Source organism: Syngnathus typhle, linkage group LG4 (genome assembly GCF_033458585.1).
Source record: "Syngnathus typhle isolate RoL2023-S1 ecotype Sweden linkage group LG4, RoL_Styp_1.0, whole genome shotgun sequence".
NCBI lineage: Eukaryota > Metazoa > Chordata > Actinopteri > Syngnathiformes > Syngnathidae > Syngnathus > Syngnathus typhle.
In genome coordinates, this window is record NC_083741.1 from 9,143,323 (window position 1) to 9,249,996 (window position 106,674).

Genomic DNA, 106,674 nt, shown 5'->3' on the forward strand with positions numbered 1-106,674 from the left:
CAATCCCTTTGCTTTTGGATGTTATCAAAGATGTTTACGGCAGTCTAAATATTGGTTGATATACTATTGATTAGTATAGCATCTTTTGATATAATATATTGCTGGTGTCAGGCCAAAACCTCACAATTCACATTTGGCCGAATTTCATCATTTTTCTTAAATCTCTACTATTGGTCAGTTTGTATGTGTGGGTGCTATTTTTTTACAAAGTATTGTTTAATCTTAAGTGTTGAAAGTGGCTTGCTCTTATTCACGATGCAAAGCTACTGATTGAACCAAACTTGACAATTTTGGGGAAAATTTGGAAGTTACAAGGTTTTGGCCCAATGCTAGTCTTTATTTATTTATTTATTTATTTATTTATTTATTTATTTATTTATTTATTTATTTATTTATTTATTTATTTATTTATTTATTTATTTATTTATTTATTTATTGATTTATTGATTTATTGATTTATTGATTTATTGATTTATTGATTTACAATTGTCTGTAATTTTTTACATCGATTATCCCAAACAAGAAACACACATTTTGAAGAAATGCACACAGTACAACCTGTTGTTGAGTAACGGTGATTTTTAGAGTTGGACCAGAACTGTTATTATGGATTTATTGCTTTGTACAGTACAGAGACATGTTTGGTGCCACTTGTACACTGGTGGTCCAGACTGCAACCTTGTTGCTGATGGTCTTTGCTCGCTAAGAAAATGTAACTTTCTTGCAAAACCAATTTTTGCCCTTCACCTTTGGTTAATTGTGCGAAGAAATGGTAATATCAGTAACAGTTTCTGAGACACAAGCATAGTCATTCGAAAGGGGAGGGTGAGCAAAAGGAAAGTTTCACCACAAAGTCTCATGCATAAATACTCATTCACACACATTTATATTGTGAAGTGCTGATGAATGGCCCTCACTGAGAGTGAACTTTGGCCCCTAGAGCAATTCTAAAATGGAATGTGTTGACCCATTCTTTATCTGTTACACTATGTGCACATGTAATAGGCCAATAAATACGATTTGTGATCTCTGTATTTACAAATAGTTAAAAGGCCATTTTCTGGATGGAAAATTATGATTTTACTGGTATTTAATAGTTGGAATTTGTTCTAAATATCAGGAAAGGTTAACATCCATGGGAATGTTCCCTTCATCTTTTGTCATATAACATCTTTCTGTTAGCTAAAATGTGCTTAAATTATGTGCATTTTCTAGTTGTGCTACTCGAATGTTTTTATATTCTGAGACAAACAGGTTCATTTGTCTTTGCATTGCACCAACCCTCCGATTAAATCTCACACTGAATATTCTTCCACTAAAAAGAATGCTGTTAACACCTCTGCATTGGCGATGATCTGACGTATGCATATTTGACGACCAATCTTTTGCGATATTGAAATGCCACTTGTTGCACGACACGGCTGGGGTTGCTAACATCACACAGGGGTACCATGTTACAAAATGGAGCACACAGCGCATCAACATCAAAAAGAGACAAACCTTAATGTCCAGTTACCAATCACAAGTTACTATGTCACGTGTCAAATGTCTACACAAGAACAACCAAAAAAATGTGCTCTTAATAGTGATGCGATACAATCAATATTGACGGTGGTCAGTTTCTGTTTACAAAGCTGTGCAGTGACAAGTTTCTAGATCTTTGTGTCTGGATTGTAGTTTGTGGTATTCGATCCAGAACCAGGTCATGTGATTAATGAGGGATCTCCTACTGCAGGCTTCTGCATGTTTGTTTTTTTTAGAGGCCTCTGCTGATGGGATGAGAATTTCTACATTAAAACACAATTTCACTCCAGATAATTATATCTATCATCAATATGCATTATAATACATTTACAGGTTGCCAATTTGATATGTGCTCAACATCTTTTGATTGAAATACTTATTTAGTAGATTTTCATTGATACATTCTACTTGTGGAAACAACAACAATGGATCGGGATTTCTTTTTTACTTTTTTATCGTTCGTATTTGATGATATTATTTTTGACTATATTGACACACACCCGAGAGGTCTACGCATGTATCATTGTGTTTGGTCTAAGAATATCCCTCCTGCTGCTGCCCGTATCCATAGCCTCCTCCCTGAGACTCTTCTTGCACATACTCCTCCGTCTTCTCCCAGCTGGCGGCCCAGCCTCCGTTCACCTGCGTGGTGGCGCCGTACGACTTGCCGGGCCCACCGTAAGCACCGTAACTCTGTGTGATGTCACCCGTCTCCTCTGCCAGCTCGTCCTCGTCGATGAAGCCGCACTTCTCTTCGCTGGTGAGCTCGGGGTCGGCCCAGGGCTGTTTTTCTCCCGATGCAAAGATCCCATAGAACACCACGCCCCCATAGTGCACCATGGAGGCAATCAGGAACACGTACTGCCACTCTTCTCTGGTCTGAAGTGAGCAAAGGAGGAGAGGACAATGTTTATATTGAATTTATAACAAGTAGAGCCCCGCCAATGAGAATTTCTAAGCATTAATAATTACAAATATTAATGGTTGTCAGCCAGAAAGACCGTCTTTGATATGTACTAACCTACATCTACAACCTTAATGGTAATTTTTGCTTTATTATTTTCTCCATTTTGAAGTGTTTTTCTTGGCCGCACTGCTTCCAGTATGTGTCTGTGCATGTTTTTTTGTCCATTCAGCTGTAGGTTCTAAATTAAGTGCTACTATATCAATGTACTTTGTCCAATTAAGGCCCTCAGCCAATGTAACTTCAACTATATCAATGTAGCGCACGGGGGGTTGGATGAAGAAACTTGAGAGTGTTGTAACGTCCTTTTCTTTTTATTCGGTCTCATGTACTACAACCTGTCCCAGACGCGGCTTCCCCACACTACTCACTTGGATCTCCGTCCCTCCTCTCTTTCCCTGAATCTGGACCCTTGAGCTGCCTTTAACCTGCCTGCATGGGTGTCCAAGTATCTTCTGACTAAAAAACTCGACTTCTGGTACATATTTATTATTACTTGCACGCAACTGTTACAAAAATACAAATACATACCATGTCAAGTGGACGACCTCCTTTCATTAAATTGTGACAACTATTGTGTACCCCACATCAACAGTCTCTTTTATTAAAGTTTGTCAGTGTCTTCAGATTGATTGGTCACAGCAAGTCAGGCTTGACTAGCAAAACTCATTCTGCCCTCAATACTTCATTCAGGAATCTAGATATTGTATGTTTGTTATGTCATTCATAATCATATTGATTGGAAAACGTTTTTATACAATGTTTTTGTAGATTACGGACAATTTCAATTAATCTTTGATGCGTGGGGCAGGAGTCTGTTTGTCAAGATTGGATTGATTTGTGGTACACCATAATCCAATATATGATTATTTATATCACGCTTTCGCAACATTTGTCACTATAACAAAGCACTTTGTCAGATCATAAACCGACGTGTGATTAGACTAAGTCTGTATTGTGTTATTTTGTTTTTGGGAGGGTTACTTTAGGCATGAAATGAAAGTGGATTAGCTTGTCAGCTTCTCGGCAAGCTCGTTTACCTTGTGTTTCGTCATGGCACCAACAATAAGTGGACACACCATCCCAGACAGGGTACCCACTCCGTTAGAGATGCCCATCAGGATACTTGCATAACGGGGTGCGATATCCAAGTGGTTGACATTGAAGCCTGAAAATAGAACATGAAGGAATCATTGGGGTGGATTTGTGTCTAATTCATGACGAGTCTTTAAAACCTGATTATAAAATCGAATAGAGGGAGATATTGTAAGGCATCAAGAAACAGAATGACAGTGACAGAGGTGGCTGGGAAAAGATGGACTACCAGTGGAGAAACAGGCTATAGGTCGCCATGTTTCTACCCGCTCCCCCACTCTGAGTGGCTGCTCCATTCTGTCTGCCTGACAAATCTCTTGAGACCATTGGCTGTGAATTATTTAACACTCCAGGAGAAAGCTCAGGAACAACAGGCAGTCAGTCACATTTTGCATGCAGGCGAAAACCTTCCTTTGCTCTCTAACTAATATAAACAGTTATTAATGAGCTGATTTGGCAGCAACAACACGCCAAAATAAAATGGATAAAAGCCTTGCAGCAATTACAGTTGCACATGGATAGAGGGGCTGTTGTGGATGCAAATTCGACATTTTATTGCAATGCTCTCAGCAAAATGCCACAAATACACATTGGGATTTGAAAAAATACCAGAAGTATGACTTGTTCAAAAAAAAAGGCAAATTCTTTCAAAGATGCCATCAAATGTAGACCACTGAAGAAAGTAATCAGGTTGTCTTATTGTAAACTATATCCAGACACCACAAGAATAAACAGTGCTGCCATATAGTAGCAGTGTCAAATTTTTAAAACACTCTTAATTGTTGACTGGTAGAGCTACCCAGCTTCACTGTAGTAAACTGTGGGTTAGTTAATATAAAGAAATCACAAATTTTAATTTAGTGACACGTCTGCCACAACTGATAGATTTCGGCTCTTGTAACATTTCCAGGCCGACCACAAATTACAGCTGTAGGTTGTCCAGACAGAGGACCCACATTTATGCAATATAACCTGTACTTACAGTGCATCTGTTCATATACCATATTTTCCGGACTATAAGGCGCACCTAAAAACCTAAAATCTTCCCAAAAGCCGACAGTGCGCCTTATAGTCCAGTGCGCCTTATATATGGACTAAATTCCTAAATTCAAACTGGCCCGAAGCATTGTGTCATGAAATCAAGCATAAGTGGCCTGCTGAAGACTATGAATCATGAATCAAAAAGACTATGGATCATTATTTTGTGATTATAAAGTCATTTGTTGCATCTGAAGTTGAAATAAAAAAGATAAAATGGAGAATGATTTGATTTGGATTAAAAATCTGACATGATGCATTAATGGTGCGTCTTATAGTCCGGTATATAGTATATAAGGATTAAGTTTTAAAATGGGCCATTCATTGAAGGTGCGCCTTATAGTCCAGTGCGCCTTATAGTCCGGAAAATACGGTAATTATATCTAACTAACAGAATATTTAACAGTTTTCAATATTTTTCAAGCAAACATGGGCCTATTTTGGTATCAATTTAACAATATATTTATTATTGTGGTTGAAGCTAGCAGCAGTGACAGTAGCTCATTCTGTGTATTTAGTCTGTGATCCCCCCTTTAGTTTCTAAATCCCGTGGATGCATTTCCGACTAAATTTCAGGACATTCCTACTGGCATATCATTCATGTAATATTCACATCTACTAACCTGATATAGCAAATCCACTGAAGCCAACTGCCAGCACCAGGAAGGAGATGGCCACGCCTTTGCTGTGAGAGTATCCTACCACGAGTAGCAGTGTAGCCTCCATGCCAAATCCTATCAAAGAGGAACAGCAGGCTTCATACAATGGCACATGAAAGCCCCCAAAGCCCGCAGGCTGTTGCCCATCACGATGCCAATTGAATTAAGCGAGCGTGATGATTTTCTCTCAATTACATAAGGGGCGGAAATGAAATCAACGTTCAATGACAATCACCGATCGCAAGTATTGAGCATCGCACCAGCACACTGACCGCCAAAGCAAAAAAGGAACAGTGTGTATCCAACGTTACGACAGTCACACCCTTTAGTTGTGCAAAAAGAGGTGTGAAAATTGATACTGGGCCCTCGGCCGAGACTTCTCACCTCCGCAGTTCATGATTTTTCTGACTGTGGTTGTTGACAGGATGTTCTTACTGCGCAGGTAGTCGGCCAGCTGGCCGCCAAAGGGCACAATAATGGTCATCACCAAATGGGGCAGCGCAGACAGTATACCAACCTATGGCCACAGGGAATAATAAATGTAAACCAATCATTCCTACAAACTTTTGCCTCTGATCTATTGTCCAGACTACACGTGAGGAAAATGTTTATGTGACTCACTAAAGCTTGAGTTTATTAATCTACTTTATCACTATCTCATCAGTAGTTAGTTTATCTAGATTTTCTTTTTTTGTATTAAACGCTAACCCCTTACTTGTTTATAAACGTTTGTAATGATTCTCGAAGTATTTTACATACACCACCAACGGTACAATGTCTCCCTCTACTGGTAAGCAAAACAATCACTGTCAAGTCTGTTGTATTGAACTTTTTTATCACAAAAATGTATTTAGGTGCATTGAAAAAGCAAATGTACAATATGTCGATCCGTTTTTGATTTGGTTTTGATTTAGATCTTACTTTGTTTGCCTTGTGTCCCTTTGGTCAACGTGTATCTCGTTACGTTATTTGCCTTTCTGTTCCTTTAAATAAAATTCTTTTTGAGTGAACGCCAGCCCCGCTTCTCTGCATTTGGGCCCACATCCTCATGCACCTCAGCACAATTCTGTTTAATACCATCATTTGAGTATTTTAATTTGAAAATGTTCAAGGTTTAAGCCCTCTACAAATGTTCAAATTTCGTAAAGTTGTTGGGGCTCACAACCAATGTTCCCTCTAAACTGCGCGCGTGCGCAATCGCGCACTGCCCGCACATTCTCAGCCCACAAGAAAATCTATCCAGCGCATAAACAACATCTCCCCCCACCCCGAAGCGAAGCGATCTATCCAGCGCATAAACAACACCAACACCATGTGTGTTGGTCACTTCACACATACTCAACATTTCAATCTATCAAGCGTAAAAGGGATTTACCTTGCTTATCTCAAAGCCAAACACTTCCTCAAAGTATGCAGGTTGGCTGATAAGTAGCAAGTAAAATGTCCAGCTCCTGCAGAAGTTGGCCACAATGATTGCATAGACGGGCATTGAGGTGAAGAACTTCTTCCAGGGTGTCTTGAATTTCTGTAAGAGAATATTTCTCTGCAATTCATTTCACTATATGGGCACATATAGAACAAAGCAGTACACTTCAATAAATAGACATAACTCAAGCTAAATTATAGACAAACATAGTAATTACTGTTCACTGGTAATGTTGCTGGCTTTGTTGGTATGTATCGCCTCACCTCAGCACCGCCCATTAACATGGCACTCTCTCCAATGCTTTCCTCGATGTAGCAGCGCTCCTCATCAGTGATGGTTGGATGTTCAGCAGGGCTCTCATAAGAGACCAGTACCCAGAAAATGTACCAAAACATCCCAACGCATCCTACACATCACACACAAACAGAAAAAATGTATAAGGATTTAAGATCCCTGAAGATGTGCTTTTACCCCCCCATTTTAACTGTGCGTATTCAAACTGTTTGATCAAACTTTCCAAATGCCTGAGGGACTAATGCTCAGGCAGGACAGCTATGTATCTGTTTCCAGTACAGAGAGAAAGATGGGGGGGTCAGTTATTAGCACAGCAAAACATTGGGGGAGGAAATCAATACTTGGTCTGCCTGGTTACAAATCCATTCGACTTTGACTGGATGCACTGATAATCAACCTTTGATTATATTTTTCAGTTCTATGCTTTCCTGCCTTAATAAAAATGTAAGCAAGCTGTAGGACCCAATGTGAATGTCTTTCATATTTTGTTAGTTATGTAGATATAGTCAGTGCCGTAATTAGCCATACCATAGACATAAAACACTGAAGACCATCCTGTATACTGCACCAGTATTCCAGCCATAGGCATTGCAATCACAGCGCCAGCATAGGAGCCTGAAAAAAAGCAAGACAAAATAGAGAAGGTATAAGGTCATTCACAATAGAAAATCCTCCCATAGCAGACAATAGCCTGAATAGTTACCACAGAAAGAGATGGTGGCCAGGCGACTCCTTTCAAGTGGAGGAGCCCACTTACTCCAAATGCCATGACAGGCTGGGTAGGTGACTCCCTAAATGAGATTTTTGAGAAATACAAGTCAAGCAAAGGCTCTTCTTCGAACAAAAGCGTCATTACAGTTTGAGATGTATTACATAAGTATTGAGTGCATGCCCTTTTCTATGACCCATGGTTAACAAGAACTAACAAGATGATCATTTTCATTCTCGTAATTAGCCTGAACAAATGATAGCTAATGAACGTGGTTGCTGGGCAAAGCAACCGTGTAGCTACATGTTCATCACATGCTAATTTGTACAAGCCGTGCCAACCATACGGGGTAGAGCTGTGTCCTTTTAATGTTGCAGGTTATGATATGTGAAAATTATCTCACTCGTTAAGCATTGGACATAATTTGTTCACAGACTCTGGATTTTCTTGTGTGTGTGTCATGTATTTTATTTATCTTTTTACTAAAAACCAGACTTATAAATGGAATGATATATATTAGCATTTGCTCTAGGCAACAAAGCTGTAGTGGACTCGATCAATATTGCGCATCTCAAATTTCCACTGGCTGAATATCAAGTGCACTTTACGCTCCTTTGCTTTTCCGCTGTGTAAAAATTCAAAAAGGCCAATGTCTGTAATAGCTAAGCATCATACAGCCCTATAATGGAAAAGTGCGGATGGCTTTGTAATTATGTCCGCTTACCTCCACCAGTCCTTGTAGTATCCTAACGAAAATGACACAACCATAATGGACTCGAGCAGCCGAGGGAATGAACATGTTGAGTATTGATGTTAGCACAATGGCTGCACCAAACACCCTAAAATGATCAAATGCATTTGAATAACACAAATCATATCAATCACCCTCACTATTATTTCAAATGTAACGTTTGTGCCCAACAAAGCTGTTTTTAACCAGATTTTTAAATATTGTAAAGAAAAACGTGAATATTCAAACGTGTTGAGATCATTAATGCTGATTTAATTGTAATTCCATTAGAGTGATACTGGTTCTCCTCCAATGGTTCAGCAGCATAGCAGACGTCATCGAAATAAATATTTAACACAGGCACGTCCCATCGCCATGTCGCCTAGCAACCAAAGTCGGAGCTCTTGCCCCCCAAAAGCGTTTCATAAATGTGATCCAAGTGTATGTGCGCCCGTCTGTGATATAAACAAATAACATGAAATTCGAGAACTATATAGAGGCGTGAGGAAAGTAAGTATATCTGACTACACTCACGCGCGCGCGCGCACGCACGTACACACAAATACATGCAAACAGCTATTTCTCATTTCTGTCACATGCTCCGCCTTCCTCATCTGCAGCACGCGAGAGGGGGCAACCCTAATCCGGTCGACTCCTGTGTCAGGCACGGGACCAACATGGCGGCAATTACATCTGGGTGCAGTAGAGCACGCATGAGAATAACGAAATGTTGAATTTAAGAAACAAAATAAGTGGACACTTTCTAATCCATTAGTTAAAAATACCAATATATATTTTTATTTTCATTATTATTATTATTATAAATCTTGTAATCAAATATATAAAGGAATTATATATAATATATAATATAATATATAATTTATATATAAACGAATGACATAGACATGGCATGAGCATAAAAGGCCTTTTTGCAACAACACATTGGTGGTCTCCTCACCACGCCCCTGCAGATTAGAGCCCGCGGCCCCTAGAGAGCTCATTAACAGGTGGCACAAAGCCCGACACCGGGGCCTATATATATGCCCGCAACATGCATGGCGGCCCCCCGCTGCAACGCATATCAAATCCCACCATATGACAAAATACTGAATGTATGGTGATATGTATTCATAGACTACTGCACATAGGCGAACAATAAAGGAACAACAAAAATATATATATAATATATATATATATATTTTAATTCAATGCACATTTGAGTTGGGTGACGTGGGCAGCGGGTGTGACATGTGGAGCCGCCGCATATACCTGTTTGCAGCCAGCCTGGATGAGATGTATCCTCCTGGGATTTGAGTCACTATGTAGCCCCAGAAGAAAGATCCGTGAATCATTCCCACCGTCTCTGGGTCCCAGTTGAATTTGGCTTTCTGGTAAATCGTTCGGAAAAAATATAAAGAACACATTTTGATGATTTAAGAAAATATATATTTTCCAGAGGGAATATTTATGGGCTGATACCTTTGAGTAAAAAAAATAAAGCTCTGCATTAGTCACCGAGTAATTTCCCATTACAAACGCAATGCTTGAACTACGAAATTTTGGCTTTCCTTTAATACAGCACTATGACTGAGACCTATATTTTTATTTATATATATTCTGCTTGTTTCTTATACGTTTTGTTCGATAGGCCTAAAATAAAATAAAAAATGACAAAGTCTTTCACCTAAAATTATTAATGCGAAATGATGTCTGTCACTTATGCATACTAATCCACATCGACGTATTGAAAGATATATTTACTTCTTTAATAAGATGTTCCTAATTCTTTCTATATTGTTTTCAGATATGGGAAAACGTTTTCACGCATTTGGAGACACGGGCCTTATTTGTCACGAAAAGCTTTCACACGCTTTTTGTCGTTCTCTCCTATTGTCTATAGCTCGACACGATTAGGTGTTGGGCACACCTCTTTAATGATGATTTTGCCGTTTTGATGGATGGTGCTGTTGTTGACCATGCCCACGATGGCCACGCCCAAGTTACACCGGATGCCGAAAGAGATGCAGAATCCCAGGCCGCTCATGATGGCGATGATGTAGCGGCGCGGCAGGCCGAAACAGTTGCAGTCGCACAAGGGGGGCTTCTTCTCCGCGGCCTCACGCGGCCGTCCGTCCTCGGTCAACTCGATCACCTCCGAGCCTTTTTGTCGCTTCTCCATCACCCTGTACAGATCCCGTCCAGTACACCGGGACAAGACCGCACCGACATGCATGAAGATCGTGTAAAAAACCCCAACCTGAGGCCATGTTTCATTTTGGTTTAATCTGGAATAAATGTCTGCTTTTACATGTTTGGTTTATAAAATAGACAACACGCGGAAGAGGGAGGCCTTAGGCGTCTCAGGACACACCTCCAGTGAATTCAAATTTAAAAAAAATAAATGTCATCAGGTTCATCATTCTCCACAGGGAAGGGGGGAAATGGAAATATGTCCTTGTACCGCATTGCAGCATCACTTTTATGATCATTAGCATTCAGCACCTCCCCACGCACGTGTGGGTATCCCTCAAACGTCTTCCCTCTTTTTTTCGCCCCCTCACGCACATATTTTCGCAGCATTTTTTTTCCTGTGCAATTAAGGGATATATATGTATTTGGATGGTTAAAACGTAAGAAAAATAAACCGTATTTAACTGGAACCCATTTGTAGGTTTATTACACACACAAAAAAACAATCAATTGTTTATCATTAACTACATTTCGCTGCATGTTAATGAATCGAGCAGAGTGCGATGAGAAATGATTCCCGATTGAGCAAAGAAAATGAAATATCCGTACCACGCATGGAGGGGGTGCCTAAATAAAGCTGGATTTTTTTTTAGTCATTCATATATTTATATTATTATTTTTTCAGCCAGTCATATATATGTTTGTATGTCTAAACCCATTGTGGGCCATACGGTAGAATTCAACTTGATTTACAGTAATATCCCACATAACACTGCAAGTGTCCCTGTATCAATTGACTGACCCCTGAAAATGACATCAAGCGCGCGCGCACACGCGCGCGCACATACACACGCACTCGATTGCATAATTCCTCTCACTTCAAGAGGCGTGCCTCTCTCTGCAGTTGTAAATAACTTGTCAGTGGCTTGCAGGTGTGTTAAATCTTTCATTACAAATAAAAATATGACATGGACTTTCTCAGCTCTCCGTTCAGGTACGATGAGTTAGAAGCCATCGGCTCCTTACCTGTGCATGTGGCCCAGGGTCTTCCCCGCCAACTCCTTCATTCCCGCCGTGGCCTTGGTCTTGATGGACTCCATATCCAGTCTGTATGTGCAGGCCCGTGCTGTCGTTGCTGTTGTAATCTGTTTTTTACTGCTTGTACGTCATGTTCCTTCGCGGGAGAGCCGACTCGGGCGGCTACACGGTGAATAACGAGCCAAGTTCTGATAGAGCAGACCAGTTCAGACAGGATCCAAATGATGGCTCTTCTTTGTCGATGAATCTCCTCAAAGAAAAGCGCTATCTGCTAGTAAACTGGGTTAGACGACGTGAGCGCCTTCATCCAGCATCAACTCTGCTCCTGGATGGCGAGCTGGTGAGCAGGAGGCGCAACTGGCCAGCAGCGAGCAGCAAAAACCACAAAATGAGTGGACGACGAGTGAACGATAACACTCACCCAGATAGGAAAAGGAAAGAGGAAAAGCGACAAAGTTGATATTAGATGAAAGCGATGTAGAGTTGCGTGTATAAAATCAAAGCGGGAGTCAGCCTCTGCTGTCTCCTGTGCTGAGCGCAGGTTGATCTGACAGCGTGTTCAGCACCGAGGTCAGCGACAGCCTTAACATCTGGACACGTGCAACATGAATAAGGCCAAAAATCACCAATCAACACCGAAACATATTCCCCCCAGTTATTCATGTGTTTATAACGTAGTAACGGTATTTTACGAATAATTTGAGCCGTTTTCTATATGTTGCTTCCAGGCATGGTGCGATTTTATTGTGATGATTTTAATTGAATGTGAAAAAAACATCAAAACGCACAATTAACTCGCAAACATATAAGGGTAGAAATCCCCTATTTGGTAGTTGCAGCCCCCAAGGGCGGTGCCATGGAAACCGAATGAGCAAGAGTAGATTTTCCCTCCAACCACCTCCCCTGCTCCGCGTAGGAATCTATCAATAATGTATGTGTCTCACCACATGTTCATCTCCCAGACAACCACGATACATGAACAAATTGTGCGATTAAAAAAAACGAAGTGGGGAAAATGTTTTAGTACTTATCTTTTTTTTTTACTTGGGAAAAAAATTGAACACCACTCATGCATTTATGCATGCGAACACACGCACACACGCACACACAAACACAAAATATATACATATTGTATGTATTTAAAAATATATACAAACTAACAGTGATAATATTAACAATCAATAACAATATTCATTTGGCGAGATAATTCAGTATTGACATATATGTAATAGTTTGTGAAGCTACATATGAGACATGACGGGGGCGGAAGATTTTCATTTATGGGTAAAGACCACCACCTGGTGGTCATAAAAATAACATCAGTAAACACTAACGAGGTTATTGGTTTGTTACGACACACTCCTTATTCTTCGAATTTAAAATTGTTGACCTATGATTGTTGATTTATAATAATACATAAAAGTGCAATGATAAATGTATAATAGAAATTAGAGTGCATAACCATTTGTGAGTGATAGTTTAATCGCCAGATTTGTAGCATAAAAATGTCGTTGCAAATCCATCCATCCATCCATCCATCCATCCATCCATCCATCCATCCATCCATCCATCCATCCATCCATCCATCCATCCATCCATCCATCCATCCATCCATCCATCCATCCATCCATCCATCCATCCATCCATCCAGTTTCAATCCTACTTGTCCTCATTAGTGTCGTAGGGAGGGTGTTGGTTTGCATGGAGACTGATCCAGCTGAGGCCTTGATCGCCACTCAGAGATCACATTTGAACCATTCACATTCAAATGGTCAATTTAAAGTCTTCAATCAACCTACATGCATGTTTTTGTGATGTGGGGCACAAACAGTACATCCAAACCTCACAGGCCAGAGTGAAGATTTGAACCACCAACCTTAAAATTGTAATCAGATCACTTTGCTCTTCGAAAACTGTTGTGTTCTTCTGCATCTTTATTGGTTGAAGCCAGGTGGCGATAAACAAATTCATACTGCAAAAAAGAAAGCATGGGGAGAGCTGATGTTTGAAGTTTTGAGCTACAATATGCATCAATAGAAGATAACTAATAATAGTATATAATAATAATAAAATGATAGATTATAAAATAACTACTAATTTCACAAGAAAAAATAGGTATTTTTATTTGTGCAGAAAACACAATGAATAAACTTCCATCACACATTGGCATTTCAGGATTTTTTTTTCCGTTTTTTTATTCTGCAGTGACAGAGATAATATAACAATTGGTCCCAAAGCAACATAGAAATACAGTTGCGGGATTCCATAGTCTCCGCCATTGTGTCAGTCGGTCCTCATTTCAGTCTTTAACTCAAGTGGGACAAAGTAAAAAAAAAAAAACCTTAACCACTGCTGAAAAATCTCTTTCTATATAGTTTTAAAGAAACCTATATGGTAACATAAGCATCTTCTTATAGCCTAGCTACAGTGCCATAAAAAAGTATTTGAACCCCTTGATTTTTTTTTTTTACATTATCCCACCTCACAATCACAACACATTAAAGTTATCCATGGAGATTTAGTGATTGCCCAATACAAAGTAGCACATAAGAGTGAAGTGGAATGGAAATGATAGTTTTCAAGATTTTAAGTAAAAATCTGAAAAATGCAGTGAGCATTTGTTTTTACCCTTCCCAATCAATACTTTATAGCGCCACCTTTCTTTGGATATACAGTCATTCAACAATGCCGTTCTTCTTACCTCTTTTTTTATAATAAGAGTAATTTAACTTAAAAAATTGTATATCATTTTTGTTTCCCTTCACAATGATGTGCTACTTTGTCTATCGCATACAATCACAAAAAAAAAATACATTCACATATGTAATTGTAAGATCACAAAATGGGAAAAAATTTAAGTGGTATGAATACTTTTTCTAGGCAGCATAATGTTTATTTCTTGGATCAGTGAGATTTATTTGCCATATCTTTATGGATGTAAGACAGCCTGAAATACATAGAACACATATTTGCACAACTTATTTTCATTATTACTACTATCCAAACACCATACAGTTTTTCTGACAAATCCAGTCATTTATCTCATACCCTCTTTACAAGTACCACATGCTGAGACATATATTACAATTATTTAAAGGGGTATTATGTCATATACGTTATCAAGCACATCCATAAATACATATAGCTTTTTATTAGAATCTAATGCTACAGAAAGGAAGAAGGCATTACATGGAGAATTGCACAACTGTTTTGCTCATTGCTGTTAATTTTCACATCGACCATTCGTATTTTCTATGGCACAGATACACTACATGCATTTAAGATGCGGATGCAAAATATTGATTGCAATGACTTTCTTCACTATGTCCGATCACATCCTAATATAGGAATCCATTACAGCAGGCAATTATGCCCATGAAACAAGGCCAGCATTGTTTTTGCCTAAACACAAAAGCCCTTGCATATGGATATCATCAGTAGGTAACTACACAAGCTCAAAAGTCCAATTTTGGCTTGGTCACTGTGATACGTAAAGTGGCAGCTAGAGGCACTCGGACAGCACTTCATGCTTGGTGGGCACAGAGGACTCTTCTGAAAGGGGCTCGGTGATGAAGCTGGCACTCAACTGGAGTTTGAGTCTCTCCACCTCATAGTTATGCAGGTACTCCTGAATCAGGTAGCGTTCGCGTTTAAATCGCGCCTTCACGTCTGAAGGCACATCAGGGATCATCCATGCCACAAAGAACTTGACCACAAAGACTACATGCTGGGGAGGGAGAGTAAACAATTGAAAGCAATTCAAAGCAATTGAAGCTCATCACAACATTCAAATCTTCTTTGACTATTATTTGAACGAAGGCTAAAGTCTTACTTCCATGGTGATAATGAAGGCCATTTTGGCTGCCAGGATATGCCAGAACTGCATGGTGTGAGCGTACTCCCTGTAGTGGCCCGGAGGGTAACGGTAATCTCTGTATCTGTAAAACCCAACAAAATCCATGAAGACGTATGCATATAACTCACAACAGCCATTTTGACATCGGAAATCAGTAAGTCGAAAGAACGATATTAGTGGTCACAATTATAAAAATTACGTCTCCATTCTGTGAATGGGCAAGAACTTATGCTTGCATACTTTAGGTGGGAGCACTGAACAAGGTGCCAGCCAATTGCAGGGCGCATATGGACAAACACATTCACACCGATAAACAATTAAGAATAACCATTAAAAAAACAAATGTAAAAACTGATTAACACAGTGCAACCGATGTCACTGTCAGACTACACCAAAGCTGCACAGATTCTTTTCATAGCTTTTCGGGACAGAATTTAGACGTGGTCTCATTGTTGCATCTATGATTTTTCTAGATGTTGTGCTTCTTTTCTCCTCATCAAGTTGTGATCTTAAACTTTCAGTTTGGGAATGTCTCAGGATCCTGCTGCGTCAAGTGGCTGGAGAGAGGGACGGCTGGGTTTCTCTCCTTATGCTGTTGATGACCCATGACCCAGCCCCGGACCAGCATAAGTGATGGATGAATTAACCTAACATATAGAGTAGATGTTCTAGAATGTGGGAGTACCTTGAGAAATCCAGCCAGTCCACACCGGAGAGCCCAAGATTAGTTCAGAACCTTCTTGACTCTGACATGCTAACTACTACAACCCTCGACTAAGTTTGCTTGATACCTGCAAGTAGATGTTGAATTATCCAACCAGTTATCCTGTTCTTCCGGCATGTTGCGGAAGGGGATCTGTGAGATGTTGTATACCGACAAGCTATTGTTCACGTAACCCCTCATTGAGGCTCCTTTGCCAGTCGCGTACAAGTAGACCATACGAGGAATCATGTCTGAGGTGAACGCCATGATGAACGCCTGAAATCACACACGAGACTGTCAAGAATGTTTGAAAGACATTGGAAATTGCATTCATTCCACCGTTTATGAGCAAAATGAAGTATCGAATTAAGTGCGAGACACAAACTCACATTGGTAACAACAGACAATATGGCAACCGCGTTAAGAATCTCCTGCCAAGCTCCAATGTTTCTGGCTTTGGCTGCCACAGGTCGTCTGAACTGAGTGGTGAACTTCCAGGCGTCCACCCGAATTTCCAGAATGTTATTGAACAGAGCCAGAAGCGGAGCCAAAGGAAAAGATGCAACAAATAGAGTGATGAAACCAAACTGGACCACTGAGAGGAGCCAGAGAGAATGAAAAGAAACAACAGAGAAAACAAATACAAAGTTATGTATATCAAGCAGTCCAGGAATGCATGATTATCTTAAAAATATCAAATAGAAGAGCAGACTACTTGAGCTATCTTACCCATCTCTAGGTATTCATAGAACAATCCCAGCTGGCTGAAGTTCTGCAGGACGTGGTCCTGCTCCCAGCGGCTGTAATGGTTCTCAGGATGGTGCCTCCCCTTTCTGCTACTCCACCAGTTACGCATCAACCTGCCAAAAGCCAACCATAGTTAGTAAGGTATATGTTTATCATTGGGGGTTTTCACAACTCCAATGCATTATACTTAGTCTCGTAGTTTTCTTACCAAGGGAAAAATACAGAGAAATAGAGCTCACTGTTGGGTGTATTTACAACATGCTGTACAGTATTTCTGGAAAGAACATTTTTATAGATTCATCTAAAAAAATATTAAAGATGACATACAGTTGTCCTGCTAATGCACTGGTGTCAAACTCATTTTATGTGGCCGTCCAGAGCATTGAAGTAAAGTACGTGCAGCAAAAGCACTGTCATTTAAATGAGAAAGTGTGAGCATCAAGACAGCTCACGTGGGACAAAACAAGGTAGAGGGTGCAACCACTTAAGAAAAAGAAAAAAAAAAGCTATCGAGTTTGTTGATTTTAAAAAGTATGATAAACATTTGCCAATGTGACCTCTGACCCCAGCAAAGTCAACTATCGTTCGTCACTTATCTATAGACACTTGAGCTCTCGTTCAAAACAATGTCTTCAAAAATGAATTAATGCTCAGTCTTGATTTGCACCATCATTTTTTCAGCTGACACAATTCTGATTATTTTCTCTCAGGTTTAAGTTGCATACAGTATCAGATATGCATCATGGCATGAATGGCAAAAGAACATGGCGCAGGCGCAGACATAAAATTTGAATCGGCCACTTGGACCTACCATGTAAATTCAGCCTAAAAGGTATTTAATAATACATTTTGATTTTTGTTATTGAATACTAGGGGTCACTATTGGGCCTGCGGGCACGAGGTAGCCTTCAAGGACCACATGCGTCATCTGTGAAAATTTGGCTGACAATACAATGTGGGGAAAACAGGCTGACAATACAATGTGGGGAAAAAACAAGGATAGAATTCAGATTTCATAAACGCACGGCAGCAGGGCTTCCTGGATGTTCCCCCACAGTTGTTTCCCAGCCATGACGATCACCAACTGTGTAGTCAGCTCTATGAGACAGCCTCCGGGGTCACACTAGAACAGCAAGAAGTTTGTTAAGCGAGGCATTTGGAAAAAACAGATTGAATTTTATTAAAAAAAAAAAACTGCTTTTTGTTTTCAAAGTCAGATATGCACACCTCTTCATTCCTCAATTTGCTCCACTTCCCAAACATGTATGAGTATGCACCGGGAAAACCCACAAATTTGCCCTTAAAGAAAGCCACGTAGAAGCAAGACGAGTAATAGTTGACAAACTGGAAGAGAAACATTTTCATGGTGAGCCTGTTCTCGTATTCCAGATGGGTCTTTGGGATCTCTGGAGGAAGGAACCACATGATCAGAGACAACATTATAAATATCAGCAATATCAAATATATAATGTTTAGGCACTATGATGAGGTTATTGTACCCATATCAGTAATCCAGATAGCCACCCTCTCATAAAAGAAATTGAGGATCATGATGAGGACAAAGTTGATGCAAGAGGCGGTCGCAGAGGTGGCCAGTTGCGGTGTTATGAACCTGCCCACCACCTGAATCTTCCTCATGGGGTCCTTAATGATACTCGCAAAGGCAGCATACACAGCCAATCTGTACGCTATGACCCCAATAATGCAGGCCAGGATCAGCGAGATCTGCCAAGAACACACAAACACAAACTGCTGCTGGGCGAGTGTGATGAGGCCAGGGTCATTGTTTACATCAAACATCCAAATACCCAGAAGATGACAGTGGCCCCAGACAGGCAGAAGCGAGCACACTTGCTGGTGACAGGAAGAAATGGTTCCATTTCCTGGTTGAGAATTTGTATTTGATTAATACACTGTGTGTTGATAGCACTGGCTTGTGTATAACTGTTGTCATGGAAATGAACGAAGCTATTGGTGTACCTGAGTGATCTTGTTGAGTCTCCTGTTTGTACATCTAATTTCAAACTCGGGACGAATTTGAAGCTGTTGCTGTTCCTCTTCAAAGTCCACCAAGTCCCACTCGTACTCCAACCGGGCTTGACGACGCTTCCAGAACTCCAGAAAGAGAGTTACTGTAAAGCGTGTTTGCAGAAAAGAAGTAAAGTGTTTTTCACTCTGGTCACCAAATGACCTTCATAGACAAATGTCCAAATATTTAATGTTTCAGTACTTTTCTTTTTTTTTTAACTTGCAGCTCTCCAACAAGCCACTAAACAGCAAAATACACAGAAGGATTTGGCTCAATGGAGCAATATGTCTACTTCTATGCCATTCTGTGATTCTTCAATTTACTGATGACACAGTAAGCTCAGTGGCCAAACCTGATATCTGAAATCTGAACATATTGCTGTGTCAAACAGTTATGCTGTCATCAGTCGCTAGGTGTTGTTTTGGTCTCGTGATTTCAAAATTAGATGAAAACGAGGACGATGATCAATGATTGGTTCGTCAACCACACGCTGTGAATTTTGCTGCTTTATTCTAAAATTTCACCCAAAACCTGAAATCATAAGTGAGGGCTATATCTAAGACTTAGTATCTAATGCTGGTTCTTATATCACATATTTTCAAAACATAATCCTTATAAAGCCCCTTGTAAGGCCTTCCAGACTATCCAAAGCTTGCAGTATGCTCCAATAGACAGAAAACCCAGTAGTATAACATAATCGTACTGGCAAGTTGATCTGTCCATAAAAAGCATGTGAGCTAGTTAGATGACTAAGTATAAAAGACTTTGACAGTGAAGGAGGGAGGGTTGTGGTGAGATTGAGGTTAGCTGGACACAATTAGCGCGGCATTGTGCATTACTCACCCCAAATCCCCATGAATATGGCAAAGAACACAGTTCCCTCATTGTCAAACAGGTGGGATTGCTGGAAGTAAAAACATGAAATGGGATCAGTTCATTAGAGCAATACAGGAAATGACAAAATGAGCAGCGACATGGCGGTATGTTGCCGACTCAGCAAGTTATATTTAATTCCTCGCACACTGTCAATTATCATGAAACAGCAGCTGTCAAAATAAGTTAGTTACCCAGGATGAGAGGCACGTAGAGTTGAGCTTCCAGAAAGAGCACTTTTTGTCACACAATGGACACATCACAATCCTGCCCCCGATATTAGCGTCACAAATTTCTTTGCTAATGGAAGAGAAAGGAAAGGTCAAAGAAATTCCACAACAGAGTGTCAGTATTTACTATGTGATTTGGATTCCGCTGTGAGTTTTAAAAGGTTTTAAAAGCATGAATGTACTTGAATGTTTTTCTCCAACCAACCTGGATATGTTGTCGTCATAGCTAAACACTCCGTAGGTGAAACATATAAAGCCCATGACAGCAGCAAAGAATAACATCTCTGTGTAGAATCCCAGCCACGCAAAGTAAATCCCGATCTTTTCGCCGTAGTATTTCCTGAGAGCACAATTTTATTTCAACAACTCGTCTGACTTCTTGGGGTTAGTTCAAAATCAAATGTAAACATTAGCAAACTGTTCTATTCCAATATTATACCTGATGAGGTTAAGTGGCTGTTCCTTGTAAAAGCAGAGAAACCTGGCCCAGTGAGAGTACAAATTGAAGCGCTCACTCTCACATTCCGCATTTCTTGCTCTTTTCCAGTAACGGCACTGAAAGAAAAAGAAATGTACAGGGAAATGAAGATGGCAATAATATAGACAGTTTGTTAAAGTTCTGAGTATTAAACTGCTTAATATTCAAAACATTTAACAAAAACGTATCTGCCCATGTACATTTTTTTCCATCATGGCTTACATCATGAAGTGGGAATGCTGCTGTGTACGTCCCATTGCTGAGTAAGCGCTTGATTCCTGTCTTGTCTCTGTCTTCTTGTCCATTTTTATAATAAGGACATCGAGCTAAGATGTAGAACACCTGAGGAAAAGAAGATTCAAACCAAGTCATTCAAAGCAAAGTCATTAACTATTTATGCAAATATAGAACACTCTAAAGAGAAAAGAACTCACAATTCTGTTCCTTGTGGATGGTGGGAAGAAAGTGTCCTTGTCGTTAATGAGAAAGAAGTCAGTCTTGCCTTTGTCAAAGGGGTAAGTAAAATAGTCAGGTTGAGGGTGCATTATGTGTTCTGGCAAGCGGAAAGGATGTGACAGCCACTCCAGAGGAACATCCCGGCCGTGAGGGATATCACTGGCTTTGAAAGGAACCTTGATCTTCAAGACGTCAGCGTAGGTGGTCAGAACATCCCATGGAGCATGGATCTTTAAGAAGTATGTCTTCTGGTCTTTAGAGTCCTGGTAAAAGAAGATGAAGGAAGAGAGTTTGTTCTGAACCTCATAAACAAATCCGTGGCTAATCCATCAAATTGGCGGTGGCATGTTTAGCGTGAGCCTCCCCTTTAAGTCTTTTGCCACTAAGATTTTGTGTCACTCCATATCGTCCTCTAGGTGGCGCAAGTGTTCTGTGTTGTGGTCCCTTACGGATTTGTCTTCCGTCTCCAATTCCAGTCCTGCTTTCTCAAGGTTGGCCTCAAACTCCCTCCTCCTCTCCTAAGGGCAATCACACACATCACACAGATCACAAGAATGAAAGCAGAAGGGGCACTTAACTAACCACATTTTTCTTTTCTCCTTATAATAATAAAAAAGGAAGTAAGACGTTAGACAGCCGTGGTGGGATACAAAAAAAAATTAAAAAAATACTGTAGGACAATTGTTGACAGTAGATTTGGTGAGTGCTATTAAAACTTTGAGCGGACCTCACACCCATTCCAATTCCAGTTTAACGACTGCATGTTGCAGTCAATATAATAATATAACAGTGATTAGAAAAATATATTTATATCTAGTAGTAATAATAAAAGCTGGAGGTAGCCCTAGTGATCAGATCAGTTAAACAAGACTTGATTAATACTTACTCCCCTGGGGGGGCAGCAAAAACAAGTTAACATGACTCAAACTGATGACTAAGCAAGGTTTCAATTTGCTTAGTTTCACATCCAGCAGTTAAGGAGCAACATTATTATTCATTTGGGGTTTTGCTTCTGCTCACCCAGTGAAGGTTATCACAAAATGGATTTTCACCACCGTCATGTGTTTGGTAACACCACAAAGATCCAAAAATTAAAAAGATATAGGCACAGTTGAAAGAAAAGCAGTTGTTTGTTATTGTCCGACAATAAATATTTAAATATATAATTTATATCTCATGCACGTTTTAAACAATCGGTTGAGGCTCGCAGCGCATTGAAGTGCCAGTGCCTACTTCTGTAATCTACACACACAGCACTCTGACAACTAGGTTGGGGGTGGTGCAAGTGCAAACAACAAATTTGTTGGGCACAGGCCTAACACTACTACACTGTCACAGTAAAATGATGAGTCATCAACTGATGGCAATTTGTTATTTTGCTAGCCTCTTTACTGTCTATCTAAGCCCACATTTATACATCTTTTTCCTGGTTTGCTGGCCTTTGTGTAAAGTACAAATCTGGGATGGGATAAGGTCAAATTTGCCGGATTTTGATGCAGCGATGTAACGAGCAGATTGTGGCCACTGTGAAGGTTAACATCCAAAAGTCAGTCTACTTCATCTGATGTGCCAGTTTAGTAAGATAACAGCATGAAAGTCAACTTTGTTACCTGTTTTTTCTCTCCATCTTTGTCATCCACGTAAGACAGAACAAAGTCGATTCTTCGCACTCCATCCCTGAAGAATACTGTGTCTTTGTTTGGTTGCAGTTTCTCTGTCTATGAGATGAACGACAGGAAAGGAAGATGTTAGTTATCATTTACCATGATGGGGAACTAACAAAAAAGAAATTTTACTCCAAAATACAGAGCTCTGTTTTTGTAGACGGTGGACATGTGCTCGGCGTAAAAACAGACACTTCTTCATTTCATGATCTTTAAGACAATTTTGAAATACCGCCCTGACCACAACTATGAGTGTATGTGTAGGGTGGGGGTGACTGGATTTTCACGCGTTAACGCATAATGGGGGGTGGAAGGCAATGTCACAGCAGCCAGCCAACTTTACATCATGCGCAAGTGATTTTCTTGCAGTTCCTCATAAATGCACTTTGTCCTGCATAGACTCCAGCTGCTGCCAAGTAGACCAGGAGTTTCTCCTGCACTGAACGTAAAAGGAATAAGAGGTTCAATAGCTTTGGGAATCAAGTCAGCTGTGGTCACTCGCACAACTGTGCAAACATCCATTTCTACCAGCACGTCAGGAACAGAGATGGGGCGACCAAATGTAGCACGAACCTTTATTGAAAAGGGGAAAGGGGAAGACTGGACTGCCAATCTGGCTGAGCAGAAGAGCACAGCGCGTAGTCAGAGGTAGGCAGGTGGTCAAAGAAGGCGGCGACCAGAACGGGGTCAAGTACAGGTGAGTAGTCAGGACAGGCAGGCGAGTCGAGTCGGGTCGGGTCGGGTCGGGTCACAACACAAGCGAAGTCGACAACGGGGAATTGTTCGGGCAGTGGCATCACAGGCAGGGTAAGGAGACGAACTGACAACCACTGCTTTGATTCACTGAGTTTAAGTAGAGTGGGCCCAACGAGCCGTGGTAGGTACTGGTGATTAGCTTGATTGGGGGGCGTGGCTGGAAGTCAGGTGACGCAGGCATGTGACAGAACCCCCCCCTGACGTCCCAAAAACAGAACCCCGAGCCGGACCGGGAGGTTGGGCGGGTGGGGGTCTAACCTCAGACGCGCGTTAATACCAGTCCGAGTCATCGGACGAACACGTCAACCAAGCACCGTCATCAGGTGGCACCACCGACACATGTCTCCAAAAATACTTAAGAGAAAGAAAACTCCATCAATGCACGCAGTAGGAACATGATTTGAAAAGTTGATTGCTTTGTAGTTAAAAGGGAACCGAGAAGGGAAACAAAGAAAATGACATCAACAATATGTAAAGAAATTACTACAAGTAACAACTTCAACGTCATTTAGACAGCACAGTGGCTCTCTGACTAAACTCTGATAACCTACTTTAGTGGTCTATATTGGTGGACGAGCCAGGATACCTCTCTTGTTGTGTCTGATAAGGTTGCTCTGCACATTATCAACTCCTGTTTAATGCTCACAGTCCCTGGGGGCACATTTGAATGCTATTTGGCAATTGCTCTGACATACGAGAATGTACATGAAACCTCAGAAAAAAATTATGGTTGGGCATTTCTCATTCCTCCCTACTTTCTTTTGTTCCAATTAATTCATATACTAAGATATCATGAGTAAATATTTATCTTAACAGAATATTTAGATTAGTAGTATTTATTATTATTTACATTATTAAAGTACACAAAGACCTTCGCAATCACAGAAATGTGTGTTTCACACAAATGCATGACAGCATGATGTCAACCCTATGCTCCTAATAAACTAAAGCCATTATTGTTTTACCCAGCATTTTGGCTAGTTTGATAGCATTTGACAATTTCTACATCTTGTTGCAGTGCTGTTTTTATGAGCATAAGTGCAAACCTTTCTGCACACGTAACCCAACATCTCATGATGTAACACAACTGCACGAAAAGAGTCCTAAATATATTGCAGTCCAGTGCTCAACATATTATTAGAATAAACATTCGCTATATGGTTAGAGGGGAATGAAAAAGCAAGGGTAAAAGTCCATCCATGGAGTTAATATCATAACTGGGGGAGCAACTGTGAAGGTAGTTTTAAAAACCCCACCCACCGTGTTTATCAGAGCACCACACCCAACGTATACGCCTTCTTGTATGAGATATTAAGCTACAAGTGGAAGTTAACTGGATATAGTGCCTGAGCATCAAAATCGTTGACCGAGTAGCACTGATTAAATGTTCCATTAGAGGGTTGAAGTCAAATAACCAGGCTTTTCAGTCAAGATGTATCATCGCAGCTGGCTCCCACCAGAGCATCAATATTTAGTTTCCTCTTGTTCGAGAATGACAAGAACTCTTTGAATAACTGAAGTCTTGTGATTCAGCAATGAGAGCGGCGAGTCAGTCAAAGGCCATCAAGCATCTGCTGCACAAGCACACTGAACAAGTAAAACCCCTCATTGTGACATAAAGGCTATTCTGTGTATTCTTCCAGTACTCTTATACAGCTAAATTGCTGTCAAAAAAATTACACAGCAAATTATGTGACCGTATCAAAATGACTACTTTGATGACTATGATTCAGTGCTCCTAAGCTGAATGTTAAGACCACATAATGATGTATATTTGCTTGAATTGTAATTTGATCCACATTATAGTCATCTCTGAAGAAATAATGCCCCAAATCTCACACTCAGTGGTGTCCAGCTCATGAAAAAAAATGCACTAGTGTTCTGAGCTGCATACCATCAGTGGGAAAGGAATTGATGATGTATATGTACTACGTCTTACCTCAGTGTGTCCCGGCAGGGTTGTTCTCTCCGATAAGGAATTAACATCAGTTCCACCATTTTCATCTATGGAATAAAAAGGTAGTTTTTAGTATTGTGTAAATCAGGTTTTTTCATTGACAACATCATGAAACTGAATGAATTACTTTTTGGGATTCATTGTAGTCTTTATACATCTACCACACAAAAGCCACCCGCAAGACTACTAAATTGATAAGGAAAATTTGGAAAAATAAAAAGAAGTATTACTAAAATCAAATAATATTTGTATTTCAATTCCTTAATTGCAAAATTAAGATTACTGTGAAGATTTGCACTAATGATTAATAACACCATTGTCCATTAGGACTAGGGATGTTTGATACCACTTTATACACAGTACGAGTATTGATCGCTTAAGTAGTCACCAATAACGAAACCAAGTGCCGATAACACTAGTATTTCTATTCTTCAAATTTCCCCTTAAAAGTCAGATAGTTTCAAATAAAGACCTATAAATTTAATATAGCAATTTTCCTTAGGGCTGTTGATACCGTTTTTGGATACTCGCCCATCCCTAATTTGGACTGTGCATCTCTGTGACCGTTACATACATTATCTTGATATAGATGCACAAGCCATCATAAAAATGTGACTCATCTCAACTCAAATGTTGAGTGATGGCAGCTGAAAAAGTGTTGTAAATAACTACAAATTGAACTAAATACAGTGTTGTAAAAAGTGTTGTAAATAACTACAAATTGAATTAAAGACAGTTAAACGTCGCAGCATTTAAAAAAACAACAACAATTAAAACAATAAAAATAAATAAAACACTAAAACAAGTGCAGAGGCTTGAGCTGTGTCAGGGAATAAAAATGGATTTTGAGGCGGGGTTTAAGGAAACAGAGTGCATGTCTGAAAACAACAAATGTTATGTCTTAAAATAATGTGCAGAGTGCAAAGGCACACAGTTGTTTCAAAACATTTCAGGAATCATTTAATCCCTCAAAGCAGGGGCCACTGACTCATCAAGAGCTCCTATCCACAATATTTTACATGTATTACTCCTCGAACACACAAAGTTCAAAGCTTTGTACAAGCATGAAAGCGATTGGCTCAATAGTCTGTATGCAAAGTACAACTCACATTATTGCTATTAATAGTAAGGAATACTCTAAAACTCATATTTGTCGCGGGCATTGTAGTCATAGTTTCTCTTGGAGGGCCATTATGACACTCAACGCATTATATTATTTACAGTATAGGCTACACGGCAAACTGATGAATAACTAGTTTTGAAATCAGAGACTAGTCAAAACTGTTCAAAATGTTTAAAAAGATGAATGGTCATAAAAATTGCTAGCAATATTTCTGTTTTGAAAACGTGAAGACAATTTCTAATTTTAGTAATGACACAAAGTTGATGCAAAATTTGTCTTTGCGGGCCACATAATATGATGTGGTGGGCCGTATCTGGCCCCCAGGCCTTATGTTTGAGACCAATTGTCTAAAAAGATTGTTTGTGTGTACGCGTGCGTGTATGTGTTTTTAAAGGACTATATTAAGACTGGAACGAATTGGTCCAAAAAAGCATGCATTCACTGTAATTATTTGTAAAGCAGGGAATGTATTCAATATATCTGCATATACTTCAACTCTGTGGGGCCATGTGATCTCTAACTGCCTTTCCACTCTATTGAAACAACAGCTGCTCTCAACTTTGGTGAAATCTACTTTTAAGAGTTACCACCTGGTTAAGATGGCTGCACATGCCTCTCTGCCAACCTAACTAGGTCTATAAATAACATTCATAATTCTGGTGAGGAGAAAATATAGGGATGCTCAGAAGTTGCGATAAGGAATGAATGCAACACGTGCTCCTGTCTGTCTGCACTACGATGACACACTGCATTCCAGCAGGCCAGCGTGGCAGGCACTGCTGCTTGCTGTCTGCCGCTCTCTTTTATTCTTGAATGCTGGGAACACGGCACTTCCTGTGGGGGAGGTTGGAACGTGCATGAAGACGGCGAGGGGGAGGGGCTGAGCAAATGCGGCTCTGCAGTGGCCACAAGTCCCACGTGAACTCAGCCTGCAAAGGACAATCCTATGCCTTCTTCAGGCAGCAGCGTCTGATTGGATAAAAATATGTCAGACAGCATTGGGGGCCAATAGAAAAGGGTATTTCTGTGTAATATCTATGAAGACACTAGAGGAATAGAAATGTGTCGTCAATAAGAGCAGAAGAATCCCTGAGGACAAACAACAACACATCACTGGGATCATGGGAAGAAATGTCAGTTGTATTTTTGACTGCGGTCGATTTTTTTTCCTTTTATGAGCTCACGTGACATGTACACAGACAGTTATCTGGGTTGAGCAAATAGGAGCAAAGGGCCAGCAGTGTAGCTCCTTCCACGGAGGGGGCAACTATACAGAAGACTAGGGTCATTTCACAATGTCAATAATCATGTTTATAAACAGTTTCAAAGAAATAGAAATACAATGTAATTAAGAAATTCTAATCCAGCATTAGTTCAGAAAAACAAAGATGTTTTACTTGGTCTCAGGCAGCAAATATTTGGGTCCCTCAGCTCGAGTACTTGCTCACCCATCAAGTGTGAAATTACTCAACTAATATTTTCTGGACGTGTCTGCAAGAGAGCGGTTCTGAATGTAGTGACAGAATATGAAGGATTTACACAATACTCGCCCCATGCAAGTTTCTCCAAGTTTCTCCACCACACGTCAGTGAAGGAGAATTAAGTCAAAATGTTACGGGCCATGCTCTTAAGCCAAAGCACCAGTGGTGGCAAAGATCAGCATGAGGTAATATTGCAATAACTTCTCATAATTGGCATATACAATTCTCCAGTTTTTAGATAAGGAGGATAATTCTGTTTAATATGATATGTTATTCTTGATTTTATGCTACTGAAAGCATGTCAGACATTATGGAGAGATGTGCAAACGGTTTTAAAAATCTGGATAATCGTCACGGGTGGAATGGAGCAGGGTGACCAAATGCAGCTTGGACCAGGGTTTATTGAATGGAAAAGGGTGGTGGAGGAGAGGGTGAGGGGAACAAACAAGCAGGAGTGCATGGTAGGACTAATCGGCAGGAACTAACAGGACGGCACAACAGGACTGGCAAACAGGACGGGCTAACAGAGACTTAACAGAGACAGACTAACAGAGACTTAACAGAACGATTCGACGGAAACAGCAAGACAAGACGTGATAATAACACAGTATATTTCATTTTCAGGTGGACAGAACTGTTTTTAACAGAAACATTTCTTAAATTTTGACTTCCACTAGTATTTGGCTTGGTGGAATAAAGCCTTCACTGGAGATTGTTGTGATCTCAATAAGGTCACAATTTTTTTTTTAGATTAACAAAATGAGATTTGTTCTATTTTATCTTGTGTGAAATTAAAATTGGAACTCTTCTGTACTAATGGTCGAGAGATTATGTAGCTAGAGATGTAACAACTGAGTCTCCTGGTCCATAGGATCCTGATAAATGAACTTGTCCTAGGTGGTTAATTAGGGTGCAACATACAATTGCAAACAAAATATGAGGCACAAACGACAAGTCTTGAGTTAGAGTGATCAGCACCCTGTCATCTTGTTTTTGTGATACTTTGTCGCAGCAGTTTTTTAATGCGCAATTAGTACAGTTCTTTCTCTAGGGTGGGGTATTAATAAAGTTCATGTTATCTGCTCAGTTGGAATTTTATTTTTATTCATGTTTTATAAGGCTGCTGTCAGCAAAAGCCACACATACATATGTCAGAGGGCTAATGTTTTTCCAGACTGAGTTCTCAGTCTTGTTATTAAGTCAGAATGGAATGATGTGGAGAATCAGTGGAATTCCCTCAAGGTGAAACCAGGTTTATAAAGGCTGTCCGCTCTAGAAGTGTGAGGCAAAGAGCTACACACCATAAATATTAATGTCCATTTGGTTGGGAGTTCAAAATGCACCACAAATTTGAGGTACTTGCAAAAAAACTTACCGTTTTTTTCCATGTATAATGCGCCCCCATGTATAATACGCAACCTAAAAATGGCATGTTGATGCTGGAAAAAAGCCTGTACCCATGTATAATACGCACCCAAATTTTGACTCCTACTTAAGTCTGTAAACGTGAAATTATTTCAGAAAAAATATCATCTTTGGGAACAACCGGATGTTATTCTGCCGGTCAGTATCACTGCACATGCGCTAGCAAACTCAATAGCGAAGAAATGTTTCGTATTTGTGTAGGGTACATTGTGACAGCAAACGAGCAGGTGATCGAGCAAGCGTCTGATACGAGAGCATTGTGTTCGTATGGAGCGTGTTTGAAGTGAACAGCAGAGAAGAAAGTGCATCTGTAATGACGGCCTCCGTATGATATCCGGATAAAAAAAAAAAAAAAATTGGACCCATGTATAATGCGCACCCCAGATTCTAGGACAATAAATTAGTTAAATTTTGCGCATTATACATGGAAAAAACGGTACTCATTTATAAATCACATCTTTGTTTTTCAGTTGGTAAAAATAACAAGGAGGTTTTTATGACTGGTTTGGCACCGAGCAGCTAAAGCTGGAGCCGCCGCTAAATGATAGCATCAGGCGCCCAACAATAGTGTCACCGTGATAAGTAATTTTTTAGCGCACTTAATTAGCAATTGAATCTTATTTCAAGACATCGTAGCAAAAGTGCTATTAAATGAAATCTGGAAGAGAAGGAAAGTCCGCTGTTATGCCACGGCACGCTTCACAAAACAACTTCAAAATAAAAGCATACCTAGGCATTGCTTTCCATATATTATCCATATATACCTGCAGCACTCCTTCGACGTAGGTAGGCATACAGGGAAAGGACATAAAAAGACACACTAGAGGTCACTTCAACAATAAATTAGACAGGCACTGGAACAGGCCACAGCAGAAACTCCATTCTGAGGGAGCCCTCCCACCTTCTATGACTCAATTCAGGCTGTTGGGGCAGCAGCATTCCAGCTGCTGACAAGAGGAAATTGGACAGGCTGGTAAAGACAGCTGGGGTATTCCGTGGGAAAGTAAATCTTATCATCTGTGGTGGAAATTGTCCATAACCCAACGCAGGACACCATTACAATAATCATGCATTTATTCAATAACAGTCTTCTTTACTCCAGATGGGTAATGGACTAGAACCTCAGCTCCATGCTTTCTGCTGCTGCCAAACTGCTCTAAATAGCCCATCCATAACTTTTTATACATTATTTATTTGTTCACTCATATCCAGGCGCAGTATGTATACAGTTTCGTAATGCTGCAGTCTATTCTTTCTGATTTTGCACACATTTGATTCTGCATATAGTATGGAGAGTATTCTCATTTTATATTATCAATGGTTTGTCTCGTCTTTTATGTATGAAAACCAAAGTATGCAACAGAACTGAATCATTTGGAAACAAGTCATTTATTTCAGTTGACCAATGTTATTATTATATAAATGACGGAGCTTTGTTGAAATGTTATAGAAACACTGCGTCTCAGACCCATCATTGATATCCGACCGCGAGCCTGAGACAGCACGTCCCACGTGATGTTCCTGGGGGAAAGCACACAGGCCAACATCTCACATGCCCACTTTGGTAATCATAGAAGTTGGTGAAGAAAGTGACTGTACATTTTCTCTTTCAAGAACTTTGCCCGAATAAAAAAAAAACATAACTTGATTAAAGTTTCATTTGTATGCTGATTGCCTCTGGCCAGGAAATCTGCACCGTTGGGAAGTTAACAACCCCATTCTTCACAGTTCTTTCAAAGCACCAAATCTAATATTAATACAAGTTTCAAAACAAGACTAATGGTTTTATGCAGGGGAAATTAACACAGGGTTGGGTAGTATTTATGAAATATTTGATAATAGTTTTTGTACATTTATTGTATTTTGTAACATCCACATCTACTTTATGATGATGCATATTCACAAGTAATTGTTTTCGGTGTTGTTTTAAAAAGTCAGTCATGGTTACAACAGCATTAATAAGCAATATAATTTATAAAGCGGCGTCGTTACCGCAGTGACCAGGGGTCGGTTTTCTATAATTGCAAGACAACCAAACCACATCACCAGAATTTGTGATATGAGACTAGAAGCAGTTTTGTGCAGTTTTCATATGCATGATAGAAAATCTCAACAATAACCACTTTTAGTCACTATGGTATGGAATGGTGTTACATAAAAGTGTACCGTGTTTTCCGCACTATAAGGCGCACCGGATTATAAGGCGCACCTTTATTGAATGGCCCATTTTAAAACTTTGTCCATATATAAATCCATATATTTGGACACGCCTGCTGTAGTGGCTCATTATTGGTCCATATATAAGGCGCACCGGATTATGAGGCGCACTGTCGGCTTTTGAGAAAATTGGAGGTTTTTAGGTGAGCCTTATAGTGCGGAAAATATGGTATTATAATAAAGGTGTTAGCACTGTCAATCCCTGGTCACATCTTCCATGTCTCTCAGTGTGGAATACATAAGTCAGCTTTTGAACAAATGCTGTGAATGGAGGAACGAGCACATTTGTTAGCGTCAACACTAACAAATTCTCTGATGGTTGAAAAACATGTATCGCCTCATTATTCATGTTATCATGCCTGAATAGAGCACATATACATGCATTTCTGTGCAGCCATGAACGCAGCAAACTGTACAACCTGCAGTTGAGGGCCAATATGGAGGCTGAAACAGCAAAGAGGCAAAGACCCTTCTGGGTGTGATTAGCACACATACCAGTGCAGAAATAACAGCCACACAGAAGCAGAGTTATGCTAAACTACTAAGCACAGCTTGCCGTCATGGGGACAAATATATGAAATGAGACAAGGGGAGGAAAGTAATGAAAGGACGGACAGACAGGCATCACATTAAGCCTCGGATCTGCCCGTACCTGTGTGCAGGTTGATCCTGAATGCAGTCAGCACAGCGGGACCATCTTAAGGGAGCAGATATACGCATTAGTGTTCTCATGCTGTCAGTGGGGAGTAAACAAGCATGTTTTTAAATGCTGGTGAACATCGGTCTTGTTTTCAATAATGCCTCAGGTAAGTTTGGATAAATTAAAGAAGAAAGACAGAATGTTGTTCTGCAGTGTTTTCTCGCCGACGGGAATCGTATTAGAATTGCTGGAAAGAACCAAAACAATTCAACTTGAAAAGGAAAGAGCCACAGACTCAACCAAACAGAGTACAGTCAATCTCGTGAGTATAACGTATAATTCATTTCATGATGGGGAAGATTTAGGTAGGCTGTGTGGGAGTCTGTAGCACCCATAGCCGCTCATGTGTAGCTGCTTCATTTTTAAAATTAGACAGGAGTTGTCTGCCACTTGAACAACCACAGCTTGGCATTGTGTAATAACAAAACAGGGGAAGTAATACTATTCGGAACAGATTTAACTTCCTCTAAGTAAAGATGACAAATGTGCAAGAAATTCACACGTTACATTATAGTAGCACATGTATGAGGTTAGTAAGGTTAGCACGAAACTTTAAATCCATCTGAACGAGCAATGTATGATCCGAGTGTTCAAGTGTAAAATAAAAGTATTAAGATCTTTCAACAAATTGCTGATGAGTTTCTGTTGAAAATTTCAATGATGCATCTATGAAGAACCCTAAATGGTGTTATTTTAATGTAGAGCTTTAAGAAACAAGGTAAAGTGCTTAAAATGCACTCGCAGTGCTCACAAAGCATTTTCACAAGGAATAAAGTATAATTTTCTTTAATCAGTCAGAGGTTTCCTTGACAAAAAGCGCGTGACTCCCTAATCCAAGAATCCATGTTCAAGAAAGAAAAGACAGAGTCTTATCTTTGCAAGACACAAGTTACAAGAGTCGAAATAGCATGTCAGTCGTGGTTGCAGACATGATGTGCATGAAGTCTATAGCCGTTTCCAAGGAACGCCTGGAGATGCAGATTAGGTTCTATTATAATCACATTTAGGAAGTCTTCATCCTGCCTTTCCACAAATGAATTATCATTTCAAAGTTATTTGCTGACATAGTATTTATTCGTTTTCCTCAGTTTAATGCATCTGCTGGGAGAGTGACCGAGGCTCATATAATCATGTAGCAAGGTTCGGAGCATGTTATTTTAAAGATGAATGAGTGCAGCATGTGGGACTGAGAAGAAAGAGTTGGCTTTTTATGTGTGATTTAGTATCGTGCCTTCATCACATGGGTAATACAATTACAGGGTCAGTTTCCATGGCAACTCATTGGCTCTGTTTCTACTCCAACTGGGTGATGACTTCATCTGGATGCAGATAGGAGAGTGAGATCAGCTTTGAAGGAAGCATCCAAATAGAAATCAATAATAGCTTTGAAGAACCCTCAAAAGCGAAGGGATTTTATAAAACTAGATGTATTATGACTCAGGGAGAGCAATTCCCAAGAGAGGCAGGGTTTGTCACTGTTTCAGCCTCCAATCAATAGACAAATAACTATTTAGCAATAAAAGGAAAAAATATGGATGCCAATGTCGCCTCCAGAGGGGAGATTAAAATTTTGGGGGAACATTTAAATAAATAGACAGATAAAAGTTTACTGCTTCTTTGCGTCTGCTAATCAACATTTCACTGAGTAAAGTTGTATTGAATAAGTATGTCTATCAGATTTCTTTTTTTATATATTACATCTGCATAGTAGACAGCATATATCAGATTGTTCTTTTATACTTATACTAATATTTAGTTTTATTTTATATTTTAAATTTATATTTTATACTTATTCTATTTATTTAAATTTTATTTTTTTAAATTACTTGATGTTATGAATTCAAGGCAATGGTAAAACAATTGTAAAATCTATGTTCTTTCGTTTATTTTCATTCTTCATGAAGTGCTGATAGTGAGCCTACGCTCAGGTTGACTCTGCTAAGAGAAATTGGCCTGTAGAGTACAACCTGTCGAAACTCTCTGTCGTAGTATAATTCGAATTTCTACAGACTAGACCAAATAGACACAAAAAAAGAATTCAAACTGCACAGGCAATGTTAACAATTCAGTAGAATAAGTATCTAAAGCAGGTGTCTTATTCTTGTCCTAAGGACTGCGCGAAATACAAATGCACATTATCAAACTGGTAGTAGAAATAGAAATTAAAAACACTCAAATGTTGCAAATGACTTCAAACGCTCTCATGAGGTGGTTTTTGAGATGTGTCAAAATGGAAGTATATTGCACAAGTGTAATGAAACCAATTTTCGCATTTCCACTATAGTCATGTGACCCCGCCCAGTCGTGTTCAAAGGGTGAAACCGAGTACTTCAGCCACTCCAGCAACCATAGTGACGAGCGCTGGTTGGACGGAACCAGAGGGAACAGGGGTTTCCGGGGCAACTCTGCCGATCTGGACCATCTCAACACGAACATTGCCACGGACCACTGACACATGCTAGTGGGCCGGTCCTCATCCGGGTTGCACTGAGAGCAGGTCACACCAGTGCCGAAGGGGCCCCTTCTGAGTCGAGGGCTCAGCGAGCACTGTGCCGCAGCCCCGAGGGTAGCGGAGAGGTCCTGGCAGGGGAGCGCTGTAGAGTGCCGTGGTGCGACAGAGACAGAAACCCGAGCCCTCGCCGTGCCACCAAGGCCCCACTCCTTTCCAGGATGACCCAGAGCCGGCCGGGGGAAGCATACCGGTCTGAGCGTTATGGCAGAGGGTCATCCCTGGGCCCAGGCCGGCAGCCACCATGAAGGGATAAATTCCACGTGTGGACAGACCAGTTTACCTGTCAACAATTTCATCCCGTCACAAGTCTCATAAAAGGATTTCACGAGACTTACGAAATATTCTGAGACGAGACGTTACAAGAATTACGCTTCAGAAGCCAAACTTTATCAAATGGAAACGCCTACGGGTAGCAAATCCACCTCATTGAAATTGTGGAAATATTGCTTTTATTTTGCGAAAAATTGTAATGGAAACCCAGCTAGTGTTGGCACAAAGAACATGTTTCAATATGCAAGAGAAAACAAAAAACATTGCCCGAATAGCTAATAGAGGTTCTATCATGGAAACGTAATACCATGAAATGGATTGATTAAATTTACATTATTTCCTAAGGAATAAGTTGCTTTGAGTCAGTGTCTCCCCAAACACAGATTCCAAGTTAGCATTACAGAATAGACCGTGTTCAACATTAAAAGTTTCACTGTACTAAAAAATACATTAGTCTGTCAGTCAAGTCTGTAAATCCATGTTTGGGCAGCTGTGAACAAGGTACCACAGTCAAAACAGAGCCAGAGGAACGTGAGGACAGACATCTTCCTCCCCTTTCAAATGTGGCTGAAGGTCTGCTCTGATAAGCGCCTCAACAACGCCACGGCACAAGTGCAGTCTATCAACCCACCGCAGACCTGATGTAAACACACATCTCTTTATTAAGCACTCAATAAATGCAATTTAGTGCTGGAAACAAGTTGATGTCTATATTTATTGCAATCGAATCAGCAAATTCTGGATGCGCCTCACTACCGTAATTTTCGGACTATAAGTCGCTCCGGAGTATAAATCGCACCAGCCATAAAATGCCCAAAAAAGTGAAAAAAAAACCATATATAAGTCGCTCCGGAGTATAAGTTGCATTTTGGGGGGCAATTTATTCGACAAAATCCAACACCAAGAACAGACATGAACGAGCAACAACAGGCTAAACGATACGGTATGCTAACGTGACAAACACAAACGAGGAGCTGAGAACGGGCCTGATGTAACATTCAGTTATTTAAAAAAAATATTACATAAATAACACGTTTATAAAACCATCTGTCACTCCAATTCATTAAATCCATCGATCGTCCTTTGTCAACAATGCCGTGTGCTGCGCCGCAGTTCAAATTATTCCACAGGCCCATACAACGATATATAAACTATATTTTAAATAATCGTCACATAAACAACAATATTATCAAACCATTTGTATCACTCCAAATCATTAAATCCATCAATCAAATTTCTCGTCCTTTATGTCATCCTGGTGACAGAGGACATGTCCAGAGGATATGGCGCTTTAAAGTGTTAATTACTTTGATTTTCTCTCTCTATTTTTCATGTTTTGAATATATTCAAGACAAAGATATCAAAGCATGTGAAGTGATCAACTATACTAAAAATAACATGAGAAGTACTGGGCAGGCTAACAAGTTAGCGGAAAGATGCTAATTCACGATCGCGCTAACACGCGAAAACGAACTTCTAAAGGAATGTAAACGAACATTTGGAACAATACTACATTGTCCTAAAAGTTAGACACATGTTTCCTCAATTTAGAAGTTTTATTTTGACTTTTAAATGTTTTTTTTAATTTGGAAAAAAAGAAATCCGCGATGTAGTGAAGCCGCGATAAACGAAATGCGAAGTAGCGAGGGATCACTGTAATGCTCTTGCATGGTCATAACAGTTCAATGTGAACATATGTGGCTACATATGTGTTATTATTTGCGAATGCTTAGAAGGTAATCTTACTTAGGCGGGTACTTAGTATAAGGGACATAATGAAGAGAGTGAAACAATACAGGGACCATTAGGGCAAAAATAATGGTACGGCAATTAATCTTCTACGAGCCAACATCTGAAAGCATACTGAGTAAAATGTCCCTTATGGTTTCAGGCCACAATGAAAGTGGTTTAGGGTCTGGTAAAGACACACTGACGACTTGACCGTCACTGAAGAAGTATCCTATTAAATATGAATGGCAAAAATACAATTTTCCCTAGTTTGAAGTACATTGTTTTATCGAATGATCAATCTCTGTAAAAACACCGTTTTAGTTATGGAAACACCTTTCAGGGTCACCCCACTGTATGTTTTGAAATGACACACGTTGAACCAAGAATAAAAATAGAAACAGCCTTAGTTGCAAGTCCAGTACATTTTCAGACTATTTGCATAAGATCAATAGAAGCTGAGCTGATCAGAGAAAGCACAAAGTACACTTGCACGACTATGTTAATATGTTTGCACTGGAATTCCTACAAAGTAATTGGAAGTTTTGACGTGTTTTTATATCTGACTGTTTTACGCTAACGTTATGAAGTCGGCTTTTATGTTTATTTGCGGTTGACTTATTAATGGAAAAATGGCTTTGATGTGCATATGGCATGCTTTCTTGACATAAATGATAAACTAAAAGAAAAGAAGAACCGACAAGGATGCAAAACCAAATGGGCCTACCTCCCGTGTGAACGTCTCCGGTGCCCTGCAGCTCGATCAAAGTTTCATCCCTCGCCTTGCCCGTTATTCTCCTCATTGCGGCCAACCGTGTGTTCAGTCACAGCGGCTGTGACAGGAAGCCACGGACCGGTGATGCCACTGAGGCACTGTCGGCTCGACCAAGCCTCCACCATGCACGCACACCGTCAATAAAAGAAGGCGGCAGGCATCTTTAGCACGTTTGAAAAGAGGAGAGATGTAAGTGATCCCTTCTTGCTCCCAGACGCTGCCTGAGTAATGAAGGTACTCATAAAAGGGGAGTGGCAAAGGAGCTTTGCATCGGCTCAATGTACCTCTGCATCAACTTGTGCGAGAAATAGACAGTGAGTGTGAGTGTAAAACAAAATACAGAAAAGAAATGTGGGTTATAAATCGGCAGTGGTCCGGGCACAGGTTAAAAAAGGCAACGTCTCCTGAGAAAAAGACTTTAAGGACCACGAGGTGCCGACGAAACGACGGGAATTAATTTGTGCGCAATACCGGCATCTTGTGGCCTCTTCAGATAGTGCACCATATTTTCCTGGTCTGACTACATCTACATTTAACTTTTATCTGTCGGTATGAAGTGGTTTATTAATATTGTGCTTGTTGACGTCTCAAATGGGTATTAATTAAACATGCGCACTTGTGGCCGGTGTGACTGTGGCAAACTCGTTTTATGTTTAAGCTGAAAGACTACGTCCATTGATAATATAAGAGCCCCTCTATTTAAGTGTGTGAGGCATAAATATGGAGGCATAAGATTACATATTCATATTACAAAACATATCCAGCTCTAGGATTTGCCATCATGAATCCAGTATTTTTTAACATGTTTAACATTTATGGCCGGTCCTGACCATTTCCCAATGTAGATCAGGGAAGAAAAATATCTATTAATAACACCCAATACACATCATTCAAGATATCTTTTTTATTTAAGACGGGAGACATCCGATAATTGGGACCTTGCTGGTTTAGCTGGTTTTGATTGCAACGGCTGTATAATGCTCAAGTACTAAAAATATTAGCAAGATTCACTCAGAGGCACTGTAATTAAACAATATTGCAAAATACAATAACACTAATCAATACTTGAATCCATACGTCTCTGAAAATGACAATCAAAGCTAAATATAGAATTTAAGGAGGCATACTGTATTTTCTTAAAGGCAGCATTTACATGTGTTACAAAGCCCGCTAGAGGGCAATATAATACTGTTTAACAGGCGCTGCTTTGTTCCCAGCGAGGGGAAAAGTTCCTTGTTCATGTGCGATTCACTCACGCTGAACCATTCAGCTTAAAATAAAACCTACCTCCCACATCTACAGTTAATATTTTGCCTTTTATCACCCTTTAACATTCTTCAAACTCCCCTTGGTCTTGTACCGAGAATCGTCTTAAAAATATTCTTTTCTTGTGCTGAATTGAGTGACAGCTACGTTATTGCTGTATTTTAGAATATTTAAAAATTCCCAAGATAATAATGATGTGGTCAATGTCAGCTGAAAAGGCAATTTATCGTTATTACACCAACAGATACATTTGAAATGAAAATGACCAAATGTGCTGTATTTTACTCGCATTGAATATAAAAATCATTATTTGTTGCCATTTACAAACCGTTTGTAGCCTAAATGAACTCGACTCTTTTGTTCCAAGACTGAACGTGAGAGAGAGAGAGAGAGAGAGAGAGAGAGAGAGAGAGAGAGAGAGAGAGAGAGAGAGAGAGAGAGAGAGAGAGAGAGAGAGAGAGAGAGAGAGAGAGAGAGAGAGAGAGAGAGAGAGTGCTCATGCATGGTCGGTTCCATTGGAGTGAATGAAGAAAAAAAAGGAGGATAGGGATGCAGACAGCTTACTGATAGATGGTTGGGAACGGCGAAAGCTTGTTCGACTCCAGCGTGTCACCAAACAGTAGACCCGTAGGTCGGAACATGTAGCCGATTTTTTTTTTGTCTTAAACTCATTAACTTCGCGTTGTGCAAGTGTTGGATTGAAAAATCCTCTTAAATGGCATCCAAGAGGCGCTGCCGCCTCGCTCCGTGCTTTTTGGGTATCCTGCTCAATGCTTGCATGGGTAAGTGGCATCATCCTCTTTCTCATTCCGGTGTGCGTTTGCTTCGATGATGTCTAATCTCCTCCTCGGGTTAATTGATCCATGCGTGGAGAGAAAGATGAGTGCAATGGTGAACTTGGACTCTGGCTGCGGACAGTCAGTGGCCGTTGATGGCACTTCGCAGGAAAGTGGAGGAGCTTTGTGGACATTTCTTTTGGTCGTACGCAACCAGTGCTTCGCAATGCTCCCGAAGTTCAACTTGTGTCATTTGTGCAGAGTCCCTGGTTGCACTTAAACCACTTGCAGCGTTGTGAGAGAAAGTTTGTGGGTTGTTTTGATCTGACAACGTTCCACAAAACATCTGTGGCTATATCAATTGTTTGCAAGTAATTATTCGCCACTTATTGGCAATCTTGCAAATTGAGCTTTCAAAGGAAAAGTGAGAGCCAACTCATTACACTATGATAATGATAAAAAATAAGAATAAAATGACTTCTTATTTCTTTGAATTCTGGATGAAAACGTTACATTCCATTATTTTTACATAGGAATTAGAATAGGTAAGAATTATAGATGGAGGAAATTCTTTCAATGTCATATGGTTGAATGAAAGGGACTTGTTGACTGATCAGTCTGCATAGGTACTATGTGGACATCCTATTTGACTCCTGCTGGGGAGATTATTTGTACATATTAGATGTCAAGACTGTCTCACTCCCCCCTTATCAAATCCTCTTTCTGTGTGCCTTTTGTTCACTGTGACTGACAGTTTCTGTGTATGCTAGGGCCCCCAAATGCAAAGGCACTGAGGGATAGGGAATATGTGTCACACAGGGACCCACAAAGGCCTGGCTGGAATCATAAATTCATAGCATGCTTTGTCAGGGAATTCGGAAACATCAGTCACAATTCAGTTTGTCATTGAATCAAATATAGGCAATATGTTAAAGAAATAAAGCTCTTCAACACTTACACCAACACAAAGTGAAAGTGTGTGTGTGTGGGGGGAGGGGGGGATGCAGTTATTTACCAGTTTGCAACCAAAGCAGATTCTGCTCCTCTGAAAATACTTTCAAAAGATTTTTCAAAAACATCTTTTCTGTGAAACTTCTTTTTGTATTTCTTAAGAGGAGAGAAGAATGCACTGAATGAGGAGCAGCATAGGTACTGAAATAAAAGCAAAGAAAAAAACACATTAAACATTTCTCCTTGGATGAGAATCATATTCATATTCAGACATATTCATGTCTGCAACATTCAATTCTGTAGGTATGTGCTTCATTTTTTTTTTTAAACAGCCCTGTGATCTGCCTCCATTAATAACCTTAACTTACTGATGACAATTTCATTGCATCCTGGGTCTGTTGGATGACTAAGTGTTGTGTTGAAAATCATTTCCTCTGACCTTTTCACACCGCCTGTTCCCTTGCTCTCAGTTGGAGCTCAGGGTTGCATTAGCCAGCCCCTGCTGGCAACATGCCAAAGTCATTAAAAAGTTAACGTTGCATTCTGCTGGGCAACCAATGAAACTGTCATATCATTATTAATTATTTCAGTAAACTCCCAACTTCAGTATTCAAATTACACTTCCAAAGGAAACAAACACAAATGCGTCGTTTTAGTGTCTTCAGTTTGTCCATCAGCATTTTTGTGTACTGTTAATCATCAGCAACCTTTTGGAAGCTAAGATCTACACTACCTCTTGAGTACAGATTAATATGAAGAGTTACCAATTTGATACACACTTCTAAAATGACACATTTTTCTTCAGTATGAATAGCCATCTATATGTGAAGAAACTGTCAATTTAATTCATGTTAATGATTTCTCCCAGTAATTATCAACAATCATTTAACAATGTAGGAAACAGATGTACACCACTATGCAACACAATTTCTATAAAGAGCGTAAATCATCACTATTATGACATCCCCAGGAAATGATAATATCCTGAATGATCTTTTTAGAACAAATCTTTTGGTCTTTGGGGGCGTGGCATGATCATTTCGAGGCAACCTCAGCACCTGCCAGCTAAGGGTTCAACAATTCTACTACCTCCCCCTTGTTTTTCACAAGTGGCAGGACCGATGTCTCTCAGGTCCCATTGCCCTTTTACTTACAGTGCTCATTGAGAGAAAAAAACGGGGGCCACATGGAGAGGGAGAAATTATTCATTGCGTTTCAGTCTTTATGTGATCACTGTATTCAGCCAATTTCTTCTTTGAAAGTATTTCTCGGCTGAAATTTCATGGTTGAAGGTTTTCTTTTTTGACCCTTGTGCCCTCAACTCCGCCCTCTCTGCGGCCCTTCACTCGCCCCCTCCCCTACCACCGGATTCCTGGGCCTTGGGGCAGAGACTGGTAGTGCTTAGTCCATCACCAAGTGAAACATGATACCAAGAGAGCCTCCACTTTTACAGGACCAAGTCAGGTTAGGCTGTTTACATCCTCTACTTCTTGTTGTCTCACCCCGCACCCCAGAGGTTCCACAACTATGGAACATCATAGCAGCCATGTTATTCGGAAGGAAAGTGCAAACAGATTTCAGGCATGCACTTTGTTTGCATGGAAAGGAAAATGTAAGCTTGTCGCCGAATAGGTGGCCGCCACCAGTCATCTTTCTTACCACCCGTTGAAGGCTTTGTGAATGTGTATGTTTTGATAAGTACACATGCATTCCCTTCTGCCTGGAGGTAACGTTTCATTCATGAGGTGCATGGTGAGCCATCAGATGTGATATGCCACATGGGCATACTTTGTGTGTCTTCATGCGAGGATTTATATGGAGATGATTACTTGGGGACACAACTGTTGCACTAATTGGTTTGTAAGCCAGGATGATTCTCTGGATGAATGATCAAACTATCAAAATAGATATGTCACAATATTATGCCCAATCTTTTCTCCCAGGTGTGTCATGTGGTGCGGAGCTCTCCTTCACCCTGGAGCCAAGTGACATCATCGCAGTGCAAGAGCAGCCCCTCATGCTCCATTGCCAAGTGGATGGTATCCCCCCTATCACAACGCAATGGAGGCATAACAGCATACTTTTATCTCAGGACCAGTATCACGCAACTTTCACCAATGGCTCGCTTCTCATCGGCCACTTCCTCAAGACCAAATCTGACAACACGTCGGATGAAGGGGACTATGAGTGCATGGCCCAGAATTCTTTTGGGTTGGTGGTGAGCCGTAAGGCACGCATCCAAGCAGCCAGTAAGTCTTGTTTCGTTTTATTGTCAGAAATATTCAAATTAGCACTGTATGATAATGATGATATGTCATAATGTATGTTTAAACATTGTTTAAACATTCAAACAACCATTAAGTTAAGTTTCCTTGAGAGCTTTATGTTCCTAAAAATGAATACAGTAAAATTGAAATCCGTTTTGTGTTGCTAAATTCACAGCTTTGAGGTAGACTACAGAGAGATTTGCAGATTTTAATACGGGTTTAATGAGCTATCTGATGGTGCTACTTCAGGTCTTTGAGTTCAGTATTAACAAGCCCTCATGCTGAGTGTCTCCATGATGCTTTGTAAGTGCAATGGGCTTTGGGTAGCCCTGCAGCCCACTCACTGGTAGTTAGGACCACAAAAAAATCTTTACATCTCTTTCTTTATTTAAAATGCTCATACAACATCCTTTGTCACTTTGGCACCTATAAGGTCCAGGTTTCAATATATTACACATTCCGGTGCATTCATGCTGAGAATTTACAGCAGATTTAGTGGCGCTGTATTCTTCTATGTATTGCTGAGCTGAAACACTCTGAACACACTTGTTTTATATGTCCTAGACTAGAGAGATGGACAAAGGCTGAGAGCAGCCTACTGATTCGCGGGCTCTGTGTAGACAGCACACTGCTGTGCTGTTGTAACCAAACGGGCTTTTATATTCAATGAGACGCGGATATCTCACTGGTCAAGACCCTCCTGCACAGTGGAGAACACATCGAACCTTTAAAGGCCTCTAAGGCTTGTTTGTTGTCAATATCAGCTTGTCCCATCAGGGGACACCACGAGTCACTCACGTGATTTGTTTGGCACAGTATTGCCCTTCCAGAGGTAACCCATTCATTTTTAAATCCAGAATTGAGACTGGCCTTGGCTGTGTATTGGGGCTCTGGCTGAAAATTAAATCCATGTCATCTGCATGAAAGGCAGCAGCACTAGGGCATAGGCCTCCAGGACTGACGTTTCATTCCAAATGTCACTTTCAAGCCCATTTCTGCAAACATACAACCTTTACTTGGGTCTATTTGAATTACTTTGAAAACATTGCCAGCCAGGCAGCTTGTGAAAATTCTAGCAAACTACATTTAATATGACCTCACACTTGCATGAGGTTTTGTAGGATATGCTTCTGTCTCGACGTCTGCTGCCGGTCCATCTTTTAAAATACCGTTCAAAAGTTCGGGCTCACGTAGAAATGCCCTTATTTTTTTAAATAAAATCGCTATCTTTTCAACAAGGATAACATTAAACTAATTAGGAATACACTCTATACAATGTTAATGTGGTAAATTGTACCTGCGAACGTCTGCTTTTTAATACAATATCTACATAGGTATATAAAGACCTATTTCCAGCAACCATCTCTCCAGTTCTTTAGTGGTCCATTGTGTTTGCTAATTGTGTTAGAAGGCTAATGGATGATTTGAAAATCCTTGAAAACCCTTGTGTGAAAAAAATATTCCTTGCAGATGACAACTGGTATTTAAAAAAGTCTGTATGGAAGGTTTTAACAGGACTGCTGTAATGATGTATGGTACTTGATGGAGTCTCTCCCCAAAGTGGTAAGATATCACCAACGAGAAGAATATTCCAAACCTATTATCCCAATTGCACTTGCAGTAATATCACTGTTCATACAGTTGTTGACAACAAGTACCTTCAGCACCTTGCTGTGTTCACTCTCATTCTCTGAAAATGACCCGTTTTGCATTGCCCATCTCTGCAAATGGATATGGACACAGCCTAACCAAAAAAAAGATTGGTGTTCCAATGCGTAGGGGCTCCTCTCATTAGTTTCATTTTATTGCTTTATTTTACATGTATGGAAGTCACAGAAAGTACATTGGTGATATAATAGAGAATTGCAAACTCTGCTATCACCTAAAGTTATTTAAAGTATTGAACATTTTTAAATTTGAGAAATGGAACTGTCTGAAAATATAATATCGCGATTACAGCAATAAATGTGTGATATGTGTTCTAATGGGGCTCTGGGCCATGGCCAAGTGCGTTCTTTTGTAAGCGCCGTGTCTTGAGCCCTTTTCATTGACGCATATTCTCCCATCCAGACCTCTGACATAACCACCGCTTCACAAGTTGACAAGAGCGCGGCCATACAAGGAGATTCATTGACAATGTAATCAATTGATTATTTTTCTCAGAAATTGCGAATGTCTTTGAAATCCTTGAAAATCCTTTGAAAAAAAAAACACACTTTACATTTCAAAAGGTCTTATCAGTATAGGAGGACGTACAGTCAGGACGTGCATTCTTCTGTGGTGAGCATTACTTTGTATTCTGTATGAGCTGCAGTTAATAAAACAAATTTAATCAGAACATTTTTTTATGACTGAATAACATGTTTGGAGGCCAATCAATAAAAAAAGGGGTGTGCCTCCCATGCTCTAGATTGAAATCAATTAGCTTGTTACTTTAATAAGCATCACCGAGACATTAATAAGGCACATGGTATTAGGGTGATTGGTAGGGGTGTAAATTTTTCTCGAATTTCCTCGTCTTCTTGGACACTAGCCATAGCACCAGCCCAGGAGCCGCGTAGTTGTCGGCTCCCCTTTCACGTGCCTGCTCTGCTCACAACACAACACGCCGCGCACTGCTCCCGGAAAGAGGAAGCAAGCAACAATGAACTGGATTTCAAAATAAAGTCGCGTCTAATGTCCGAGGTCAAAAACGGGCGATATAGATCGATGTTTACGTTTAGCATCGATCCCAACAAATCGTAGAGCATTATATCGATGTGTATCGATCAGTCGTTACACCCCTAGTGATTGGTGTGGCTGGAGAGCTAATCCTCCAAAAGCCGGCACAGTCTGTCTGATAGTTTCACTGTCCATACAAAATCGTTGCAAACACTCGACGTCCGTGAGCTCCGGGATGTTCAAACGTGGTCGATATATGTGTGGTCGGTCGTCTCCGGTTGCGGCATTGTAACACCCTTCTTTCTTCCATTTGTTCTCTGATAAACAGCCTCAGGTCAGTGTAAGTGTATGCTAACTGTTGTGAAAAAACAAAAAAGATACGAAAGCAAATCAAAAGACTTTTGGCATTGGCAGTTCAACACGTGTGATAGCTTTCTTAAAAGTAGTGTTAGTACATATGTGTGGCATGTATTGCATCCCAAGTGCAATGACGTTTCACCATCTCAGGTGGTTTGATTTACCACAGCCTCAAAAGCAGGTACCGTATTTTCTGCACTATAAGGCGCACCGGATTATAAGGAGCACCTTCAATGAATGGCCCATTTTAAAACTTGGTCCATATATATAAGGCGCACCGGATTATAAGGCATTTGAGAAAATTTGAGGTTTTTAGGTGCACCTTATAGTGTGGAAAATACGGTAAGAGGAAAAGAACTGAAATGGATGAGAGAATATTCAGGATGCACGCAAATTTTAGGCTTGTCTCATGCGAAGCTCGTATATGGCATGAAGGTGTGTAAATGACAGACTGAAGTATTTCTTCACCAACACCACACACTAAAGATTAAAAATCAATATCATCTCCCAAACCAGAAGTACCATGAGATATTCTGACTTCACAATCTTGAAACATCAGATAATCGGGCTTTCTCTAGTTTTGGTCAGGAATTGTAGTCATTTACCACATGATTTTTTTATTTGAAGGAGCATTTGAATAAGTTCTGTGCCTTACTAGTTTTATCTTTGAGTTGGAATAAGTGATTCTCTGACCAAGATTGCTAACTAGTGTTTGTTTCTTCTTCTCTTCCAAGTGTTTGTTCATGCTGATGTTCTCTTTGTGATTCTGAGGTAATTTGCCGTGTTCCACTCCCTCCTACACAGAGCTCTGACTTGTACCACTGCGATGCAATGGCTTGTGCGAAGCCTCTTTATAGCCCTCCCGGTGGATAAACCGTCCATCTTACTCTCCACACTACCTCCCTCCATAAATTTGACTTTTTATTAGCTTGACAGCCATTTGTGTGAGCCCACAGTCAGGGGCTTGTGTAGGACGGACTCCCTGTTGTTCCTCTAAATCGCCATACAGCCCAGGAAACATTTTTTTGCCCCTAAATGTTATTTTCTACTTTCTCGTTAACTTTCTTTGACTATGGAAGCGTTTCATCATTTCAATGAATGACAAGCTTGGTACAGTGGACTTAGCCGGCGGGGCCTTTGCCCCCTCCCCCACCGCACACCAGCGTCACCAGGCAACACACCACAAAAGCCCCCCTGTTACAAAATAGCTTTTAGGATCAGTTGAAATGACTTTCTTTTGTATATCTGCTTGAAATTAATTGGGAAAGAGTCCACACTTTTTCAGGGAATTTCCTCTTTCACATCTATTATATGGAGGCAACGTCTGAAAAAAAAATAGAAAAGCTGTAATGGGAAATGTCATAAAAAAAAAAAAGAATTTATCCAAATGTTACATATGATACTGCTCAAGAGCCCACAGTCACTGGTGTTACAACTTTGTTCATGATGATAGCTTTTCCCTTAAATTCCAAAATGAGTGTTTTACTACAGCTATAACTGTAGACGTCTGAGTGAGAGCTAGATGAAAAAGCGACATCAATCAAGAAGGAAATAGGAGAAGCGAGAGGTTGCTCGTAAAATTGTCTCTGTTTGTACTCCTGGCCCTGCTTGGTGAAAATAAAGCTTCTCACTTCAAGTGAAGCCAGACCAGAGTTGATAGGAGCAATGTGAGCAGCTTTAGTGGAAGATCAAATGTTTCATCATCCTACACGGTGGAAGGAGCAGCTTCCACCATGCTGCAAAACGTGAGAGTGATTTATGGAGTACTCATGCATGCATGTGTATGTGTGCGTGCGTTTCGAGGGTCAATTGGTAGCTGGCCATTACCCTTCGATCTTCCTGTTCCAACCCCTTTCATGGCTTCCTGCTGGGGTGAACGCTGAAGCGCCATCCCAGCTCCCTTTGTTCTTTGAGCCAAGCCCCACCCCGCCTTCATCGCACCACACCCCCCTTTTCTGCCAATGCATCCTTTCTCCTAACTCGCAGCTCTGTCATATACATAGATTCGCCAACCAAATACCACAAAAGCTTGTTTTGACATTTAAACATAAGGTGGTTGTGTTTAATTTGCTAATCCTCGCAAAACGTTTGAACGGTTTGAACTCGGTTGAAATATCAGCGTCGTCCACTGGTCAGCCTCTGGTTTGGAAATGAAATGAATGAAAAGATTTCATGCTCATTGAATTTGAACATTTATAGTGACTAATTAAAATGGGGATACCGTCAAGCATTTTTCATTCTGGCCATTCAGAATATTTCTCACAATCACATTCTGCATAAGGAACTGTCCTTTGACATTTTTTAATCATCTGTTTTGGTTGACGGATGAGTTGATGTTAAAGAACTATTCCCCCTACTTTGTGGGCAGAACCTCACCATCTGTATGTCAGTGGGTCAAAAGAAGTTAAGAAACATGGGATTTATAGCTGTACCCAGGAGCCTTGACCTTGTCTGTGTAATTACACACGTTTCCAGGTAATTACTAAATGGCTGGGAGGGAGATGTGTGATTTGAAAAGGGCTGGGAACGGGGATTTCATCAATGATCTTTGGTGATAAAACTTTTCATGAATCGGGGGGGACTGTGTGATAGTAGAGAAGTCTATATTTTACTCAAAATTGAATATTTGGTATGGCTTTTTATACAATCCCAATTTATTTATGTAATTAATAATAATAATAATAATAATAATAATAATAATAATAATAATAATAATAATAATAATAATAATCTTCATTTTGAGCCAATTAATGGTTTTGACTGTTAAAAACATTTTCTTTGTTAGTTGTTTTGGTTGGTTTTCTTTTTGTTGTGGTTGAAATCGACTTTACACCAAAAACTTAACTAATAGTGTAATTGTCAACAAAAAATACCCTAAGCTTTTATACAAGCAAGAGTGAGAGCAAATATATCTCGAATTGATAAACTCTTGTTAGCCTTTTTTCAACAAAACATAGTCAAAGTCGAACCTACTTTTTTTTACAGAACTTACGAATGGCAGCAAAAAGCAAACACAGAATGTTAATGCGCCATCCTTCTGCCACTGAGGTGTGCTCAACATTGTCAGCAAAATAAGTGCTCTGCTTCCCCAAATTGCATGTCCCATTTACAAAGACCGCAACAGCGCTCGGACATATTCATTTTTTTCTGTGAGCGTGTGTGTACGTATGTGTGTGCATGTGTGACCTGTGTGTGTTCATCAGTTAACCCAGAGGAGTGAGCGGGCAATAGAGGCGTAACATTCCCGGTTGTCTGTCTGTCTGTCTCCTATGCCTAAAGAGATAATACTTGATTTCTTCCTCTTATCTGCAGAGCAGAATGGATCTCAATGCCCAGTGGCTCTTAAAACTAATACAGTATAATGTTATATACATACTGAATTCATCTCCTAGAAATATCGTGGCGTATTGAGAGCCTCCAGTACGTTTTAGATTTAAGGCTTTTTAGGGAACAGACCCTTAAAATGCAACCCCTTAAAATGTGATGCATAATTACTCTTTTCAATTGTATTGGTATTGAGAATACTGCAGAGATCGTGTGATGAAAAAGAAACTTGTTAGCTTTGCTAAAGCATGAGAATTATTCCTGATATGAAGAAATAACAGTAAATGCAATTTTATTTGGGACAAAGTTGTCAGGGTGGTTTGAGCTTGATCTCTGCTGAGAGGTTCTCTCGCCATGCAAGGGGCACGTGCACGTGAAAAGCCACAACAAGTTTCAGCTAGTGCGGCTATAACTTCAGCAGTGAGCTACTGTGTGGAATAGAATCAAAACCCTGGGACTCTAAAAATATCCACTGGTTCACGCACACGCACATGCACACACACACACAGTCACTTGGCAAATCAAGCCACTAAATTAGGAACACAAGAGAGGAGACTTGGGAGAAATACTGATACATTAGATATATTTAAAAAATGTGTGAGCAAAATGGAAAAATTAAGTCCCTCCTAAAGCTGCTGCCCCCGCAACCCGACCCCGGATAGGCGGAAGATGATGGATGGATGGATGGATGGATGGATGGATGGATGGATGGATGGATGGATGGATGGATGGATGGATGGATGGATGGATGGATGGATGGATGGATGGATGGACTTAACAAATATAACTGAAAAATAAAGTGTATAAAAAATAAAGTACAAAAAAATAATAATAAAAATAAATTCCAATCTCAAAATATATTATTATTGGAACATAAATGAGGCATGTTAGATAGCATCAATAGATGTATTTTGTTTCTTTTATATTGGGCCAAAGAAAACTGGTAGAAGTAAAATCCCCAATTCCTTCCTCTAGGACAGACTTCATCTTTTAAATGTTGACTTTAGTCCATTTGTTGTATGAAATTGGGATTTAATTGAATAAAAGTTGACAAAGTATCGAGTCAATAAAGTCAAATAAATCATCCAGACAACGTCCTCATTCAGAAACGTCTATTTTGAAATTCAAGTTCAACGTTGGCATTGCACCATTGTCTAGACTGCAAAGAGGGACTTTGTTAATAAAATGCGTGTTGGTCTCCTCGCGCCTCTGGACCACCCTTGCTATTCTCAGACAAACAAATGAAAAGGGGGCCTAAAATTCCTTTAGTCCGCTCTTAAGGCTCATGGGAGGCGCTCTTCATTAATAGAGTGCAAAGGTGAAGGAAAGGAGAGCAAAGGCCAAGTCACTGGCTGCACAAGGCTGACCAAATGCTGGAGTATCAGTTTACAAAAGCAGTCTTTGGTAAACAACTGGGTTGAAGACTGTTTGTCCATTCCAATGTTGTGTCTTCACCCGATGGATTGGTAGTTTGTCTGTACAACAGTATTCATTAAAAGCCTTTACTTAGTCGACATCATCCACAACAACAAAACATTTTTCTTTGGTATGTATTTTAGGTTGCTTTGGGTAAAAGGCATAAAAGCCTTAAGACAGATGGGAGGTGTATTTCAAGACGTTCATTAATTAATAAGTATTGAGCTCCACATCTAATCTGCTTAAATATTAAAATATATGGCAAACCAGGACCATCCTCAGAAACAACGATTATGAGAAATGAAATCACCGTCACATGTACTCCTAACAAAAATGCAAAATCAACACACATACAGTTTGGTATGTATTTCATATTTTAATACATAAAATAAATGCCACATCTGATTTTATATTTATGTAGCATTTAATTTGCAAAAACACATAATAGGTTAGAGTTCGAGAAAAAATAGTTATTGTCCATAAAATCCACAGTTTAGCATGTTCGTAGGTGGAATCAGATCATTTAATCATACTTTAAAAATAATTGCCAGAGATTGTGAGGATGCTGACATTGTAGGCAGACATGGTGGTGTTAAGTAACAGATGAGGCAGCAATGCCAAAATATACCACATGATCTATCATTGAATAAAGAATAGAGTTTGTGAGTGGTCGGTGTTTACTTATAGCCAGAGATTACTGATTGGTTCTCGATATGAAACTTGTTTTTATGTTGAAATATTTGGGGTCGTGAGTCCAGCTGTGTGTTTTGTAAAATGGGGGACCATTTAGGCAGCCACTCCTCTCCGTGCCTCAGCTGCCACTCTCCCAAATGTGTGTTTGTGTGTGTCGTTACCTCTGGGAGCGGAGCAGCACCTTTTGTTGCTGGTGAACTAGGGGCTGGCAGCTGAGTGGCTGGGAACAAGCAGAGGCTGTGGGGATGTGAAATCTGCAGTGGCTCTGCTGTGTGAAGGTGGCCCGAGTGTTTGTTCTATAGACCAAATCAGCTCTCTGCGGCTGAGGCCCCCTTTTGTTGTGACTGACTCCGGGTGGGTGTGTTTCCCATTGCACCCTTGCCCGCGCTCCTTCTCCTTCTGTTTCTGCATTGACTTAGAAACGAAAGGGTCAAAGGTGTTGGGGACTGGTTGATGGAGAGGGGGAGTGTAGCTGGGAAATGTTGACCTTTGTGCTTGCACTAAGGCGTAATTTCACTACCCCCTTCTTTATCTATTAGGTCTCCCCTCCTCCATTGCTCAGCGTCCTCATTCCCCAGTGGAGTCCTGATGGCCCTTGGGCAGTGACAGTGACCTTGGCATTGGCAGTGAATAAAAGTGGCCCAAACCTGCCACAATAATGTAACTTCAACCCTGACTCAAACAAGCTTAGAAGAAGCAGATAAGGTCACATTCACTCTTCGAGCAGTCGTTCAATTAGCACCCTGAGCCTTTTGTTTCTACACCCGGCCAGCCCGATGCTTTAAGCGGGGAAAAAATAAGAGGTGGTACTCCCCTTAGTCAAATGTTGCCAGGTAAATTAGGCAATGGGAAACAGCAGATCATCTGGCTAAATTCTGCCGAATGATGGCAAAATTAACTAGCAGTTTCCTAGCATCCCCAATGAACAAGTGATTGTGATTTTGGGATGGTGTTGGTAGCAACTCTGTCATAACAATAAAAACAGGCATAATGGAAGCCGTTTTTTCCAGTGTCTTTTTTGTTATGTTCTCTGCGGTAAGTTTGTGTCCATATACTGTTTAGCAGATTGACATAAAAATAAGAAGTTTTGCGTTATGAGGGTGCGTGGAGGTGGTGGTGTGTGCAGGCATAAGGTGGCAGGTAAGCAGCACAGGAAGGCAGGAGTTCAACGCAATGTCAAAAAGATAAATATTTAAAGAAAAAATAAGCAGAAAACAACTGAGTCACAAGCAGGCTCACCACAGGCACTACTGACAGGACATGCGGCATTGGACATGTGACGCACAACAATGGTCAGAGGAAGAGGGCATGGAAAACGGAAATAAATACAAGCAGAAGGACAAGACAACAAGGCATTCCTGGGTACAAAAAAACAGGTGGAAACAAAGACATGAGCAGCAGACATGGAAGACAACACAACAAAGGAAACTGAACCAATGTTATGTTTAAAAAAAAAAACACTCAAACCATGACACAAAGTTTACTTTAGAACTACTGTCAGTCCCTGCATCTAACATTGCAAAATAAATTGCCCTATTGTCTTTCCATCACGATGAAAATAACCTGTTTGAAATCCTTGATCTGTGCGAAAAGCATTCATTCGACAGATTGTTCCACTTCTAATCACTTTGTTTACAACATACTGCATGCCAAGACCTTGTTTTGACAGGACGGTTAATTGCAGTTCATACACTAATCATGATGCAATGGTGAATCAGCACCAGTCATTTGATGATGAGACTTGAAAGCTCGCGAGCGAGTGCCAAATGAGCCGCCGACAATAAAGCAGGGCAGGCTAGATGAAAGTCAAGCGTGGTGGGGAGTAAAATAGATGGCGCATGTGCGAATGGTCTCAAATGATCTCTGGGCCCCTCTGGCTCTGGAGGCTGGACCTTGAACCAGAAAGGAACATTCCATTCCAGCGCTTTGCGGTGACCTCCTGACCCCTACAGCTTTGTTTCAAGGGCAGCTTTCGACAGGCAGCCGGATGCAAAGCAACCGCGGTGGGCTTGCTTGAGGAAACACGCTTCGGCTATTAGAGCATGTTGAAAAAGTGCTCCCGTGACCCAATGCTTGTAAATTGTCTTTGCGCTGCTACTGGTGCTTATCTTCATTTAAATGCACGCTTGTATACCGAGCCTTCATTTGTAAAAATAGCAATTGCTTATGGTCAGTGGCAGTTCATAAACAATGAGGAAATGTTAATTCTATCAATGAGAGCGCTGCTAAAAGTCCCCATGCAAGTGATGCAGTAGCACATTGGAGGATTAAGGCAAACTCGAGTGGATGAAAAATGTTTATTTGATCATCAAATATAGGAATTGTGCCATCCATCAAGATGAAGCCTTCCATCATTTTTATGAGCAGCTCTTGTCACGCATTAAGCCATATATTGCTGCAGCATTTCATTGCCTCGGTGTGAAAAGAACAAAGATGATGCTTATGCATCATCGTCTCGTTTGCCAAATAAAGGTGTTATTTGTGAGCGGACGGATCCTCACATTCAATGAGGGCTGTCACACATCCACTGGCCACAACATTAGGTACACTTGTATTATCAAATTGCAACTGCTGTATCAAAACGTTTGCCTACAATGCTCATTTTTATGGACTCAAAAAATGATCAGAAAGCACTTTCAGTTCGGTGCGGTCCATTTAAATCCCACTGTCTACAATATGTACAATAACAAACTCAAAGCAATCAAGGTAAAAACTGAACATCTGTATAAAGCCAAATACTTTGAGAGCATTTGTCCCTACATCCCCTTAAAAACAGGAGTGATTTTCATTTGGATGAATAACGGATTGTGCATGAATTACAGAAGAATTTTTTTTTTGAAATATAAGCCCAAATGCACCGACATAATCAAAAGGAAAATACAATAATCCCCTATTAGTTTATCTCTGGGGAATATTTGCATTGCACCAGCAGCAACTGGAGTTTCATCTTCCTTCTGACAGGGACAACCATTCATTTTCCACACTGCTTGCCAGCCCACCTTAGCCCAGCCACTATAAACGACCTAATAACACAACATTTAGTATCACATTAAAATGGATAATTGTAAAAATTAGCATGGATCTGAATGATACACTGTTATAGATTTAGAGATTTTTTATTCTGAATCTGTGAGATTGAAATAGCTAAGCAGCACGCCCCCCAAAAATGTTTTTCAATTTATGTAAATTCACAGCATCTCTTTGTATACCGTTATCTGATTGAATAGATACCCCCTTCATAACAAATGCAGTCTTTGTTTGCGCACACACTGTAGGTAGGGAACGACAAAGGACTTTCATTTATCACCTGCTGTCATGTAACACGAAGTGGTTATGACAGTGACTACGTTTGCTTCTCCTCTCCTTTGCTCCTCTTCCCTTGCTGCTGCTTATTTTCCTTTGTGCACTGGTGTGACCTAGAGTATGGGTGGTGGGCGTGGCAGAGACTCACATGTGCACATCAAGTGTCGGAGGGGGTTACTGACTGCATATTAACATGAATTCATCGGGATTAGGCAATTTTGTGAGAAGCGGGGTGCATGGGCCGTGGGATCACTGAGGGGCAGTGATATCCCCGGTGAATGCAGTCTGCTGGAAAGGCGAGATGGATAAACGGAAAACTGGGATGAGAAAATACATTAAATGCAGACTTCTATATACTGTAGGGAATATAGTGATGTCTCAAAACAAGGCGGTACCAATTCCCAACTGGTACAAATCTTCCAAACTCATTTTTCTGCACTTTATCAATCCAGTAGTCTGGATGATATATTTGATTATCTCAGTCATTCCATTCCTGTGTTCTTAATTTTTATTGTGATGACACGTTTATCAGCATAAAATACTTACAATAGTTTGCTGTTGGACAAACGTATATGTTTTATCATCCAAGGGTTGAGAAACTACTCGTAGCCAAAACGTAGAGTTCGTCATCGTTGCTCAATAGAGCATTTATGTTTTGTGTACTTCATCTCCATCTGACTTGATCTATAAGCATGAATTGCATGCATGTGCTAATAAATGCATATTATTACATAACAGGCAGACATCCTTTTCTTCGCAGGTGCGTGGGAAATAAGACCCCCGAGTATGATAGAATAGGATAGAGGTTAGTATACAAGAGTAGCTTTTATTATTAATGATGACATTGGCGCAACACGTTTACCCCTTTTCTTTTATGTCATGTTTTATTGCAATGGCAATGCTCTGACGTACCATAAAAAGATGCACAAGAATTTAAAAAGAAAAACTAGCGGAAACACAGTAATATTACTTTAAATGCACAACTCTCTCTCAGTATTTACGTTCTTTCTCAATGCACTCCCAGATCAATCTTTTTACTATGGGGTAATCCCTTGCCCGCCCTCATCGCTACCAATCAACGCATCTCTGTTTGCCCCACACGTGATGTCATAGCGTTGCCTGGGATTGTGATTAATGGGCGCTATTCAGCTCGAAAAATTCCCTTGAGTGGTTGCCAGTTGGCTTACTCAGAGAAGAAACTCATTACTGCTGTCAGTTGAGCTGATGGGGTTAGGGTTGGCTATGAGTGATTGAACGTGTGCGCATGCATGCAAGCATTACAGTTGTGGTTGTTCATAAAATGCTGTATAAATAATAACAGTGTTATTTTGTTATTGTTTACAGTGATGTACAACCGCACAAAACTATCCCGAGAGCCGTGCCTCTTTTTTCATTGACCTACATGAGTGGGACAAAATATTAAGCTGAATTTACATTGTGAAAATCAGATGTCCAATTCTAATTTAATGCTTATATATATTCCATTTAAATGTATGTTAAAAACAATACATGGCCAATATTTTTTGTTTTCAAGATGGCGGCGCGCGCACACGCAGCGACCTCTCTCTGTCCCGCCCGTACGGTGTTTTGTTCGTTTAATGAGTGTTTGTCCGAATGTTTTATGTGTTCGTCTCGTTGTACTAAGTCGTGCTACAAGTACAGCAGGCAGGTTCTGCTCGACATCGGCGAAAGTGAGTTTTGTGGCGTATGCATTGTTTGTGCCTTCTTGTTTTTTATTTCTTTGTGTTGTTTACTTGTATGTATATTGTGTACTATGTCTTGTCACCGTGGGATAGTGGGAACGTTATTTTGATTTCTTTGCGTGTCTTGGCATGTGAAGAAATTGACAATAAAGCAGACTTTGATTTAGACTTTGATATGAGCATATTCGTATTCACTGAACATGCCACATGCACTGATACCCAGATAATTGCACCCTCTGTATCTCGTGTCAATATCGATGCGTGACAACAGGGAAGTAAACAATAAAAATCCAACAACGCACATATTAAACATATATGATGTTTAGTTGTTCTAAGCTGATTTTTCCTCATATTAACATCATTTTTTAATTGTAGTCACCCAGAAATATATGTTTCTATTTTGGATCTTAAAAAACATTTCTCATTTAAGATGGTTCAGGCAGTACAAAAATGTCATTTGAAATAATATAAATACGTGAAGAGATTAAAAATATATCTTTTTCCAATTTAAGGTCAGTCAGTGAAAATTTATGTTCCCCAATAATTATGTAATGTACAGTGGATAAAAAAAGACCCTTCTCAAACGATGACATTAAAATGCTACCTGGATTGTGGATCATATATATGATATGATTTTCATACCAGTTGTAGGCTGTGTTGTATTTGGGGGTGAGCGTTTTTGGAGCCTTTCCATGTCCATTTGTGACCGTGTTGATGTTTGAGGCAGCATCTTCTTCTCCCACCATGTCCCCAGTTGGCACGCATGCTTTGTATACTAATCCACATAACTGAGGTTGGTCACCTCTTCTGAGACAGCTCATCCTGCACACTTAACGTTGATTAAGTTGCAAACATTAAACTGTATGTTCAGAAACAATTAGAGTTTATGCTGACCTCTATGTACATTTTTGCAGAACTGCTTTTTTTTCATGTGATGGGATAAATTTGTGAGCCATTAAGGACCCCGAGTTCAGTTCCCAAAGGGAACCACACAGCTGAGGAACAGCAGACTTCCCTCCTTTGACAATTACCGGGGGCAGATGAAGGGGGCCGGGATGCAGAAAGGGTGAGATTTACACGGCCGTTTCAGGCATTTGTGAAGGCCTGTTTTCACCGTTCTGTGAGACGCAGTGGAGCGCACGGGTCCGGCCCGCCCTACCTCGTTTACATATCCCATGAGAGTGCCAGATGTGGGGTCATACTTTCAGCCTCAATCAAGTCCCTGTGACATCCCAAACAACTTTAAATAATGGCCACTATAGAAAAATGAAACGCACACGTGTAACAAGTGGATTTGTCAAATTTGAATTTCATATAATATCCAAAATGACATCGAAACAGGAATACAAAAGGCAAGAACCTTCGGGAGGGAAACCATCCTGCCCCCCTCAGAACTGCCTTACAACCCAACAGTTGTCCTCTAATGAGGGGGAAGTAATGAGCGTTACACCGAGAAGATTTGTGTTGCCTGGGTCCAGGTTGTTATTCACAACCGCGACCGTCTGTGGATCGCACTTATTTCTTGCTTGACAATGCAAGGACGAATGTTATGGCATTTCCATTTCAATATAAACTGTGTTTCACCCCGAGAGCTGCTGAACATGTTCAAATATTTCAAGTTTCTCCAGTCACAACAACACATTCAGGGCTTTTCTTCAGCGAATGTGCAGTGAACGAGTGGAATAAAAGGCCGCAAGTGATTTATGTGACTAAGAGTTCATATATGCAGGTAGGATGATAGGAGCGCCATGTCATTTGAATTATAAAGCAGGTTGTTGCAATGCTGAGGTATTGGCAATGTTAATTAGTTATGTGGCCTATGGGCATTGTAGTTAATGGCGCTGTGAGGATATCCCAGCTTTTCCAGCAACAATCGTGCAAACAAATGCAGTCATTTCTTTTTTGAGGCTCATTATACTTTCAACAATACAGGATAGATTCTAGAAAGCAAAACATAATAAAATCTGGTCCATGAAAGATCACAGTTTGTGACTGGACTACCTCTTCTCATAATTTTGCTGGAATGTAATACCTCCAGAGCCTACGATAGGTTAATGTAGCTTTAAATGGGACATGGCAGTCTATCGTGGCGGCTATCTCACGTGCAGCATCCTAAGACGTTCATTTGGCAGCGGGACAAATTAAGAAGGGGGTGAGCTAAGAGAAGATCAAATTCTTTCAAGTAGCGGATTCCAGGCTTCAGTAAGAGGAGAGTATGCACTGAGATGTCTTTATCTCCAAATCCTCTTGTTTCACGCACTCTCACATCGAGAATGGGAGGAAGTCCTAAGAGGAAGAAGCAGGTAGCAGAAATGGAAAACTACATCTAAGAATATGTGTTCTCCAGATCCAACGACAAAAAGCACAGAGCGACTCTAATGTTTGCCTCCATGTAGTTTTTTCTGCATGGCTGTTATTCAGCATGATGGTTGGAGATTCTTCATAAAAACGGACTTAACGTGGGTGTGTCCAGAGGAGGACATGTCACACAATCCCCATGTGATGCTCAATGATGCTGAGCACAGAAAGAAAAAGGCTTAAGCCAGCTTGCATGTTGAAGCAGAGGGTGTCTTTGTTCAACACTACACAAGACATTTGACAGGATTTGTGGCTCTCTAGTGTTGTACCTAACATCCCTGGAGGCGAGATAGATGTGTCTCTTTGTGTCCATTTGAGCCCATTTGTGCCATCTCTCTGACGATCAGGGGAGAATCTTTCAAGTTGTGTAATGATTATGCTATTTTAAACCTGGCTAGGCCTTTAATGATACAAAACATTCTCTTTTTATTGTTCTAACCCATCAAATCAAATCCGCTCTTTGTTCGCTGTGAGAACACTTGTTTTCTTTTTATCTGCAAAGTTGATGCCAACAATGACTAAAATTGTGAGCTCTCAAACTAAAAGCTTTTTTTTATGGCAGAGGTTTGTCCACTAACACACTCACGCACACACACTCACAATGCATTTTACTCATCTCTGATCTCATCCAAATTGTGACTGGGAATCATTTAAATAATCCCTTAATTTTCAGCATCTGCTGTGCTTTAATGCTTCTCTATAATTAGGCCTGCAAGCTGCAGTAAGTGCAGGAGGCTTAGTGGAGAGATTTGGGGCTACCAGGGCAGGGCAGTGTTCAGGGGCTCGGGGTGCTGCAGTGGGAGGAGCAGCGGCCGGACGGACAATGGGGTGCGGTGTGTACTGAAGGGGGCTTGAGATGGCGCAGGAGGAAGGGGGGTGATGGAGGCATAGCAGCGACCCGTTCTTTGTCCCTGGGATGGAGACATGGCATGCTGGTGAGCAGGGCGACCAAACAGTACCTTTCCCATCATTGTGTAAACATAATAGCTTTCATTTCCTTCCTTCAATTACTTTGCTACTAATTAACGATGGCTTGCTGCATCTGTGTACGGATATAATACACAGTGTGTCATTATGCTGTTTGAGTTTTTCTTCCACAATAATCTTCTTGGCAGGCAATACGTTTTTGTTTTGCTTTGACTGATCATCACCCCTCCCCCACTCTAAAAAAAAAAAAAGACTCCACAAGAGCTAATGTCCAAATTGTGTTGATGTTGAAGTTGAGTAAGAAAACATGTTGCCATTTCAAAAGGTCAAAGTACCTTTGCAAGAGGCTTGTGGCAGAAACACAAAGACCATTTGTCATCCACAATGACTGTAAACTGGACAGTTATACGATGAAAACCAATCAATACATGTAGAGCGTGTTAGTTATCTGCAGTGTAGACCGTGCTGAGCTCAACAAAACTAAAAGGCTGACATCAGATGACAATTCGGAACTGAACTTCTCACAAGAGTCAGAAATTAGTGGAGAATCTGCAAAGAAATACCCCATGCAAACTAGGTGGGTGGCTTTGCAGGTTCTGAGGAGTGATGTTTTATCAACACACACTTACGTAGGATATGAGCTGGCGTCCTTTACATTGAGATAGCTCATTTGCTACGGTACGTAGCGTCCGAATGTTTCACTCTCTCCTCATGACTATTGCAAACTCTTAATGCAAAAACGGATGACTCTTCTTTTGCCACCGACAACAGTTTTCAATGGATGGAACATTCTTTCATTCTTCTTCCGAACCACTCATCAGAAAGGTCGGGCATGCCGGAGCCTCTCTCAGCAGTTTTTGTGTCGGTCGGTGGGGTACACCCCGAACTGGTAGCCAGCCAATCGCAGGGAACACATAGATAAACAACCTTTCAAATTCACAATCACATGGGCAATCAGCCTACCATTTGTGTCTTTGGAATGGGAGGAAACACACTCAGGCATGGGGAGAACATGCAAACTCCGCAAAGAAAGGCCGCAGCCGGAACCCAACCCTTCACCTCAGAACTGTGAGGTAAACGTGTTAACCAGTTAACCGCCATATTCTGTTTATTTGGCTAGTTCACATTTTTTAATAAGAGACACAAATTAGTTTCATTCGAGGAAAGCTGTCCCCAATCACTTTAGTTCCACACGCTTGCAACTAAGCTCAGCTCAAACAAGGAAAAATAAATTAGTTCAGAAAGTGAACATTCAGGTAGGATTTGATCATTTGAACAAGTCGTTAGTGAACGACACAACACTCCTCGCGTCTTTTCAATTCTTCCGCTACGAAAAGAAAATGTAAAACACTTGTGCAGTGTAATTTTTGAATCTGGCACATCACCATGGCCAGCATACATGTGATTTTCCTCATGTAAACCCCTATTTAATTTGCAGAGGCCATTTTACCGTGTTCAAACGGGCATTTTAAAGGTGAAGGTATATCAGTTGATGAACACTCCCAGATTATTGCTTCGCTTACAGCTGTGCCACACACAGCATGACTGTGGATCATCAAAAAGAAAAAGCAATCATCTCCAGCAAATGATATTGCTGCCTGTAGGTTTGGAATATGAAGGAGTGTGACCTTGCTCATCTGCTGTCAGCAGCAGATAGTTTGGGCTTCCCTAACAGGTGTGCTATAATTAATGTGGTGCCTCCGCAGCAAGGCATTTCCAGAATAAGACATCAAATGTCATTTTCGCTAAAATGCATTCCAGAAAATGCAGGAGCGATAAGCTCTGTATACCTTTTGCATAAACACGCAGAACAAAAAGGTGTGCTGAAGACTTGTTTGTCGTTATCATGTAACAGCAGGTTGTACTTTGCACGTGCATTTGTCAAGGTAACTTTAGAAAGCGACCATCCGCTATGATGGCATCATATCAGAGGATGCCAATTTAGTCTTTCAGATGCTTCCGTCAGATGGACACAGGGGATTTTGGGAATACCGTTTTTTTTCCATGTATAATGCGCACCCATGTATAATACGCACCCTAAAAATGGCATGTCGATGCTGGAAAAAAGCCTGTACCCATGTATAATACGCACCCAAATTTTGACTCCTACTTAAGTCCGTAAACGTCAAATTATTTCAGAAAAAAGATCATTTTTGGGAACAACCGGATGTTATTCTGCCGGTCAGTATCACTGCGCATGCGCTAGCAAACTCGATAGTGAAGAAATGTTTCGGATTTGTGTAGGGTACATTGTGACAGCAAACGAGCAGGTGATCGAGCAAGCGTCTGATACGAGAGCATTGTCTTCGTATGGAGCGTGTTTGAAGTGAACAGCAGTGAAGAAAGGAACAAGGCAAAGTGTTGTGAAATAAAATATTACCTGTAATACGCATTTAGGTAGAGAACTGAACTCTCGCTCTTTGTATAGCTGACGTGTCAAAAAAATAAAAAAAAATAAAAAATTGTACCCATGTATAATGCGCACCCCAAATTTAAGGACAATAAATTTGTTAAATCTTGCGCATTATACATGAAAAAAACGGTATATGTATCCGTACCTATCATTCATTTGTCGCATGATTTTTACTGTTCATTAAAACTATTAATCACGCGTTTAGTATATAGATTTCTTATTAAACATTGCACAATATTACTATTTTTATACTACTATTTTCAAGGAGACCTCACCATTTTTGCCACTTCAGGTTGGTCATTAAATTGGAAAAATAAGAGACTGACCAATAGCATAGACCACCGGTGTCAAACTCAAGGCCCAGGGGCCAGATACGGCCCGCCACATCATTTTATGTGGCCCGCGAAGACAAATTGTGCATCAAATTCGTGTCATTACTAGAATTGCAAATTGTCTTCACTTTTAATAATGTATATTTTTAAAATATTTGACTCGTCTGATTTGAAAACGAGTTGTCAGTTTGTTTTGTAGCTTTTACTGTATATAATATGAGGTTCTCATACATTTATTTGGGTTGACAGTCATAATGGCCCTCCGAAAGAAGCTATGACTATAATGCGGCCCGCGAAAAAAATGAGTTTGACACCCCTGGCATAGACTCATAGAATAAATATCAAGTTGTCCAAATTCGGACAAAAAAGATTTCAACTGACAGTGACGCTTTTCAAAAGAACTCCTCAGTCTTCACTGGTATTGTGTTATCGCTGCTGGAAATAAATGAGCACAAAAAAGGGCAGAGCAAGTTTCATGTTCAGAAAACCAAGGGTCAACCTTTCATTGACTTGTTCAGTGAAATAAAGGAAAAAATGTTAAAAAATGTTTTGACTGATAACTCTCCTCCCACCCCTTTTACGTCCTGCAGAGAGCCTTAATCGCATCCATCCATCTTACTATATTTAACTTTGTGCACAAGCTCCACCGTATTGATCGACACACCAGAATAAAAATAGTCACACCACTGGGAAGCCAAATGCAAACAAGTGAGTGACACATCCAGAAAAGCCAATTACAGTACGAGTAGGCATTTTGTCATTTGACAGGAAAATTGAGTCGAAAATGTGTCCTGTTCGGCAATGAGTGGAGGAATCCAAATACACAGTCAGCCTGTGACATGTGCAGCATAGGAAGAATGTTGTGAAAAGTCAGATTGTTAACTCAAAATGACAGAACGTGTATGTGACATTCACTCTGTATTAGCTTCCTCATGCTGTTAACTGTGTCAAACATGGTTTGCATGATTGCATTGACTGATTCTCGCTAGAATTGCATACTTCTCGCAGCCTTGTCTGTTGACTCATAGCTGAATCATAGACGTTATATATTTATGTTGCATTCCGCTTTTGGGTGCATTGCTGTGACATTTGACACATACATATAGTCCATAAAAGAATGACACACAAACAAGTGAGCTTCTATAGAGTGCTGGCAGGCTATGCTGTGATTAATATCACAGTTTTGTAATGAAATAGGCAATGTACATAAATGTGTGGGTGTGTGCGTGCGTGCATGTGTGTGTGTGCGTGCATGTTTATCACTAAAAACTAATTACCGTGTTGTCCACACTATAAGGCGCACCTAGAAACCTCCAATTTTCTCAAAAGCCGACAGTGCGCCTTATAATCAGGTGCGCCTTATATATGGACCAATATTGAGCCACTACAGCAGGCGTGTCCAAAGTCCGGCCCGCGGGCCAAATGTATATATCTTATATATGGACAAAGTTTTAAAATGGGCCATTCATTGAAGGTGCGCCTAATAATCCGGTGTGCCTTATATATGGACAAAGTTTTAAAATGGGGCATTCATTGAAGGTGCGCCTTATAATCCGATGCGCCTTATAGTGCGGAAAATACGGTAACCTAAATTAATGTGGCACCTGATATTCTTTTTGCAATACAGGGACTGTCTCTGGAGGATATTGATATGATATATCATTAAATGTGGAAATGAATGTGTATCACACAAAGAAAGCCCACATGTGCAACTCATTCAGTCATAGGTGATAAGCATCACGCATTAGGAAGCAGCAGATTGATCAGACAGGCTCAAATGCTGAAAAGGTAGGGCGCAGAGAAGCTAGAGGGGCACAGAGACAATAAAATATCACATCTGCATTAAAATGCCACCTCTGCCACAGATGCTGCTATTTCAGGGACACCTATTTAAAAGCAGTTCAAGTGTAAGGGGCAGGGGTGTAGAGCAATCAACCCTGCTACTGAAACAACATGCACTTAATGATATCACAAGCTTGAACGGACTCGTGGGGGTGGGGTATGCAAAATGTTGAAATGATGATGATGGTGTTGGCGTGGGGGGTGGTTGAATGGCAACGTTAGCTTGGGTGAGGACATTATAACATTCAATAATTGGGTGAGGATTTATGTTGGTGCTTTAGTTAAGGGATCAGTGCTGCATTGTATTCAATGTCAACACAAAGTGTGCAGCGTTCACATGTGATCACAGCTTTTTAAATATATATTTATAAATTCAAAATTCAACTCAAAATTGTACTTGTCATGCAAGAATTACAAGTGAGGATGTGTGGTGAAGCTTACTGCTTTGAATGAGTCTTGCTGCTTATTGCTTTTATTCTCACGTCCCTTCTCTTAAACACGTGGGAGTAAATGTCAGAAATAAGACCAAAAGCCCCAAAAGACCACCATACATGTTCAGTTAATCCTTCACCACTGAGTGAACTGTGCCCTCACACAAAAAAGATAATTTGATGCTTAAGTAGGCTGCCTACTTGTGTAGTATGCTGACAACTCATGTGCCAGCGGCTCAGGATTTAGCTCGAATTTTGAATTCAGCAGAATCTCGCCATTATTGGCGTTTGTGTACAAAATAAATTTGACACTTTCATAAGAATAGTGTAAGTAGTACACTATTACAGTAATGTCTGTGTAATCACCTTGGCTCTCAAATCCAATAATCACTTACAGACTAAGCATTCCTACACTTGGAATTATATATTCATTAGTGTGAAGGCAATTATTCGACACCATTCACTTTATTCTCCCGCTTCTTCTATTTTATTCTCCTCACTTTTTGGTTCTTCTACTACTTCCACATAATTCATCCGATTCACTCATTCCACTTTTGACGTATTCCAAATTTTCACACGAGGGGTGCTTGCATTTTTTTCATGCCAAACACTTTCCGTTTTCGCAAAATTCACAATTTCCGGCAAATGTTTCCCCATTCATTCTTAATGGCACATTCAACATTTCACATTTAAGGCGTTCCAATTTGAAATTCACATCATTTAGCACATTCAATTGACATTGGGGAAGATTTTTGACATTCCCAAAATTGCTAAATTCAACAACTTCACGTTTTCACGTTTAAAATTTCCGTAAGATTTTACAAAATTTTATTTTTCACTTCTAATTTCTACATTTTTCAACCGATTCAACTCATACTAACCTATTCCACAACTTCCCACTTACCAAAAATTAAAAAATTTCTATTTGGAAATTCACACCAAATTTTCCAATCTTTTGTTTTTCCCTTCTGATTTCAACATTTTTTTGACCAATTCCACCCGTTCCAACTTTCAAATGTTCATCTTTTGCCTACCTATTCCACATTTTCTCACTCACAAAAATTCAAAATTTTCAATTTTGTAACTCATGCCAAATTTTCCAAAATTTTGTATTCCCCTTCTAATTTCTACATTTTTTAACTAATTCAACCCGTTCCAACTTTAAAAATAGCATTCCCCAAATATTTATTCAGCTTCTTTGCCTTAACACGCAATTTCTCCAGGAATTGCATTTTCTAATTCATTACACTATTTCTTTATCGTCATTATCATTGATACCAATTTAATTCTATTGTTTTTAAGATGTTTTGATCAGCATTTTATTCCATAATTTCATTTGTTACCTTGAAATTTGCATGGAGCGCATCACACAAACACCCAAATATTCTAAACACCACTCAGAAAGATGCAATACAGATGTGCTTGAAGTTGCAGATGCTTCACTCTGGCTCCGTTTACATGTAACCTTATTGCGATTATTCTATTAGGTTTCTGACTCGTGTGTCAATAGTGGCAGGGGCTGGGCTCATGTTTTATGCATGATGGGATGAGGTCCAGTAATGTCAGCAAGATCAACACGCCAAATCGTTAAACGCAAGCATTTGTTGTCTTATTATTTAGTCTTTTCTTCCACGTGAGCAAACACTGTACGGTCTGTACGAGTGCTTGTTTTTGTGTCTTTAAGTTGAGGAGCTATTTGTCACCCTGAGTTTCTCATTTGTGTGAATTGTGTTCGGAAAGATTTTCGCAAGGCCCACACCTAACCTCTGCAACATCATTAGCAGTAGTAATGCCTTTGGGGCTTTAATTCAATGCTGCAGTGCACTTGCGCTCTAAAACAATTCAGTATATTACACACTGTATTGGCTTTTGCTCACATTCACACATCGGAAATAAAAAACATGTATATTCATGTCTAAGGGTTGCATTGATTTTACAACATTAATAAAGTGAAATTGCTAGTCTAGCGCAAAGCACAGTCAAACTGTGCACATGGGAGGAGTTTTAATGGTTTCTGTATTTTGCTCGACTTGGTAGAGTTTCGCACCTTTGTATGTTGTGGTGGAATGAACGTAGACTTTTCACAGCCAATTTCTGCGGTGTCCCTCATTTGCATCACAATCAGGGCGGTCGAAACGCAATTCTCATAAGTAAACCGATCTTGGTGCTTTGCAAGGAGAGAAGACAAATGTCCCCAACCCAGTTTATGGTTGCTTGAAGGTGTTATCGGTTCCTGATGAAGGGGATTGCCCCCAATTGTGACCATTTACCTCAAGAAGGACAGAGCCCATAGAGGCATTAGCGATTAGTTATTTTTTTATGTGCATATTCAAGCCGGACCCTAAAGCAGACGGTCACGGGAGGAGACAAGAGACTCGAGTGAGAAGACAGAGGTGCACGGACGCGAGGTGATGAGACACCAGAATGAGCAGGCATACCATCTTTTTTCATTCCAAGATGCCTGTGTCACGAGGAGTCATTTCCTATCACCACCCAGCTTTGCCCGGCGGCCGGTCTGGACGGGCGCCGGCACGGACGCACGCCTCTTAGAAAATACCCAACAAGGGCGAATCAGAAATGCCCAGTGAGGCATAGCTTGTCTACCAAATTCACAAACACGCCAAACTAAACCATTGAGGATGTGCCATGAGTGAATGAGTAAAACCACTAACATTGAAAAATAAAAAAGCAAAAAGGCCAAAAACACATATAATGAAATGTATTGACAACATCCATTGTAATTAGAAGAAGAAAGACACAATAAAGGTGTGTGAGCAATATAAGACACAATGCATAAATACTCTTGACAGAGTGTAAGGACGCACATCGGAACAAGTTGTCATTCTAAAAAAAAGCCTTTTATTGCTGCATACTGCTTTCCAATTGACCCTCCTCTGAATAATGAATGAATGCAAGGGAAGGTTGTAATACCAGTAGGTCTAGAAATAATAGGGCATCTTATTTTGTTGAATATTAACTGCGTTCGGCAAAGTACACTCTCGTCCAAGTTAATTAAGTTTGACATTAAATGAATCCACGTGGGTTGGAGAAGGAAAGAACATTGTGGATGACGAGGACCTCTCCCTAATTAAGTTTGCGTTTGAATCCTTTGTTGTTGATATGTGACATTCAGCTGAAGTGAACTCTGTACATCGATATTGATGCATATGTCATCCTAGTCAATGGTTGCATATATATTTTTTTTAAATCTGCCTGACCTTCATACAATATAGAAACATATCAGGAAATCCATATGTCTTTCACGAATGTAAACAGAGATCACCTTCAGCAACCGGACAGTGCAGCTCGTCTACAATTAGAGTCGATGTTTCATTATTGTGTTGAATGTGTGTGTGTATATTTCACCGACGTTTTAAAAGCGTATTCTCTCATGCCAACCCTTTAGCTTTTAAAGGGTGGCCTAGTGGTAGAGTGTCCGCCCTGAGGCTGGAAGGTTGTGGGTTCAAACCCCGGCCGGGTCATACCAAAGACTATAAAAATGGGACCCATTGCCTCCCTGCTTGGCACTCAGCATTAAGGGTTGGATTTGGGGGGTTAGATCACCAAATGATTCCCGAGCGCGGGACAACAGCGTCAAATTCAAATCCGCTCATTAGGATTTTGCAAAAAATGGCACACATGTCCAAATTAAAGCTTAGCCCTGAAAACATGGACCTTAGAAACAGCATATAACCGCAGAGTAGCTACAGCACAGGTGTCAAACTCAAGGCCCGGGGGCCAGATACGGCCCGACACATCATTTTATGTGGCCCGCGAAGACAAATTGTGCATCAAATTCGTGTGTCATAACTAGAATTGTAAATTGTCTTCACTTTTAATATATATATATATATATTTTTTTTAATATTTGACCAGTTTTTACTCGTCTGATTTGAAAAGGAGTTATTTGTCCGTTTGTTTTGTAGCTTTTACTGTATATAATATGAGGTGCTCATACATTTATTTGGGTTGACAGTCATAATGGCCCTCCGAAAGAAGCTATGACTACAATGCGGCCCGTGAAAAAAATGAGTTTGACACCCCTGAGCTACAGTATTCATTTTCAAATTGAGGGCTTTTTTGTACGTCCGAGTGAACAAATTTTGAAGCATGTGTCAATTAAAGATCAAAACAAAACAGAAGAAACTTTGACCTTATATGTACATAGCTCTGTGCCTTACCTTTGTTCCCCCCCCCCCTCCCCCGTGTGGTAACAAACGAGTAACTAAATATCCTGTAAACATCGCTTCTTCCTTTCCCATAGCCATGGCCGACTTCCATGTCCAACCAGAGCCAGTGCATGCTGAGGAGTCTGGTGTGGCCAGATTCCAGTGCCAAATCCATGGCCTGCCAGAGCCTCTTATCAGCTGGGAAAAAGATGGGCGCCCTGTTGACACCAAGGACAAGAGGTCTGAATTGCAATATGTCGTGACACATTAGTTATGATGTCCCTTTGTTACTTTCAAGTGTACCAAAGTAATAAAAACATGATGATGTCACATATTATCAATCACTCGGGCCTCCCATTGTCTCCAAGAGGCGTTCCCAGGCCAACTGTGAGTCATGGTGGTAGTCCCTACAGTGTGTATAAGGTCTGAGGCTCCCTCTTCACTCTGGGTTGGACTCGCCTGGAAGACTTCACCTGGGAAATGTCCAGGAGCCATTCATAACAGATACTGGAAACAACTCGTGGCTCCTGCTAACTTGGACGAATAATTGTCTTGACTTTGAGTCCCTCCCAGACGGTGAAGAGCCTCACCTTACAATACCTGTGTGTGTGTGTATGTGTGTGTGTGCTTAACAGCATTCTTTGAGTCCACTACCTCGACCTCATTACTCTTATATGCTCATAGGAGAGAATGGGAACGTAAGTGGGCTAGATAAATCGAGAGCTTGGCTGCTTGCCTGAACTCTCTTCACCACCATGGTCCAATAGTGTGACACCAATCCTCCTGTCAATCTCCTTCTTAATGCCTGTGTGAAAGAGACACTTAAGCTTTCCACATGATGAAGAACCTAAAAGCCAAAGCACATAAACACTGAAGATCACACCATTTGCAAACAGCAGAAAATAACAAGACCCGAGGCCACTAAGTTAACAAAGACATCTTAGATAATTTGGCTGTATAGAGCCATAAAAATGTGGTGTATCAAAATGCCAAATCTATTGTGAGTAATAATGTGCACCTTCATTTTTCTTGTAGGTACACTCTCCTGCCTACAGGTGTTCTGCAGATTACAGGAGTGCGCGAGGAGGACAGTGGCAAATTTTGCTGTGTGGCTCATAACAGCGCAGGAGTGAAACACAGTGCTGAGGCCCTTCTTTCCGTTTCAGGTTGTTTCACAACTTTAATAGCAGCATACCATGAGCATTTTCATATTCTCACTGTGGGACAAACTATTGACTCGCTTTACTGTATAATCATGCCTTCTGAGTCCTGATTCCTTGCACTTGTTACCATTACAGTATATTTACCAAGATTTTCAAAACCTATTGTTTATCTGTCAGATCCAAGAGATAGAGTATATTGTTCTGAGGAACTGTAGAGAAATCCAATTAAAGGATGCCATCCATCATTCCCTTTCCTATCTTAAATATCCACCCTTCTTTTTTCAGGATCCCAGTCATCTGTTTACAAAGAACCAATGATCCTAGTTGGTCCAGAAAATCTCACCCTTACTGTTCACCAAACGGCCATTTTGGAGTGTGTCGCCACTGGATACCCTCGCCCCATTGTGTCTTGGAGCAGGCTTGGTAATGAAAAGACAGGATTAAATCAGAGCTGTCTATTTGTATATGTTTTTTCATTTGTATGTTTTTAATGTTATTCTGTATGTCACTGATGTGCAGACTATCAAATTGCCAAGTCATGCATGCTATATCAGCGTGGCTGATGGATCTACATTGGTATTCTCACAACCACTCCGCTTTGTTTTGTCATGGGTTGTCTTTTAATACACGCGGTGTTATTTCAGTGTAACCCGTTGTGTACTATATGTGATGCAATGGGACAACATGAGACTTAAGGGCTTTATATATTAAACATTGTGTTGTTGATAAGTACATGGTTCATCTCCTCATGAAGCTCGCAGGAAACTGAGGAGATCCTGGAGACTAATTGCAATGTAAGGCTGAGACACACCCAGTGAGCTTCCCTTGGTGCTCATTGTAATTCTTGACTATTACCATATTTCCCGCACTATAAGGCCTACCTAAAAACCTCAAATTTTCTCAAAAACCGACAGTGCGCCTTATAATCCGGTGCGCTTTATATATGGACCAATATTGAGCCACTACAGCAAGCGTGTCCAAATATATGGACAAAGTTTTAAAATGGGCCATTCATTAAAGGTGCGCCTTATAATCCGGTGCGCCTTATATATGGACAAATTTTTAAAATGGGCCATTCATTGAAGGTGCGCTTTATAATCCGGTGCGCCTTATAGTGCGGAAAATACGGTACTCAAATCTGTCCTGATTATTTTTTCAATATGACATCTGTTTTCCTTACCTATTATTACAACGGACTCGTTGCTCCAAATATAAACTGGAGCCCCTCCCATCAACAGTTGAAGAATAATCACATTGACGCTTCAATCTTACACTACACGTTAGGATTTGTACAGATTGAATTAGTACTTCAAAGAGGCTGGGATAAGATGCATAATGAAGCTAATAGTTTCACAATGCTCATTGCTTAATGCCGGAGTTTTTTGTTCCTATTCATCGAGCTCCGCCACACCCTGTGAGCTCCAGCTTTCTCCTTTCTGACACTAAGTGAATTAGTTCCTGGCTGAGGCAACGCGAGAATAAGAGATTTTGCCGTAATAGGGGCAGAAAGAATAAATGTGCTATTGTTTAGACAAAGCTGGTTTGATATTTGCGTTCTAGCGGGTAATTGCGGGGAGTTAATTATGACAGAAACCTACAATAACCACACTATAATGCCAGGCACTGCAGGGTTTGCCCCAGCACCATTCAAGCTAGCTGCTATTTATATTATAAATTATAATATAAATAGCAGCTAGCGTATGAATGATTATAATTTATAATCATTTTATTTAGCTCCAATTTGAGCATTGTCGGACCTCATAAAACACAAAAATGTTATAACTTTTTGTCAATAATGAAGATTATCAACATTTTTATTTCATTATTGTGCTAATGTTTCGGTCAGCCGGTTGGTTGGTATTGTAAGGTTTACATTTATTTTAACTATCAGTACGTCCTTTTTCTATGTGTCCTGTCCTTATATGGGGCACTTGTAGGCAAACAAAAATTCACACATACACAGCTATGATCAATTTAAAGACTTTCGACCTAGCAATTTGGAGTCTTTTGTCCAAAGGCAACCCATACGAGCACAGTGGGAAATGGCAAAGTCCACACAATAGGGCTTGGGTCACAATTTAAAACCCAGGACATCTTGACTGTGAGGCAGACGTGCTCACCACTGGACCCATCATGCGACCCACTTTTTTTTGGACATAACCTTACATTACAAGATGACAAAGTTTCTGTGTGACCTCTCTTTGAAATGGGCCACAAGTTTGATTGTCAGTCAAACAGTTAAATAGACTTTTTACACATTTGTATGCGAACTTTACAGGCTGCGGAATTTCACTCTGAAAAGGCATTTAATAGGTCCCTTTTGACTTTGCCACATTGCTAATATCAGAGACAGGCACAAGTCATTGTTGGAGTGGGGACTGCAGATAGGGAGCAGACAAAAGTGATTGCTTATCATGTAGGTACAGCAAGAGCGGCGGTCTATTCGAAGCAAAGATATTAGGAGTAGAAATTGCAGCTGAAAGTGTCATCACTGTAGCTAAAATCTGTATGTCTACATCACTTATTAACCACATGCTCTTTGGCTGTTGCAGATAGAAAGGTTGAACACCTCAATTAATTTGGAGATACTACATGAAAGAAGGAGATTAAACATAAACTAACTAAATAGCATTTGAAAAGCGGTTTATTCTTACAGCTCTTGACTCATTTTAGTCTATCCAATACTAAGAATTTATAGAATGTGAATTGATTATCATCTCTATCTCAGCGACCTACACATTATCTAAACATCACCTGTATGTTCTCAACTACTGTACATTCAAAGACAAAAAAAAGCACTGCAGCCACGAGCAGTTGCATCCTTGAATTGTATAAGACAAGTTGCTGAAGATTTGTCATAGTATATATATATAAGTGAAGGGCACTCAGCAAGTGCAGCATTCGTTAAGGTATAAACGTTGAGAGAATCTAAAATGTAGAAACTTGTTGAAAATTGTATTTTGACTGCCCATGTTAAATGGAAATAAACAACACAAGATCATTCTGATTTGACTGAGATATTGTATGTAAGCTATATCTATTCTAAAATTCTATTTGGAAGCCTAGCTTCATAAATATTGAAATATATTATAATAAAGAAGATGAACACCTAAGGTTGATCACGCAGCAGTATAACCCATGCTGATTAAAACAAAGCACCCTTGGCAAAGGTCATTTATGAAACACCTTGTTTTCTCAAATATCTGCTTGCTTTCCTTTTCTCTTTTTAAGATGGACGTCCCATCGGTGTGGAGGGTATCCAAGTACTTGGCACCGGAAACTTGATGATTTCTGATGTCGGCGTGCAGCACTCAGGAGTTTATGTGTGTGCTGCTAACAAACCAGGGACCCGTGTGCGGAGGACTGCTCAGGGCCGTCTAGTGGTTCAAGGTGAGTCCTGGTGGAAAGGAATGTCACATTGTCAAAATTCATGCAAGTTAGTATCTGCATGCTCTTGTCTGCTTCATAAACTACATTTGCAGTATGATTATACTTGATAGTATGCTTTATGGTGAGATGAATCCCTATCCATTCCTTACCCCACTCAAAAGCTTATTTTGCCAGCCAAATAAATATACACATAAGCCAAATAAAGTGCTGGAAGTTACGTTTGTGTTTTTGCCCCAGGACCCCTACACTTTTGAAGTGTAGTTTACTCTTAAAGTACCGTATTTTGCGGACTATAAGGCGCACCGGACTATAAGGCCCACCTTCAATGAATGGCCCATTTTAAAACTTTGTCCTTATATAAGGAGCACCATTAATGCATCATGTCAGATTTTTAATCCAAATCAAATCATTCTCCGTTTTATCTTTTTTATTTCAACTTCAGACGCAACAAATGACTTTATAATCACAAAATAATGATCCATACTCTTTTTGATTCACGATTCATAGTCTTCAGCGGGCCACTTATGATTGATTTCATGACACAATGCTTGGGACATTTTTAAATTTAGGAATTTGGTCCATATATAAGGCGCACCGGACTACAAGGCGCATTTTGAGAAAATTTTAGGTTTTTAGGTGCGCCTTAAAATCCGGAAAATACGGAAAGTGGACTGAAGAAAAGACATGTACAATGGAGTCACAGAGTCACAAGATAATAAAGCCAAGACTGTATGGAACCAAGGCAACCAAGAGTGCTAGCTTTTAATGGTATCTGGATCATTTGGAGAACTGTGAAACGCAAACACAAGGGCATTACTGATTACAGTTGACTTGCTGTACTGTTAATTAATCCTCGACACACAATAACCCTGTGATTATTCCTTTTCTCAACTCGTCATCCGCATGTGATGGCGCAAGTTGACATATTGACAAGGTGAGAGATAAGTGTGGTTTTGACCACTAAGATGAGGACAGATATGTGCATCCTTGTGCATGACATGTCCCCAAGCAGGAAACATCTTTCATTGACTCTGTTCTTACATTGATTAAACAGGTCCACACTTTGCTTTAGTAGTTAGTATTGATCCAGGTCAATACTTCATTTTATCTTCCTGTCAAGTCAAAGACAATCATCTTATCCTTAGAGGGGGGAAACAGATGTTAATTATGTGCTACTGTCTGTGTTTTTGATATTGATTTCTGTTGCAAAAAGATGGATTGTGAAGTTTGAATATATGAGCGTGAGGAGTATGGCTTTAGAACAGAGATTGGCAACCTTAAATACTCAAAAAGCCATTTGGACTGCACACAAGTCAAGACATCCTTTTGATATCAAAGGTTTTGCAGGTTTTCTTGTCTCCCCTGGCAACTTTCAGTTCATGCGTGATGTGTTGAATTTGCACACCACACATGTTCATTCAAAACTCATGATTTGTAATTGTTATGGCTGGATTCTCGTGTTTTGGAAGTCTGACATTTTTTTGTAATGTGCATATTTTCGGGCAGCATGCGCATCGCAACAGTGGGAACGTCTTTGTGTGTCTTGGCATGTGAACAAATTGACAATAAAGCAGACTTTGACTTTTTGAACAGCGTTAGTCTATCACATTTGATTTAGGTTTTGCTTGGAAAGTCTGATAAGCGGCTCCATATAACTGTGATTGGATGCGCGGGCACATCAGCGACAGCTTGCTTGTTTATTTGTGCTGCTAAGTCACATGGCAGATGGCCCAACACAATAGGGGAGTGGGGATGGAGGGGTGGGGTTAAGGAGCTGTGCCTGCTTGCCGCTGAGAGAGAAGTAGCAAGTTTGGCAACCTGGCTGTGCATGGGGGTTTTGGGAGGAATATTCAAAATCCATATAGGATTAATACAACTGTGTTGCATAATGTCATATAGAAATTACACATGGAATATTATGTGACCAGACAAATAAGCTCTTCCAGTAAATTTATGAGGGTAATTATAAAGTGTTTGGATTGCAAAGGAAGACAGGAAAAATGCAAGGAGAATTGCAAAGTGAATTGCAAGAGCTATAGGGATAGCATGGATGTTGCTGATGATATAACACATACCACAGGTACAAATAAATATCCCTTTGAATTCCACCTGACCTTCACCCCTGAAACAGCCCTCTAAGTTCATGCCATAATATACAACAAAAGAAGCAGAAAAAGGTAGAAAACATACTGAGCTAATAAAAGGCCTCACAAATGCTGTCAGCAAACGTGGGTGGAAATCCTGACACATTTGTCGGAATTTGTTGGTATGGATTCAAATGTTTGCATGAGGCACTATAGAACTATTGGCTAAAATGTCTCCATGTGTTTACTTTGTGTATATGAACAAACTACAAAGGTTCGGAACTGATGTGTTACTATTATCTGAAAATTTTACTGATTTGCATGTGTCAAAGTACTTTGTAGTATGTTCTCATTCTTGGTCAAACACTCTTTTGTCCATCACTTTGTGAGTTACTAGGTTACCGTATTTTCCGGACTATAAGTCGCTCTGGAGTGCAAGTCCCTCCAGCCATAAAATGCATAATAAAGAAGGAAGGAAAAGGCATATATAAGTTGCACTGAAGTATAAGTCACAGTTTTGGGGAGAATTTAATCGATCAAATCCAACAACAAGAACAGACGTCATCTTCAGACCATTTAAAATTAAAATAAAATAAAGGCAACAACAGGCTGAATATTTGTATGGTATGCTAACGTTACATGACCCATCAACAACAACTGAGAACATGCCTGGTATGTTAACATAATAAACAAACGGGTTATTCAGATAACTATAGCATAAATAACATGCTAACAAGTTTACTAAACCATTCATGTAAATCCAAATCAATAAATGCAATGAACTCTGTGTCACTTTTAAACAACTCCGCTAACACTGGAAGTAGAAGATGCGGCACTTCCTCTTCTACGTTGCTCACGTCAGACTAATCAAAACAATTATCAACACAGGCCTAGAGCGCCTTCTTCCGGTTTAGTGTGAAAATAACGTGTGAAATGATATAATAATGTGTTAATAATTTCACACCTATGTTGCTCCAGAGTATAAGTCGCACCACCAACCAAACTAGGAAAAAAACTGCGACTTATAGTCCAGAAAATACAGTACTCATTGTTTCATAGAGATGAACAGGTGTGCCACGATATGATTCTGACAGTTCAATTTACAGCATGGTTGCTCAAACCATATATGATCTATCCGTTCGTCCGTCTGTCCGTCTGACCGTCCGTCCATCCATCCATCCATCTTTCAGTCATGAGCATAGGTGACGCTAGGAACATAGATTGACCAATAGCTTGAGACCTTCACCTTTCGACTCAGCTCCTTCTACACCACAACCGTCTGATAATGAGTCTGATACTGATAATGACCTCCTTGGTGAACCCATGGGGAGGGATACCCACGTTGCCTCTTTGGGCTGTGCCCGGTTGGGCCCTATGGGTGCAGCGCTCCCACCACCACCACCAAACACTTGCCAATGAGCCCCACTTCCAGGCCTGGCTCCAGTGGAGGTCCCGGTGGCCAGCGTCTAGGCAAGGGAAAGTGAGGTGCAAAGGTTTTAGAGGTCTATGAACCGTACAATGTCTGATCTCTTAAACTAGCATCTGTTTGTCATGGGTGACCCTGCCAGGAGCATAAATCGCCCGACAACTTATCTTAGATCACTGGGACACACAAAACCCTCTCCTAGGATAAGATGACAGCTCAGGGAGGGGACCGTAATTTTTTTGTGATATTTTTTTAATCAGGATTCACAAGAACTATTGACCCTGCTAACATGCATGCTTCCAGGTCCTATTAGATAATTATGACCACGAGGCATTACTCCAACATTATCCTCTGCAGCTTTCTACACTCTGTGAACTGAGAAATATCATCAAAATCCATTTTATTAATAAGCATAGGCATAAATAATTCAGCGCAATAGTTAAAAATCACTATTCTAATTAAAGCAAGGCAACCAAAATTAAACTTCGGCAGATGTAACTGTAATTACTTAATGTGATTTAAAGTATCTATAAAGTCCCTGCCTTGCTCTATATGAATAAGTTATCAGCTCTAATTGACCATTGGTGCTTGCGTGTAGTATGGGGGAGACATAATATGATGAAACTGCAGTTTACTTCCATTTGTTAAAGTGTTTTAAAGCACATTAGGGCTAACAAATGTTCTCTTGCTTGCACCTCTTTGTCTTTTATTTTCCTGTTTTTACATTAGTATGACATTGTAATCATAGGCGGCACGGTTAGCACGTCCGGAGGGTGGGTGCGGGTTTGATTCCACCTCCGACCCTCTCTGTGTGGAGTTTGCATTTTCTCCCCGTGTCCGCGTGGGTTTTCTCCGGGTACTCCGGTTTCCAAAAACATGCATGGTAGGGTGTTTGAGCACTCCAAATTGTCCGTAGATGTGAGTATGAGTGCGGATGGTTGTTTGTCTCTGTGCCCTGCGATTGGCTGGCAACCGGTTCAGGGTGTCCCTCGCCTACTGCCCGATGACTGTTGGGATAGTTTCCAGCACACCCATGTCCCCCGTGGGGACAAGCCGTATAGAATATGGATGGATGGATAATGTATATGTAATAATACTAGCTGACACCAGTTAGAACTGTAAAAAAACATTTAAACCAAATGTAGAGCTTCTGTGAGGTAATAACTAGTAGTTCGTGAGATTAACACTTCAATATATCACATTTGTTTGGTTTTACCAAGTAGTGTCCTTTGATGAGACCCTTCTCTGACATTTGCATATCATTTTCAGCTCCTGCAGAGTTTATTCAACCGCCGCAGTCCATTGCCCGTCCTGTGGGGACTACCGCTATCTTCACCTGCCAAGCCCAGGGTGAACCTGAGCCCCAGCTCACTTGGCTAAAGAACGGCCAGATCCTGGAGCCTGATGGCCAAATCAAACTCAGGAACAACAACAGGTAAGTAGGCAAGTAACAAAATTGAACATGTGTGCAGATCTTAATGACGCAATAAACTAACATTTGGGACATTGAAGAATACTATTTTGCTTTGCCTGGTTGTGATAAATTCCTTTGGGTGGGATTTCTCCATCAACTTGGCCATTTTACCCTGGCTGTTTAATGCATGTCTTTGTGTGCGTACACCTTATTGGATGTTTTTCCGTGGTGGTCCCCTTGAGTGCAATGAGTTTTGTAGGAGCATGTTTTCGCACGATAAAGTCCACATGCTGCAGCGACTGCTTTATTGTCTTACGGAACGTGGCATTGCAAATGCATCTCAAAGATAATTTAAATGATTAATTTACATTGTACCAGCTTGTACCCACCTTCCTTTATTACCATGTATTTGCATGAACTGTGGCAGCACGGGAGATGTTAGCAGTTGGCGGCCGAGATTCTCTGGTACCTTGCTCTGCATGTGTAATTTGTTTGTCATGTGCTTCTCTGTGTTGCGAGATGTAATGCTTCCGCCCACACCTCTAGAGGTTATCTGGAGACTTTAAATTGCCCATAGGTGTGAATTTGAGTGTGACTGGTCGTTTGTCGGTATGTGACCTGTAATCTCCCTCTCGTTCAAAGTCAGCTAGAATAGATTCCAGTTTGCCTGTGATCACAAACAGGACAAACGGTACAAAATGAATGAATGCATGAGCTATAATAATATTGCCTTCATTCCAAGTGGAACTGGTGCATCCGGAAGAAATAATAAACAAAGGTGACCAATATTTTTTAAAACATACTATTGTAAATATTGTGCAGTGTTTCATAGCCCCAGCACATATACTTTTTCGTGCATTCTGTAACACATGACTCCATGCAGGGTTCGCTTTTTCTGTTTGGGCCATGGGAGAAACCAACCACTATTCATTGCTTTATTATTCATAAGGAAAACGTAGAAGGTGTACTGCATATGCATAAAAAAGATCAATAGCTGGAGTGGAGTGCAGCATGTACATTGAGCAGACATCACCATCACTCACATGTACTCATCCACTCCCACTCCCCTTCTCCAGCCTACACTTTATTAGTCAAGGAGAAGAAAAGAAGAGTGGAAGAAAACAAATGACCAGGACCATGGTTTGTTGTCAGGGAAAAGCAAAATGATAAGTGGGCACAATGAGCAAATGAGAAGATGAAGTGGGTTTCTACTTGCCTCTATGAACCTGCTATATTGTGGATGTCATGCTTCACAAACTAGTCTTTGATTGCTATGGGAATCAAGATTCATTTTGTAATCTACTATTAGTTTATTAGCTCTTAAACTGCTACTTGACCGCGAAAGGCTTTCTGTCATTTAGAATTATATTTCTACCTTATAAATTTCCCTTGTGTCGCAATACAAATAGACTTTGTATCTTGGGCAATAAAAACATGTCCAAGTAATAGTAAAGCGTTTTCCAATCCAGGAAATGTGATGTTCTTAGGTGTCACTGGTGAGAATGTCCAAAGAAATTTTGATTCTCAAGTTCTTTACATTCTGCTTGAATTGAGATAAACTGGGTTGGTGCTCCAGCCTCCGGCAGATCCAAAAGATGGTACTGCAGTAACAAAAAAGTTCTGTGCTTGGCATTACCCAATTGTTAATGTCCATTACCGCCAGCAGCAGATATGGAGTGAAATGGTATCCCTCAATATATTATGAACACAACATATCAGACAATGTTTAGAATTGGTTGGCCTTTGTGGAGGTCGACGACTGACTTAGTATATTGTGTCCTCTGCTCGATTCAAATAATTCAAACGATTATAGATTCAGTATAACCTTTATTTAAGTTATTTTACATTTTCTGAGTTGCTTCATCCAGTAGTTCGTTGTGGCTCAAATATGTTATTTGCAAATAATTTAGTAAGTCGCAAAGCAATAAGCCAGATAATAAAAATGTCATGTCTTTGGAACAAAAATATCTATCCTGATTTTGGCATAATCAACCAGTACTACTTTCGAATATATAATCTACAGTACGTATCTGACAATATTATTGTGTATTATTTGTTTGTATATTCATTTTGCACGGCAATTGATTTCAGGTTACAACAGTCCATTTTTTTCTGGTAAGGGCCATGGACAGGAAGATGAGTTTTACCTCAAGCTCAAACAGCCTCTGTAATGTAGATTGCTTTTATTGCTGTGTTGCAGAGAGGCAGAGTAGATGGGAAATCATGGCGCCAGGCATTTTACCTCCTGAGCCAAGCCAAAACAAAAGTAATCATATGTAAATTGTATTCAACAGCTCAGGGCAGGACGATGCCTCTGGTCTCTTATGACAGGGAAGCCGGAATATACTGTGAGTGCAAACGACCAATTTCAATTAATGTACGGTCGGAAGGGGGCGTGTATGTTTATGCAACAATACGCAAACCGCAATGTTACTCCCTTCAGCCCCTCATCCCTCATGACCTTCAAGAGGAAATCGGACAAGGGCAGGAAGGGGAATCGATTATATTCACGCACACTCTTGCATGCACAGATTAATAAAAAAGCGAGTAAGCATTATATGTACACTAATATCTCAGCAATGCTATTATTCATTTGGTGAGCACATAGTTTCCCATAAAAATGCACAAATGTGTTGCCCTTTGCACTTTACACAAGAGGCAAATGCTGAATGTGGTGTCAGCTCATACCCGATTGGCTGCTTATGTAAACGGACACATAGCCACTCAGGGGAAGCTGTTTGTTCTCACTGCTACGTGTTGACACATGTTAACTCACACACCTTCACACATACATCTGCGTGCTTGCTAATACATATTAAAACACACTTGTTTAATATTGACACACTTTGAGACTATTGGACTGAATGGCTGTCTGACCATCATTACAAAAAAAAAATTCTATTGGTCTCTGTAGCACTTGGAAAGAAAGGAAACCGGTTGGAGTGGTTTCTTTTTGAAGACTATCATGAGAGGTAACAGGCTTCTTTGAAAACTGCACATTTTTTCACAAACGCTAAAAGGCTCTTTCTTTTCTTCTTCATTCTTTTAGCTCATTTTCTTTCACCAAGAGAAGTTCTTTCTTGTTTGTAGCCCACATGAATCATAGGGCTTGGGCATTGGCCTTGACCTCTCACCTTGGCTGTAATCAGTCATACCACCGGGCCCTTCCCTCCTCTCAGACCACAGACGGCTCATTGACCGTCTCCCTAACACTTCCCCCCACCTTTTCTTCCTGTTCCTCTCTTTGTCCTATTCCCTCATGCTGGATTCGGAATAGCCATGCCGTTTTTTTTTTATGGGGTGCTGCTCACAGACAATGGCAAGTAAACACGCCCTCAGAGATGGAACAACAGAGTCAAGGCCCCACTGTCAGACACACTGGCCTTATGCATCAATCCGTGAAACAACCTTGAACTGATGGGTAAATGATGGTGTCATCCTGTCAGGAGAGGACAGGCTGGCTTTGGAGCTCATGCAATACAAACAAACAACTCCCTACCCCCCATTCCCCCAAACACTTTGTCTTTCACTCTTTCCATCTGTTTCTTTCCAACTTGGGATACTTTATAGTGACAAACATATAATCAAGACCAGACGATTGCCTTTTTAAAAACTCAATTGCTGTTTCGTGTGATATTTGTGACCCAAGAGGGATTTAGCCATAAGCCCGCCAGATCCCATTTATCCCTCTGGTAGTTTTTTCCTGGTAGGAAAGAATGTGGCTTACATTTACAGCTGTAGCATGACTAACACTTACTTTAAACAGAAGCATTTTGGGTGGAAATAATCAGCGCACTCATCAGCCACCACTGAGCTTTACAAAGTATAACAATAGCTAGCCCAAGCAAGATGCCAACTTTTGAATTTTCATCAAACAATAATTAGCAAAAAATCTAAGCATCAAACATAAAAATTCACAAATCACACTTGACCTAACTGAGATTAATGACACTTGATCTAGATTGTTTAATATTTGGTGAGCTACAAATATATGATCACGTTAAATCAACTTTTTAACCTTTTAGCCATGTCAAAATGCCAATTCCTAACCAAAAACAATGTGGGAATGTCCTTCATTCACTCATCTTGGAACATTCCTGCTCACATTACTACCTCTTTGAGTAGCAGCCCCTGCCCGATCCTAGAAATTGACTGGTGCTTCACTTTGTGACATCACAAAGTGAGGCGCCACCCCTGTACTACCCTAGCAGATAAAACACACCCACTTTCTCAGTGCATCTTTCTCTGCCATTTGAGTTGACGTGTGGCTCTTCTGATTTTGGTATGTCAAATAAATTACAACATATTTCCATGTACACGTCCAAAGTGTTCAAGTAGTAGTAATTACTATTGAGTACATTGAATGAGTTTTTCTTGTCATTTTGAGATGTCCTACTTCCAGGTTAGGCAAATTGTCACCGAAATATCTCATATTCATAAGACAAAAGATCACCAAAGGTAATATATAATATATGCCTGTGATTAACTGGAATGCTTCAAAATACCGTACAGACTCTTATGTCTCACTATGGTACAGCTCAATACCTGCACAAGGCAACAAAAAGACAATCACGTCATTTCTCCCTTGTGCTCCAAATGTGGAGAAGACCAAAAGTTCCTTTCAGAATGTTGGACCGACTTTTTGCCAACAGATGCGGTATTTCTGAAACCTACACATCCACAGTATCATTGTGTTTAGGTTCGGAATAGTGTACCTGCTGAAAAGAAATTCACTTTATTGTTAGCTTTCCCCCTGAATTCCCCCCACACTCTCTGGGTGTGTTGGTAACAGTATCAGGTCGAGCTTCCCCGGCGGCCCCTCTCTCATCTTTGACGCCTGGTCACGTCGCCTGTCTACAATCACTCCATCCGTTGCTGGTATGAAAGGGTGTGATGGTTGAGCGGTTGTTGGAGGACTGGAGACTGCGGCCAGCGCTGAGGTCAGAGGTGATATTGGCTTAGAAAGGGCGTTAATGTAAAAGTACTTTTTGAGCCAATTCAACCCGCCTGGCAGACAGAAGAGTATAATTACACCTCCATTGCACAGTTTATCCTGTCCATCATAAGAAACAGTAATGATGTAATTATATGTAATTAACAAGGAAAATGAATCATTTACATCTTCATTTTGGCTTGGTGACTAAGAAGAGCACTTTTGGATCATCCATGCCTAATCTAAAAGGCCACTTTCCAAACGCCCAATACAAAGGTCCACAAATAATGGATTATATACTCTGAATAAAGCTCATTTTTTCGCTCCCATTTGTGTGTTTTGAGGGAATATATACATACATATACATATAATATCGGGCAATGTTCAAATGATCCTGCCAGAGTTGTGAAAATGTGGTTTTTTTTTTATGATATTCTAATATTTTGAGATAGGATATTTGAGTTTTCTTAAGCTGTATGCCATAATCAGCAATATTAAAATAATAAAAGGCTCGCAATATTTCAGTTGATTTGTAATGAATCCAGAATGACATTTTTGTTTTTTTAATTGCATTACAGAAAATAAAGGACTTTATCACAATATTGTTGTGAAACTCGATTCCGCAAATGTGAAAAACAAACACTTAAGGATATTGCTGCCCTTGTTTAAGTTAAATGGCTAAATGAATTTGTGTTTCATGTAATTCAATTGTGACCAAGACCAACATAATCTTGATGGTGCTGAAGATAATGCCTTTGCACATTTTGGCATTATCAGTCAAGGCACCATATTTTCCATTTTAGTAACTCAGGGATGGGCAATTTGAATGATGGAGGATGCCACAATTTTTCCTTTACTGACACCGGGGGTGGGTGGGTTTCACAGGACCACACACTTCCCAGCTAGATGTATGAAAAAAATGCCATTGCATATGAACAAAATACGCGCGTACATGCAAAATGCATGCTCATAACATATTTCATTTTTCATAATACTTTCACATTCCATTTAGAAAAGATCCAGCCTTCTATGACAAAGGGTTTGAACCATCAACAATAACCACATATTGTGGCTTTGCTTTCCACAGTGCCAAGCGCTCTCGTGAATATAAATTACCATTCAAGAATGGCACAAAACTGCAGAACAGTAAACCTACATTAGGTGCATGAAAAAAAATATTTATTTATTTTTTCACAAAATGTACTCACATAATTCTAAAACCATTTAGGTACTATCCTGAGTGTCATTCCAAATACACCAAAAAAGATAAATTAAAAAAAACATTAAGCCTAATCACGCTGTAGTACAGGGTGGGTATAAAAACTGGTGCAAATGCAACTTGACGTCTGTCATCTACTGTTAAATACATAGATCCATATTACAACTTAAAATTATTTAATGGACCTTCGCCGGCGAATCATTAAAATCAGTGTACTATTGATGCCTGTTGAAATGCATTGCATTTTTTTTGTAAAACCCTCGAAAAATCTACAAAAATTCTAAGCCTGCAATTTACATTTCCCTCGAAAAATGATAATGTACTATTTGTATGAACTGTTTCAATTGAAGTACCGTATTTTCCAGATCATAAGTCGCAGTTTTTTTTAGTTTGACCGGGGGTGCGACTTATAATGAGGAACGACTTATATTAAATTATTAACACATTATTACTTGATCATTGATTGATTGATTGATGTCTTTATTTCGAACATCCAAAACAAAAAAGAGAAATAAGAAAAAAACCCAAATAAAACTATAAAGTGCCACATATAAGTCCATACAACAAACAAACAAAAAATAAACCATTAACACATTACTCATCACTTCACATGTTATGTCCATCTTAAACCGCACAAGGGCGCTCTAGGCCTGTATAATAATTGGAACCGCAACTGACGATGAGTCTCATCCACTGACTTCCACTATCCACTGACTTCCGGAGTCAGCGGAGTTGTTTATAAGTGACACAGAGGACGTCGATTTTGATGGATTTAAGGATTTGGAGTGACACGGCTACACTTGTTATTTATGTTATAGTTATTTGATATATAGTTTATATATAGTTATAGAGGCCTGTGGAATAATTGGAACCGCAACTGACGAAGAGTCCGACGTCAGCGCTGCATGTACTTCCGGAGTCAGCAGCGGCGTTGTTTATGCAGAGGACGAAGATTTCAATGGATTTAATGATTTGGAGTGACACGGATGGTTTGATAAACTTGTTATTTATGTTATAGTTATTTCGTTCTCAGTTCCTCGTTTGTGTTTATGTAACGTTAACATACCGTATCGTTTAACATGTTGTTGCCTATTCATGTCTGTTCTTGGTGTTGGATTTTGTCAAAAAAAGTTCCCCCAAAAAACGAGACTTGTACTCCGGTGCGACTTATATGTTTTTTCTTCTTTATTATGCATTTTATGGCTGGTGCGATTCATAATCTGGAAAATATGGTAAACTGCGTCATATATGTATTTGATTTTTGCGCCTGTATTACTCAGGTTTGTTTTGCATTTCTATACTTGTCAAGAACAAACACACACACACACACACAAACATGTATACTGTTTGATGTACAGCCAGTTCACAATCCAGGAAGGAGAAATCTGCCGTGATCGACAGTCAGTGGCAGTGATAGAATGGCGAGATTGTCAAGTAAAAGCATTGAGAGGAAAAAGGATTTAGCTTGTCTGGGAAGCTGTGTTTGTCTCAGCTTTGTGCTTAACAACTGTGTATACGTGTGGATGTGTGTGTGCGTGGTGTGTGTGTACACAAGAAAAGGCTCACTGATGTTGGCAAATTGCTTTTTTTTGAAACTCCAAAATCGATTTATGCTCCAAAGGGAGTTCCAGTAGATGACAAACCAGGTTGAAATATATGCTCTGGATGAGGTGCGTGCAGCGTGCATGACAATTTCCTTGACTGTGAACCCTCTGCCTTGACTGTGAACCCTCTGCCCGTACACAGTGAAAGTTGATTTGTTTTACCATTTGCATAAGAACTGCACAGATTCTATTTTTGAGGGGTGGGTGGTGGCGCTCATTTTTTTCTGCTTTCTATACCATATGTGAAGGGAGAATTCAGGATTTGCTTTGACATTGGCTGTAAGTGAGAAAACAGCTTACATAACAGCACAAAGACTCCCTGGCCATATTAGCTACACTAGCTCAATTTAATAAGGTTTAATATTTGTGCTGTACGTGCATTTTTCATTCAGATTCATTCTTCATTTTAACTACATTCACAATGATAAACATTCCAAGTTTGGCAGTACCAATTCGGTCAATTACATATACTGCATAGTGGAAAAACTCTATGCTAAACACACACCTGATGACCTTCAAATTCAATCCACGGCTCCCACCATACGTACCTTTTTGATGGCACTTGACTGTAATGGATAAATGCAATTAAAAAAAATGCAATAGTTGCTGGTCTATTCCCTCTGCCTTATTTGAGTCAAAAGATAACGACAGAACTTTGGAACTACACTTCCCAATAAGGTCAATTTTTAAGGACAAAAAAAAAGGGAAGCCATACTGGTGAATCAGACCCACCCAAAGCTCATATGGGTTCATATTATTAAGACAACAATACACCTACTGCTATTTTATGATCCAAATGATAATGAAGCTCATTTTTCTCCCCCTCGCAGCACACTGGCGATATACAGCATCAGTCAGGACGACGAGGCCATCTACCAGTGCATAGCTGAAAACAGCGCCGGCTCCACGCAGGCCAGCGCTCGTCTCACGGTGCTCTGGGCTGACGGACTCCCCGGTGTGCCCACCAACGTGCAGGCCAAGGCCCTCTCACCTACCACCATCCGAGTGTCTTGGAGGGAGCCCGATCAGAACACACAAGACATCATCGGTTACGTGCTCCACATCCGCAGGACGCTAGGTGAGGATGCAATCAAAAGCCGGAGAGCAAAATGTAAATGACTTGCAAGGATGCGAGTGCATGACTAATGCCAGAAATCCCACCTTGCAAAATTAAGAGTCAATTAGAGGTATGCAGTGAAAATTCTAATGAAAGTGGAATGTATTCTATAAAATACATTTCATCAAAACATTTTAATGATCAAAGCAATTGGTCCCACGTTTGCTAACGTTAGTATGGAGAAGAGAATACGTACATTATATAGCTTCAGATCAGTCCCAGCTGCTCTTCTCAGTTGATCTCCCTTGAGGCCCCAGGCATGATTCAATAAGGTTGGTGCAATTACACTTTCAGGATGGCATAGCCTGATAGTTTAGGGCTGGAGGTAGACCGCAGTTATGGTTGGGTGTCTCTGGATTAAGAGCAATAATATGCAATAACACGCCTCCATCTCTACCTCTGGCTAAAATTCCCGAGACCAAGGCCAAAGTAGATTCGCTATTAATTACCAGCCAGCAAATCCAGTGAATAAGCGATAACTATTCAACTGTAATAGAAACTAATGCATATATTGTTTCCTCTCTAGAGTTTTTTTTAATATCACAGGAATGCAAAAGAATAATCAAATTTTAATCATATGTTTCTGCGACTTCATCCGTTTTTATGGCGTATCGTTCTAATTGCTCACAATCAGACTCAATGGAAATGGAGTACGAGGAGGCAGTCAGTAAGGTGACGCTGCAGCAGGTCATTCGCGATCTCGAGCCTTCCACCAGTTACACCTTCTACGTCAAAGCCTACACGTCCCACGGGGCCAGCAAGCCATCGGACAGTGCCACAGAGATCACTCATGGGGAAGGTAGGTGCAGAAAACTAAACATAGAATACACCCGTCATACCATTAGTCAAAGCAATGAAAGACAGCAAAGACTTTTGTATTCTTTTATTATACCTCATCCACAAATCCACAAAAGGATGTCCAAGTATTGTTGCACTATGTAGAGATCCAAATAAGAGGCAGAGTGATGGTGTCAACATCTTTGGACTTGCTGTGCCTTTCTTTAAAAGCGCCTTAGCAGATCCACAATCATGAGTCTTGTTTTTTGTACTTTATTTTAGAGGTTACTTGAAAGACGAAAAATACAATGCCCCAATCCAACACACTTTAAAAGTAGAATTCAAAGAAATACCGTATTTTCTGCACTATAAGGCGCACCCGATTATAAGGCGCAGCTTCATTTCAAAACTTTGTCCATACATAAAGCGCACCGGATTATAAATCGCATAGAATAAAAAACTCAACGTTGCTCAAACGTTAATGCAATCACAATATAGTAACACTCGAAATAGTGAAAACAATCAACAATATATCAGTGACTCAACATTGCTCAAACGTTAATATCACACGACACACAAAATAAACACGTAAAGCTTACTTTAATAAATTAGTCTTCATCCACGAATCCATATTGGTCCATATATAAGGTGCACCGGATTATAAAGCGCACTGTCGGCTTTTGAGAAAATTTGAGGTTTTTAGATGCCCCCTATAGTGCGGAAAATACGGTAGTCAACATCATTGCTGCTTGGCCAAGTTTGATAATGTCTTGTCTTGTGTTGCAGTTCCAGCACCTCCCTCTCTCTTTGCCAAAGTTGTCAACAGCAGTGTCGTGCAAGCAATGTGGGAAGCTTCCACCAAGATGGGACAACACCAAGGCTTTCGGCTGTATTACAGAAGAGCCCACACGGCAGTGTTTACTGGTCCTATTTTCTTACCGCGCAATGCTACCCAGTACAACATCACTCAGCTGGGTGAGAAGCTTCAACAGATTACTCCTTGAACTAATTACCGTAATTTTCGGACTATAAATCGCACCGGAGTATAAACCGCACCAGCCATAAAATGCCCCTAAAAGTGAAAAAAAACATATATATGTATATAAGTCGCCCCCCCACCCAAACTATGGAAAAAAACGCGACTTATAGTCCGGAAATTACGGTAATATTATGGATGTTTCTTTCAAGAGTACTTTACTCATTGTGCGAATATCTGCCATGTGTCTTTTGTCCAGATCCTTCACTTGTTTATGAAATAAATTTGCTGGCATACAACCAACACGGAGATGGCAATGCCACCATGCGTTTTGTTTCACTCCGAGAGGCTTTGGAGAAATCTGGTAATTGCTTGGCACAAATGTACTTTACTAGTACTGTGATGCACTTTAACGTGTGCACTTGTTGGAACTTAATGTGTCCTGTCTCACCAGTTTTAGATGCCTCCTGTGACTGTGTGCAAGATGAACAGAGCAAAACATCCACCACTGGCATCATAATTGGTATTCACATTGGAGTGACTTGTATCATCTTCTGTGTGCTCTTCCTGGTGTTCAGCTACCGTGGCAGGTGTGTTCCAATAACCCATGTTAAGGATTAATGTCTCCATGTCACAAGTGTAGACGAGTGTTTGAAATTGTGACCGTGGTAATCCTCAGGTTGATGATGTGTAAGGCAGCTCAGGCCACGCCCCAGGCGGCACAGAGTACAGCGCTGGAAGCTTCTTCTTCCCAGGAGGGCTCTGGGCTGAACACAGCCAACAGAAGAGAAATGGAGGTCAATTGCAGCGCCGAAGGGAACAAAGTGGTTGACAGCAACGAGCTGGAGAGACTCTTCCCTCAATCCAACACGCAAGACCCACACGTGGTGAGTCTTCATAGAGCGGTGGTGACAAGATTGAATGTATTTTGTTGCTGTCAAATCACATTTCAGCCCATTTATCAGGAATATGTATAGTAAGAATGTGGAAAATGTGAACATTTATACAAGTTGATTTGCAGTGTGCGCCCCTACATCTTATACTTACACCCCTAAAATTTCAGGCTAGGGGCCACTGAGCTACTATTAAAAAAAAAAGTAAGTGTGGCGCAGTGAAGAGTGAAGTGAAATACATAACTTGCTGGCAAAAATAGCTTGAAAATAAAATGACATCAATATCATGCCATTTCATTCCTCTACCAACCGCTCGATCCACGGGCACAATACATTGCCCCACTCAGGTGGTCTCTCCAACATCACTCCGTAGTCCATCAATAAAGTTCTTACTGGAATCCGTTTAAATCAAAACAGACTTTTTAAAACAATCTTTTTCTTTTTTCAGGCTGACACAACCCTTTTGACCTTCTCGCCAAATGACACCCAGTTGTCCACAATACCACTGGATGAATTCCATGTGGAGCAGGACACAGAGACGCATTTCCAAGCGTCGCCTGCGACACGAACGGCTCAACAGAACCAAGGCTAATCAATGTACCAAGTGTCCACTCAGATTCTCTCTCACTCAGGTTTTCTTTTCAAAGTAGTTTGCATTTTGTGCAAAGATTTTTATTGGTAAGTTAAAATGTTCTAGAGAGTCTAGAACTCGTTTTGGGGGGAGTTGTTTTTCGCCAGGCTTACCAGTTAAGTGTTCTTTACTCTCACTGTCTGGTTGTTTGTTTTTTTCTGGTGTTTGACAGCACACAGAAGAGAGACCCCAGATGTCCTTGTTATACAAAGATAATATCATTTTTTAGTTTAAAAAATATACTTGCATCTACTGTATCTTTATCATCTCTCTGTCAAAGTGGTTCTTGGACTACTCTTCTGTGGATATCAAAGACGCCAGGTACCTGCTGAAACATAGCAAAAATGTCATCTTGTTGCTCACAGAAGACCGAAACCTTCTTCCAGGGACTCAGTCAGTTTTGTCTCAGGACCTTCTTTTCCCCACCGTTGTGAATTCTGGGCCCTCATGCAGGTTCTAGGCATGCGTGAACCTTTTATTCAACAAAAACCTACCTCAGCCGGAATGAATGTGTTGTGGGAAGCCTTTAGGGACTTTATCTTCCCCTGTGTTCACGCTAACTGTACATGCAGAGAAGCCGATGGGTCCGAATTAGAAGATCAGGTGCCGCTCTACCTCAGATGTCAAAAATGCTCTCTCCTCCTGTGCTTGTTGAAGCAGAATGAAAAACGAGTATCCAACATAAAGCACTTCCAAATGCTGAAGTCAGTGTTCTACCTCAACATATTGTTCATGTCACTGTTGTAGTTTATCTTTGGTTCTGATCTCCTCAGTTTGAAGAATTTGGTGTCTGTGGATACAAACATATTCAGTTCCACATGCAATATGTAATGTATGTGATGTCATGTGCTATTGATTTTAGCTCTGTTGTTCCATTTTGAAGGCTTATTTTACTATTATTTTTTGTTTTACATTTTGAGGTAAATAGATCCTTTAGCAGATAGAATAAAACACTCCTAAACGTAAGCTGCAATGGACATAATATTTTCCAGACAATTTACTGCTCAATGTGATATTTAATGCTCAATTGCACAACCACAAAATGACACAAATTAATGGTATGACTGTGTGTGTATCAATGTAGATGTTATGTGCAAGTCCAATTTTTAGTTTTGTTGTTTAGTTTTAAAAACAAGCACAAATCTGATTCAACTGCCAAGACGTATTAACCACTTTTGCAAGTATAGGTCAACATTTTGGTCAATCATTTACATACCACAAATAGGATAAGAAAGATGATGGCGCTGCATTAATTGGATTGTAACGAAGAGTAGGTTATTAGATTCAGTGTAGCAGCACATACTGGGACTTACATTGCTCTTATAACAAAATGTGTGCCACCTCTTTTGGCTGCTCAAATAAATCCTGAGAACCATGCTAGCGTGGTTAAATACACTTAAGGTTCTTTTTACACATTGGGTTGTCAGACAAAGTCTGTTCATGACCTTGATTCATGCATTTTCTACACCAGTCCATTTCACCAGGGTCGCGGGTGAGCTGGAGCTTATCCCAGCTGACCTTGGGCGAGAGGCGGGTTACATGCATCCAGGACCGGTAGCGAGTTGATCGTAGCAATCCTTATGTTATTTTTGAATACTGAACGAATTGCCTTTCCTCGAGTTTTTAAAATGTTTTTAATGTTTTTGTTTTAGCAGATTCATTTTCTAACTTTCTCAACATAGGGAAAAAATTGTTTGGCCAAAATGTTGACTTATTCAGTGTCATTGAATCTTCAATCTCAGTAAGCTTCTTACAAAAATCAAATGAAAATGAAGACGTTGACGAGACATGATGGTTGTTCATCACGCTAGCCTACTTTTAACTTATTCCACAAATCATCATTACTGTCCTTCTGTCTTGTGTAAATACTGGTGTCAGAAACAGAATTATGCGGGATGTCAATGATCTCTAACAAAAAGCTAAATGGGGGAGGTGGATGTCATCATTCGGCAGTTCTTGTCTCTCCACAGTTCTTGGTCCAGTGGCATCACAGGGTCTCGCTTTGAAATGCATCATGGTAATCTACCTCAGTAGTTTCTGTTCTTTTTGTCTTAATGAAAACATGCCGAGTAGAAACACAACTACACTCATATACAGTACAAACAAATGTAAATACTGTATATGCAAATAGTCAGCATTCACTGGATGGTGAAATAGTCAGGATGGCACACACACACACAATGTTGAATCCCTCTTTAATGCACCAGTCATCACAGTCTCGGTTCTTGTTTAGTTTCTAGTTGAATTGAATGTGTGGCTTTTTCAAATGACTTTTTTTTCACATCACAAAATGTCAAAATTATTTTTGTCACTGGTGATTGTTTACCTTTGAATAAATAAACTGTCAAAAGTAAAGTGGGTGGGACTTAAAACTCAGTACACACAAAATGAAGAAACTATGTTTCATTTATTTGCTCAGAGTGAATCATGCACAAACATCAACATACTTTATATTCATAGGTCCATCCTTTTGAGAACATCTTGTGAACTTCTTAAATGCAAAGCATCAGGAACACTACTTGGGTTTTGTGTTCCTTAACCCTCGTTTTATCCATCACATTATATTGAAAGCGTATTTTAAATCAGTCATACATTTGGCCTTCATCTTTATGTTGTTTCTTAAAGAATGACTCCTGCTTCACATAAGCTAATTGAATAGTATGGCAAGCACGTGTGCCTTTGGTTCAAAGTGTGGTCTTGGCCACAGGCTTGAAGTAAAACGCTTTAAAATGATTCAAAACTTGCAAAGTTGATCGCCAGCTAAATAGCATGTCTTTGAAGAGAAGACAACATTTATAAATTAGAAGTCAAAAGGTATTGTGTTTGCATTTTGCTCCCAAAGTTGTATTTCGACACTGACTTGGAAATTAATGCACACTTAATTTCACATAAACTGAAAGTACAAAACATAGAAGTTACTATTGTCAGTGTAAGGTTGTTCCCATTCTGTTGGCAAACTGTCAAAAACAACATTTACTCATACAATTATCAGGTTATATGTTCTGAACATCCACGACATTCTAAATGAGAGTTTTATACGTCCCCACATTAGCCAGCCATTGTAAATCTCTATTTCCGTTTGTTCATCTTTTTAATCATTTTTGGATCACTTGCTTGTATAAAAAAAAAAAAAAGCATCTACAAATAATACTTACTCTATTTGGGCATTTAAGAACCACTGATGTGATGTGGAATCTCAGAGGCTCTTCCAGCCTTGATGACTATTTAAGATTTTGTAAAAAATACGATTTAAATTACAATCAAGCGTTGAGTTTTTTTTGTCCTTTCTTTCATGTGTCCTCCAGTATTATTTAGTTAGTCATTGTAATTTTGGGTTCACAGGAAATTGCTCATGCGGCACCAGTGGATGTGTCAAGTTTGAATGCCACACTGTTTATTTAACCAGATTCACTGGCAATGTACCACGGTGATGATCATGTTTACGGTGATTAGATTCCAACAGGTCAGGTTGTTAGGTGGCTGTATATTGCAACCTGTAAGATGTAATGAGCTCAAGCTGTTTGCTCCCTGACTGATGTTACGGCCATTAGTCAAGAGAACAGAGGAAAAAAAGAGGTTACAGTTTCATTTCTTTTCATTTCTTTTTTAGCCTGTTTTAGCCCATTCACCATTACCTTGGTTCGGGAATTTGGCTTTTTAGAAGAGTACTTGGGGCAGTGGTGGAGCTAGCGGGGTCTGAGCTTTTGGCCCGTTTCCACCCATCCCCTGAAGACAATATATAATGAATCTGTATCTGATTTTTTTCAAGAATTTGGGGCTTGTAAGAAAAAGAAACTTGATATATCGTTAGTTCCACCATGGCCCCGTCAAGGAAAAAAACTCTTCCAGTGGCTCTGGTACGAATAGCACAGCATTTAGTATCAGTGTATACAGTAAATGTAACAGTACTTGGTGTCTTTAAATTCTGCTCCATTACAAATCTTAACAAAATTCTTATAAGCAATGCAGTAGTGGAAACAGTTTATCTCCACTTTACACACTTCGAGTGCTGGTATGGTGCTACTGAATTTGGGATATATAAAATGTTTTTTCATGGACCCATGCTTTTAATATGGTGGTTTGATTAGCGACACTGTATTTGTGGGGAGAAAGACAAATGATCACTTTATTCAGTTGCAGAATTGATTTAATATTTTATGTTTATTATAGTGGAAAAAACATTGTAAACATAAGATCCATGTTAGACTCTCTAGCTTTATATATTACAGTGAAGGCAAGTTCCATACCTGAAATTATTTAACATATTCTATCAGCGCTAAATTTCCACCTTGTTGCGAGTTCAGAAATATACAGAAAATAAGAATATGTGTTAAATGGCATGACCATTGAGGGTACCACTCCAAGCCTAAAAGCTCAATAAGAGTCAAACGCTTTGTAAAAGAACTAATTGCTCAAACTTTGTGAATTGAATGACAAAGTTTCTTGAAAGACTGAAGTATTCACAGTACAGTTTCTATCCACAACCTGGCACACTTAACGTTTGCTCAGAATACCTTTTACATGATGTGTTATTAACCATTGTGGCACCAAATTACCATTCCGTAAGATTGAGAATTGATAAATTGTTCGATGCATTCATCTCTCATCTCCTGCTGAGACCCTTTGTCTGTACGTATAATGCTGAGATTTCCCAAGTAATTTATTCTCTTGTCTTATGGTGATATAATGCTATTGTACTTAGGAACTTAATATTTGAGGTCAGTCTTAGTAGCTATATATACGTAATCTGTCGAGAAAGAAGGAAAGTGAATGTATGAAAGGTAGTATGCAGACAAAAGTACATGACATCTGTACGTAAACTGAAAAGCTACTGTGATATTTTAGCTGGAAAAGAAGTGTTGATTATTATTATTGGACTTGATATGTAGCCAGATGATAGCAAGCAAATGTGATGATGTCAATATGGTTATGGTTGTTGATGGACCTGTCACACATTGTTGGTCAAGCGCTGTTGATGGTGTGGGTTGATGAAAATACGTTGAACGACCTTTTGGTTCCTTCATCTAAATCTGTCTTGCTTTCACCATTGCCCGATGAGCTCCTCATCCTCATCTTCCTCCCACTAGTCATCGTCACTTGAACGACTCAGGGGTCGGGTTCTGTTACCTAGAAAGTGACAAACTGTTTTCATTCCACTGTCGTAAAACATGCTTGCTTGAACAGAATGTATCTTCTGTATCGATGCTGTCAAAACGATTTAAAGGGGTTTCGATATTAAATAAAAGTGGAGCGCTGGAGGTGTGATTGACTCCAACACCTGCACTCTGAGTTCAGCAGCGTGAAGCATAGTGAAGCTTTCTCCCATACATGATTTATTCACATCACAGCAGATTGGTTTTGCTTTTATATTTGTAATTCACGTCGGCAATAATCTTCACTCATAAACGGTCAACATGGTGGTGTCATTAAAACATTGCATTTCCAATTTTTAAACTTCACCTATTGCAAAAAGGAGCTTCACTTCCAAAGTGATCAGCATTAGATCCCACATTTGTGCGCGTGTTCAATTATACTTGAGCACTGCTTTTATTGTTCTTTACACAGTTCAGGTTATAAATATGAGGTGAATTATTGTCAGGGATCATTACTGAAATGTCGCTGCACATTTGTTCGCTGGAATTCCAGTTTATACATTTGTATAAATGTCCACATATATTGTATGTGTGTAAGAAAACAAGACCAGTTTAGTGGTTTGTATTGTTTTACGGTTTCATTGTGCAACATTGATTGAAGAAAACCAACAATAAATTAGTTCTAGTAATAAAAACTGATCCTGTCTTTATTGAGTTGCACGTGTGTGAGAAACTCAGATCTTAATGGATAATAAAATGTGTAAAACTTTGAATTTTTGAGACTTCTGACTTAGAGCGCTAAACATTGTATGCACCACCCACACAACTTGTAAAGAACACAACTAAAGCTGGAGTTGCACTCCAAGTTCATTGCATGATTTCATTTTAATGCCCAAGTCGAATGATTTTTTTTTTTTTGTATTTCCATTTTTCCTATTTCAAGTGACAAGTCCGTTATGGCTGTGTTTACATTGACAGAACACGTGAAAGAATTATGTGGGAGCCACCCAAATATTGAAGTGGAAAAAAAATATATTAAACTGGAAATGGATCGGTGGTCATATGAAACATGACATAGCAGTCAGCCTGACTCGTCCATCGTTTTCATTTAAATTAGGGTAACCTCCACATTACTTCACTGACTTCTGTCTGCATTTATTTTGCATAATTAATGAGAGATGTGCCTTTGATGTACGTAGTAGCACATTCACATCTTATTTTATGGTCTATGATTTCAATTTACAGCTGTTTTAATGTCTTTTTGTGTGCGCGTGCGTGTATGTGTGTGTGGGGGGGCGTGTTTGTCTTTTTCTTTTGCAGATTCAGGAGTGTGTGTGTGTACAATACAATGGGTGATGAAACTCGGATTGATAGATATCAGATATTTGTGCTTCTGCTGCACATCGGTACATATCAGATACAGACCTGATTATGGTCTCAGGTATCCAATTCCGCGTGTGTGTGTTTTCGGTTTCCCCTGCCAAATTTCCTGTTGAGCCACACAATGTACACACAACCAACCTAAAGGTATCCAGTGTGGCCCACCAACATTAGAGGTGACTCAAGATGTTTTTGTGTTTATATGAACACAAGAAGTAAGCAAAGATAACTGAAAAGCATGAATGAAATTACCTTGACAAAACAATAATTATTTCTTACAATAGATGATAGTGAATGAAATAATTCATTATAACTGTGTGGATAAATGGAAAGTTTTAATTGCCTTAATATGAACACAAATATCAGTTTAATCTTGTCCCCGCCCTCTAGTGTCCTGCTTGATTTGTTTTTCTCACTTGCCTGCATGATTATGAAAAAAGAACCTGATTCATTTGGCATCCTTCCACAAAAAAAACATGCATACTAGGTTAACTAAGAAGTTTAATTGGCCGTTGGGGTATATGTGAGTAGCTTGTCAATACATCACATATTGCGATTCACTGCCAAACAGTCCTTGTTGTACCCCGCCTCGTCCTGACATGATGAGAATTTTGAGTTGGAACAGACAAAGCTGAGAAAGCTGTTGTCTGTGAATTTAATGTTAATTTCTCCACCATTGCCGTACACATCATCCTTCACCTTCAGCATCTTCATTTTCACCACTGCCACTTGGACAGCTGCTGCTCTCGATAAGAAGCAAAATAATAAAAGACTGACGCTTCCCACAAGGACTGCTAAGAAGAAACAGGATGTGTCACACAGCCATCTTACTGAGCTGGAGTAGAAGAAACGAGATTTTAGTCGGATGCCACATTCCACAGATAATCAGTGAATGCACCTATAAGTGACTGAACAATTATGTATTGTATAACCATAATTGTGTATCAAACATGAGTTCTGACATTGAAAGATGTGAGGTTGGAAATGAAGCTGAAATTGCAGATGGAAATTAATAAAATATGACAAATCTATGTTCCGCAAAGCAAATAAGACTCCTCTTCTTCTTTTGTCAAATTGAGAGAAATGTTCTTGAACGTATATATATATATATATATATATATATATATAGATAGATAGATAGATAGATAGATAGATAGATAGATAGATAGATAGATAGATAGATAGATAGATAGATAGATAGATAGATAGATAGATAGATAGATAGATAGATAGATAGATAGATAGATAGATAGATAGATAGATAGATAGATAGATAGATAGATAGATAGATAGATAGATAGATAGATAGATAGATAGATAGATAGATAGATAGATAGATAGATAGATAGATAGATAGATAGATAGATAGATAGATAGATAGATAGATAGATAGATAGATAGATAGATAGATAGATAGATAGATAGATAGATAGATAGATAGATAGATAGATAGATAGATAGATAGATAGATAGATAGATAGATAGATAGATAGATAGATAGATAGATAGATAGATAGATAGATAGATAGATAGATAGATAGATAGATAGATAGATAGATAGATAGATAGATAGATAGATAGATAGATAGATAGATAGATAGATAGATAGATAGATAGATAGATAGATAGATAGATAGATAGATAGATAGATAGATAGATATAGATATCAGAAGTTATGGTGTTTGGTACCAGTGGCCCTCGTACATCCCACCCAATAACTTGGCCCTCTAAAGACAACTCAACTCAAATTTGTGTATTAAATTGGGCTGTGATCTTAAATTGGACTGGCAAATTACTAATTTTATTTCAGTTTGTTTTTTACCAGATAGCTGGCGAAAATTAAGCTTCTCCTTTCACAAGAGCACTTTGAAACATTAATCCTTGCCTTAATTGCCTTTGCCTGTATTACTGTAATGCACTTACAGTACAGGCACTAACACATTAAACAACAGCAGCTTAAGAGGGTAAGCCCAGATTTCCCTTTTCGTAGCCCCTTTGTCTAACTCTTCTGGGGGATATTGAAGCACCCCCCCCCCCAAAAAAACAAAACGTATCAAGGGGGGGTCGGTGCACCATATTCCTGAAGTACCCCCTACAAACTTCCACTGTTTCACGGCCTTCCAGGTCTCACTGTCATTGCCCACATAAGCACTGAAGTTCCCCAGTAGAATGATGGGGTACCCAGCAGTAGCATTCGCCAGCACCCACTCCAAACGCGAAAGTCGAGGGAGGCTAACCCGTTCTGCACTTCTCACCGAGGGCAACTTCTGAGTGGCAGAAAGTTCATCTTGCAGTTTTGGAATGTGGGAACAAACCCACACAGGCACAGAAAGAACATGCAAAGTCCACACGGGATGACAAGAACCACATTTGGACCTATGACTTCTGCACTGTGAGGCGGACATGATAATCAGTCAACCACCGTGCCACCAGACGTGAATGATCTCTTACAATATTGCTAAACTATTTGTTCAGTGATTCTGGCCAAAAAACATGAAGCCATGTATTGTTTTTCTTTTAACAATTTCAGATTCTTTTTTATTCTCATAATCAATTTGATCAATTTAGATTTGGCATAGAATGTGCGCATAGGGAACATCATTGTAAGACTTTTAAAGTTCAACTCTTTTTTTATAATCCACTGATTTTATTCCGAACACAAGTCTATAGTTCACTGTCTCTCCGTTCTCATTTTTTTGCCTGTGGCTTAAGAGTACAATATGCATATGATGGATTGTGAGTGATGGAGAATGTGCACATTAACATGCCGAGGCCACGGGAGACGTGGCACTCAAAGCATTAATGGAGTGACTGTTTCAGAGAAGAGGAGTCCTGATGTGATCGCAATGCGTGCTAAGGGAATCGTTTCTCTCAAGCTGACCATGCAGACTTTGGAGACACCCTTCTAACACATTTATATGTGTTTGAGAGATAAATCGGTTGGCCTTTACAATGAAATTGAGCATAGGGCGCCCATGCTGAGATATGCAATCATCATCTACGACACAGCCCCCCCAAACCCCTGCTCCAGCAGTCAGATTTCTCATCATTTATCACTCATGCTCACACTGCAACTACTCAGCGGTTACCATATAGAGTGTACAATATATACCCAAGTGCCCTGAAGAAAGACAAAGGGCGGAAGAAGGAGTCGTGTGGCCGAGGGAGGTGAGTGTGCAATCACATCTCCTACACATGTACAAAGGACAAAGAAACAGTGAGAGAAAGGCAGTCAAGGAAAAAGAAGCGCTCAGACAATAACACGAAATGATGTTGGTGGCAGCAGTGGATGTCATCGGGTGAAAAACTACATTTAAAAATAGAGGGCTTGTGTTTCATTTAGTGTGGGTTTAAGAGAAGTACAGTTAAAATGTGAAAGGGATGTAAAGGGGGTGCTTGATTTACAATGGGGTTCCATTCCTACAATGCTGATGTACCCTCAATTTGTGCCTATTAAGTCTGGAGTAAAAATCACAATTATATTAAAGGTTTAATGGTCAGATGAAAAACATGTTTACTATGTTTACAGAAGGTCAGTATTTAGGTTTAGGTCAAATTTCCAATTTCTGAAACATTCGGAATAATGCGTTTGTTTGTCCCTAGGGATGGTAATTGATCAGATTTTTACAATTCTGATTCCAGTTTTGATTCTGTTTAACAATTCAAATCTTTATTGATTCTCTTATCGATCCTCAGTTTGAAAAAAAAAGCACATAAATGACTATGATGCTTTTTAAAAACCTGAATAAGAGTATGTTGGTCTTTTTTTTCTACACAATTACATGGCCTTTGAAAATAATTTGACTGCCAACATGAGCATCGTCACTAAAAAAAGCATTAAGAACATCTACTACTTTGTTATAGCTGGCTTGGACACTGTAAGTGTTGCAAATTGCATTGCCTACCACCCGTATCAACAAACCCCTCTATGCGGGCGTCAACCAAGGACCCCCAGCATTTCAATTTGATTCCAGACATGTGCGAGAGTGAAACCATCATTTACCATTGTTAACCTACTTAGACTCAAAACTAAACACCCAGAACTGGACTACCCGGGTGGATGCAACTCAATCATTGGAGTTGTCATTTACCACCACTACATTTTTCACTTCTCATGGTCAACTCCAGAAATGACCCTCTGATGTTTCCGTTCATTGACCCCAGTCCTCACCTATCTCTAATCTGTACTCAGGAGGAAATGCACCGTTTTGATACGTTTGTTTTGCAAAGCCTAGGATGAACCCAGCCTTGTTTGATACAAATAAAACGAAGAAAATTGACCGCCTGTTTGATTGACCAAAACATTTTGATGATTTGATTTTTCAGGGCCTTGTCACGTTCCTTTGTGCTAAGGTTGGGTTCCTGTTTCATTGACCAGAACAGTCTGAGAATATCAGGTCAGGCAGCAATAAATTCCTCACCATCAATAAAGGAAGCACACCCCGTGCCCGAGGTCACACGGCTTAGCCGTTCCAATCTATGTTTTTTCTTTAATTCCCTTTGCTTCTCATTCTAGTCAATGACGCAAAGCCATATCAATTCACAATGGTGCGTATTAATTAGACCCCAGGACGCAGCTTCACCCAGTAAATGCCACTGCATGACTCTATGCAGGGAGCTATTTCTGTTGCCAATTTGTTTAGAAAAATTAAACAATTTCTAAAGTGCCAACAAATTTTGAGGTCATTTCCCTTGTGTGCATATAATAAAATACTGCACGTCAATTTATCCCGCATTGGTTTTCCCCCTGTTCCTTTCTTTCGGGATTTCTTACGTCACACACCTCCATCTCACGTCGGTACCGTTCAAGTGGAACTCTTAACGATGCCTAGCCACTTATCCTGTGAACAAATTGAGGACCTCTGGCAACAAGAAGTACAATCTATTGTTTTTCCAAGCGAGCTTTCAACAAATGTGTGTTTAACAAACATCTTGCTGCTCTTATGACAAGAGGACTTGCTCTGTAGTATTTGAGTTTCCAATTTTCTTTTCAAGATTTCTCTCATGTCGAAATTGTCCAGGAACCCTGAGTTCAGTGGTGTTTAAATGAGTGGTTCTTTTTCTCCTTGGCAAATCGTAAATCGACATTCTGGCTCACATAGTTCATGCCAGGAGACGCAACACCTTCACTGACTGATCCGTTGATGCACAGGAAGGCAGTTCACCCATTGACTCGTTGGCGAGCGGGAAAGTCAAGATTCGTTCCCTCACTGCTCCGTTCTCGCGATGAACTGGAAATGCAAATCACTCACTCACTGACTCGTTCACTAACAGATCCGTTCAGTTGATGAACGGGAAATGCAATTCACGACTCGTTCGTGAACGGGAAGTTACGTCATTTTCTTCTTCGTTTTGATTTACGCCGAGGTGGCACCAGCTTCAATGCGCATTACCGACACCTACTGGTTGAAGTCATATGAACTGAAAAAAGAACGAATCACTTTGGGAAGTGATTCGTTCACTCTCGTTCACTGACAAAATCATTATTTTGATCGAATCGTTCACTCACAAGCCAACACTAGCTCAGTCTCCAGTGAGCCATTGAAGAGCAGAGTAAACTGCGACAAAGAAGTGAAAGTTTAGAAATGCAGATATGTTAAGATGGAAAGAAAGATACCAGTGTCTTGCCCGCTGTTACCTACCTAAACGGGCTGACCCTCCTTTCCTGGAGCAACCTTTTCTATTTACTCAAGTTCTTAAGGGTTTGGAATCCCTCAGTCTCACGCATCGTTCCCACTGAGGGAGTGAAGTCTTGGGTGGGCATCAAGACCAGTTGCTTGGCTGCTGAGGTAGGCTCTTTGAACTGAGGGGGGCCAACGCAGGGAGTTGATGGGGTGAGGTCAGCTTAGAGGGTCATGGGGAAAGGGGCAGATACGGGTCAGTGTTTGCCCAGCTGTCTCCTGGGGAGTTGGAAAGGAAGAAAGCTGGCCTCGGCTAGCTTTCGCTGGTCAGAAACCGGCTTACTTGTCTGTCTAATGGCATGATTAAGTAAGACTGTGTTGATACAGTTCTAGACAAAAGCATTTGGTCTACAGAAAGGGAAGTGCAAGAAAATGTATCCTTGAATTTAACCGCTTGAGCAGTTGAGGCAAGCCACAAAAGATTTCTGGAGTGTGCCTGGGCTTTGTTTTTTGTCCGTTCATCCACAGTCGCAGCTGTACGTTGGTCACTGGTCAAGTTCATTCCAAAGATGTTGAACCTAAGATAGAAGTTTTGTATGCGTTTCACCACACCAAAATCATCCAAAGGAGTCTTCATAGATCTTGCTTTGTGTCGTGCAACACAGTCATGGGAAAAGGGCTTTCTGCAAATTGTTTGAACAAAGCTGGAAGCATACAATTGTGCCCAAGGTCTTGACAAAAAGGAAGATTGGGGAAGAAATAATGAGTATAGTCCCAATCTTAATTGGTTACAGAATCAATTAAGAAGTTTATCTGGATGAGTTGATGTATTTCTACTTTGTACAATGTAGCATCTAAAGCTGGTGAAATTGGCTGCAGTTACTTTTGACTTCAACGTTTCAACTACATTTGAAGTTAAAGTAGTAACCTGTGAGTGGCACCTTGAGTTATGAATTGTGTTATAACTTGTCCTGGAACTGATGAAGACAGATGATTTATTTACAACAAACTCATTTCTGTCAGTTGTGTGGACACTACTGCAGTCATCCACATGTAAAACAAAATGTGATTTGATGTCATTTTAAAATGAACAGGCCAGTTTACATGTAAAATGCAAAATCCATGCATCTATTTTCTTCAGTGTATCACTTGTTCTCAGTCCGGTCTTGGGTGATCCAAAGTACGCCATGGACTGCTTGCCAGTTTATTGCTTGTACAATTTAGTATCTAGCCGACTAAGACGTAAGTGACGATTGAGCACATTTTACATGGATGCAGCAGGCATTTGTTTGTTTGTTTTTTTGGGGCAAAATGCATTGCCAAGGGAGGAATAATGAACCAAACACAAATTTCAAAGATGCAGAGTTTACCATCCATTATTTTTCATCTACTTTTTCTAATTAAGCTAAATAGTGGATTGTATTGCATCAGGATGATGAAATACTGATAAACTATCAAATAATATAGACATTTATTCTCATGTTATGCTTCTGGGTCATGTGGAATTAATTCATTGCTCACAAATTGCATCATCACACTACCAGGGGGCTCTACGTCTAAGATGAATTGCAGCACCCACTTTAAGTATAGATGGCAAAGTTCCATTTTAAGTTTGAAAGATGAGCAGTGCTTGAAAATGGAAGTAGGGGTGAGTTGCCATAGCTACTGCTGTCTGACCAAATCTTGTGGACTTCAGGGTGTAGAGGGCAGGTGAAGGTCACAAAGGCTACCCTTTCCCCAATAACTACCATCCCCCAAGGTCGCTGTCCTTCGTTACTATTGACAGTTCACTCAATAACCATTACTCTCATCTGAACATGAGGTTGGCGGACCCCGCTGGGCTGCTAATCACTCGATCAATAGATGATCATATAAAATACCACTGAGATCACCGCAGGGATCTATGAGCATTAAGATTGTAACATTAACTGAATCTACGTACTGTACATAATAATATTCATACATAATAATATAATTCAACTGCAATTTACCCCCAAAACCTTTCCTGTCACGTAACATCATAAACTGCATTGTTCTATATTCAGTGATGCATGGAAAAGAATGATGAAAAGCATGTTTCTTTCCAAATATCTTCTTATCACTGATGCCATTATTAGAACTCTGTGTTTTGTCAAACTAGAGGCAACAGTCAGCAGGCTTACAAATATTAACAAAACACACCCATAGTTTGTGCCATGCTGTCGAAAGGAAGGGATTGCCCTCACTTGGTCAGATACTGTCATTGCAGCAAGATCAGAAGAAAAATGAAAAATAGGATGACAGAAGAGGCGTGTACTTGTGTGTGCTTATGTTTTAATGCAAGCATCTATTTATTCATGTTGATTTTTGTGTTTTGAAGTTGTGTGGGAAAAATTTAATTGTACGCGTTTGTGTAATTGCTCTTTTATGGGTGTGTCACTGTACAGTACCGATGGAACGGAACATCAGGTCATGCTGCAGTGATTGACTGTCTTGCCGAGTAGTATTGCTGAAGAGGATGCAATTTCCTTTGCTATGTCAATACAAACAAACCTGCAACTCTCTGGTAAGAACCCCCCCATACATACACACACACGCAAGCACACGACTGTAATGTGTCATCCATTGCTGCATATTGTTGCATTATGTAACGCAACACGCAATAACGCTGTCAGAGAGACATGCACATTCTCTGCTTGTTCCATCCAATCTGTATCTTTGTTACAGAGCGTATACACCCTGCAGCTTCCTCTTGTGTTTGCAGCATCTCTCAAAGCTTTGAGGGGATCGGTCTGGACACGTGTGTCCAGAAACTCCTGCATCCGATCAATATCCAAGGATTTGTTAACATTCCTGAGAGGCTGCTCGATGTCCTTCTGCTCCGAGTCTGTCTGTTGCCTTAACCCTTCCTGTAACGAGTAGATTTTTCCGTAGAACTACACAATGAATCAATCTATGTTGGCATTGATTTTTAGATTTGGTGTGTAACTTGGTTAGGAACAATAGAACCACAATGCTCAAAGCCTGCTGCAGCAATGCTTTTCGAAGAATGCAGGGGGTGACATTTTAGAATTATGAAGGCAGAGAATCCGTCAAAACTGCTCATTGCATAATGATTTTATTGTGCAATAAATACACGACTAAAGTCTGAATAACCTCGTCAAGAATATCTTGTGATACTTTGGGTTAATGTAATTGTGTGATTTATTGTAACACACACATACACACACACATATCCATCCTTCCATCCAGACTGCCCTCTTCCTCATCACTTCATCCAGCCCTTCCTGATCAGATGTTTGATTCACCTCATCTGGCTCCCCTTATTTCAGAAGAGCAGCGATTCTGCCCTAAGGCCCTCCCGGATGATCGAGCTTCTCACCTTATCTTAGAGGGAGAGCCCATTCACCCTTCGACGGAAACTCATTTGTCTCTTGTATCCAAGATCTTGTTCTTTCGGTCACGAGCCACAGCTCATGACCATATACTAGGTGAGGGTAGAAATGAAGATTGACCGGTAAATCGAGAGCTTTGCCTTGCAGCTCAGCTCCTTCTTTACCATGAGTAACTGTACAAAATCAGCATTAGGCAGACACCGTTCCGATCCGCCTGATGATCTCCCACTGCAGACCTCAAGATGGTTGAACTGTTCATCCCTGACCTAGAGAGGGCACTCCACTACTGATTCTCTCACACAGTGAAGACAATAATAGATGTGCTTAGATTCTTTTTATGGGATCTTTCAGCACCCCTATAAATGACTTACGCACACGTATGGTCAGCTGTACACAGACCAAAGTGGAAGTGGACAAGGAAGGAAGCAGATTGGCGTGGGGCACAATTCACACTGAAGCACAAGTAAATATATCCATCCATCCATTATCTGTACCGCTTGTCCCCATGGGGGTCGGGGGCGGACTGGAGCCTATCTCAGCCGTCATCGGGCAGTAGGCAGGGGACACCCTGAACCGATTGCCACTCAATCGCAGGGCACACAGAGACAAACAACCATTTGTACTCACACTTATGGGCAATTTGGAATGCTCAATCAACCTACCATGCATGTCTTTGGGATGTGGGAAGAAACCGGAGTTCCCGGGGAAAACCCACGCAGGCACGGGGAGAACATGCAAACTCC

At 40.1% G+C, this 106,674-nt stretch overlaps 3 protein-coding genes across 5 annotated transcripts; 1 reads left to right on the forward strand and 2 right to left on the reverse strand.

Annotated features, from left to right (window-relative positions):
- Positions 1–503: 503 nt before the first annotated feature.
- On the reverse strand, positions 504–12,094 carry slc17a6b (solute carrier family 17 member 6b). The gene is made up of 12 exons (XM_061276694.1): positions 11,656–12,094; positions 10,367–10,622; positions 9,709–9,827; positions 8,434–8,548; positions 7,704–7,791; positions 7,529–7,615; positions 6,970–7,112; positions 6,656–6,805; positions 5,665–5,797; positions 5,245–5,355; positions 3,529–3,656; positions 504–2,403 (listed from the first exon to the last, which is right to left on the reverse strand). The coding sequence occupies exons 1-12, from the start codon at positions 11,727–11,729 to the stop codon at positions 2,059–2,061; spliced, it is 1,749 nt and encodes a 582-aa protein (XP_061132678.1). The 5' UTR covers positions 11,730–12,094; the 3' UTR covers positions 504–2,058.
- Positions 12,095–13,830: 1,736 nt separating this feature from the next.
- On the reverse strand, positions 13,831–37,959 carry ano5b (anoctamin 5b). 3 transcript variants are annotated; one of them, XM_061276486.1, is made up of 21 exons: positions 37,600–37,940; positions 32,315–32,359; positions 25,399–25,463; positions 22,650–22,757; positions 21,489–21,557; positions 21,018–21,302; positions 20,806–20,925; positions 20,545–20,660; positions 20,311–20,445; positions 20,070–20,175; positions 19,846–19,906; positions 18,954–19,105; positions 18,782–18,856; positions 18,473–18,698; positions 18,201–18,379; positions 17,999–18,096; positions 16,956–17,086; positions 16,616–16,821; positions 16,315–16,502; positions 15,500–15,605; positions 13,831–15,394 (listed from the first exon to the last, which is right to left on the reverse strand). In XM_061276486.1, the coding sequence occupies exons 1-21, from the start codon at positions 37,673–37,675 to the stop codon at positions 15,170–15,172; spliced, it is 2,772 nt and encodes a 923-aa protein (XP_061132470.1). In that variant the 5' UTR covers positions 37,676–37,940; the 3' UTR covers positions 13,831–15,169. The 3 variants fall into 3 exon arrangements, 2 of the variants coding, with proteins under 2 accessions (XP_061132470.1, XP_061132471.1); XM_061276487.1 differs by lacking the exon at positions 32,315–32,359 and having other exon boundaries at positions 37,600–37,930; XR_009714175.1 differs by lacking the exon at positions 13,831–15,394 and having other exon boundaries at positions 16,209–16,502; positions 37,600–37,959.
- Positions 37,960–39,457: 1,498 nt separating this feature from the next.
- On the forward strand, positions 39,458–93,652 carry igdcc3 (immunoglobulin superfamily, DCC subclass, member 3). The gene is made up of 14 exons (XM_061277541.1): positions 39,458–39,695; positions 42,584–42,889; positions 68,932–69,076; positions 69,872–70,002; positions 70,285–70,422; positions 73,231–73,389; positions 78,169–78,334; positions 86,900–87,147; positions 87,821–87,985; positions 88,750–88,938; positions 89,199–89,303; positions 89,394–89,529; positions 89,619–89,826; positions 90,281–93,652. The coding sequence occupies exons 1-14, from the start codon at positions 39,629–39,631 to the stop codon at positions 90,422–90,424; spliced, it is 2,307 nt and encodes a 768-aa protein (XP_061133525.1). The 5' UTR covers positions 39,458–39,628; the 3' UTR covers positions 90,425–93,652.
- Positions 93,653–106,674: the final 13,022 nt, after the last annotated feature.

Bases quoted from the DNA above. Each gene is read 5' to 3' on its own strand.
- slc17a6b (XM_061276694.1), bottom strand. From the start codon at position 11,729: ATGGAGTCCATCAAGACCAAGGCCACGGCGGGAATGAAGGAGTTGGCG. The intron at 6,806-6,969 runs GTGAGGCGATAC...ATTCTCTTACAG, and splicing joins TGTTAATGGGCGGTGCTGAG to AAATTCAAGACACCCTGGAA. The intron at 3,657-5,244 runs GTTAGTAGATGT...TTCTATTTTCAG, and splicing joins CAGTGGATTTGCTATATCAG to GCTTCAATGTCAACCACTTG.
- ano5b (XM_061276486.1), bottom strand. From the start codon at position 37,675: ATGAGGAGAATAACGGGCAAGGCGAGGGATGAAACTTTGATCGAGCTG. The intron at 18,857-18,953 runs GTACACCAATAG...ATTCTCAACCAG, and splicing joins GACTCAACAAGATCACTCAG to GAAATGGAACCATTTCTTCC. The intron at 18,699-18,781 runs GTATTTGGATGT...TGTTCTTGGCAG, and splicing joins GGGCCACTGTCATCTTCTGG to ATCTCGCTGATCCTGGCCTG.
- igdcc3 (XM_061277541.1), top strand. From the start codon at position 39,629: ATGGCATCCAAGAGGCGCTGCCGCCTCGCTCCGTGCTTTTTGGGTATC. The intron at 87,148-87,820 runs GTGAGGATGCAA...GCTCACAATCAG, and splicing joins CCACATCCGCAGGACGCTAG to ACTCAATGGAAATGGAGTAC. The intron at 89,530-89,618 runs GTGTGTTCCAAT...GGTAATCCTCAG, and splicing joins GTGTTCAGCTACCGTGGCAG to GTTGATGATGTGTAAGGCAG.